Source organism: Theropithecus gelada, chromosome 6, assembly GCF_003255815.1.
Source record: "Theropithecus gelada isolate Dixy chromosome 6, Tgel_1.0, whole genome shotgun sequence".
Classification (NCBI taxonomy): domain Eukaryota; kingdom Metazoa; phylum Chordata; class Mammalia; order Primates; family Cercopithecidae; genus Theropithecus; species Theropithecus gelada.
Window position 1 is genome coordinate 166387857 of NC_037673.1, and position 109776 is coordinate 166497632.

Consider the following 109776-nt stretch of genomic DNA (forward strand, 5'->3'; position numbering starts at 1 on the left):
GGCTTAATTATGATTACACAGCTTTATTATGTAGAATTGATTTTAAGTAATGGCCCTAATTAAGAGTGAATTTTAATTAAGCTTAATTCAGAGCCTGCCTCCGATTGCCAAAGATTTGCAGCCTGAGAAGAGGAAAGGCTGCCCGTGCACAAAACTCACACGTGACTTTGCTCTTCAAGCTGCTGGGATGTTGCAGCCAGATGGGTTTATACTATTTTCTGGCCTCAGGGTGCATTTCTTCACCAGGGTGCAGGGGGTATCAGCTCTAGTCCATCTTCCCTTCCATCTAGAAGCAAACTTGGAACCCTGGCAATAAAAAAAACAGAAGTGGGGAGCCTGCAGCTTTGGGATGAATATCAATCACACCACCCACCCTGTTGTAGAAAATGAAGCTCATTTGCTCTCTTCCAACTGCTCATGAAACCCGTTCCGCAGGTGAGAAAACCAAAGCTCAAGAAGGTCAGGACACACACGGTCAGTGAGGGCAGCGGGAGGATTGGAAATCAGCTCTGTTCCCAATGCCTGTGCCCACTCTGTTCCAACACAGCCTTCCGGTAAGTGGCAATCATCTCTGACTTTGGCAGAAACCAACCTCCTTGAATTTCCTGCCTGACCACCTAAGCCACTGCTTCCCCAACTTTAGAGGCTCATATGCTGTGAAGGTGGGTCTTTTATGTAAAAGTGAAAAAAATCTCAAACCAACTTGTTTTCAAATGAAAATTTTATCCTACCTTTAAAACTGCTATAAAGCAAAAGTTGTCATAAAAATGTTAAAAAAGAAATAAAACAATGTGATGAAATCGAAATCGGAAACTATTACCTTCTAAAGCCCTAAGAGTAAGGCTTGATCTGTCTGTCTTTAAAAAACAGAGATGAGAAGGTAGTTCGACACAACAGCACCAGACTGAGACTTTGTCCCTGATACAATCGGAAAGACCGAAAAGGAGTTGGAAAGACAATCATTGTGTCACTCTGTGATACAGTGTTATTTAAAGTCGTGTCCAGGTGCCAGTTAAAATCAACTCTTCTTTGTCCAACACTTTCAGGGACACTGATCCAAACCAATTTAGCACAGGGTTCCGGGGACCTCTGAGTAATAATGCCCCTCAGCTGCCCTACAGAAGACAAGATTCTGGACAGAAATCCAGCTCCCCTAACCCACAGTCCTAGCCCAAGGACAAGACATGGGCATTCCTTTGGTGTTTCAAATAAAAACACAGTGAAATCAATATGTTCTCCAAGACTGGCTGGTGGAGGCTGTTCATCTGTGGAGGAGGGGCCTGGCCATCCGGTTCCTGAATGCCTTTACCGCACTAGAATGTTTTATGATGCTGAAGTTCCCACCTTAGAAAATCACCCACTAAGAAGCCAAGCTCTGAAAACGTTTTGATTTTTCTAGAGGGAAATGGAAAGTGAAAAATGGAATTCAATTACCTTGAAAATAAAAGGGGCAATTTCACTCACAAATGTTATACTTAAAAGCTCAATATGAAACAGGCATTCAAATAAGTCTCAGGCTAAGTTAAAAGAAAAAGGGGAAAAAGAGAAAATCATGTATTAATCCTCTTCCCTCTACTCCTTCTGACCGAGTGAGCTTCCTTAGACTCAAAAAAGATAGATGGACTTAAAATGCAATTAAATAAGCATGTTATAACTTTAATAACCCAAGCCACAGAAGTTTTCTATTAAAATTGGGTATTTAGAAGACCTATTTGGTTAACCTAACCAGTCTAATGACACAGAAACCGCCACGTGTGGGGAGCTCTTCTGAGCAGAGCTGAAGCAGAGACTCCCTACTTTTCTCTCAGGGATTTGGGGGTAAAGTTACCATCAGACCCTTCAGTTCAGCTGAAAACCCTGAGATACCCAATACACTCCCATTTTCTACATCTAGGAAACTTCACTGAAAGAGAGGGAAAGATAATAGCCTTGATTGAAATAGAAAGGAGTTACAGAAACTGACACCAAACAACACAACAGACATCATCATCCCATCATAGCCACGATGCACTCATTCTTTCTTTATGTCTTCATTCCTGCTAGGTCAAGGCAAGCCGTAGAAGTGGTTTTGTAACCACCATCATGGTTTCCCAAGGCAAATTTAGACAGCATATTTTCTCCTGCCACAAAAAAACTACAGCCAGACTCTCCAGTGGCTGAATTCCTATTCTGCAAGTTACCAGCTGTGGAACTCTGTGCCTCAGTTTCTCCATCTGTAAAATGGAGATAACAGTAGCATCTACCTCATAAGATTGCTGTAAATATTAAATGAGATAGTGCTTAGCACAATGCATGGCACATAGCAAGCACTTGGTGGCCGATTAATGGTAAATACTAACCCTGGCTCGAGCTTACTGACATGGTTTATCTTAGCAGCTCCTGACTTGCCTGTTGAGAAAAAATGCTCCTACACTCAGAAGTATTCGGAAAACCTACAGCAAGGTGGTGAGAGACTCGACTCTCCAAACCTCTGAGGTGCTTTTCTGTCCTCATTCCAGTTTTCTGCCCATCACATTGGCCAAAGAGCTCTAGCCAGAGCTGAAGCCAGTGCTGATCACTTTCCTGAAAACCTGGCTGGCGGAGATGGGACCGAATGTAGCACAGGGAAGAGGTGTGTGTTCAGACCGCTTCCTCTTGGAAATCCGTTTTGACTGTAGATCCAAAGAAAATCCTTCCAGGCTTCTTGTGCACATGCCAAAACCTGCACACATGTATGCATTTCTTCCTCTCTGTGCATCGCTCCTGCACATCTGGGCAGAAACCACTCTCTGCAGGTAGCATCTTGTGCATGTAGCTGTCTGGCCCTATGATAAAATGCATTGTTTCTCTCTGAGTGAAGCTTAATGCACCTCAACCTAGGGATTTATACTAAGCAATAAAATCCACAGGATAGAGAAATGCAAATAGATTGTAGAATATAATATTATCATTGTCAACATAAAAGACTTTTATTTACTGCCCCCCAAAAGAAAATACACCATAGTGTCATTTGTTTCAGGGGATGCAAAAAAGGTTTCAACAACTAACAGGGCATGTTTCTGAGCAAAATATACCCCGTATATAATGTTGGAACACATAATGTCAGTGGTCACTCGTGTGTCTGTGTTCTTGCAAACAAACCTGTGGAACTGAGTCATGGAAGGTCACTTCCAGCCTCCTCTCTGAGCCACTCGGCACCTACCTAGCTCTGTTCACAAACAAACCAGACACTCTAGGCTTATTTGAAGGGAGAGGCCCTCTGAGGCAGGCCATACTCCATCAGCACATCTTAGAATGAGGCCTTTGAGCAGTTGCTGACTTGGCTTCCTGAGGAACTAAACAGAGTTGTGGTGGAGGTTGATTAAACGGATGGTCCATGCTGCTTTGGGCAAAGGGAAAACTTAAAGAGAAGATGTAGCAGAGCACATGGGAGGCAACAACTCCATCTTTTCTCTAGGAGGTATCCCTACAACTCCCCCTAAATGCTCAAGGTTGTTCCACCACCGCTTTTGTTGCACAGGATATTGACAACTTACAAGACCAGTTATTTTCACTGATTGGTTTGAATGATAAGTCTGTTGTTTTGTGTAGGGGTTTGGCTATGATATCTGATCCAGTCCCAGCAATTGTTTCATTTCTGTCTATGAGGGCAAGATCTAAGTTTATAAGGCTTAAAACAGCCATAATTACCTGAATGACATTTTATGTGAAAAATATAGTCTAACTGGTTCTCCCAATAGCCCCAGGAAATATACCCTAGGTATTACCATGGCTAATTTACAGGTGAGAAAAAAGAGGCTTCAGAGAGGTGAAATGCATTGTCCATGATCACCCAGCCTGTAGGAGGGTGGCTCCAGAGGCCTCGGTCCTGAGCCCGAGCCTGTCCTGCTTAAGCTTACATCAGGGAAGCCCTTATGTGGCCCGTGCTGGGTGCTCTGTCATGGGGACATCTCACAGGCTTGGTAGGTTTTATCACTTCTGCTTTACAGATGAGGAAACTGATACTTAAAAGAGGAAAAGTGTCTGCCCAAGTCACACAGCTGTACATAGCTTGACTGGATTCGAACCTAAGTCCTGACTCCACCTGCTGTGGGGTATAAAGGAGAGCTTGAAGGTGTCATGGTTATCCCTTTTACAGCCCACCACACACCCTATCACTGAGTGAGTTTTATAAGTTTCAGCAACCACATCAGTAATCTCATTTTGCATCCACAAATTTCTATTTTGTCATTGCAGCTCCCTTGGACAGGGACTGTCCCACGTGTTTGAAAAGATGGTTCAGAAAGGAGCCTTTGGCAATCCCCAGGGCTTCTGCACCCAAGATGGACTGGAGGGATCATGACAACCAGCTGCAATCAAAGAAGGAAAACAGCAAACCATATCCTAGAGTGGAAGCTGTTTTCTTGCTTTCAGAGATCAAATGTCACCACTCCCCATATTCAGTCCTAATGCATCCTCCATAGACACACTCTTGAGCTCTCACAATCCACCCTTCAAGTCATGATGGGGCTCAAGGCCTTCACTGGGCTTCATTACCACAGAGCACACAGGGAGAAGAGGACTCATTTATTGAAGCAACAGATATTGGTGCCCAGTGAAATTGATGACCTAGGCTGGGCATTCAGTGGAGAGTAACACGGGCATCTTCCCTGACATCTGGGGCTTACAGATAATGGAGCAAACAGAAAAGAATCAGATAAACAGCTAGGCCAGACCAGAGAGTGCTAAGCAGACATTAAAACAAGGAGGTCAACATTAGATGTAGAGCCCAGGGAAGGCTTCCTTGAACAGGCGACACTGAGCTGAGGCCTGACTGGCCCTGGAAAGACCTTGGGACACATTCCAGGAGGGAGGGTGCTGAGCCCTGGAGAGCTCTGTTTTGGGCAGTCACTCTCATCAGAGTTTCCATGATGACACAAAGGTCACATGGATGCCCAGAGTCTAATTTCAATCAACAATGAATCATGGCCACCCTGGGAGCACCAGCACCCCACTCCCCAGACCTCTACCACACCCACCACACCTACAAGGGCAGTTTGTTTGACCAACAGAGAAAAGATTATTCCAAAATACACTTGGTAAAAACATCTATGGGGAGGGTGAAGTTTCTGGTTTCCCCTTTAAAGGGATCTTTGGATGTTCAGAGCTTCTCACAGGATAGCACCTCCTATAAGGGTTTTGCCGCTGGAGTTAATGTTCACAAAGTGTGTATTTCTCTTTTGAGAATTTTGTATGAAAGGGACACTGCTAAGGGAAATGGAGGCCTTATTGCTAAGAAACTAGTCAGCATTTGCAAGAGGAAGGGGAACTAGCACTGACTGCACACTTCCATGCACCAACGTTGAGCTAGATGCCTTATCTGGTTTATCTCCTTCAATCCCAGGAAGAAGGTATTAAAAGTCCCACTTTTACAACCTAGGACATTAGGTCTCTGAGAGGCAAAGCAACTTTCACAAGGTTATACAGCAAATAAGTGACAGAACCAGAACCAATTTATTACATGAATCGAATGTGGTGATTACTTACTAGGTTCCAGGCACCTTGCTCGGTTCCTTTGGATCGTGCATGATTTCACTGACTTCTCACCACATTTCATTATATTACTATACCCATCTAGCAGATGGGAAGACTGAGGTCCAGGGAGGTAAAGTACCTTGCCTGAGGTTTTTCAGCTCCGAGGTGATAAAGCCAGGATTGAAACCCAAATATGTCTGATGCCCTCTTTTTTCAGAGAGGCTGATGTCAAGAGAGGGAACGATGGAAATGTTCCATGTTAAAGGAGATTAATGAGACATGACTACCAAATGCAAAGCCTGATCATAGACTGGAAACTGTACTAAAGGGGAAAATGCTATAAAGGATATTTTGCAGTCAACTGACAAAATTGGAATGTAAATCGTAGGTCAGATAAAAGGAGTTGTATCAGTTTTGCATTTAGGCTGTTGATAACCCTACTGTGATTATGTGAGAGAATATCTTTCTCTCTAGGAAGCTCATAGCATTCAGGGATGAAAGACTATGGTGTATGCAACTTCTTCATGTGTCTCAGAAAAAGAAATTGTGTGTATGCACATCTGTGTGTGCCAAGAGAGAAAGAACAGATGGGGTAAAATGTTAACATTAACAATAGATTAATCTAATGGGTATGCTTACTTTTTTGTAAGTTTGAAATTATTTGCAAATAAAAATGTTTAAAAGAGAAGGAGAAAGAGAGAGAGAATTGCCAGCTGCTGTATGAGCTTCTAGGTATTTCCTGAGTCCTACTTCAAGGTTGGTTCAATTCCGTGTCCTAAATCTTCCCTTCTGTATGAAATTTCACCATCACTCATTCGGTCTTTCACATGTACCTGTCCAGTTTTTGTTTGTTTGTTTGTTTGTTTTTTGAGTGCAGTGGTGTGATCTTGGCTCACTGCAACCTCCACTTCCCAGGCTCAAGTGATTCTCCTGCCTCAGCCTCCTGAGTAGCTGGGATTACAGACACGTGCCACCACACCCGGCTAATTTTTTTGTAATTTTAGTAAAGACGGGGTTTCACCGTGTTAGCCAGGATGGTCTTGATCTCCTGACTTCGTGATCCGCCTGCCTTGATCTCCTGACTTCGTGATCCGTGGTCTTCCAAAGTGCTGGGATTACAAGCGTGAGCCACAGCACCTGGCCACCTGTCCAGTTTTTAAATGCATACGCCCTTAGAGTTATTTGTCATGCAGATCTTGAGGAGATGGAGCTTGAAGTGTTTTTATTAATTGCTGACTGAGACCCTATTGCTGAGCAAATCTGCTTAATGAAGAGAGAAGAGTATTTGTGGCATGAAGTGACGCCAAGTGCAAGGTATCCCTAAGAAAGCTGCTCAGTGGCCATGGCATAGCACAGAAAGTCACTGGGTACTAAAATGTGTCATTAATAGAGCTGTGGAGAGGAGGAAGGGGGAAACAGAGAAAACGAGATAGCAGACTATTGTGAACAACCTTCACCTCTCAAGTCATGTAGGGCTGGTCCAAACATCCTTCTAATGGGTAGTAGTTCACATCTTTTTTTTTTTTTTTTTTTTTTTTTTTTGGTCTCCTCTGACTAGGTATCATGTCTCTGAAATATGAACATACAGCCTTAAAAATGAATAGCAAATGTTGCTCCAATAGTTACTAAACTCATTATCACACTGTATTTGTCTTTGGGTTAATCTTGGCAGTTCTAGAAAAAGAAATAAGCATAGATGAGAAATAACTGTATACCTCTATAGAAGCAAAAATTATAAATAAGAATAACATCTAATATTGATAAAGATGATTTTACATGTTAAGAATCAGACTGAAATTTTTGATTGTACTCATTATGGAGGAAATGGAATAAAATGAGTAATGGCTGGGCGTGGTGGCTCATGCCTGTAATTTCAGCACTTTGGGAGGCCAAAGTGGGCAGATCACCTGAGGGCAGTTCGAGACCAGCCTGGCCAACATGGTGAAACCCCATCTCTACTAAAAATACAAAAATTAGCTAGGCATGATGGCAGCCGCCTGTAATCCCAGCTATTTGGGAGTCTGAGGCAGGAGAATCAGTTGAACCTGGGAGGTGGAGATTGCATGCCACTGTACTCCAGCCTGGGTAACAGAGCGAGACTCCATCTCAAAAATTAAATAAATAAATAAATAAAGTAATAAAGTAATAATTTTGTGTAGATGAACTAACAAAAATCAAAGGTAATGATAACCCATAGCATTGTGGAGGTGCATTCCTTCAGTGCTCATGGCAGGTGAATAAATAAGAGCTTCTGGGATGGCAACTGGTGATATGTCTTAGGAAAAATGTTCACAATGTTCGGCATAATGGTAATATTTCCTAGAATTAGCCTAAGTAATTCATCCGAAAAGAGCAAACAATTAAATACATGAAAATGTGCATGCTAGTATTCTTTACATTCTTTAAAAATCTGGAAAATAGCCTAAATGTCCAAAAATAGGACAAAAGTAAATTATGGCATGGACAGTTGATGGGGTGTTAAAATAACAACTACAGTAAATATACTTGCTATGAACTGAGTTATTTTCCCCTCAAAATTCATATGTGGAAGTCCTGATCCTCACTGTGTCTGTATCTGGAGTAAGGAAGTAATTCAGCTTACATGAGTCCATGGAGTGGAGCCCTGATTCCATAAGATCCATGACCTTGTAAGAAGAGACACTGGACAGCTTGTACTCTCTCTCTCTCTCTCCACCACGTGAGGACACAGCAGGCAGCTGGCCATCTGAAAGCCAGGAAGAGCTTTCACATGGCCTGCCTCATAAGAAATTGAGTTGATGTTGGTCTTCCCAGCCTCCAGAACTGTGAGGAAATACATTTCTGTTGTTTAAGCCACCTAGCCTGTGATACATTGTTATGGCAGGCTAAATAGAATAATAGAATGCTCTTATGCTTAAATGTTAAGTGAAAAATAAAAAATCTTAACACAAAATGGTATTTGTGATGTGCTTACAACAATAGTAGGAAATGGAAATTCAGGTTTCCTGATTGCTCTTTTCACGATATGAATGTCAGGTATAGTGACTGCCTGAAGAGTGATCAAAGTTCTCAGGCTCACCATCATTGACTGAGTGTCAAGTGCCAGGCACCCTGGTAAGTACTTTATGCACACTGTCTCACCTGATGGGCCCAAACACCCTAAGGGGTAGGTATGTCACCATTTTAGACCCTCTAACCCTGGACACAGAGAGGGTTGTCACTGGCCCCAAGTTCCTCAGTAAATAGATAACTAAGCCCAGGTTGGAACTGGGACTTGTCTGAGTCCAAAGCCCAAAGTCTTCAATTCTATGAAAGTACAATATTTCAAACAAGTAAACAGTTTGTCTTTGCAGCAGAAAAATCAACCAGATAGAAATGGCTATTGCAGTTTGCATTTTTCCCAAGATGCCCACCCAATTTCCTAATCTTTATTCAATGTCCCACGCACTGTTCTCATGTGCAAGGGCAGTAACCTTATTTTCTGGTGAAGCGTCTTTAGAAAGGCATCATTGATGGTTCTCCGCCTTGGGGCATCAGCTGGCTTTTGAGCAACCACAGGAAATTTAGAAGTCATTTTCAACAGAGCAAGTGCTGTCACTAACATCATCAAGCATTCTGACTTTCTCAGGGTGACCTCCTTAACAAATGGTCTGTCCCACCATCAGACCACAGCACCTCCTAAGTGGGTTGGAAAAGGCTGACTTCTGTGGCATACAGCTCCTGATAATTCCAAAAATCGTAGAATGATCTTTGGAAGGCTTCCCCCACCCCACCAGAAATCCGGTGTTGTATAAACTCTCCCACAGCATATAAAGCTCCAGAATGAGCTAGTCTTTAACTCTTTAGCTTCAGCTCCGGCTGCTCCCACCCCATCCCCAATTCAGATTGTACTGCATTTCTTATATTTCTCTAAAAGTGTCTCATATTATCTCACTTTTGGGGTAAGTAATTTTCCCTATTCCCAGAATGCCTCTTGTCCTAACTCCAGTTTTTCCTGATAAACTCTAGTGTGTCCCTTTTTGTCCCAACCGAGATGCCACTTTGTCTAGGATGCTTTCCCTGAATTTTAAGCCACTTCCTCCAGGAAGCCTTCACTGAATCCTAAGCTAAGTTAGAAAGTCAATGGGCTTTCCAGTCACCGAGGTGTTAGCTTTGTCTGGGTTTTTCTTGATCTCCTTATAATGGCACATCGCTCTCCCTTATAAGCTCTTTGTAGTCCACAAAGCAGGGTCTATATCTTATTTCCCCACTTTTTTCATGAGTGAATGAAGGAAAGAGCACCAAGGAATAATCTTAAGCTGAATGTCTGTGCTGGCTTCTGCAACACATATGCTGAAATTAAACTGAATTTTCACGTGAAAGCCTAACGAATGAGAGTTTTGATCTGAGCTCATGAGTCTGTAACGTGAGAGGCAGTTTAGAAAATTAATTCAGATCCCAGCCAAACAGACCTAGTTTCAAACCCAAGAACTGCAACCCTCTGTGACTTTAAGCAAGAGACCTAGCCTCTTTATGCTTCAGTTTCCACATCTGTAAAATACAGCTAAGCTTTATTTATTTCCTAAGCTGCCTCCATAGTGTTATTTTGAGGATCAAACAACATTAGACACATGGAGCTCTTAGCACCGTCGCTGGCCCTGGTCAACACTGGATAAATGTTTACCATAATGATTAGGATTTGCTATGTTATTGTAATTATTAAAGCCATATTTTAAAAAGCAAAATAATCGAGCATAGATGTTCAGAGGCCTGCTGCCATAGAAACCTGGCTAAACACGCAAAGTATAATTGGCTCTTCAGCCAGATGTTGCATGTACCACAGCATCTGCGGGTCCTCAAACAGAATCTACGTCTACAAATAAGATTTTTGTTTCCTTTGTCAAGATCAAACCTGATAAGGGAAAAAATAAAGCAGATCATTTCAAATTCCTTGTTCCCTGGCATTCAGAATATAACAGGTGTATTTTGCTAAATCTGGTAGGAAACATTGAGTGAGGCAAGGTCATTCTTGGGTCTTGAAATTAACTTTTTGCAGGTCTCAGTTACATCCGGTACTGTGGGCATCAATGTCCCAGTGGGAGAGGCCCAGGAATGCAGAGGGAATGTGGCATAGTGGTCAGGCACACAGATTTCAGACCCCAGAACCACAGCTGACTAGTTGTACCACCTTGGCAAATTACTTTACCTCTATTTACCTCAGTATCATCACCTGTAAAATGGGACTAATAAGCGTATCTACCTCAGAGGTTTTATAAGAGAATTGAGTTAGCATTTGCAAAATAAATAGAAGAGAAAACTGTGTTACGTGTTTGTGAAATAAAGTAAATAATAGAACTGTGAGGCCAACTCAAACAACAGAGAAAAATTATAGATTGTCACTTCAGAGCCTTGGGGATCATCGATGTGTGTATTTATTTCTGTATTTTTGTTTCAAAAGTATCTGTTCAGAAGGGCAAGAAGGAGGCAGAAAGAAAATCCTTTTTATTCTGCCTGTGTCATCGGCAATTCCTATGGGGAAGAAATCAATGAGAATTTGATAAACAGTTTGCAACCCTCTCTGACAAATCTCAAAAATTGATTCTGCTAAGATTCCTTGACTTTCAAGTCCTCTATAAAAAAAGACAAAAATAAACCCAGGCTTTTCTCTGAGGTAGAAGATGAAATTGTATTATTTCCAACAACAGTAATACTTTTTAAAAAGGTAGACTGGTTACATTTGCGCCAAAGCAACTTGATTTTATGAGAAGTTGTTCAAATGCAGAATATGGTAGCAGCACTCAAAAGTAACAGCAACAAGTACCATGCATTTACGTGATACTTTAAAGATTTCAAAACTTATGTGTATATCTTGGTTGCCTCCCACATATGTGCCATCCCTCTTGTATTGCAGAATAAAAAGCAAGTGGCCTAGAATTAGGTAAGTTACATCATTCTGCACAAGCTTCTATTCATAAGCAAATGATTTCATGTTTCCAGGCCTCAGTTTCCCTGTCTATAGAACAGACAAGGTAGGGGTAATATTCCTCCCATTCTGGTGTATTGTAAGTATTCTGTGAATTAACTATGTAAAGCCCCTCGCATGGCAAGTGGCACATATTTTTAGTATTATTGCCTCACATGATAGATTCTAAAGATTAGATTACGAGACTAGAGTGTGAAAACTAAGTTACATGGAAGTGCTTTGAAAATATTACACTGAAGGAATTTATTTTAAATGGGATTCACATATTAAGGAACGATTGTTTAATTTTTACATATGATAATGATAATAAGGTTTTCTTTTGAAAACAGGCCCTTTCAGATTGCAGCCTCTAAATGTCATTAAAACAAACCAAGCCTGCCTGGGAAAAACGGCGAATTCCAGGTCTAGGGCAGGAAATGTGCCATCTTGTCACACCAGACAGCAAAGGAGCCATCAAGGCCACCAGGGCTGTGACAAAAGGACTCAGAAGACAGCCTGGAGAGACTCCTACCAACCAAAAATAGGACAATGTGAGCCTTAATAGAGATAATAACCGCAAAGAATTGAAAAATAACAACTATGCTCAAATCCATGAGTATAAATGATACGGGGAAAATCAAGTATTTATTCTACTTCTTCCGTATAAACTGCTCCTCTGCATAATCAAACAGTTAAACAGGAGATGTTGCTTTGTATGAGAGGGTTCCAGCTAACAAATGCAGAGGGAATAGTAGAATATCACCATTTTGTACACAGCTAATGAATTAATGGATCTAGTCAATGATCATCTATGTCTGTTCATGTCACCATAGAGAGACAGTTGGTGCCTATGAAGTAGGCTTTCTCTTCAAAAGAACAAAACATAGACTCTTGTCAAGCTTCTAGATCTAATTGTCAAATTACAGAAAATGCAAGAAACAAAGGATTACGTCAAACACCACCACACAGATACAGGGAGAAAAATTAAGAATCTATGGCCAGGCATGGTGCACACACCTGTAGACCCAGTTACTCAGGAGGCTGAGCTGCGAGGATTGCTTGAGCCCAGGGATTTGAGGCTGCAATGAACCATGATTGAGCCACTACACTCCAGCTTGGGCAGCAGAGTGAGACCCTGTCTCAAAAGAAAAAAAAAAAAAACTACAAGACATTTGTCTAGTACAAGACATTTGACTCAGTTTCTTCAATTAAAAAAATTGGAAGAGAAAAAGAAAGGAAGAAATTTATAGATTAAAAGAGATAAAAAAATATATCAAACATTCAGAATTTATGTACCTTATTTGGATACCAGTTGAAGCAATCTGGTTTTTGTTTTTTGTTTTTTGTTTTTTGTTTTAAGAAAAAAGACAGGGAAATTTGAATACTGACTGGATATTTGATATTAAAGAAACTACTCTTAATTTTTTAGAGTGAAAATGGTATTGACTTTTTAAATTTTAATTCAGGTGAAATTCACAAAACATAAAATTAACCATTTAAAAATAAACAATTCTGTGGCATTTAGTACATTCAAAATGACATGCAACCACCACATCTATCTAGTTTTAAAACATTTTCATCACCTTAAACGGAAACCTTAAGGTGCAATGTACACTACTTGGGTAACAGGTGCACTAAAATCTCAGAATTTACCACTATATAATTAATCCATGTAACAAAGAAAACGCTTGTACCCCAAAAGCTATTGAGTTTTCTTTTTTAAAAAGAAAACCCCATACCCCTTAAACGATTTATCCCTATTCCCCTCCCTACTTCCCCTGGCAAGCACCAATCTGCATTCTGTCTCTAGGATTTACCTATTTTGAATATTTCATTTGTGTGGATCATACAACATACGACCTTTGTGTCTGGTTTCTTTCATTTAACATGTTTATGAGATTTATCCATGTTGTAGCGTGTATCAGTACTTCACTTTTCTTCATGACTGAACATTCCATTGTATGTGTGTGCCACAATTAGTTTATCCATTCATTTGTTGATGGACATATGAGTTGCTCCAATCTTTTAGCTATCGTGAATAATGCTGTTGTGAATATGAATATGTGCGTGTATGTACTTGAATACCTGTTTTCCATTGTTTTGGATATATACCTGGATGTAGAATTGCTTGGTAATTCTACATTTAACCTTCTAAGAAACCACCAAACTGCTTTCCTCAGGTGTTGTTCTATTTTCCATTCCCATCAGCAGTGTACAAAGATTTCCATTTTTCTTATTGTAACCCTCTTGCGTGTGTGAGGTGATACCTCAGTGTGGTTTTGATTTGCATTTCCCTGATGACTAATAATGTTGAGCATCTTTTCATGTATTTGTTGGCCATTTTTGTGTCTTCTTTGGATAACTGATCATTCAAGTCCTTTGCCCATTCTTAAAACTGGATTGTTTGTCTTTTTATTATTGAGTTGCCAGAGTTCTTTACATATTCTATATGCAAGACTCATTAGATATAGGATTTGCAAATATTATCTCCCATTCTGTAAGTTGTCTTTTCACTTTCTTGAAGATCTTTGATGCACAAACATTTTTAATTTCTCAATTTATTTATTTTTTTGTTTTTTGTTCATACTTTTGATGTCATATCTATAAGTCATTGCCAAAGCCAAGGTAATGGAGATTTACCCATATGTTTTCTTCCATTTAATAGTATTGGTTCTTATTTTTGTGTCGTTAATCCATATTGAGTTACTTTTTTGGTATATGGTGTGAGGTTGGGGTCCAATTTTATTATTTTGCAAATGAATTATTTAATTTTCAGAGTCTTTATCTTCTAAGGAGACATAAGGATATTTACAAACTGAAATGTCTAGAATTTGTTTCAAAATAATCTATGAAAGAGAAGAACTGAATATAGATAAAATAAAATTGCCCATAAAGTGATTATTGTTGAAGTCAGATAATGAGTAGATGGAGGTTCATTTCAGTAGTATGTATACTTCTCTATAAATTTTTAAATTTTCCTATTAATGATAACAATAAGAGCTTTATACATAAGAGCTTTATATTTTAGAGAGATGAATTAAAATATTTACAGATGAAAATATAAGATGTCTGAAATTTATTTCAAAACAATTGAGGGAGTTGGGGAAGATATAAATGAAAGAAGATTGGTCATGAGTTGATACTTATTGAAGCTGTATGATGGTATATGTAGGTTCATCATACTGATCTTTTTAATTTTGAGTATATTTGAAAGTTTTCCATAATAAAGCTTTTTAAACATAATACAAAATTAACTGCCTAAGATTTTACTTGGTAAGAATGAGAATCTTTCCAAATGAAAGTAAGAGGAGACAAGCTATAGAACAGTATTGGCAGCTGATGTTTATTGTTCTCAAGAGCCAGCCAACATCACCACTGGATAAAAGGAATATAGTAGGTAATCATGTTTGAGTAATTCTTCTGGAATAGGAAAGCAGGCAATATTTGAATGGGTCTTGAAGGATGAGCATAGGTTTTCATCAAGATAGGAGAGGAAAGGTGGTCTAGTTACAGGTTGTGGAGAGGTAAAAAGGTTAGAATACTTGAGAGGAATGAGAAGTTGAGTGTAAGAGGAGTCCCGGCAATTAGGCAATGAAAATTAGGGGTAGTCTGATTTTCATGCGAAGGATGGATTTTTAAGTAAGCCAGAGTTACAAGAAAATTGATCCATAGGCTGATGTAGTCTTTGGCCTGTTAGAGTGTGTGTGTGTGTGTGTGTGTGTGTGTTTATTATGTGTTTTAACTGACCCAACACCAAAAGAAAAAAAAATGCAGGAGACTTTACTTCAAAATCTGAATGTCTAAATTTCTTGAAAAATTGGAAAATAGAGCAACACAGAGTCTGCATCTGCCATGCAAAAATTGACCCAAGCTGAAGGGTGGTGGACATCTTTAGATGGGCTAGGTCTCCTTTAATTCATCCAGCTCTCCTAGCCTCTATCCCATGCCCCACAGCAGGCCCAGTAATGGGGCTATTAATCACCATTGTTTAGCTGGAGGGTTTTTTTTGATAATAAAGGAATGTTTACCTGCAACTGTATCAATAGTGAGAAAATGAATTGTAGACACAGAAGTGTGAGTGTCTCAATAAAATATCTGAGAGAGCACATTCCTCTGTGGCAGTAAAGACAGCTCTATTTCCATCTGTTTAATATACAGAGTGTAGCAGTAAGGGACAAATCCAACTTACGATGCCAAAGTAACAACAAAAACAGCAACAATAAGAATAAGAATAATAACACTAAACTAACTAGTACCTACTGAGCACCTGCGTGCACAAAATGCTCTTCTACTGCTTTTCAGGTGTTGCATCATTTCCTCCTTATGAAGACACTCTATCCCCATTTTACAAAGAAGGGAACTGGCCCAAGGTCATATTCTTAATATACTCCCAGCCAGGAGGCTATGATTCAAGGCAGTCAGACTCCAGAGCTTCAGGCCACCACGCCAAGCAGTGACAAGAAAGTGACAACCACAAGATTTGTTTATGAATAGGAGGTAAAAGGCGTTCCACCCATCGAAGGCAATGGCATTGTGTTACTCCTGTTTATATTGAAGACTCCTCCCCAGTATCTAGCATGGTGCCTTGTACATAGTGGGTATCCAATAAATACACGTTTAATAAATTAATTGACTAGGTGTTGTTATCTGATCGCCTTAGAGTTTTCTTTCTTCAGAGTAAACAGCTCTTGAACATTTAACATACCTCACTTCTCAGAGCTAACTCCAATGCACCCAGGGCTAGAGCTAGGGGGAGGCAAGAGAGGCATCCAGGTTGTAGCATGTGAAAAGGACAGTAGGTCTCAGGTGCCCAACTTGCACTTTCAGGAGCCCAAGAGTGAGCTCCTCCTTATATTTTGCACACTGGGTACCTCTCTTGCTCTACCCTAAGCCCTGCCCAGTAAGGCATCTCTCTTTTGCATCTTCCTGTACTCGTACTCCAGATGTGATCAAACCAGAGTGGACTATGGGAAGGGCTGCCACCATCCATGCACTGAACACAATACTCCTGTTAATTCTGCCTAGGGTTTCACTTCTAGTTTACTAGCAGCTCCTCTCTCCACCTTAGGCCAATCTGTCAAGCTGATTTCTTAAGACTGGGAGCATGATTTCATATTTAATCTTGATCTTGTTTCTTTCAACAACGATTAAAATTGAGTATCATCTTTTTTAAGGCCCTTATTGATTATTCAGCGAGGAGGTTATTTTCCCAATCCTCGTTTTCATTCACTTATTCATTCATCAATGCCCATTCCCTGAGCACTTGTTCTGAGGCTTAGGGCACAGAAATGAATGACTTGGTCTCTGTCCTTGAAGATCTGTGGGATGGTCCAGTATAAGAGACAGGCTGGTAAATAGTTGACAATTGCACAAGGGACTGAGTGTGGAGAAAAATGTCAGTACTGAGGCATAGAGGGGCACCTAAACCAGACCAGAGGACCAGGGAAGGCTTCTGGAGGAGATATCAAGGATATGGAGATCAGAGAGGGATGACCAAATATGTGCATCATTAAACCTGATAAATGAGCTTCTATGTCTCTCTCTAAGTTATTAATAATCATAGGGACAGAGCCAAAGCTGAGTCTTGTAGCAACCAGGAAAACATTCCCACCTGAGAAAGAAAGTTACCCTGATGAAGAGCAGACATGCTCTAGAAAGCTGCTGCTAGCTTATAGGGGTTCTTTGTGCATTTTTTTTAATGCACCTGTGGGCAGAGGAATTAGAAAAAGGCAGCCGGGGCCGGGCGCGGTGGCTCACGCCTGTAATCCCAGCACTTTGGGAGGCCGAGGCAGGCGGATCACAAGGTCAGGAGATCGAGACCATCCTGGCTAACATGGTGAAACCCCGTCTCTACTAAAAATACCAAAAATTAGCCGCGCACGGTGGCGGCGCCTGTAGTCCCAGCTACTCGGGAGGCTGAGGCAGGAGAATGGCGGGAACCCGGGAAGCGGAGCTTGCAGTGAGCTGAGATCCGGCCACTGCACTCCAGCCTGGGCGACAGAGCAAGACCCCGTCTCAAAAAAAAAAAAAAAAAAGAAAAAAAAAGAAAAAAGAAAAAGGCAGCCGGAAGCAGCCTCAGCACTCCTCCTCCTCTCCTTCCTCCCTCCCCCGCAGCGTAGCCTGGTGAGAGAAGCAGAATTCAAATGCATTTGAAGGGTTCCTTGAGGTATTAGGGTTGTGTTTCTTTGCCTCTCTCCTTTCATCCATAAATATGGACAACTTCCCTTTATGCTGGTAATGCAAGAGAGGGCAAGTGACTAGCCCACAGTCCAAAAACCAGCTAAAGACAAAAAGAGTATTCAGGGTTCCAAACGTTGGAGTGTTAGTCAATAGATTTCTGTTCAGTACTTACACAGTTCCTGTCACAAGAAACTTACTGCCCTTCAAGCTTCCAAGTGAACTGAGCTCTCAAATGCTGCATCGGAGCTACTGGGAGCTGCTGCAAGTTGGCTGCCTCTTTATTAAGGAAACAGCGTCCCCTGCTGTCACTCCTGACTACATACAGATTTGCTTTATATATTATCTGAGCTGTGTCAAGATTGGATTGACACCCCTTCACTACCCCTCTGGAAAGAAGTCCACCTGGGCCACTGTTCATTTCTTTTGTTTGTTCAATCTATTTGAAATGAAATTGGTATTGAGAATTTGGGGATGCCATCTGACACATTCTTATCATTATTACTAATAATAACAACAATTAGCAAACCAGGTATTATGTCAAGCACTTACATGTATTATCTTATTCAAATCTCTCAACAATAAAAATTACCATATCCATTTTCCATAAAATGGAAAGTTAAGAAACTGGAAACATTGATCCTTTGGCACAATTACTTTTATTGAATAATGTAATATTTATTCACACAACACACCTGTATTGGGCACCTGCTGCATTTCAGGCTCTAGAGGCACAAGGATGAATGAGGCATTGCCTTTGTCTTTGTAAAGTCATAACAGAGAAAGGAGGGAGAACAAGAGGAGAAAAAAACTAATGTTGATTAGACATCTAGTCTGTGGCACTATGCCTGGTGTTTATAATTGGGCAATTTCATCTCATTCTCCAACAATCCTGGGAGGTACGTTTTTATACATCCATTTTACAGGTGAGAAAAACTAAGACTCAGAGGGTTCAAATGACTTGCTTAAGATTACACAGCTGGTTGGCAGAGCAACTGGAAGTTAAACTCAGCTCTCCTTGATAGCAAAGCCACACTTTTTGAGAGGATATATTGGAAGAAATTATTACAAAAAAGAAAAAGTTTTATTGAGGCCCCAGAGGGGGTCAAGAAGATGAAATAAGCAATTCCATATCGAGGCAGTCAGGTAATTCACTACAACAGTTGCTGATTTGGGTGTTTTGTCAGTTACTCATTTCCTCAGTCATCAAAGGAGTCTAAAACATGTTTGTTAAGCACCTACTATGAGTTAGATATGGAAACCAGGGAGATGGTAATGACCAAGCTAGTATAATGACACCTGTCTTCATGCAGCCTATAATCAGGAGGATAAGGGGTTCCAGCATTTGACAGTGGAACTCCCAGCAACCTCTCAGATTGGGTGCAAGTGCTGAGAAGAAAGGTATAGCAGGGTGCTACAGGAGTGCAAGGTGTGCCTTAAGTCAGATGAAGGTGTGTTTGGAGGACCTGGCCGAGTAAGTTGCATTTGAGCTGCCCTAGAAGGCTGGGGAGCACCGAAGAGCACTTTCTCTCTAAACAGAGAAAGGATGGAAGAGCTGCCCAGCAGAAGAGGTAGCAGGCACGAAGGTTCACGTCAGGGAGCTGTCGGGAGCAGGGATGGTGGGCAAAGGAGACATGGGGAGGAAAGTGAAGCTGGGCAGTGGTCATGGGCAATCAAGCAAAGCTAAGAATATGGAACTTTAGCCTTGGAGCAGCATTTCCTGAACTAGCTGTGGGGAAGCACAAACTCTGCTTTTTAAAAATGGATGCATAATATTTGTACATATTGACACGGGACATGTGATATTTTGTTACATGCATAGGATGTGCAATGATCAAGCCAGAGTATTTAGGATATCTGTCACCACAAGCATTTATCATTTCTGTGTGTTGGGAACAATCCAAGTCCTCTCCTCCAGCTACTTTCAAGTGCGCAATACATTGCTGTTAACTATAGTCACCCTGCTCTACTGTCAAATGTTATAACTTATTCCTTCTATCTAACTGTATGTTTCTACCCAGTAACCAACCTCTCTTCATCCCCCCGCTTATACCCAAATCCTTTCCAGGATAGTTCTCTGGTAACTGTTTTTCTATTCTGTACCTCCCTGAAATCAACTTTGTAAGCTCTTACATACGAGTGAGAACATGCGATATTTGTCTTTTTGGACCTGGCTTATTTCACTTAACATAATAACCTCCAGTTCCATCCATGTTGCTGCAAATGACATGATTTCATTCTTTTTATGGCAAAATGGTAGTCCATTGGAAAAATATACTGCATTTTCTGTATCCAATCGTCTGTTGATGGACACTTATATTGATTTCATGTCTTTGCTATTGTGAACAAGTACTGCAATAAATAGAGGGGTGCAGTATCCCTTTGATATACTGATTTTTGTATAACAATAATATACAAAATTGTTTATTTTGTTTCTCTGTCCCCACATATACCAACAGTTTTGTAAAATAAATAAAATGTGAATTAGTATAAAAATAAAATAAACAGAACATATGAAATAATAGCACAAATGTATGATTACTGGATTCCACAGTCATAAAATCACTCCATCAAATTGCTATTACTGTACTTCTCTCATTGTGGACAGAGTTTGCAAACTGGCACCTGCCAAGGACCACACTTTGAGGGGCAAGTATTTGAGAACCTCAGTGAGCCACCGACGGTATCTGTGTCTGGAAGAATAAGTGGCATTCAGCCAGGAGACAAGGGGAAAAGAGCAGGCAAGGAGGGCACTGAAGGCAAAAGCAGAGCCACGTGAAGCAAGCTGGTGTGTTTGGTGACTGGCAGATGGCTAGCTGGGTAGGCTGGAGAGGTGCGAGAGAGAGGCTGGCAAGCAGGCTGTGTCTTGGAGGCCTTTTCAGCTCTGACAAAGACTGAGCAGCAAGAACAGTACCAAACAGGCCCTAAATGTCAAAAGCACCTGCCAGGATCATTGCTCTCTTGTGAGTGTTATGAAAGCAGCCAGGAGCTGTTCCGCCTGCAAAAACTGCTCTGTTTTGCCCATCTGATTGCCAACCTCAGCACACCTATTCCAAAAAAGGAAAAAAAAAAAAAAAGAGAGAGAGAGAGAGAAGAAAGAGAAAGAGAGAAAGGAAGGGAAGAGAAGAAAGTGGGAGGAAATGGGAGAGGAGGGGACACCAAACAAATGGAGCCCAGAGCTCCTCCTGAATAGCCTTTGACACATTATTTGGATGAACCCGTGGGTGGGTTTTTGTTTCTTTCGTCAGGCAAATGGAAGTTTCACTCAGTTCCTCAAAAAGTGCCCAGCCAGGTAGAGAGCATCCGTCTGAGATGGGTTCCCCTTCCTGGAAGCCACAGCACCATCCAACCCTCACACTAGCTGGATGCAAATTCTTGGCTGAAATGAATGTGAGTTCAGCAACATGATCACTGTAGTCCTGACCGTCATCATTGTTGCAGTGGAAATTATCCAGGAAAAATCCAGAAAAAGAAATCGCATCCAGGGTCCAAGGATGTAGAGCTGAAATTATAACCTTTGCTCTCACCCTGAAAAGAGCTTTGGAAGGGACTGTTCAGTTGAGGCAGCCACCAACCTTACATTCAGTTGCAATGAGTCATTTCACAGCTTTGCAGTAAATTGTCACAGCTGGGATGTGAATGTGGCCATCCGGACTTTAGAGGAAAATCTTTGGTAATCAACCAGTGAGCTTCTAGATCCTCTTGAAGCTCATATTCTGGAGGACAGAAAGGCAATAAAAAGCAAATATATAATAAATGAAACACTTCCTGATTGTGGTAAGTTAGGAAGAAAATAAATGGGGTGACAAATCAGGGAATACTGGAGGAGTGACTCAGTCAGGGTCCCAGCAGAAAAGAGAGGGCACGCTCAAATTGGGTAATTTATTAAAGAGACTATTTACCAGGGTGTGGGCAAGACTGGATAAAGGAGAAAGTTATAGGGACGCCCCCATCCCCGACCCCAAGGCTAAAAACAGTAGGGCACCATTGCTGTCTCTAGGCCTGAAAGGGGCACAGGGAGAAAGCAGTTCCCAGAAGATGTAACAAGAGGAAATTGGAGGGCTGTTCCACAGGAGCCACAGCCATCAGCAGGGAGGGAGTAGGAGTAACACATGCGACCAAACGTTAGAGATGTCATTCTTCCCCCAGGTTGCCCACCAGATGCTGCACTTCCAGCGTGGATTTCTCTGCATACACAGCTTGACAAAGCCAGGTTAGGAAGACGAGATGGCCCAGTTCAAACTAGAAGTGGTTGAAGATTTCACTGTCATTTCACATTAAACGGGCACTCTTCAAGTGCAGTTGCTTTTGCAGATACCCCTGGGACTTGGCTGAATGAAAAGGGGCGATTTGCATACCAGAACAGCTAAGCACAAATGAATTCTCTTCCATCTTCCTTGTCAGGCTGCAGGGAGTTATGCTCTAGACCTGGAGAAATGGCCTTGGGCAAGCCATTGAATATTTTCAGGCCTCAGTTTCCTCATGTGTAAAAAGAGAGCATGAGGCTTAGTGATTTCTAGGTACCAAATCATGCTGTGTAGAGGAAGAAGCACTTTGAAGCAGGGGGAGGTGAGTTCAAATCCTCTATACCACAGCTGGCTGGCCAACCCTGGGAACACCACATCTCTGGGTCTTAGCTCCCCTACCTACCAATGTAAGTGATAATGTCTATCCAGACCAATCACAGCATTTAGACAATGCATGTTAAATCCCTTGTATTTTGTGCAGAGTCAGATCTCCACACATGTGTATCCATTTGCTGCAAGGCAATGTAACATAAAGGTCAAGAGAACAGGCTCTGAGTGAAGTACACGTCATGGGCTTGAAACCAACCGCCTCTACCACTTTCTAGTCAGGGACCTTGGGCAAGTCACTTAATATCTCAGCCCCCACTGCTTCATCTATAAGACCAAGGGAAAATGCTGCCTGAACCCATAAGGTTGTTGCCAGAATCAAATTAAATAATACATATTGAGCACTTAGAACATCTTCCTTTAGTTACGATATTCTGCAGCTGTAATATAACATTACAAGGAGCTTTCCAGAATGTTCTCTGATTTTTTTAGTACTTATAATGCAACAAAGTTACCCGGGGTTGGTTAAATATGGTGTTGCCAGAATTTTCACTATAATGGCATTGCACCCAGGAGCCCCTAGCCTAACCTTGCTTTGCCCTGGGTGGCCGGCATCCAAGATGGCAGACTGACAGCGGCTGAGGAAGAGCACCGGAAGGAAAGATCTGTGCACTCAAAGGCGTACTGACCCCAACTCTCCGCCTCCCAATATATTGCCTTAACTGCTTTTTTAGCCCCCTAGTGTGACTTGGTGTGAAGCACAAGCAATTCAAGTGATTAAGAAGGGAGTTGCTAATTTAAATGAATAGCTTTGGCAAAATGAGCTCCCCCGAAGAGCTCTGAGGGAGATAATGGTGCCTTGTATTTGGAGACTAGAGACAGGATGGTTGTTTATGGCGCTCTAGGGCCAAGCATTGCTATAGCAACAAATGACTTAGCAACTGTACTGAACACACTGTTTCTTTGAAAGAGTTTACATAATAGGGATTACTCGAGTTCTTTCTGGGAAGGATAACATAAGTAGTTTTTTCTCCCCTTTTTTTTTTTTTTTTTTTTTTTTTTTTTGAGACGGAGTCTCGCTGTGTCGCCCAGGCTGGAGTGCAGTGGCCGGATCTCAGCTCACTGCAAGCTCCGCCTCCCGGGTTTTTACGCCATTCTCCTGCCTCAGCCTCCCGAGTAGCCGGGACTACAGGCGCCTGCCACCTCGCCCGGCTAGTTTTTCGTATTTTTTAGTAGAGACGGGGTTTCACCGTGTTAGCCAGGATGGTCTCGAACTCCTGACCTCGTGATCCGCCCGTCTCGGCCTCCCAAAGTGCTGGGATTACAGGCTTGAGCCACCGCGCCCGGCCTTCTCCCCTTTTCTTAAACCTAAGAACATTTGGAGGAAAAATCCTTTTTCAAAAGCTGTACAACAAAAGGGGAAAAATGACTGAAGGTTTTGAACCAAAATGTTAGCAGTTACATTCCTTGAGTGGAGAGATTACCGGTAATGTTTCTGTTTTTCTTTTTGAGTGCTTTTCTGAGTCTTCCGTGATGGTTTTGGTTTTGTAACTAGGAGAAATTTCCATTAAAAGAAACAAATTGACCAGCCTGGGCAACATGGGAAAGCTTCCTCCCTATACAAATTTTAAAACTAAAAAAACTAGCTGGGCATGGTGGTGCGCACCTGTGGTCCCAGTTACTTGGAAGGCTGAGGCACTTGAACCCAGGAGGTTGAGACTTCAGTGGTCTGTGATGACACCACTGTACTCCAGACTTCAGTGGGCTGTGATGACACCACTGACAGAGTGAGATCCCATCGCAAAATCTGTAATAATAACAATAATAATAATAATAAATTAACTATGATAAAATATAAGCCTGGAAATGTGAAGAGGGTGCTTGTGACCCAATAAGGATGGGGCCTGGCGTTGGTGGAGGAATGGCCCATGGGGAATTTGCAATACTGTGGTGGGCTCCTGGCGTTTGCTGGTTTTGTGCTGGCTTTGACTATGGGAAAGCACCCCAAAGGTTAATGAGTGGCATGGCCAGTTGGCACCTGGCTGATGTGAGAATTTGAATCCTGCTGCCCTTGGGATGGAGGAAGGGAGGGAGTCCCACCACTGCCCACTCTCCCATTTCACCACCACTTGACCCTGCAGCACCTATGGAGCAACTTGGGAAATCAACATCCTGTTAGTTTGTGACAAGTGGGTCTAGGATAATGGAAAAGAACAGGCTGCAGTTAATGGAAGACGTGAGGGTTTGTCCAGGGAGCTCATGGCTTTGGAAGAAAATAAGAGTTGAGAGACAGCCAGGATCTTTATCTTTAGGTTGTGAATTTGATAATTCATGAAGATCTTAAGATGCATTTCTCTAAAATGCTTTTTCTAGTGATTAATGTAATTGTTTTGTGGTTGGGAATTGAGGGAGCAAAGGAATTTCAGGGGGGGAAATAATCTGAGCAAAACTTTCAGCCTGTATTTCTTGAGTTCCTTCCACATACAATGCATTCATTTGAAGGAATTAATTCACAGTTGTGCAATCATAATATGACAAACTATGTTCATAAACAACATAATACATATAATGGTTAAAAACCACAGGCTTGGGATCAGTCTTGCCTCTGAATCCAGTACTGCAATAGCCAGCTGTGTGATCTTCAACCACTTACTCAAGCTTATAGAAATAGGCAGTGCAGCTGGGATTTGAACCCATGCATCTATTATCCCAGAGGCCTGGATCCTTAAGTCAAACAGTTTCGGAATGGAAAGATTTGTGGCTTTCTGGGGTGTCCACGTCTCCTCTGCTCCATCTATGTGATCTGTCTTGTACCAGCTGCAGTTCTGGCAGGGGAGTGTTCTGCCTGCAGCCTCGTGCACCTGAGAACCTAGGCATAGGGACACTTTGTGTATTTAGGCTCTCCCACCTGTCTCAATTTCTATTTTTGTCAGAGCCATGAATTAAGCTGGAAACAGATCCAATTTATTAGTTCCATTCCTGCTCCATGATTGTGCCCAGAGGCTTATAGACACACACTGTAAATCACAAAGAATAATAATAATAATAAAGAGCTCTCTGTTGAAAGCTGCCTTAAGGGACATCTGTCAGCTTGTTGAGGACCCCCAGAGAGCCAACTTTCTCTTTCCTCATTCTAGAATAAACCACAAGAAGAGGAGTCAGTAAGTGAGGGGAACTTTAAGGTCAAGTGGAGACAAATTCCCAGCCCCATCCACTTTCTTGGCTAGCCATAAAAATTCTTATCCTTCTTTTCTACAAAAACAGAGAATTCATATATTAATGTGCCAAGCCCTTTGCACAGATCAAATGCAATCCTCCCAACAGCCCTATTAACTAAATACAGCTACTCAAATTATCCTCATTTTATGCATGAGGACCCTGAAGAGTTACAGAGGATAAGTAACTCTAGGATGCACAGCTCATTAATTGAGGAGCTAGGATTTAGATCCAGAGCCTCATGATTCTAAAACCAGTTTTCTTTGTTTTGTTTTGTTTTGTTTTGCCACACTAGGCTTCTAGAAACTTCCAGTTCCTTCTTAAAAGTCCTTTTTGGGCATTCCAGCCAAAAATCCCAAAATTGTGGTCTGGGTACAAGAGAGAATTAGGCCAGTGAGAAAAATTTAAACACACCCTGCCCTCTAAATGTCTGTCTTCTTTAGGAGACTGGTGAAAGTTTCTCAGTCACTCAGTAAATAATCTCACTGTGAACCAGGCACTGAACTAAGCACTTGCAGAACAGAGGCAAACTAGACCCAACTGCAGGCCTCAACAAGCTCAGTCTAGTGGGAGAGACAGATTGGAAAACAAACATGGCAGACCTTTCAGGGTAGTCTCAAGAATGGAGGGGATAGATGAAAAGATGCAGGGAGAAGAGTTTCTAAGCAAATGTCCTATGCAACCCTAGAAACAATACAGAGGAGTAGAAGGCTATGAAAGGAAAATAAGATCTCAGGATCCCCAAATACAAAGTGCCAAAGGGAAAGGTTCATCCTGGAATCTGTGTCATGAACAAAACAAAAAACAAAAACAAAAAGACAAACACAAAAAGACCTGCCTTTGCTTGTGTTCCCAAACTGATAGCTACAGATAGAAGGTTGCGTGTCTCCACAGGAGGCCTTCCTCTCCCTGACGATGTAAATTAACAGCTTATCTTCCTGGGTATGGGACAGGAGGAGACTAGAAATTGTCCCCACTCCCCACCCCAAGACAAATGTGCATTTAACCACTTCCTCTACTTCATGTTTACTTTATCTTATGTAAAGTGCAGATTTGCTGAGCATGAGACAAACATGTAATTGACTATTCCCTCTACCTCCTCCTTTTCACTACAACATGTCGAATGTGACCATACCTCCCTCTATTTTTTCTTTCCCCTTTCTCATCCTACCCACTTTCCCCTTTAAATATCAAAGCCCTCAGAATTCTCTTCGGAAGCAATAGGGCCGCAGATCCGACTGTGGCTTGTGTCTCTTTTTCCCCGTTGTGTCCTCAGCCTTGGCAAAATAAACCTCTGAAGTATTGAGAACTGATTGAGATCTGCCTCAGATATTTTTTGGCTTATAAGGCATAAAGTCCAGTCATTTCCCAGCTGAATAATCTGAAGTCCAACCCTGAGCCTTTCTAAGTCTCAATTTTCTTAGGCATACAATGGGAATATGAATTGTTTCCAAGGCTCTCACAATTAAATGAGATCACATAGGCCATGCTTAGCATCCCATTCTTCCATCACGAGGTGTCACCCATCACGGAGTCCATGCTGATTCTACTTTTAAACATTTCTCTAATGTCATTTCTATCTCTTCTGCCAACATGTTAAACAAGGCCCCATCATCTTCCCCATGGATGACTGCAGTACACTCCCAACTGGACTTCTCATATCTATTCTTTCCTCCTGTCCAATCTGTTCTCTATCGTGAAGCCAGGGTCACCTTTTTAAACCCCAATTATGAGCATATCACCCACTACCATTCCCATTTGTCACCTGCTTAATACCCTTCAGTGGCTTCCTACAGGCATCAGGAGAGAGAACATAACCCTCTACACAGCCCCCAGGGTTGTGCCCTAGCGTGGTTGGCACCTGCTCCTTCTTCAGCCTCATCTCGCCCTGGGCTCCCCCTCACTCCCTCTCTATCCTCATCTCACCCTGGGCTCCCCCTCACTCCCTCTCCAGCCTCATCTTGCCCTGGGCTCCCTCTCAGTCCCTCTCCAGCCTCATCTTGCCCTGGGCTCCCCATCGCTCCCTGCACCCCTGCCTTGATGACATTCTTTCAAGCTCTCCCATCTGCCAGGATGCCTCCTGACACGAGGGCCTGAAACACACTGTTCCCTCTGCCTATCATGTCTTTCCTTCTCATCTCAGCCCAAATGTTCCCTTTCCAGGGAAGCCCTCCCTGAAAGCTGCCCCAGCTGTGTCACTGTCCCCACTGGGACATCCTTCCTTCCTTGATAGCATCTAATTGAATCGTCACTTAATATGCATTTGTGTGGTGTGTGGATTCCAGGCTGTCTCCTTCACCAGACCATGAACTCCACAGCTCATCACTACATGCCTCAAACTTAGCATGGTGTCTGATACACAAGAGATGCTCAAGAAAGGTTTGTTGTATAAATATTAAATGCATGGCACTTGGGAAGTTTATAAAATTGCGACTTCTTTTTCCCTTGTCTAGGGCTTCTTATACATGAAAGTTAAAAAAAAAATGTTTTTGTTTGGTGGTTGTTTTAATGAAACAGATGATTTGTGAAAGTCTCCAACAGTGCAGATCCCTAGGATTTTCCTTTCTGCAAAAGATGGTCAGCAGAGGGCCCCATAGGAGCAATTACTGAAGTCAGGTCAGAGGAAACAGCAGCTGCTGAAAGCTGATCCTGTGCCCAAATCTCTGTCAGTCCTTGAGCAGCTTGGAGAGAACGTCAGCACCACGGAACCCTGGCCCACTATGTCCAAAAACCATTCGATCTGGCCTCAAGAAACAGGAGTTCATAAGGCAGGAGATCAGAGCCCTGCGTAGACTGTTTTAATGCAAATCCCTGCTTGCTTCTTGAGTTGTCAGTTTCACGCTTAAGAATTTGTAGTCAAGAGCTCGCACAGTTGGGTAGAATCAGGCATGAGCGTTAGGGGAGATTTGCTTTCTTTGGGGGCCACTTTTCGTTTTCCAGTCAGTAGTTTTATTTCCATTTTAATTTTCCGAGCATCTGCCCCCCAGCAACAGCCTGTGGTTTGGAATTCATGGCTCTGTTGTGTGTTTACGCACTATGCTTGCTTGTAATTGACAAATTTAAATTCTGGTCATATTTCATTTATTACCCAGACCCAGGGAAAAATCCTAGGCGAAAACCTAATTACAGCAAAAGTGCCACAAGGTAATTGCTGTGAAGGAACTCCTGCAGCAGCAGGGCTGAATATTTCATCCACCCATAAAATGATTATGCTGACAAGATTCTGAAAAATAATAAAATCTGTTTAATAAAAAAGAAGCAAAATATCAGTGTTTTTACACACAAAGTATTAAAACATCCTTCATTTTGGACAGATCCTAAGTCATTTGGTTTTTTATTCAAATGATGATCCACAGCCGAGATAGTTCTTTTATCAGAAACCAGGGTTGGGTAATCCCTCCCACATGGGGCTGTGTGGAAGCTTCCAGGCCTGCAATGGCCTTCTGGAACAGTACTGAGTCGGCTTGCCACTGCTCTATTGGATCGCTGGTCTGTGCCACAGAATCAGAAAGCAGACGGGATGAAAGGAGAATGCCTTTAGTTTGGACTGCTGTCACTGCCCCACATTCTCCCTGGCCACCATGGGGGTTGTCTGTCCTTCTCTCAGAGGACCTAGAAGGCATGCAGGTGTGACTTCTGCCCTCAGAGCTTTGTTGAGTCCATCATGGTGTCTGGGGGTAATTTGCATCTGGGTGTCTCCAACTGTCCAGGATACCACTATAGCAGGGTCCATTGCATTCATTCAGCTACTGAACGAGGATGCATGGAGCACTTACCATGTGCCAGGAATTGTGTTAGGCACAGTGAACTAGACCCTTGGTTCCTGCCCTTGACAGGAACTATATTATAGGGAAAAAGCCAGGTCAAAACCAAAACCAAAAAGTAAACAGAAACATAAATAAAGCATAACAAATTATATCAAGTATTGCATGGAAACACAGAAGGGGCTGGGAGAGAGGATGGGGCGATATCAGAGTAAGGCCTCTCTGAACCCTAAAGCAAAACAAGGAGCTATCATGGCAGGCTCAGAAGGAAACAGATGCCAAACAACTGCCGGCCTGTGCCAGGCCTGAGAGGAGAGTGAGGGGAAGGCAGTCTGGAGCTGTAGGGCCTTACGGACCAGGGTCAGGAGTGCGGTGTTTATTCTATTACTGGAAACCCCTGGGAGGCTTTAAAGCAGGGAAAAGACACAATTCCATTTACGTTTTAAAAAGCTTCCCACTAGAGGCTGAAGCATGGAGAGTGGCTCTTAGGGACAAGGGTGGTAGGTGGTGGGAGCAGACAGGAAGGATGTTATTGCAACCCAGGGCAGGACCAGGGCAGTAGGAGTAGAAGCAGGAGTAGAGAGGGCTTTTGAGTATGGAAATTGACACACAAAAACATAAATATTTTACAAATCATCGAACATCTCAGATCTTAGAGCTAGACTTTCCATTATGATGGCAAGTGAAACTAGAGACCAAAAAATAAAATAAAGTAAAATACGGTCAGGTGTGGTGGCTCATGCCTGTAATCCCAGCACTTTGGGAGGCCGAGGCAGGTGAATCACTTGAGGTCAGGAGTTTGAGACCAGCCTGGCCAACATGGTGAAACCCTGTCTCTACTAAAAAAAAAAAAAAACTTAGGCGGACATGGTGGCGCATACCCGTAATGCCAGCTACTCCAGAGGCTGAGGCAGGAGAATTGCTTGAACACAGGCGGCTGACGTTGCAGTGAGCCGAGATTGCACCACTGCACTCCAGCCTGGGCAACAGAGCGAGACTCTGTCTTAAATAAATAAATAAATAAATAAATAAATAAATAAATAAATAAAATTACTAGGAAATAGAAGAAATAAAGACCTAAATTAGAAAGAATTTGAAACTGGGATACCCATCTCCTCCTTCTCACTTTAGAGAATATAGACATTGAATCTTCATATTCTGCTGGGCTGGGGTGGGGGGTGTTCTATCCCAAACATTTTTTCCTAATTAAGAGGTTCTTATTGATGACTGTAAATTATATAAGTACTTAGGGAAAAAAAAAACCCACTTGAATTCTGGCATCAGTAACTAAAATACATTTCAATCACGGTCCCATTGTTTGAGACTTGTGTAAGATGCCCAGTGAAACTGCCAGCCAGTGTTCCTCAAACATGATCCAAAGACCTCCTAGGTTAACGCAGAAGGAGTTGGGAGGGCAGGGAATTAAAAATGCAGATTCAGGGAGCCTCACCTTAGATTCACTAAAGCTGAGTCTTTGAGGTGGGCCCCAGAATCTGCATTTTCACAAGCTCCCTAAGTTGTGCGCTGCAGAGTCTGAGAAGCTCTGCTTTAAAGGGATTGATGTATCATGCTGAGAAATGACCTGCAAGGTTAAAATATAGAGAAGGAGATGGGGTTAAAATTATGACTAGGCTAAATAAATAATCACAAAGAAATAAAATCACCCTCAAATCTCATTATCATTAATGTTAACAATCATTGTAAACATTTTGGTAGATACGCTTCCAGATTTGCTTTTATGCACATATGCATTCTTTTTTTCATAACAAAACGTGAGTACACCCTTATATTCCATAGGAATTGACTTCATGAACACAATATGTCTTTTGATAAAGATGCTCATTCTTCATTGCCTGGATGCTGATGAGGGCACAGTGTAGGGGTGTGGGGCAATGCCCAGAGGGAAATGACACCCACCAGGATCTATGTCTTTAATAATCGGAGGAGGTATTATGGGGGAATGGATGCCTGACATGAGAGAATTAGAAACATATTTTATTTTGGAACAGACAGGTATTCTCTGATTGGTGGATCTCTGGAAATTAACACAAATTGTATCATAAATATGCCTTGCCAGATGAAGGCATCTTCTAAAAAGCCAAGCACAAAGAGTTTTCAGACAAAAAGGCATAGCAAGCAACTGTCAAAACACAGTGCCATGTTGAATACTGTCAGCTTCCTTCCATCTGCTGTTTCAAAAACCTAGCTTCTCTCTTGCATTCCAGGGACGCTGACGGAGGAGGACAGCCAGATTCCGGCACAGTAAGTGTATCTGTTTTATTACTTTGGACATCACAGTGGAAAACTTCAACATTCTCTTGGCTTTCATATTTACTGAATCTACAAAGTTTCACACTGTTTGCTTTTCTTTCTTCAGGACTGAAGTGTTTAGGGTAAAGAGTTGCCAAATTTAGCAAATAAAAATACAGAATTTCCCATTAAATTTGAATCTCAGATCAACAACGAATACATTTTGAGTATAATTGGGGGCCATATAACATTCAGGACATACTTATACTAAAAAAGTATCTGTTGTTTCTCTGGAACTCAAATTTAACTGCGTGTTCTATATTACATCTCATGACCCTGTTCAGAGGGAAATATTGATACAGAACTGTAATTTCTTAATTAGAAGTGAAAACGTTCCAGTTAACCTAGGAGCAATGTGGATGCTCATTAATGATATCCTTTTGTGTTTCAGAAGTGTTTCTCTTAAAGAAAAAGAAAATGGATGATATAGAAAAAGAAAATGGATAATAAGAAAATGGATAATACAACATCAGCTACTCGAAGAAGACAGTGGACAAGGACTCCAGCTTTTAGTTCACACCAGGGTAGCAGAAGTCAGCGTGCTTCTTGCTTTCCTTAAGTGATTGACTTTGGGAAACACAATAGTTGTTCAGATACACAGGAATCTGCTTAAACTTTCAAATGCTGGTCATGCTCCCCAGGTAATGATCCAACGCGTGCTTATGTTGCTGCCTCCCAAATTAGTGCACACAGGGGTTGTATACAAAGTCAGGTTCAGAAGGGGGTTGATGCTCCAGCAGGGAGCCAGTCCCTAGACACAGAGGCCAGCATTCTTAATTGATAATGGACAGGAGGAAAATGGGAACCCTGAGATCTAGTGGAAGAAGTGAGATAATTTACTCTATTTGTTTTCCTGGAAATGAAGACTTTATGTCAAGAATCTGTAATAAAATTAGCCAAGGTGCACACACGCAACTCCATAAAATGCTTGATCACCTTGCTGGTCTGCAGCACCTTTTTCTCTTTATGGGGGCATTTACCAGTTTTTAAATCCTTTTGTTTGATTAACATTAGAATCAACAACTGCAACCTGTATTGGGTTCCAGTATAGTGTTGTATTTGCAAACTTATTAAGGAAGATAGATTTTTTTTTTAGGACCTTAGCTGTAACAGTCTCTAGCCCTGAGTAGCAAACCATGCTTTTAAGCTTTCATTTTATTAGGGGGGAAAAATAATCCAAAGACACAAAATCTATAGTTACTTAAGGAGAGAAAACACTGCAATAATTAGTCATTACTGCTCCAAGACAGTTTTATAGAGAGAAATACATTATTAAATCTATCTTTTTCTGAGTTTTTTAATCTCTTTTTTTTCCTCCTTAGAACTCTTATTTAAAAGGAACACAAAGTTGATTTTTATTTGTGAATAACTAATGGCTTAATGATGATATATTCCAAATAGCAGTAGTTTGCATGTATTCATAAGAAGCAGTCAGCATTTTGGATGGATCCAAGACCTTTAGATTCTGCCAAAAAAAATCCTGTGGATTCTAATTCACAGGTAGTAGAGCTATGATAGCTCCTGCAAACACTCAATGAACCCAAAAATGAGTTCAGTGTGCTTGGGACAAGGGGATGCTCCATCCTGCCAACCCTAGTGCCCATCACTTGATTGTTAGGATTCTCAGTCTTAATGCTATCTCCACCCACCTACTTCTCCTAAACACCTTATTTTCTCCTGCAGTTATCCACAGGGAGTTTCTAAAAGTGAAGAAGTTTTTACTTCTTCATCATCAAAATAAATGAGGGGGAGAAAGGATATATCCTGTAAGCTTTCTGTCAAGCTAGTCTTTTTCTGAAGTTAAGACCCTCTTCCTTTTATTTTCTTCCCTCTGTTTTGATGTTAAATTATCCTTGCTTTTATTACACAACGAGGACAGTTCTTTTTGCTTGGTTTTATATTATTAATGTCCTTAATTTAGGAAATAAATGTTGCTTTACCCTATGTTGGTTCTCCCCATATTTGTATTCCTCTTCTAACTCTTTCAGTCATTCTAATTATATCAAGAAGAAAGTCTTGGTTTGTGCTAGACTGTCTTTAACACTTCTCTAACACTTAACAAGAACCCATTTTAACAAAAAAGATCAGGCTGCAGAAAACACTGTATCTGGCTGCGAGCATATATACATGATTTAAAATATGCCTTATTTTCACTGTCTTTATTTTTCCAATGACTTTATGAGTTTTGTTCGTTTGTTTGTTTTAAGACGGAGTCTCACTCTGTCGCCAGGCTGGAGTGCAGTGGCGCGATCTCGGCTCACTGCAACCTCCGCCTCCCGGGTTCAAGCGATTCTCCTGCCTCAGCCTCCCGAGTAGCTGGGATTACAGGCTGCTGCCACTGCACCCAGCTAATTTTTTGTATTTTTAGTAGAGACGAGGTTTCACCATGTTGGCTAGGCTGGTCTCGAACTCCTGACCTCGTGATTCACCCGCCTCAGCCTCCCAAAGTGCTGGGATTACAGGCGTGAGCCACCGTGCCTCGCCTGACTTTGTGTTTTATTCTATTTAACATTAGTGATGTAAATATTTTTAAGTAGATTTAAATTTTAAAAATAAGTAGATTTAAAATATGAAGGTAATAATATAGCTTCGTATTTTATGAAGCTGGTTATCATTAAAAACTTCTTCACTTTTAGAAACTCCCTGTAGATAACCACAGGAGAAAATAAGGTGTTTAGGAGAAGGTAATAATAATATGAGTGCCATAAGCACAGAATCTTAACAGTGGCCCAGCAGTGAGTACAATTTAGGAACTACTGGTTTAGCCCACCCCTCTCATAAGAAAACAAATGAGGAAACGGAGACTCAGAATAAGGAAGATATTCTTTTCTAAGATCATACAACTGGTTATCATTAAGCTCTGTTCTCCTCTGTCCCTCCTCATCTAGGTAATTGCATTCGACAACAAATTCTGCAGTGTTAAAGTGAAGGAAATTGGATATAAAATACCCAACAATTGTGATGTGGGCTTTCAAGAAGGTGATGGTTCCAGAGGCTGGTGTGTACTATAGGGGAGGCATAGACACAGCGAACACTTGTCGTATAGCACCTTGTGCTGAAGGCCTAAACTCCTCAATTTCTCAGAGCACGAAGAAAAATCTTTGGGCCTGCCTCAAAGGTTGCAGTGGCAGAGATTTCCTCTGGAGTCAAGCAAAAGACGGCTTGAATCCCATCTTCTCGGCTTAGCAAAAAACCACCTTCCATCTCTTTATTCATGCTACTCCTTACTATTATCATTCCTATAAAATGTTATAGGAATAATAATAGCTAACAGTTCTGGGCCCTTGTTATCTGCCAAGCACCTCTGATGCATTATCTAACTTAACCCTCAAACTAATACTAGAAGGCAGTTATTACCGTTCCACACGATAGGTGAGGACATCTGCACTCTGAATGGTTAATCGCTTATCTGCATTTATACAAGTAAGCAGGTGACAGAATAGGATTCAAACCCAAGCGGCTTTATTCCAGAGTCCGCACTTAACGCTACCGCTATCTTGTGCAACTTAAATGGAGATAAGGGTTGCAAAGGCCTGGCACATAGCGGGCAGGGAATGTCAGTGTTTTTTCCGCCCAAGTGGCAGCGCGAGTCCGTCGTAACCCGGTATCCAGAACCTTGTCCGTAGGGGCCTTGCCTGGGACTACAACTCCCAGGATGCCGCGGGCGGAGAAGCTGGCCAATCAGAGGGCGCCTCTTCGCCTTCCCAGTCGACTCCCTGCTCCTGTCAGAACCTCGGTGACGGTTGGCTGGGTGGGTAGTGACAGCTGCTCTGTCTTGAAGGATCCGGATCTGGTTTGGGAGGGTGAAGACCGCTGAAATTTCCAGGCTGCCCGAGGCTCTATCTTCCACCACCCAACGGGTGGGCAGTGGGCCAGGCTGGCCTCGGGGCCTCACACCCCGCGAGGCAGTGGGCCAGGCTGGCCTCGGAGCCTCTCCCTGGGTGTCGGTTGGGCGGAGAAGGGGGCAGCTGGCTGGGTGGGCCGGGCGGCTGGTGTCTCTCCCCAGGCCAGAGTCACTCTGAGGCCATTTTACATTGCCCTAATCCTGTCCACTTGGCAAGAAACTTAGCAAGCCCCTAAGGTTCATTCCAAATCCTGTGTGGGAGGGCGAGGACTGTGGAAACTTCCAGGTGCCTCAGACTCCATCTTTGGCCGTTGAGCGGGTGGTTGGGCTGCTCACGGCCCCAAAGATCTGGGGGGTCTTCATGGGCGGTTGGGTCGCTGAGGGCCCCAAAGATCTGGGGCTCTTCCTGGGTGTCGGTTGGGCCAAGGGGGAGGCTGGGCTTTCGGAGTAGAACCTGCGGTGCTAACGATGGCTCCGCGGGGCTGAGGGCCTGGGCGGCGTCCTGTGGCCGGGAGATGGCGCTTTAGTGGTATCAGGCCTTGAGTTGGGGCATCCTGGCTTCTGACCCCCCATTCCTTCGGCCCCTACAGCCTGGTCTCCGCTTCCCCACTCCCGGTGGATTGCTGTTGGAGCTGCCTCTCCTTTCTAGGTAGTGGCCTGGCCGAGCTCCCTGGGGAGGGCTTGACCCAACCCTGTCCTGCCTCCAGTCGAGTCCCAGCCACATGCTGCTGTGCCCTCACCCCAGCCACCCGCTGGGCACTCGAGGGCCTTGGAGAACCGGACCCCAGAGCGGAGAGAGGCCGCTGTCTTGGGCTCTAAAACCATTTAGTTTCTACTTTACTCTTTTTAGAAAACTTTTCCCTCGTTTTTGAAGTTCTTTAATTCCATCACTCCATCCCATGTTAAAATATCATCTTTTTCCTTCCAACTTGACTCTTGGTTTGGCATGCCCAGGGAAGATAACTGACATCCCGGAGAATAGGGTCTTGGGGGTAGATGCAAAGCACATTTTATTAATGTCTGGGAAACAAAATTAGTTCTTTTACAGTGGCTCTGAAATGAGAGAAATTGGAGAAATTCTCCCTGCTCAGGAAAAGGTAGAGGCAAGAACTGACTTAAAGGTTAGTTTGTTTTCATTATTTTGGAGAAGCGGGTTGACCCACAAATGCCTACCTTTCCCACTGCTGGAGTTGTGTATGGTAATTGAGATCAAGTTTTTCAAGTCATTTTGAGAGACTGAACAGCTTAAGACTAGTTTCTAGTGAACCACCTCTCTGTATGTTTGTATCTGACACAATTGGTTATATACAGGTACTGTATAACATAGTAATGCATTGATTTATACGTTTCGGTTAACCAAAATCAAAATGTCTGTTACCCTAACTCCCAAAACCAAACTAGCCATTTGCTACCCTCTTAGTGGATTATAATTGAGTTACCCTCTTAACGAATTATAATCAAATTCTTTTTGAGTTTCAATGTGTACTTAAATCATATGTGGGCCCTGTTATTCAAAAGTAAGTTAGAAAAAAACATGGACTTACATAAACAAAATTAGAGAAGATCTTAACACAAATGCTAAATTGTAAGGTAGTTTATAAGGGCTGAGACTTTCTGAAAAGGGGACGTATTTATTTCTATTGTAAGCCCTCTCTTGTGGATATGGTTTGATTGAGGAATCCTACGAATTCCAGTTGGAGTTTTCAGTTGGAAAAATATTACATAACATTGATGCCTTTTGATGTTAGATTTCTACCATTTATAAAGATTTGTTTTATAATTATTTCTGAAATAACGGATTTATAGAAATACTGAAAATGTAAATATTTTAAAAGTACACATAAATACTGATATATACATTGTTTCTGTTTTTCTTTTAAAATCAGATGGGTAATAAGAGTGCTACTGATCATAAGCTAAATGTGGACAAAGTAATTAAAAATATTAACACAATTTCTTTGGAGTTGAAGAAGATAAAAGGTAAGTATTGAATCACTAAAATGTTTGCATGTCATTGTTATAAAATAAATGGTAGAGCCAATTTATGTTTCTGCTGGGGTATAAATAAATTTTGCCCACTAGTTAGGATTTCTCTATTTCTTAAGAAATGTTTTCAGTGTAAGTGAACTAGATCTCTAAAGATGAATTATGTTCGACTTTGGAGTTAGCAGACCTGAATTCCCATCCCTGACACTAACAAGCTTATCAGGTTGTCTAACCTCTGTAAATTTTACTTCCCTTCCTTCCCTTCAACACACCGTTATAAGACTATGTCACATTCAGCAAAATTCATTGTCTTTATGAATTCTTACTAAGCCCCTAAGGTTCATCCCAAATTAAAAATATAAATTAGATTCTGTGACTTAAAGCTTCTTCATTTTAAACAGATTCATATACTAGGATTAGACCTTATAGGTCATGATGTTTAGTCGCTCACCTCACAGACATATTCTGTTATTTTATCCCAAGAAAACTTCTGTGATTGAATATTTCTTTTTTTTTTTTTTTTTTTTTTGAGATGGAGTCTCGCTCAGGCTGGAGTACAGTGGCACCATCTCAGCTCACTGCAAGCTCTGCCTTCCAGGTTCACGCCATTCTCCTGCCTCAGCCTCCTGAGTAGCTGGGACTACACGCGCCCGCCACCACACCCAGCTAATTTTTTGTATTTTTAGTAGAGGCGGGGTTTCACCGTGTTAGCCAGGATGGTCTCGATCTCCTGACCTGGTGATCCGCCTGCCTCAGCCTCCGAAAGTGCTGGGATTATAGGCATGAGCCACCGCACCTGGCCGTGATTGAATATTTCTAGGTGTTATCTATCCCTGACCAAACATTTCTTATTCTGGGGAACTTCCTGTCTCACTAGTCAATCCATTCCATTTTAAACAATTCCTTCTCACGGGCTAGCTGAAATCTGTTCTCCTATTGCTTTCACCTGAGAGTCCTGTTTCTAACCATGAAAACTACACTGAATATGTAGTTATTCTTTTTAAAACAACTCTTGGGTATTTAAAGATAGCTTGTGTCGGTTATGAGGCCTACATCTGTATATAACAAAAAACTAACCTGACTTATACAATAAGGGAAAAACAAGAAGATCCAAGGTAGCCCAGCCCTAAAGTTAATTAAGAGGTTTAAAGATTTTGTCAGGGACCAGGCTCTTTCCATCTTTCTGCTCTGTCATGTTCACTCTCTTTATCACTCCTCATGGTCATTACCTTCAGAGGTGGTGATATATAGACAGTCTCTTTTTATAAGTCTTTTCCCAGATCCCTCCAGCACATTTCCCTTTCATTGGCCAGATTTGCATCATATGCTGATGCTTACAGCAGCCACAGCTAAGGGGACTGGGATTGCCAAGACCAGTTTGGACCAGTCAGAACTTACTACAGGAGCTGGGGAAAGGAACACCTCAAACGAAATCAAGCTGTGACACCAAGAAGAAGAGGGCGTGGCCGTTAGTTAGGCACCAAATAGTGAGTGCCTATTATGCTTTTTCCATGTATTCTCCCTAGGACAGCATTTCCTGGACTTTGATCTGAGAACCCTGCTGTTTCAAGAGATGTTAATAGATGGTGTACAGTAGAACAGAGTCCATGTTCTTATGGCCAAATAAGTTTGGGAAGTGCTTTATGCTATGTATTTCACAAATTTGCAGTGCATATTAAGAAATCTGACTACCTTTAATTCATCATTTCTCAAAACCAGCCTCAAATGTCAATCTGCAGAAAACCCTCACTGACTCACCATTGTCCTTAGGATAAAGTCTAAACATCTTAGAATGGACTATATGACCTGCTCAGATCAGGCCCCTCTTTTCCTCTCTAGTCTCTCACTCTGTTCTTCCTGCATGTTCTGTGCTCTAGCCATACTGAACTATTTGCATATCCACAAGTGCTTTTCTGTATCTGCTTCAACACATACTTGTCCTTCTGAAATCCCATTGCTATACCCCATCTCCAACACACCAGGTTAACTACTAGTAGTCAAGGTCACTTACATTGGAAAACTTTTTTTGAGCCAGCATGTTATCCTTTCTGCCCTTTGCTATCACCCGTTATACTATTTTATAATTGCATATTTCCTTACTTTTCTTATCCCTGCTCAACTGTAAGCTCCTTACGGGTATTTCTAGTACTTAACACCGTGGCTCGATTGATTAGATTCTTGAAAAATGTTTATTAAATGAATAAATGGTTCTGGATGCTTGAACTCATTTAAAACAGTTAAGCTTTAGATTCCCCCCAAACTCTAATTGTTCTAGTTTGGAGAATAATCTTTCCTGAAATAAAATGTAATAACTATGAGAGATGTTTTCTTGAGACATTGTATGGTAGGTCAGGCAGTTAGGCTCTGAGGGACCTGTAGAGCTACACTAGGAAGGTAGACTTCTGGTAAATGTAGAGGATTAAATGAACACTCTGTGCACCCTCACTTCATCCCCTAAATAATAATGTCAGCAGCCAACCCTTACAGCATTTACCGTAATCCAGGACTCTTCTAAGAACTCTGCATAAATGAACTGTCTTCATAATAATCGTATAAGGTAGGAACTGTTGCCATTGGCATTTACAGATGTGTAAATAGAGAGATTTAACTTTTTCAAGGTCAAGCAACTAGTCAGTGGTAGACCTGAGATTTAAATTTAACTGATTTTTAAAGAGACAAAAATCCACAAGTAAAGAGATTCCAATAAGAGATAACAAAACAAAAGGCAAATGGAGAAGCAAATAGACAAGTCTGAACCCCAAAGTCCGAAAATCTGAACCCTAAGCTGGTTGGGTAAAGCCAAAAATAGCCCCTACGACTCAATTCATGGTGGCACCAGAATCTTCTGGAAGTAGGGGTGAAGTTTGAATAATAACAGGAGGACTAGTTAAATATATAAGAATTGTAGATCCCTGAGGTCTCTTCTGCCCTCTGCATAGCTGGGCAGCTATCCCTTCACTGTGATAAAAGACTTGAGGTTAAAACAAGGATATCTACCCTGGAGTCACTAGTCATAGGTTGAGGGAAAGTACTATACTGTAAAGAAGGATATTGAAACAAAGTTTACATACCGAATTACAAGACTCCCAGGATTTTTTTTTCTTCATTGGGCTACCAAAATACTGGCAGCCAGATTTATACCCTCCAAGTAGATTTTTCTCTCAGGAATCTGACCAGTCCAAGGTAAAAGATCTAAAGATACTAATAGCAGAGGTTCTCCCAACAAAATAACCCAGCCAGATCATCCCACATTATTGAGTACCACAGGTGCAGAACTTCCAATTGTCTTTTTAGTGTCACAGTCCTAAATATGGGCAACTAAGACACAACAGATATTCGAGAAGCACATCTTATATGAAAAGCAGAGAAAAAATCAACAGATTCAATGAGGAAGAAACAGAAATAATGAGGGGAGATGAAAACTTCAAGAAATTATTAATATTCAGAGAGAAGAGAAGATACTGTATCCATGAAAAAGGAACCAGATACTATAAAAAATATTCAGAGAACAAGAAGGAGCTCTTGGAAATTAAAAGTGTGACTGTAGAAATGAAAAACTTGATAGGTTGAAAGGTAAAATGAAGAAATTCCTCTGGAGTGTAAACAAAACAGAGATGGAAAGTGTTGATGATGGGGAGGAGAAGGATTAGATAAGTGAAGGAAGTCCAACATCCAACAAATAAGAGTGTTAGAAAGAGAAAACATAGACAATGAATGACGGGCAATTCATTAAAGAAATAGAGAAAATTTTCCAGGGCTGAAGGGCATGAGTTTCTACAATGAAAGAGTCCACCACAGTGGATGAAAATAAGCTCATACCAAGGCAGAGTGTTGTGAAATTTCAGTCTACTGAGAGAACAAAAAGAACTGTAAAGCTTCTGAAAACAAAACAATCATTTGAAAGTTCTCATATGACTCCAGCTTCACTGGAACCTAGAAAGCAACGCAGCAGTGCCTTTGGAAATCTGAAAAAAATATTGTTTCCAATCTAGATTTCCATAGCGAGTCAACCTTCTAATTAAGGATTAGTGTAGAGAAATTTTCAGACATATAATTTTATTCCGATAGTTACTGAGCCTATGTGTCACCAAACAAGGGAACAGATCAAAAAGAGACACAGGAATTTGGGGGAAAGGGCACTTCACAGAATGGAGGGATAAAAGGAGTCTCAGGGATATTGGTGAAGGGAGTTCCCAAGATACCAACTGTACAGCAGTGCTAATAAGCAATCAGTTCATATTGGAGCAAATCAGAAGGCTCCAGGAGAGGAGAGACGTTTAACAATAGCATAGCTAAGGTGTTGAATAACCCAAGAGCAAATTTACTCAATTGGGGGACATTTCTGATAATGCAGCAATATTATTTCTGATATTGCAGCGATGAAAAAACACATTAACTCTGGTGGATTGCGTGCAGGAAGGAAAAATGTCATATGACAAGACTCAGCTCTGAAGAGTATTTGTATAATTAACATTTAAACATTAGATAATTGAGCTAAGCAAAAATTTTTCCTGAAGTATATTGGGAGAGAAGAGGGTGTGTGAAAGAGCTGTCTCTTAATCTTCTGTGTCAGAGGCAGGTAACACTGAAAATTGAAAAAAAAAAAAAAAATCGCAAAAAATTTAGAGATACGGAGGTAAACACCATCGCACCCCTCCCTCCAATAACAATACTCAAAACAGACACACTGAAACGACCAAAGCAGCAAAAGCAAAATGAGCCTAAAAAACAAAAAAAAAAAATTGAAATTGGTTGCCTCTGGGAGATTGGAACTGCAATTTTTTGTAACGTGCCTTAGACTTATCTGATTCTTGATACTATATGCATGTATAACATAGGTAAAAATAAGTTAAAACCATATAAATCAAATTTGTATAAATCAAGTTGCAGTTTAGTAATATAGCGGAGAAGTTGGGCTAAAGAGCACACTTTTAGTAAGTTTTTATGTCATCCTTATTTTCTAATACATAAATCTTATTTTAAGTCAGAATGAGACACACTTAAATTGTGGTTTTATCACTAATCACTTGGGAAAAACTAAATTAGGAACTAGGAAGAAATAGCTACTTAAAGCAATAGTAGTAGTTTTTTTAATAACATATGTGCTACAATATAATATCTCCTGTTTTGTTTTACAGAGCTCTCCCAGTTATTGCTTTGTGACCTTATCCTACATTTTAATCATCCCGTCAAGACTGAGAACTTAACAGAAGCAGAAAGAAAACAACCCCCTCTTTGAAGAGTCTAAAATATCAGAGATATCCCTTGTTTCTAACAGTTTTTCTGCTGATTTCTCATTTGTTACGAGTTTCTCTTTTTATTGTTGAAGTAACAAATACTTGGGAGAGTTGAGTTTACTAATTTGTATATGTATAATTTAAAACAAAATAAAAATAATGTTGTAAGCAAGCAGTTCATGTTCTTGAAGGCTGTTTAATGTTTTGAAGAATGGCTTAACTTACTTCAGTAATGGCAAGCGTATGACATAGGAAATTGGCCGTGGGTCACTGCTTATCCTTTAGCTTATGCTTGATTTTGGCTCAGGTTGAAAGAGAGCTACTAAATTATTAATTGATGGTATGAGTTCATATTAGTCAGAACTCTCCTGGTAGTGAACGCCAAGCACGGTTCAACCAGCTGAAGCATTATATTGAGTCATGTGACTTGGAAGCCCATGGTTGGAATAGATTTCAGGGATCCCACTAATTTGTTTATCCTTTTACTGTGTTTTTGTGTGTTGGCTTCATTCTCTTCTATTGTAGACTGGTTCTTCCAGATAATTGATAAATGGGAATAGTTGCAGGGCAGCAGGCAGCTCCAAGTGTACAGCATTGCCTTTTGGGGACCCCAGATAAAAGAGAGATCTTGGCCGGGCGCAGCGGCTCATGCCTGTAATCCCAGTGCTTTGGGAGGCCGAGGTGGGTGGATCACAAGGTCAGGGGTTCAAGACCAGCCTGACCAGCATGGTGAAACCCCATCTTTACTAAAAATACAAAAATTAGCTGGGCGTGGTGGCAGGCTCCTGTAGTCCCAGCTACTCAGGAGGCTGAGGCAGGAAAATTGCTTGAACCTGGGAGGCGGAGGTTGCAGTGAGCCGAGATCATGCCACTGCACTCCAGCCTGGGTGACAGAGAGAGACTCCGTCTCAAAAAAAAAAAAAAAAAAAAGAGAGATCTTGTCTCAGGCTTCATGTTTAACATTCCAGAGAGTGACCCTGACTGACCCAGCTTTAGTAAGCTATTTATCACTGAGCAGAGTTCTGAGCACCTGTGATTGATGCACCTGGGGTCATATACAGGCCTGTGGCCAAAAGAGGCAAGGCCCGGCAAAAAGGAGTTGCCAGTGCTTGAACAGAGAGAGAATGCTAGTCATGAAAACATTAGCTTCCCAATACTGATTTCAGTCATAGCCGTGGAATAGAACATCTTAATCCTAATGGCCCTTTCCACTAAGAGACTTAAAATGAGCTTTGGTTTGTTTTATAAACATGATTCACTACCAAATAGTTGCTTTGAAATCGATCAGGTCCTTCATTTTAGATACTTTTGAATCGTAAGGATAGAATACGATGAAGCAAGACAAGTTGAGCTTACTCGATACTAGAACCTGTGGTGTATGCTATCCTTATTACCTTGCACCTAGCTCACTTGTTTACCACAGAAGAGCCACTAAGTAAACACTTGCTGAATAGCCTATTGTATAGATATGTAAATGAATGCAGAGTTTTCAGCCTTAGAACTCCCAAGTTTTGGACCCTAACTGAGAACTTCTGGTTATTAAGGATGAGATTTTGTGAAACATCATTTTTACCAGTTAAAAGTCTCTACATTCCGCATACTCCTTATCTTAACATATCATCAGTTTTAAAATGGTGACTTCTTAGATTCCTTCCAATACCCCTTTTATTAGCTCATGAGAATGAAGATGCAAGATACTCTTTTCCATTTCGAAAACTTGCAGATTAAGCAGAGATACCAAAAATTGTTGCTAATAAAAGTTGTGCAATAACAACCAAGGTCCCAAAGGGAAAAACTTGAAGAACAACTGATTGTCACTATTTGACTGAATACCAGTTTTTTAATCTGGCTGAATGCCTATATTTTTTGTTAAGTGAGATTTGTAAACTGAAGGAAAGAGTTTAGTTACTTCAAAGCACTTATACAACCTATTTGGGAAGGATGAGGAGAAGGAACTTTATGGCAGAGCTGTCAGGGGGATAACAAGAGATAGAAGAGCCATATCTAATAGGAAAGTCTGATCAAATTTATCTAAAGTGTTGCTCCCTCATCCTCTCAGGGAGCCTTTGGTAAAATCTATGTCCCTGGACAATGCTTTTGGGGTTGAGAGAAGGTTGATGGGGAGGTGTAATGGTTAGTGTGGGTGTGGAGATGTGAAGAAACGCCAATTTAACCCCAGATGTATTCATTAAACATAGACCCACGATACACCAAAGTCTTATCCCTAAATTTAAAATGTTTTGGTATTTGTAGTTTAAATTTTCTTTAAGATGAAAATATAACAGTATGGACTAAAAGTCAATAAAGTTGTTTTAGGAAACCAAAAAAGTAAAGCAAAAGACTATTTTAATCCCAGAAGTTGTCTCAACATGCATTTATCTTTTCATTAAAAAATTACATAAAAATCCCCCCAGGAAAAAAATACCAAATAAGTAAGAGTGAAATTATATTTTTGAAGCCTCTTAAATTATTGCTGCTGAGAAAATGAGGTTTAGTAATTTTCAAATTACATGTATAAAACTAATGAATGCCTCTGACTGACAGAGGTTTGGCTGTAAGAAAATCAGTTTTATGTGATACCAATAACTATTACTGTTTCAGTGTTTTAAAACTTGCCCCAAATTGTTTCTGTAGCTGTGTAAACTATTGTATTTTGAAATGGGCATTAAAAAACTTTTAAAAAATGAATTATTACAGTGCACTACTAGACTTCAAGTGTGAACATGACTTATGCACTTTACAAACATTGAAGAAGAATAAATAAATTATGGGATATTTGACAGTCTTCATTTCAAACACTGTTTTTAAAGGGAAGGATAAAACCCTTGTGTTCATGGGGAGGGGTTCAGTTCAGTCCTAAGTGTTTGTCCGTTGACCAAGGCTGGTTGATCTCGTGTTGGCAACAGAGGCAGGAGGATGGTTCATTTGCTCGGCTATAACTTGCTATGGGTACCCTGCTGCATGCGTTAATGTGCACTGGTATCTGGAACCTCGGTTTTTCCCATCAATGAGCAGAAGTGGCATTTTCCTGAAGTAGTCAATAATATCTGACACAGACAGAAAGTCCTGAAAGAGTCAAGATAGGGAGATGAGTCAACATTGGAATGAAAAGCAGGAACTTCACCTTCAGTTTTTTATCTGCATAATATATCCTGCCTCTTCAAGTGATGAGGATTGTGGGAAAAAATGTAAATGTGGCAATTAGTTTAATGATTTCTGCTATAGAACTTTGAAAAAAAATTTCCCATAAACATCCAACAAACCATAGATAAAAGATAAAATATGGGCCAGGTGCGGTGATTCACGCTGGTAATCCCAGCAATTTGGGAGGCCACGGCGGGTGGATCACCTGCGGTCAGGAGTTTGAGACAAGCCTGACCAACATGGTGAAACCCTGTCTGTACTAGAAAACACAAAAGTATTAGCTGGGCTTGCTGGCGTGCGCCTGTAATCCCAGCTGCTTGGGAGGCTGAGGCAGGAGAATTGCTTGAACCTGGGAGGCGGAGGTTGCAGTGAGCCAAAATTGCACCACTGCAGCACTCCAGGCTGGGTGACAAGAAGGAAACTTCATCTCAAAAAAAAAAAATAAAATATGTGCGTGTGTGTGTGTGTGTATATATATATTTATATATATATATGTAATTTGAAACACATATATTTTTAACTTCATATGAAGGGGTCATGTACATAGTCACGATTACAATATTCTTGCCTCGGGTTGCTCTGTTTTTGGGTTTGGTTTCGGTTTCTGTATCTCTGTTTCACCCCCAGTCGTTAATAGTGTTAGGAAGTATAAGGACTCAGGAGGTCAGACACAGTTCATGGTGTCTAGAGGTGGGATATGCAGCATGGCACAGGGGTTCCTTCCTGATCTCTCTGCTGTGTCCTCACTGCCACCTTCACACTCATAAGGGCTCAGCAGGCAAGTCTTTGCAGCCATAGCCTGGATCGCCCCAGCCTTGATTGCTTGCTAGAGAGGGAAAAGCCTAATTCATTTTTCTAGACATGGGTCACAACTCACCTAGGAACCCTAACAGGATAATGCACTTCCTTGAAGACTAATCTGCTAGGTGCCTGCCTCCATGGGAGCTGCAATGAGTGGTTGGCCTGAACTTGTGTGTTTCCACACTGTACCAAGATACATCTTGAAGGGCAAATACCTCTGCTTCTATAGGGTCTGTGCAGCTCTATCTACTGCCAACCAGTAATTCAAACATTTGACCCCAACTATGCATTTTTTTTCTATTCATTATCATTATCATGACAGAAGTATGTGAAGCCGAAGTTATGGGTAAGCTGTTTCTCATTCTGGACATGTTTGATTCAGCTGGTCCTCCTCTTGGAACTTTGAACTTAGAATTTGTTTGGGGCATTACCTTCAGTTGTTAGTTTCCTTTGCAAAAAACTAGCCCTGAGGGTTTTTTTCCATCAGTTCTGATTATCACTCAAAAAGTGACGGCATGAGAATCTAAACCTTGGCCTAACAGAGAAGAATTTCTTTGGCAATCTGGCCATCTTCACAAGGCCAAAGCTCCATTTTGTTAAGAAATGAGCCAAGTATTTGAATAATCACCCCAGCAAATATTCTAATTTTTCCTCTTTTCCAGGTGGTGTCAACTTAAAATGCAACCTACATTAAAATTATGTCACAGAGGTGAATAATAGCAGGAACTTGCCTTTGACACCATCTAAATAGGTTTTTTTAAGTTAACATACTTTTTCTTGCTTTTGAAAATTATACATATGATTATTTGGAATAAAAGATATACAAGAAAGAATCCTGTGGCAGAAGTAACCGTTGTAAAGATTTTGCTTTATTTCTCTTCCAATAAATGAAGGGCTTCTCACTAATGTGATTTAATTCTAAATTTGCCATACAGCGTGGACTCCCAAAGATTGCTCCATGAAGGCATGCAGAGTGGCATATTTAAAGACTGTGGGAAAGTGTTGAAATTTGAAATCCTTACCTCTTTCCCTCGGAGTCCAGTTCCCAACAAGTAAACTTGACTTTCCTTCTGATAACGGATCTGGATGTTGTAAACTTTATCTTTGTACAACACCATGAGGACATATGGATTGGTTATTGTTTTTTTAGAGCTGTCTCTAACCAGAAATGTGCCATCCTAAAAAGATAAATTCCTGTTATTATGGGAGAGTAAAAGTCAATATTTTTGTTGCTTGCAAGAATAGTAGACCAGCCTCCAGGGATCTGACAAACATGTCAGTTGCACTTTGCAGCTTCTTGAGTGCAAAACCTGTCATTCAACGAACATTCAGTTCTCCACACAGCTACAGATCCCATGTGTTACGAGTTATTTTGTTATTAAGAAAGGCAACAGAGATTGTATCAGAGAAATTTCCAAGTCAATCTCATTAAAGTCTCTTATAAAAATGGAATCTTTTGTTCAGTAATAAATAATGGGTGGTTGAGTGGATAAAAGGCCAGGAGAAATAAAAAACTTTATTGGTTAACTCAAGATATATCTTCCTACTATTCCTGTGAGTTAATTCCCTAACCTTTCTCTTCCACATCCAAAGTCAGAAAAGACCCAAATGCCGTGAAATTCACCCTTCTTAAAACCTTGTGATCCCTAGATAGTCTTTCCTTCATCAGACACTTGAACAAAATTGAATGCAGATGTTCTCTTTTCTTTTCTTTTTTTCTGATATTTGCTAAACTACTGTTTTGATTGTCCTGTACTTTAAATTTCCATTCAATAAATTACTGCTACATAATATTAATGCTATAAAGATCTAATATTAAGATAGAATTAATTGGAAAGGACTCCTTTTCTCCTGATTTAAATGTGCAGCTACTACTGAGAACTACTGGTGTGGAGTTTAAATGTGAAAGATGAAAGAGTTTTGCTTTCCCATTTCCGATAAATAAATTTAAGGTAAAGTTTCGGCACTGGCTACGGGAAATACGTTCAAGACGTTATGTATTAAAGGACTAGCTAGAAACGTCTAGGGCAAAAAGCAAAAAGTTGCTGCCATCTCTTTAATATCGGTCCTTTCACACCAACAAGGATGGCACATCTGTGTTAAGAGAAAGATAGAACTGGTACAATGTTGGAACTTTGGGGGAAAGAGAGTCTCCTTCTGACACCATGTGATTCGTATGACAAGACAAACTCTTTCATTAATCAAATCTCCTAAGATTCTGCCAGTCAAATGACTGCCTTGAGATTCTTCTGCCAGCCTAATGATTCCTGAACCTAGGAATCCCTGCTGTGGGTGCTGATAGTTGTGAAGCTGGCACTAATGGGTCTCCTCGGTATCACAGTTAGCAACAGCACTTAGCAGAATTACTAGCCTGTAATGGGTACTCAGGACAAGTCAGTTCCCTTCTCTGCCATTAATATTTATAAGTATGTTAAAATAAACTATAGCACAATACCTGGTTTATCTTTCTAAGAGCAGCTTCTGCCTCTGGTCGGGTAATATAAGAAACGTACCACTCTTCATTTAATGAATTCTGAAAATGTAAATTTTTAGAAACTGAATAAATTTTACAGTTACAGATGTACGTGAAAAGAAAAGCCTCTGAGTAATCATTTCCATAAATCACCACCTCAATTCCAGGAGGTTTGAAACATTTGTTTTCTTAATTTGCATTCAGAGTCATTTAGCTGAGGCTAAATAGAAGACATTTTGTGTGAACTGCTTTTTATCATGACGCCGGTTGCAAAAATACCTGTGAATAAGTGTTCCTTACAGTATGGAACCTCTAATCAGGAAAGATGCAGATACAGTAATTTCTTCAGTTTAGCATAATAACCTGCTTGATAAAAAAACTGGCTTATCGAGCAGTTAAGTGACGAATCAAGGTCATAAACATAAAAAACAGCATTATTTTTCTTGCCGTTTAATGCAAAACACACGTTTGCCATTGAAAGAGTCTGAAAGAATGCCAAGGAAAAAGAACATACTGTTCATCTGGATCTTCTCCTTTAACTTTTTTTTCGAATAAATAAAATAAAACAAACGGAAGATAAAAGTATAGAAGAACATTCAGTGGGAGTTTCTGGTGATTCTTTTACCAGGGAAAAAGCAAACAAACAAAAATAAAAACGTATACTCTCTTACCTCTTCTTCCGCGGGGGATGGGGGCCGAGGTTTGTTTGGAAGTGGCAAGGGGAAGTTTCTGCCTTCGGCTCTGATAGGTGGCCTGTTGCTAGGGCCTTCAACAGTATAGAATTCCGAAAGTTAATTTACTGTAAGCTATTGTTTACTGCTATCAAAACACATCCCCGCCCCCCCCCACACACAAAATACCCTTGCGATTGGTCCTACAGTTAGCATTTTAAGAAACCAGGGCTTCAAAAATAATTTTCTTCTGTTTGAAACCATGGAGGCTACTCAGGCATCATTCTGTAATCATGCCAGTAAAACTTTGAGAAGAGAACCTCAACTTGGAGTGATTTTCTAAATGTGCATGTTACATAATATAAAGTGACTAGATCCCTTTACTAAAAAATTCACAATTGTTTTAATGAGTGTGAACATCAAAATGAATGCTCAAGAGATATCTTTCATAGATTCTTATAATCTCAGCAGAATGGATTCCCAACAGCTGATGAAGGGACAGGCAGTAATGAAGATAATTACGTTCTTAATGTTTCCACAAAAAGAAATGTAAGTGACCCAAGAGAAGATGAAATTACCTTGAGAATATTGCTAGCTTTTAGAATCAAAGATTGCTACCTGCTGTTCTAACTAAACAGGTAGAACTGTTCAACTCACATAGAAGGCTCTACAGATCAGGAAGTTTGTGTTGGGCACCTATTAATTACTCAGCACTTATGTCTCCCTTTTTTCTCATTTACAATTCCTTGAAACTTTAGGAGAAAGTTTCCGAATCTCAGGAAAGGTTTAGTTGTGTTTATTGCGGTTGCCCAGGGTATTTTCTGTGTGCCAGGCTGTGGTTAAAGACAGAAAAATTCTGTGAGTCGAATGTTCTCTTAATTATTCATCCATCATTCATTAATACCTTCAACAAATATGTATTCAGTACAACTCCGCCCAGATCTTGAGTAAGGTACTGTGTGTACATTTTTTTAATCCTCACAGCAACATTACCAGGTAGGTATTGTCTTCATTTTGCATATGGGGAAATACAGGCTCAGAGGCTAAGCAAATCATGTGCTATCAGTGGCAAAGCCAAAACTTAAACCTGTGGTTACCAAATGTTACTGTGCATGAGTCAGAATCACTGGGCGACTTTCAAGCACCTAGGGCCCAGAAATCTGCATGTTAGCAAGTACTTCTGGTGGTTCTACACCAGGGATTGTCACTATGTCTACCTTGTTACACCACTGAGGAGAGGAGAGTCACCTGGAAGGGCTAAAGCCTCCTGAGCCATATCGTCAAGATTATTTATGATGGTCCTTCCTTGTTTCTAAACAAGTCTCCTGAGCCATATCACCAGGATTATTGAAGATGCTCCTTCCCTGTTTCTAAACAAGCTGGCCCAGAGCTGCCAGTACCTTCCTTCTTCAAGTTCCCAGTGCCTAGACAGACCTTCCCCATCCCACTTTTTTTGTAGTCAAACACTTGCACTTTTATAATGCTTCTTGAATGAATGAAACCTAACAATACAGGAGAGTAACAGAACCAAGGCCCGCATTGCATGGCTGTTCTACAGTTAAGAAATGATTCTCTTTCTGCCTCTGTACCTGCAGGTCAGCGTCATAGAGTTATAATTCACAACAGAGAAGCACATACACTGTTTTATTGTAGTCGCCTACCACCCTTAATATCTAGACTCTCAAGGGAGTCGTCACAGATTTTTGGACAATGCACAACACAACTTTTACCCTTCTGATGTTGGAGCAACCAGTGGAGAAGACCGAGGACCAGGTGTCCTGGCAGTCTTAGGGGGAAAGGGATCAATTTGGATGAAGCTAATGTTCCAGAAATAATTAACTATTTGCATTAATAAGCTCCATCTCAGACTCATAAAACTGGAGATCTGTGGAACTTGCTTTGGAAAATACGGCTGTGATGTGTCTGGAACCCAGATGGCTACAGAGGCAAGAAGATAACACAAATGTGTGTTTGCAAAACACAGTGAGTTTTGGGGATTGTAAAAAATTAGGGGTTGGGTGGGAAACTGTGAAAATCATGTGGTGAACGTGGACACCATAACCTCAAATGCTTAGAAACCGTTGAAAACTTAGTGGGTGCCACTGGTGTCAGCAGTGGGATCTCGCCCCTCTATGGAATGATGCATCCAACTGAATACCTTAGATGTGCTCTTGATTCTCAGGCTGTCAATTCAAATTTACTAATATAGTTTTCTACTGAATGCACACTGGCCTGTGCACACACTGCACATGGAACATGACTGCAAAAAAAGTGGCTTTTGTTGTTGTTGTTGTTGAGACGGAGTCTTGCTCTGTCTCCCAGGCTGGAGTGCAGTGGCGCAATCTCGGCTCACTGCAAGCTCCGCCTCCTGGGTTCATGCTATTCTCCTGCCTCAGTCTCCTGGGCAGCTGGGACTACAGGCGCCCACCACCACTCCCGGCTAATTTTTTGTATTTTTAGTAGAGACAGGGTTTCACCGCGTTAGCCAGGATGGTCTTGATCTCCCGACCTCATGATGATCCACCCACCTCGGCCTCCCAAAGTGCTGGGATTACAGGTGTGCACCACTGCGCCTGGCCAAAAAGTGGTTTTTTTGTTGTTGTTCTTCACAGCATTTTTTTTTTTAATTTAAGACAACATTTAAACATTAAATAATTTCACTTTTCTTGAGAAAAAATTGGAAAATCTGGCAATGCTAAGCCAGTTTCCTGGAATGGTAAAGATCTACTTACTAGAGTTGGGTAACTTTCCACAGTCATTTGATGCTCATTCAACAAGCATTTTTAAAGTGCCTACCAAGTGCCTGTCACTTGCAAGTCTTTAAGGATAAAAAACACAAATTAGTCCTGCCCCGGCTTTTCAAAGTGGTGCATGAACCAGCAGTCACAGTGTCGCATGGAATACGTTAGAAATTCAGGAACTCAGGCCTCATCCCAGACCTCCTGAATTAGAGTCTGCAATCCCGGGTGATTTGTATGCACGTTCAAGCTGCAGAACACCCTAAGCCAATACTTATCCTGGACATCCAGAGGTGGTGTTATTAAAAACACAGGTCCCTGACTTCACTCCAGACTTACTGAATCAGCATCTGTGAGGTTAGGTTCTCTTAGTCTGTATTTTGAACATGCTCCCAACTCACAACCATGGACAGATTAATCATGGAAATCTAAAACTGCAGAGAAAGCCAAGCACGATTCCGAGGTCTGTAGGGAAACAGCGCCGGAGAAGAAGTTCTGCACGAGAAGATTGGGGATGAGGGCTGGCTTCCTGGTGAAGTGTGTGTAGGTGTGTCCATGTGTGTATGTGTGTATGTATATGCATGTGTGTGCATGTATTGTGTATGTGTGTATATGTGTGTGTTTGTGTATATGTGTGTGTACATGTATATATGTGTATGTGTGTATGTGTGCGTGTGCATGTATATGTGCATGTGTGTATGGGCGTGTATATATATGTGTGTGTGTGTGTTGTGTTTTAGGTACTATCCTATCAGTCTGACAGCCCTTGACACACGGCAGACACTGAATTAAACGTTGAATGAGGAAATCAGATGCTTTTTGGAAGCAACAAAACCCTTGTCAAAAGCTTTTGGGACAGGTTAGGGATCCAGTCATAAAGGCGTGATGGCTGAAGCAGGTCACAAAAGCCCAGGGTACAAACCTTGAGAGAAGTATGGCGGCAGGGAGGCACTCTGTGGAAAACTGCTGTTACTGAAGAGACAGAAAAAGAACAAAATTTATTTGGATTGGGGTGATGGGGCCAGATAGGGGAGCTTGGTTAGGGAAGCCAGACTGCAAAAGCTTCTTGATCTGGTATCACTTCCCCTGCTGCCCCCAAAACCATGGGGGCTGGGCACAGGGACAGAACTTCACCACATCCCACTGTGGACCATGCCAAAGTCTAACAAGCTTTATAAAGTAGAACAACAACAACATTCAACTGTGTAAAGGGCACTAAAAAGTTACTTTAAACATTGGCTGCAACTTGAGCTCTTTGAGTTGGGAGAATATAGAAGTCCTCTTCTCAGAGGACTTTTCTTTTGCTCGGAAATTATATTAATAGGCATGTCTTCGGTGAGCAGTGAATCCCCAGGCTTAGGGTCTGCAAGGAGAGAGCAGGCCAGGTGAGAAGGGAAGTGCAGGCCAGGTGGGCTCTGCAGCAGAGGGTGATAGTATTTGCAGGGCTGGGGTGGGGAAGCGGGCTCAGGGGGCCCCTGAAATGCTGTCTGTTCCCTCCATGCTGAGCAGCAACTCCTGCACCCATCAGTCCAAGCCTTTGGGAAAAGCCTGCCCTGCACGGCAACCTTGTGCAAGTGGGATTTTGTGCGAATGAAGGATGGGGTTCAGGCTAGTGTGGAGGAAAGCGGCAGGAGAGTCAGCAGACAGGGCAGCAGGGGCCAGGGGGAAGAGAGAGAAGAGCAGTGGAAACTCAGGGGCAGAGGGTCGCAGGGCAGAGGAAACATTGTGAGAATCCTGCTAGGAGTTGGCAGGGGTGGATGAGCCTTGTCGGTGGTTGAGTTTTCTACAATTTTAGGGAAGGGTCTTGACTTCTTTCCTTGAATATTAAGAGAGAAGGTGAGCCCACAGGGCTGGAGGACTTGGGGAACACCACAGGCTGTCCCTGGGCTTGTTTGGGGATAATGACTGGACCTTTCTCCTGTTCATGTCTCTGCCCCTGGGCAGCCTCATACCAGCCCTGAGAAACACAGCTGCTACTGAGAAAACAGGGGGACAGAGACTGCAATGAATTCTTAGCACCAGCCAAGCACAAGGCGCATTTTCTCAGTCTCCCCAGCCAAGATGCAGATGAACTTCAAGTACTTAGACCAACTGGGTTTCTTAATCCTTGTTGATTCTTTGAACTCATAAAGTGAAAATATTCTTTGTTTTCTACCAAAAGGCCCATTCTACTGGAGGGATCAAGGAGGAAGTCAATTCCTCACCCCTCTCATCTCAAGCAGAGACTCAGAGGACACTGGTGGATTAACACACCCTTCTAAATGCTCAGCTTGGTTTTATGTCTTAAGACCCAAAATGTTCAGACCCTACTATCAACTTGATCATTTCCTTCTTTCTCAATCCACCTGGCATTACTTCAGTACTAGATGGACCTAAACATTATATTCAGCTAGAATTTCACGACAGAGCCACAAACCTTTCTGAGAATGCTCCATGCATGTGAGAGGACGGGAGAGAGTTCATGGGGCTTGGCTTAGCAGATCTCGAAGGGAAAGTGTTGGAGCTCATAGGAAGTAGTGCTGGCTGGGGCAAAGGCCTCTGATGCACTGTGCAGAGGTAGAAAACAATGAATATGATTGTCAGATCCCAGCTCTCACTAAGAAACATTCCATAACTGCCCCCAGTTAGAAACAGCTAGTATAAAGAGGTCACAAAAATCCAGCAGATCACATCCAATTAGGCAGTAGTAGGATGGACCCTTGCTCTCAAGATGTTTCTAGATGACTTAACCTCCACAGAATCCATTTACAAAGGGGTGCAGATCTAGATAATACTCTAAAATACACATTTATTTGGTTTTTCACTTTTGAAATGTTAACTTGGCAGAAAATTGTCAGCTGGAAACCTTATAAATTTCAGAAGTGATTTACAAGTTTTGTTTTATGAAAGTCAAAATTTTATGCTATCTCATCCATTGGTAGTTACTGATTTTTTACCCAAGCGTGTTAGAAGACATAAATGTGAGAAATTTTTCCATCAAATCATGCATGCAATTTTACATTTTCTGATATGATTAAGTAATCTGCACTGTTACGCAAGAATTTCGTCTTCTTTGGTAATCCAACCAAGTAATTCCATTTTACTATAGTTATGCGGTATGCCAATTGACATAAGTCTACTTAATACTAATTTAAGACTTGTAATTGATTCTATGGAGTTCCTGTACTAAACAATTCTGTTTGAATGCCTGAGCAGGAAAATGAAAGAATGAGTTATAAGCTGTAAGAATGTGTTTCCGAACGTACCATCATCTTCATCCTGGGAAGGGGAAGGAAAAAAAAGATATTAAGCTATCATCAAAATACAATTCTTAAAATAAAAACTGTATTTCTCCATCAAATAAGTATCTGCTTCTGTCTTTGGCAGTTATACATCCTTATAATAAATATACTGTGGAGAATAATAGAACTTGCTAAGTGGTTTATAATTTCTTAATACAAACAATCATCTAAGGGCATTCCAGTATGAGATTCTTCTCATATACTTAGCATGAAATAAATTCTGAGGTGCCTAAAAGATATAAATAATATTGACAATATCTACAATGTGTCCAAAAGATTCATACACAAGATTTCATTCAGTTCCCGTGGTGACCCTCCAAAAATTTAACATCCTCATTTTACAAAAGCATGATGCTAAGGAAGAATTCTTAGCTTGCCATGAGTTACAGAGATGGATTCAACCCCAAATATGTCCGACCAAAGCTCAGCCTTCTTTTTGGCTCTCTTTTGCAATGGTCACTCTTCTTAAGAGCAATAAGACCTTATTTATACAGTGGCTTACAAGGTTTATCTACAATCCTCACCATTTTTATCTTCAGAGCAACCTTGGGAAATTAGAAAAGGGAGGGACTACTTTATCTTCTACTCAGATAAGAAATGAGGTTCAAAGAGAAAAAATGTTGCCACCAACTAGTAGACCAAAAGGGCTAACTTGAACTTGTTTAGTTAGGCCAGATCTGTAGTGATGAAATAGCATCTTTCTCAAAGTGTTGTTAAAAGGATTAAATTAGTTACTACTTGTGCCTGGCTTATGTTAAGTGCTCTTTAATAAAAGTTTGCCATCAACAATCCTACCACACACTGAGAGAAGGCAAAAAAGGCCACAGTCAAAATCATTCATCTCAGTTGGCCAACTGGGAGTCCCAGCAAAAAGCTGCATAAATAAACGCACATGGGCTCACAAACCCCACACGACAAAATCACTCTTCAATACTATTGCAAGTATTTCCCCTCTGGTTCCAGAAAATACAACTCCCAGATTCTCCTAAGCACAAGTGTCAATCCTTCCAGAGCCCAGGAACCTGGAATGTGATGTTATCCTCACTGTCCAGCCTTACCTCTGCCTTGTCCCTATCTCTCCAGCCAAGCTACTGTTCTCACCATCTGCAGCCTCCGTGGGCACTGGTATCCACCTGCTCAGGACACTCCTGAGGGGAATCCCCATGGGCTTTCTTTAAGAATGACTCTGTGTCCTTCCTATCATTCAATGACCAGCATAAATCTCACCTCATCTAGGAAGTCACTGCTGGCTCCTTGAGCCACATGGGACACTTTCTTCCCTCAGCCCCACAGAGCATCCCATGACTGCATGCTGTCTGGCATGTGGGGTTGCGGGTGCGCCTGTCTCCATAAGATCTCAGCACTTCATTGGAAGAAGCGCAGAGTCTAGCACAGAGCTGCAAAAATAGCAGGCACTTTTGGGCTGAGCCCTTGAATGAGAGCAGGGGTCTGATGGCCTTCAGAGGATTTATGGTGAAGAGAAACTCAGCAGATCTGGGCTCAGATCCTGGCTCTTTACAAGCACGCAATTTGCAAAGAGTATCTTATTCCTTCTGAGCCTCAATTTCCTCTCCGTAAAAGAGAAAAGATGTTTCCTTATAGGTTCATTATACTCATATGTAAAGTGAGTAATACCCAACTCTCCTGGTTTTCCTGGGATGAAGGCGGTTCTTGGGACATGGGGCTTTTCAGTGCTAAAACTGAGAGCGTCCCGTGCAAACAAGGGACAGCTGGTCATATTTAAGTAGCATGGCAATGTGCATGTGATAGGCATTCAAGAAATGCTATTTCCCCTCTTTTTCACGTTGAGGAAGTATTGAAAAGGAAGACAGTAGCCTTGGAAATTTAGGCATGGCCCAAACTTCTGGGCATCCCTTACTTTATCCTCTTCTTTTCCTTGCGCTCTCTAATTACCAGCCCCTGGTAATGGGGCTGCAGTTAACCCAGCCACCCTGGGAGCTCTTAGAGAGACATGAGCTAAACAACACAGCATGATGGACTCCAGACAATGACCAAGGCCCAAAGACAGAGGCACCAGTCCTTAAGAGTGTCCTGGGTGCAGGACCAGATCCAGGTGCTGGACGAAGGCCGAGGTGGAGGGAGTCCCAACCTCCTCAGAGCCTACGAGGCTTTTCCCTGTATCAAGCACTTACAAACTGACATTTTGTACTTACATTCTCTCTTCTGTCTGCTCCCCATCCATGCCTGAAATGAATTAGGGCAAAGAGAAAGAACTGAGCGTGAAGCGTTTCCAAGAGCCAGCCTCAGAGTACAGTTTTGCTTCATTGAATAATGAGAAATCGAACCCACGGAGCCCAGGGAAGATGGGAAGCAACAAACCCCCAAGGAGCAGGGGAGAGGGGTGGAACGGACATCCAGTTACTCAACGTTCCGTCGTCATTGCAAGCTGAGCTAGGCGAACCTTTATTCTGCATAACCAATGCAGCAGATAATTATGCGTATATATATAATACATATATATATATGGTTTAGTCAGCAAACTAACTCTTTAGGAGCTATTAAATTTCACTGAGCTGTTGTTTCTCCCAAGAAACGAAAACATTTTCAGTAATATTCTCCCTTGCTGTTGTTTTAAAACAGCCCTCTCAGGGCCCGCCTAGGTGTAAAGAGAAGACAATTAGAAAATGTTGCTGCTTTGGGACTATTCCAGAAGGGGCTTGATACGCTTTGCCCAGATGAATGAGCCAGTCAAACAGATTTGTGGACAGCTGCCTTAGGGCTGCAACAGGCATCGGCACTGCCTGGGCTGATCATGTCCTCTCTGGGGAGATGGGGGAGAGTGGGACAATTTGTTGCTTCACACATCATCATCTCAACCTGTGTTTATTTAAAATTTTGGAACTTTGTTCCTTATGAGTTTGTTGCATTTATTTTGATTTTTTAAAAATATTACACTAAAATGTTATCAAACTCCATTACTGAGGAGATTTTTGGCACACACTTTAGCCTTGGTCCTAATTTAATCCTCACAACAGCCAAGCAAGGGCGATAGTTATGATCCCTGATTCACAAATGAGATGGAAGCCTTGGTTGTATCCTTTGCAAGCAGCAAGGTTGGCCTTAACCCCAGGTACATGTGTGCCATTTGGTAAATAGGCTGAAAACTACTTCATAGCAAAGTTAAAAATACTAAGGCAGAGCTCAGTATTCTGCAATTATAAAATGTGGTTGAGCAGTAAGGAAGACACTTGCAGTGACCTAAAAACCTCCCCCAGTCATTTCCTCTCTGCTACCTGTATTGAAAAATAAAATGGTGAGTACAGTTCCTAGGCACTGTGAAGGCTTTGCTATGACGAGGTAGGAAAACTCAATGAAATATTTGACTGGAATCTCTAAAAACAGCAGTCATCCCACGCCTTTGATTAGATGCCGCTCTACTCATTTCTCAGTAGAGTCCATTTCCTTCAAAGAGACCCTGATCCTTCATAGCCAATCTGTGAAGCCTGAACATCCCTCAAGCCACAGCAAAAAAAAGGCCCACCCCGCCCCAGAGCACCATGGAGCCCAGGAGCACCAAGGAGCCTCGGTTCCCACTGCAGAGCCAGCACAGGACAGCCTGTCTGTCGGCCACTCTGAATGACAAGCTCAAGCAACACCAGACAGTTACTTTGGCACAGGTGGCTTCTTCCCTGGTAGGGGGCTGCTTCTTTCATGTCTTTCCGTGGTCGGTGGTAAAGGAGGCTTTTGAACCTTGGGTAAATGCTCCCCGAGAGGCCTGTGGAGTTCAGGAAAAGGATGTGTGAGAAACAAATTTTGCCAAGGCAGAGTTCTACAGAGTGTCCCGTGTACCCTCAAGTAGATGCAACGGTCTTACCTTCCCGCTGGAATTGAGGGCTGCAAGACATGAGGGAAGATGTATGAGTGTCCAAGCACTTTTCAAATAATAAAGACAAGATGCGAAAAAAACAAGCAAAACCAAAAATCAAGGTCACAGCTTACCTTGTCAGAAAACGGTGGTTTCTTTCCTGTAAATAAAAATGACAGACAGCAGATGGGCCATGAATTCAGAACTTCATAAGCATGAGGTTTAAAAACAGTTTGATGAAACTATGTCTGAACCCTTTTGGAGGTTGACGAGGATTAAGCATCAAAGCATTTTGGGGGTTGATGGGGTTTAAGCAGAAACTTTAGACTAGGAAGGGTCCCTTACAGAGCACCAAAGTTTATAAGCTCAGAGAAATTAAATGGCTTGACCATTTACATTTAAGGTCACACAGCTTTGTGTACATACCAGTAGTATTGCGGATTCTGTGCTTTAAAAAAAAAAAAATCAACGTTTTCTTTTATATAACTGATGATCAAAAGGATTCATGTTTTCTTTGGGATTTTATGCCTCTTTAATTGGTCAAAGTATTTCTTCTGCAGCCTAAGTTTTCTTTTCATATCTGAAATAAACCCACTTGCCACGGAGAGGTTAATTTTTATCCAGTTCTGTAAAACACTTGAAATTAAATGAAACACTCCACTTAGTTTGTAAAAAACTTTTAACTTGGGGAGAGCATTTCAGGAGATTCTCCTGGTATGCTGCAAATCTTTTCTGTCTGCTTGGTTTTTGTTGGTATTTGTTTGTTTTGCTTTTCTTCTAGCACAGTTGATATTCAGGCTCCCTGAAGAAATGCCAGGTATACTTGATAATTCTGCATCACAAAGTTATTCAAAGCAATTTAATTTGTATTCTATCTGAAGTCCCTTAGAATAAATATGTCCTTTGTCTTCAATGTGATAAAAGTATTACTAACAGAATTCAACCAGGTCTAGAAGCAAATCCTATATGACCATGAGTAAGTTATTTAAGGTTTTTGAGTCCCAACATTATCATCTCTAAAATGAAGATTATAGATTAAAACTCTATAGGTTTGCCGTAAGAATTGGGTGACAATTTGTATGCAGGATCAGGCACTTGATTGTGAAAGCTGATCATACAAACTGGGAATTTTATCACATCCAAGGAAAACAGTCGAGAAACCAGAGGGAAAAGCACTCAGGACACATATCATTGCTCCAGAAATGTGATTCTGTGCGAGGTTGGCTGCTGAAACTGCCTGCTGTAACCTGAAACCACTTTTATCTGGTAGTTGCTGAAATAATCTGCTGCCACTTGAAGATTAATTTGCCCTCTGCCATCGCTCACCAATCAAAACTTGCCAGCCCCCCAGAACCATGAACTTTGTCTCTTTTTTTCTTTTTATTTAGACAGAGTCTCGCTCTGTCGCCCAGGCTGGAGTGCAGTGGCGCGATCTCGGCTCACTGCAAGCTCCGCCTCCCGGGTTCCCGCCATTCTCCTGCCTCAGCCTCCCGAGTAGTTGGGACCACAGGCGCCCGCCACTATGCCCGGCTAATTTTTTTGTATTTTTAAAGTAGAGACAGGGTTTCACCATGTGAGCCAGGACGGTATCAATCTCCTGACCTCGTGATCCTCCCACCTAGGCCTCCCAAAGTGCTGGGATTACAGGCATGAGCCACGGCGCCTGGCTATAACCAATGAACTTTGTCAATGAGCGATATGTAACACTTCTCTTTTCAATAAAACCTCCAATCTTCTTTATGTTCTTCAGACATACTGAAGACCCTGAAGACCAATTGCCCCAAATTGCAATTCTTTCTTCCTAAATAAAACAAATTTAGAGATTTGCCTCTACGTTTTTATTTTGACTTTGATATGGTCATATGGGCTGACGATTGTTAGTGAACTCGCCTTTCTTTCCCTTCCTTCCACACCCAGGCACAGCTAATGCCCTATGGCGAATGGTGTGGAGTTGTATTTTCACAACATGATTTATTCTTTAAGGACCAAGTATATGCCAGGCCCATGATAAGAATATTGCCTCACTGTGAAGAGCTTACTGGCACTGAGTGTGGTGGCTCATGCCTGTTGGGAGGCCAAGACAGGAGAATCACTTGAGGCCAGGAGTTCAAGATCAACCTGGTGAATACAGGGAAACCCCAGTCTCTACAGAATATTTAAAAATTAGCCAGGCATGGTGGCATGCACCTGTAATCCCAGCCCTCTGGGAGGCTGGAGAAGAAGGATTGCTTGACCCCAGGAGTTTGGGGCTGTAATGAGCTATGATGGTGCCATTGCACTCCAGCCTGGGTGACAGAGTGAGACCCTGACTCAAAAAAAAAAAAAAAAAAAAGGAACTTGCTGGTAGTGGGGAGAGTTTTGATGGTATAAAAGCTGTTTATGAAACTTTGCTTTGGGGTGGAACCTCCAATAAGTATGTTAAAATTTGCCAATTTTTGCATATTCTCTGAGTACGTTAAAAGTCTCATGTGGAGTGTAAACATTTTAAGAAGTCAGTAATCCTTCCAAAACATCACAGAAAAGGGCCTAATTCAAGGGTAAAACAGAAATTGTCAGAAAAGTGTGTCTTTTAAAAATGTTTTTAAATATAGAAAAAAAGAATCTTTTAAAATAATAACTTTTGTGTCAGGAGGGGATTGTGAAGGATTTGATGTCAGTGTTCCACTTTTCTGATGTCTTGGCTCATGGCAGTGAGCAGGGTTGGAATCTAAAGTCAAATCTGTCTTCATTTCCATGTAATTACACAGCTCTCTATAGCAGACGATTCCAAGCCAAAACAGCCAGCACAGCTTTGCATGACTCAGCAGAGCTGTGATGTACTTCGGGGAAAGAGCAGTGAGCAGCAGCCTCAAATCCAAGAACTGAAAGTCATTTTGCTGACAGACAAAAAGGGATTGAGGCCACAGAAAGCTAAATGCCTGGCTCAGAGCACAGCCAAGAAAGGGGTGGGGGGCAGCTGGGATTCTGAGCTCCTTTCCGTTCAGTTGCAGAGTTCCTTCCTCAGACTCATGTAGTTCACAGCAAGTTAAAACCCAGGGTCCTCAACTGCAGCGTGATATGGTGGAAAAGAGCCCCCACTTAGAAGTCAGAAAGACGAGGGTTTAAATTTAGGCAAATTATTCAACTTCTTTGACCCTTAATTTTATCATCTGAGAAGTGAGGATAAAAATGCATGTCCTTTGTTGAGTTGGTGTGAGGATTAGAGATATTGTAGGTGTATTCGCAGTATGTAGAGCACTTGCCCCATAGTAGTTGCTCAATAAATGGTAGCTAAGTTTTAGAATTGAACTGAAAATAGCTCCCCATGAAGGTAACTGCAATCCAAGAATATTCCGTGTAAATTGTGAAGAAAAAGGACTGTGGTATACCCAAGTTTGGTCAATTGTGTACCTAAAACCAAAACATCCCTGACATTTGAATAGCACCTTAGGGATTTTATAAAGCATTTTCTATGTACAGAACATCCACCTTACAGATTAGGAGATTGAGCCCTGAAAAACTAACATCCCAGTGGTCTGTGAGCTACTAAGTAGCAGGCAAGGCAGCAGACACCAGCTCCCCTAACCCCCTTGTCTCAATTCAGATCCTCTCTCTGTACCCCAAAGCCTCTTGGCTGAAGGACAACGGGATTTCTGTACACAGATCACACACATCACATAGAGAAGCAGCACCACCCCCAGAAGCAGAGAGCAGGAGCTTTCTAATGAGGCAAATCTGGGTTTAGGTCTCTACTCCCATCACTTGGTAGTTGTGTGATCTTGGGAAGGTACCTCTTTGTGTTTCAGTTTCCTCATCTGTAAAATGAGGATGATTCTACTAGTCTCCATTTCCTAGTATTGTGGCCATAGTTACATGAGATGGTGCATGTGAAACGCATGCAGGAAGCACTTTATAACAGCTTATCATTATTACTATGCATTAAATGTGAATCATACCCACCTAGTGTGAAGGGTTCTCTGTCAAACGGAGCTAATGAACGATCTAAGGGAGGTTTGGTGCTTCTGTCTATTGAAGGAGCAGGGACTGGAAGGGGAAAAGGCTGACATCAATGAAAAGAAGAAAGCAGTCGGCTGGGGATGGGGTGGGGCTAGGGGAGTGCCTGGTGGGAACAGGGCAAGAGAGAGCAGCCCTTGTACTCACGCTTTGCCGTTTTGTGGTTTCTGCTTCTGCTGGGTTCTTCGTGGTTGGTCTGGGGTGGTGGTAGTGGCTGCATAAAGATCCAAACGTTAGGAAGCATTTCCAATACATCAGCAAGACCTGGCACTCCCAAAACCTGTCTGGATCTGCTCACTTTTCCTTATCTTCATGTTCTGCCTAAAAACATCCATGACCATTTCTTCCCTGAACTACTGCAGTAGCCTCCTATCTGAGCTCCCTGTTCTAGACTCTGCCACACAAGCTCTTTTCTGCAGGCAGCGGAGTGAGCATGTCACTTTCCTGATAAGACTTCCAGTGGCTCCTACCACATTAGAAACAAAATTAAAACTCGTTAATGTCCTGCAAGGCCCTGCCTGAGCTGGCCCACGTCTGCTCTCTCAACTCTTTCCTGTGATCCCTTCTCAGTACCCATGGGGTCTCCACCTTAGAATCTTCTTGCAGTTCTTGGAAAATCTCAAGGTCATGCCCTCTTTGGCATTCCTACACTTGTTTCCCTCTGCCTAGAATGTTCTTCTCCCAGCTCTTCCTACAACTGGCTCATTCTGTCCCAGCTCCTTGTCACCTCCCCCCTCCACAACATCATGTTACCTGGTCTTCTGTCCCCCCAACCACACATAACTACTCAAATGATCTCTTTCAGACATCTGTCTACCGTCTGACGACCTGTCTCCCCCTAGCCCTAGTTGAGCTTTAAGAAAGCAGAGACCTCATTTATCTTGTTTCCACTTCATCCCCAATGCCTAGAACTCTGCTTGGCACATAGTAGCTGCTCAGTCAATATTTGCTGATTAAATAAGTGAATCCTGAATCTCAAAAGAAGGTCTTCAAATGTCAAAGGTAATATGCACTTGTGGATAAACTTGTGAAGAGAATACATTCGTAACTATCAATTCTTTAGTCTGAGCATCTCAGGGTCACTCTGGAAACTTATCAGATTCACAAGAGCTAGGCTGTATGCTTGAAGAAAGAGAAAACGGGGTTTGCTACCTCTGTCTCCTCCGGTCGGAAGGCACCTGTCCCTGGAATTTCAGGTGTCGGCCAGAAGGTGGCGCAAGTCTTTCTGCAGGCGAGAGGCCCACGCAACACCAGTAGGTGCCACGGGCTTAATTCAGTTCTCTTTGGGTTTATTTTACAGTTTTCACTTCTCTCAAATAGTGGGAAGTAAACAAAAACCACCAGTATTTGACCCCAGAAAAGAAACACTTGTGAGTGCTTGGGTATGCATTTCCCCAGCCGAGGGAAAACATTATAATCTTTTCTTACAAAATTAGAATGAGATAAAGATGTTTATAGTTTTATTTTTCTCTCTGGCGGAGGAAATAACTGCAGTGGACACCAAGTAAAAGAACGGGAGGAGGCCTACCGAGTGGTTCCGGCCGGCGGGCGGGGGTGGGAGGGCGGCCATCGGTCTCTGGGGGGGCACAGGAGGCTGCTGGGGGGTTTTCCCAGAGGGGGGCCGGTCTGTGGAAACACAAGGTTATTAAAGTGAAATGGGAGTGTGAGCCAAGCTCAGGGGTCTCCAGGAACAGATATGCAGCTCGGGACTCCCAGGCCCACACCAGTGTCAGCAGGAGCCCCAGCCACGGGGAGACCCAGCCTGGATCTCACCCACCCTTCCCTGCCCATTTTTTCTGTCCTAGTTTGTGTCACTCTCCTTATACGCAGGCTCGGCTCTCTTTGCACTTCACAGGAATAGGTATTTATCCGAGATTTTGCCAATCAAGAAAGGCCTCTTTGCAATTAGCTCAGCCAAAACTGGAAGGGAGGATTTTCAGACAATTTTGTAAAGAAGTATACATACACATGCCTCTGTATGCAGACACACAAATATACACATGTGCACACATGCATGCACACACATGTATATGCACACACCTGCACACACAGAGACACGCGTGCACAAGAGACACATACGCATGCCAAAAATCTCACAGGCACACCCAGTTGCCTGTGCAGGGTGAAGTCAGCTCTCACTGCCATAGGGATCCTGTTCTGTCTGCCCTTCCTTCCCCTCTCCAATGTCCTGGGATCTCTCCTCCCTGACACTTCCTCCTTTTGCTCATCTCTTCCCATAAAGGGAGGAGCTGGTCACCAACTTCTCTTACCAGACCACAGACTCTTAAGTGGAAGCTAGATTTGCCTTGAACAGAAACTCACATTATCTGGGTAGAAACTCACATTACCCAGATCTCCAGGGAAGTGTCCCTAGGCCGGGTTGACAGGCTGGCAATTTCCTACTCCTTTGACAGGGAAAGCCCAGGACAAGACCATCAAGCAAGAGGGGTGAGTGGGTAGGGCCTCCTAATGCTTTGTGCCCTGGGTGCCTCTCTTGCCTGACTCTAGTCCCAGCCTTGGAGAGGTGTGGTTCTTCCACAGGAAAGCGGGTAGGAGCAAGCCCAGCCTGACCTAATCCCACCCCACTCCACCCGCACTGGCCATCTCTCAGCTTCTCTAATAGGCTGTGCTCCTTTGAGCCTCAGGGCATTTGCACGGCCATTTCTGCTGCTTCAAATGTTCTTCTTTACCACATCCACTTCCACTTGGCCAACTTGTATTCATCCTTTAATCTTGGTTTAATATCACAGCTTAAAGATTACACCCTCAGGCAAACGCTCCAGCCTCATCTCCTGCACTTGTCTTCCTGTCTCTGTGTCACAGTTTCACTAAGTAACCTCATGGCTCATCTGTTGGAGGCTGCCTCACCCGCCGGACTGTCAGTCCCTTGACGAGGGCTGTCATATTCACTCTGTATCTTAATGACTGGCACACACAAGGCACTCAACAACTGACTTATCCATTGCTTCTCCAGACCTCCACTTCCCTATATAAGAAATAGACTTGATCATGGTTGTCCTTGTTATACAGATGTTTAAAAACCACCATGAGACATTGAGACAGCATTTTGTGAAAGGGCTTTAACATGGAAATGGGTTATACCACATAAAGGATTAAATGGTATTCGTTTTCTGTGGTACCGATCTTCCATTTTCAGCTTACTCCCTGAAAGTATATTATGCACGTATATATTTGTTTATTTTCTGTCAACACCACTACTAGAATGTAAGCCCGAGGAGGCAGGGGCTGTGTCTTCTTTCCTGATCATTTCTAAGCACTGAGAATGGGACCTGGGCTCCCAGCAGATCAACGATGTTTGTTGAATGAACACACGGAGAGAGAAGTGGGCCAAAAGGACAGATAGACAAGAAAAATCATAAATACTGTCTATTTTTTTAAAAGAGTCAGTCAAACCCTACTCAATATCTTCATGTTTATTCTAGCATAATAATGCCATGTAACTGTAATTTGGTCAAAAGACGGGGAGCAGCCAGGAGCGATGGCTCAAGCCTGTAATCCCAGCACTTTGGGAGGCCGAGACGGGCGGATCATGAGGTCAGGAGATCGAGACCATCCTGGCTAAAACGGTGAAACCCCGTCTCTACTTAAAAATACAAAAAACTAGCCGGGCGAGGTGGTGGGTGCCTGTAGTCCCAGCTACTCAGGAGGCTGAGGCAGGAGAATGGCGTGAACCCGGGAGGCAGAGCTTGCAGTGAGCTGAAATCCGGCCACTGCGCTCCAGCCTGGGCGACAGAGCGAGACTCCGTCTCAAAAAAAAAAAAAAAAAAAAAAGACGGGGAGGAACAGGAAAGTACTCTTGGAGTACCTGAGTAAACTGCATAATGAGTTGAAACTGCCAAACAGCCTTAGGTGGTAGTTCAATGCTGATGGCAGCCACCGCAGGCAAGAATTGGTTGCAGTATTAGTAGTCCTCACGGCAAACCTATGTGGTCTGTACATTTATTACCCTATTTCACAGATGAGGAAATTGAGGCCCAGAGAGGCAGAGTTACTCGAACAAAGCCACATAGCTGTTGAGAAGCCGAGCAGGTATCGACACCCAGAGCTTTCTGCTACACGGGCAAGCTGGGGCATCGGTCTTCCGTGCAGCAGTGGGGAGCTTGGCTTTGGGCTGCTGGGGCCAGAAAATCCAGAAATGGGCCCTTACCGATGTACATGGAGTTGGAGTTGGGAAACGGCTTGGCAGGCAGGATGGAGTTCTGCAGAGCCTCCTCGTCATTGGAGGGTGGCGGCTCATAGTCGGCGTCGTCTTCCACGGGTGCCTCTTCCTCCTCATTGGGGGACTCATAGTCTCCGTCATCCTCCCCATCCTGGTCATCATTGGGACTTTCATAGTCGTCTTCTTCCTGCCAACGCAGTGATAGGGACAGCGCAGTTTGTAGAGGCTATGTGGCCCTCGATGTGCCTGTGCCCACTCTCTCCCTGCCAAGCCTCATCACAGTATAACCCGGGGCCAGGCAGCCTGAAGACAGTTACTCCCATTTTACGGATGAGGAATCTGAGGTCAGGGAGCACCGTATCACAGGGGCAGCCAGTCATGGACTTGAGACCTGATGAAGGTCTTCAGACAATCATTTTACACAACACCTTTTTGCACCACAGAGAAAAAGAGAAGAAAGGAGAAGGATGCTGGAATAGAGGGTACTGGAATAGACTCTGTCTTGAGTTAACACATTTTTTGCTCCAGGCATCACCAAGAGAAAGACTAAAGGCCTGGAGCATTTGTGATGATAGTAGTTAATTGCCACTTCTGTTCAAGTGTGCCTGTGCTCAAAAAATGTCCTCTCATTATAACCTAGTGCAGCACTGAAGGCCTAGCTAATGGGGAAAACAGACAAACAAAGCCTGTTAAGTGGAAGGCAGATTAGGTTGTCTCTAGGAGGGGACGGTCAGAGCCTGTGCTATTCTTTTTGCTGAGAGTTGAGTGTATCAACACATCCATTATTCATGAAATCTGACACTGAGTGTGAAGCTGCTCTCTTGGAAAGAATCTCTAAATTTTAGATTTTTTATTGTATTTAATTTTTGCTTCTTCCTGGGTCTCAGGGAAAGTAAGCCTGAGGTGCTGGGTGCTTTTGCCTTTGAAGCAGTCTGTGAAGGTGAACGAGCATTGACTTCCCAAGCAGAGGCAGCAGCATCAGCAACAGTGATGAGTGCTCATCACAGTCATGCCAAACTCTAGGGCGCGAGTCAATGAGCCCAGACCCCAACGCTCAAGGGCAGTGTGGGAAAAAGCAATGGGAAGTGGCCACTTTTTGAGGAAAGAGATGTTCCAATGTCCTAGAAATCCTGACAGCTTTGGGTGGTCTCAGGCAGACTGTCTTTAAGTTGTTCTGTTGAAAGATTCCTGTGTTTGTTTTTGACTTGAGGAATATTAAAAACATCAACAATAGAGTGGCAAAGTGAGCACTGGGTGCCTTCCCAACTCCAAAAAATGACTTTGTCCTGCCCTGTCAGTGTTGTTATTACTTAGGAGCAGGTGGGCAGAGCCCCGGAGGAATGCTGCTTCAGATCAAGAGCCTCAGCATGGACGTCTGCAGGCACGTGGCCTCCCTCCAGCCGCTGCTGACCCCTCCCTCACCCTGTCTGCCCTAGGCCCGTCATTCCTGACTTTACACCAGCTCTTTACCCTATCAACCTTTCTCAAATGACAGAGTTTTCCTCTCTGCTTCTAAAACAATCATTTTCTCCCAATCATTTAGCTTCTAAATTTGTATGCATGGTGGTGTTGCTAATTATATTCTGCCATATGTGTGTTAAAGTAAATTAAAATGGAGACAAGGCCTGAAGAATCCCTGAGCAGACAAAACCAGTTGAGTCTCATCAGTGACCTAAACCTTACTTGATTTGCAAGCATAAGCAAAAGTTAACTTGGGTTATTTCTTGTCAATGTTTATATTAAAGAAAAACAGAATTTAAGCTCGACCAATCAGAAGTAGCCAGCAAACTTATAATTATATAACTAGAAGCTTTCCAGCAAGATAGACTGAATGAGATCGGTTATAACTATAATCCATCAAATATTTTCTTTCTTTCTTTCTTTCTTTTTTTTTTTTTTTTTTTGAGATGGAGTCTCACTCTGTTGCCACGCTGGAGTAGTGCAGTGGTGCAATCTCAGCTCACTGCAACCTCCGCCTCCCAGGTTCAAGTGATTCTCCTGTCTCAGCCTCCCGAGTAGCTGGGATTACAGGCACACACCACCACGCCCAGCTAATTTTTGTATTTTTAATAGAGACGGGATTTCACCATGTTGGCCAGGATGGTCTCCATCTCTTGACCTTGTGATCTGCCCACCTCAGCCTCCCAAAATGCTGGGATTACAAGTGTAAGCCACTGCACCCAGCCCAAATATTTTCTTTGTATTATATCCACATTCACTTTATAAACACTTATCCCTCATCCTTCTTCAGCAAAGCCTCCTTCTGGTTTGGTGCTGCCTGATTCATGAATCACTGTTTGCTCAAATAAACTCCTTTAAAAAAAAATTGCATTATGCCTCAGTTTATCTTTTTAAAATGGGGTATCCATACTGTGAAATGCTCAGGATTGGGTCCTTTATCTCCACTCCTTTCCCTGTATGTGCTTGCAAAGAGCTGGGCACATGATGGAGCTGCCAAGCTCTATAGCCACTGGTGAATGGAAGCCCTCAGTTTACAGAGAGGATTGGAGACTAGCCTCAGGCACAGCACAAGAGAGGCTGCACGGCAGGGATTCCGCCTCTGTGAGTAAACAGAAGCTTTTCAGCGGAAACTCGGGGCTGTTTTCCCTTTGTACCAAAGAAATCTGTGAGATTCCTTCATTTTCAGGTAGAAAGCATAAACTTAGCTAAAACTTTTTTTCCCCCCAAATTAAATGCTTTCTTTTACCAGAATCCCAATAGGACAAGGGATATTTTGTTTCTGCTTTTTTTTTTTTTTTTTTTTTGAGACACAGTCTCGCTCTGTCGCCCAGGCTGGAGTACAGTGACGTGATCTCGGCTCACTGCAAGCTCCACCTCCCAGGTTCACACCATTCTCCTGCCTCAGCCTCCTGAGTAGCTGGGACTACAGGCACCCGCCACCACGTCCAGCTAATTTTTTTGTATTTTTAGTAGAGACAGGGTTTCACCGTGTTAGTCAGGATGGTCTGGATCTCCTGATCTTGTGATCCACCCACCTCGGCCTCCCAAAATGCTGGGATTACAGGCTTGAGCCACCACGCCCGGCCTGTTTTTGCTTTCTAAAGGCACTAGAGGCAGCCTCTTACGGGAAGGACCACATAACTGAGGGTCTGGTTACCTGGGTCCTAGGTCTGCCTCTAACTAGCTTTGTGTTCTACACAAGTCACATTCTGCTCTCCTGTGGGCTTAGTTGCCTCATCTGTAAAATGAACAGATTGGGTTACAGTCCACAATAGAGTTCTTAGCCTGAGACTGCTTCGTGGGTGGTGACTGTGTATATAGGTTCCTGGAGAGGGGCCGTACAATCCATCAGACTCTTAGAGTGGGCACTGTGACCTTGCAATGTAAAAACCAACTGGATCGCACCCTTTTGAGGTCTTTTCCGGGCTAACAGTGGGTTCTGAAGTTCTTCTCCCTCCGTGCCACCAATGGGGACTTAAGTCCATGAGAAAAGCTACTTGAGGGTAGATTTCTAGGAGTGTCCATTTTTGGAGATGGGGGTTGTGAGTGGGGGGTGGTAGCAGTGGGTAAAATGCCGTCAGCAAAGTACAGCCTAGGGCCACGTGCAGCCCACCCTCTATGTTTGTAAATGAAGGTTTATGGGCACAAAGTCAAGCCTATTTGTTTGCTCATTGTCTGTGGCTGCTTTTGTGCTCCCGTAGCAGAGTTGAGTAGCTGAGACAGAGGCTGCATGGCTCCCAAAGCCAAAACTATTTCCTGTCTGGCCCTATGCAGAGCACCTTTTCTGGGCCCTGGGTGGGTGTGCTGGCACCATGTTAGAGCCCCACTCCACTTGGCTCCATGCTGGGTCCATATCACAAAGCCGCCCTGGACACTGCTGTAAAGGTGCAAGAACAGCCCACACCATACTCACAAAGGACGACCAGCCCCCATTGTCCTCTTCGTGGCTTTCTGTGGAAGGAGATGACACCACCGTCAGCACTGAAGAAAGCCGCCGCTTGAAGGAAAGTCAAAGCTTCCCCATTTGATGCCTTCCCTCACCAATGCCCCTTCCCCGGCCTCCACCTACCTTCCACACCCCTGGGGGTTGAGCCACTTACTGTCAGCTCCAGAGACCCTGCCCAAGGTGCTCATTCTACCTGAGCATGAGCAATGGTTCTCAACCTTTCACATGTGTAACAGTGATTTAGGAAGTGCTTTAAGACCTGTAGTTACCTGGGGGCCTGTGCCTACTGCTTCTGACTCAGCAGGACAGGCCAGGCCCCAGGAATCTGCATTGCAACACTTGTGTGATTGAACAGTTGAAAAGCTGCTTTACTGTAATCCCAGCACTTCGGGAGGCTGAGGTGGGCGGTCACGAGGTCAGGAGATCGAGACCATCCTGGCTAACATGGTGAAACCCCGTCTCTATTAAAAATACAAAAAATTGGGAGGGGGGAGGGATTGCATTGGGAGTTATACCTGATGTAAATGACGAGTTGATGGGTGCTGACGAGTTGATGGGTGCAGCACACCAACATGGCACAAGTATACATATGTAACAAACCTGCACGTTATGCACATGTACCCTAGAACTCAAAGTATAATAATAAAAAATAATAATAATAATAAAAAAATACAAAAATTAGCTGGGCGTGGTGGTGGGTGCCTGTAGTCCCGGCTACTCGGGAGTCTGAGGCAGGAGAATGGCATGAACCTTGGAGGTGGAGCTTGCAGTCAGGCGAGATCGCGCCACTGCACTCCAGCCTGGGCGACACTCCAGCCTGGGCGACGGAGCGAGACTCTGTCTCAAAAAAAAAAAAAAAAAGACAAGCTGCTTTAAAGACTCAGATGCAGGGGGACTAGCTCAGCTCAGGTGCTCACTCAGAGGCGGGGTCCCTCTGTTTTCCTCTACAGAGCCCCCAGAGTTCCTCAGTGTGTCTCTGAAGATGGTCCCAGCAGAACAGGGGCCATAAGCCAGGTGCCCTGCAGAGCGACATCTCCTCCCCTCCATCTAGACCCAAACTGTTTTCTGGGTAAGAAATGGCTGACAGACAAGTCAGTAAGGTCACCTGAATGAACTCAAGGAGCCCCCGGAACCAGAAAGGCAAGAAAACGGAAATACCTATCACCAACTAAAGCAATCACCTCTCAGCCCTGATAGTTTTACCTGTCTCTTCAGGAAACCGCTGGACTTGGGGTCTGCAAAGGCAAATAGCATTGCGTTAACGGTCCTGTTGATTTAAGGCGATCTTCCTCGTTCCTCAATCTGGCCCAGCGAGAGGGAGCCCCAGTGGAGAGCATGTCTCACTGCTCAAGAGGGGCTTGTGTCCTTGCTGCTCAGCAACTGGGGCTAGGATACCCTGAAAATTCTGGAAATCACCAAGCCTCATGAGTGGCATGACTGGAAGCTCATGACTGTCTGATGCTCTAGAGGGAAGTTCCCCTGATGTCCCAGACCCAGGGACAGGATGCAGGGCAGGGGAGGAAACCCCTTCCTCTCCTTGGACACCATCTTCCAGACCCCTGGGATTCAGGGGACCAATGCAGGTCAAAAAGTAAGGCAAAAACAGTTCTGTGCCTCCCTTTTAAGGTTCAACTTGGGATTGAAAAACCTTGCGTTTCCTTACACCAGCCCCACTCACTTGCGTGTGAAGATGCTCCTCCTCTCTTCGTTCTTGTTGATTTCTTGACTTAACTTACTGAGAATCCTGCAAGATAAAGAGACAGATGAAGAGACAAAACCACCTTCTCTCAGTCTCAACCTTCCCCCTGACCCTTGATGTCCCCTGGTCTATAGAAACTTGGGGCACCAGGGCCAACTTTAGCCAACCTCCTCTTTGTCACCTCTGCAGGGACCCTCTGCTCCTCACTTCCTCCCAGAATTTGCCACCTTATTCTCCAGGCCAGACCTTCCTCCTGCCCAGGAAGCCTTCTTTCCTCCTTGCTGATCTGTGTCTGGCTGAACCTTCCAAGTCCAGCTCAGAGCTCCCCTTTAAACACTTGTCAGCTCACACCTGGCTTTCCCTCTGAAAATCAGGAGCCTTAGGATCTGGATACAATAGCTGTGTATTTTCTTGTCTTACTATTCCTGGGGCTGAGGTCCCCTGGCTCTGCATGACCTGGCAGTGCTGTCTTGTTCCCAAGAATCTTCAGACCATCATCTAGACCCACAGGAATCAGCTGCTCTTTGGAGATTTCTTATCACAACCTCTAGTGGGCTGTTCTGTGGGCTGCCATCTCCTTCCATCTTCCCCTCCCAGACTCCCACTCGGTGATGTGGATTCTGATAAAAGCTTGGGGAGGTATTCTCTATAATGGCAGGGGCTGTAGAATGAGAGACTCCCTGAATCACTCATGTCCCTGAGACCAGCTTTGATGAAGACACTTGAAGATACTCTTAGTCCCCAAGTTCCTTCATGTCAGAACTAGTAAATCCCCAAATCCCAGGATAGAGCTGGGGGAGCTGGGGCAAGAGGGCTTTGCTGTCAGAACTGTATCTCCAGCATGCCCTAGCAACAAGCATCCATTCCAGTCTCTCAAACATCCAGAACTTGAGACTCTAGCCCCATTGGTCACTGATGAGACCAACAAGACCCTTGGTAGTCAACAGGCTTAGTGTTTCCTCAAGATCTGGGGCAACTGGAAGGAACCTCAGATTATCAGTCCAATTTCATTTTACAGAGGAGGTGGCAGAGGCCCAGACAAAGAAGGGACTAGCGGATCATGAAGTCAAGAGATCAAGACCATCCTGGCCAACATGGTGAAACCCTGTCTCTACTAAAAATACAAAAAAAGCTGGGGCATGGTGGTGCGTGCCTGTGGTCCCAGCTACTTGGGAGGCTGAGGCAGGAGAATCACTTGAACCCAGGAGGTGGAGGTTGCAGTGAGCCGAGATCATACCACTGCACTCCAGCCTGGGCGACAGAGGGAGACTCCATATTTAAAAAAAAAAAAAAAAGGGACTAGCTTGAAGCCACATAGTAGTTAGTGGTAAAGACCACCCTTCTTCCCACAACTCACACCAGCACCAAAAGCTAGCCTTTCTAATTTCCAAGCCAGCGCCCTTTCAACGCACACACCCCTGTGTCAGTTCCCTTTCTGCTGCAAGCTCTCTGGAGGCAGACACTGTTGAGTCCCTGGCCTGCGTATGAGAGTGGCTCATGATCTCTACTCTTTCTGCTTAACGACCATCTCAAAGTAACGAGTTTAGCCTAAAATAAACTTGCTAAGTTAGCAAAGGAAGTCCTTAGCAGCCACCATTTCTTGATTCCTCCATCACCTCCCCTGCCCCTCAACTCCCCCATTTCTCCCAATAAATGGGATCCAGGCTGGGCGCAGTGGCTCATGACTATAATCCTAGTACTTTGGGAGGCTGAGATGAGCAGATCACTGAGGTCAGGAGATTGAGACCAGCCTGGCCAACACGGTGAAACCCCGTCTCTACTAAAAATACTAAAATTAGTCGGGCCTGCTGCATGCCTGTAATCCCAGCTACTCAGGAGGCTGAGGCAGGAGAACCACTTGAACCTGGGAGTCAGAGGTTGCAGTGAGCCGAGATCACGCCACTGTACTCCAGCCTGGGGACAAGAGCAAAACTTCGTCTCAAAAAAAAAAAAAAAAAAAAAGAAATGGGATCCAAACCTCCTACCTCATTAGAATAATAGCACAAACAAATTTTGATCAACACATTGGGTACTTAAGAGGAAAAAGAAGGAGAAAGGGAAAGGTTTGCTCTCTGTAATAATATTGTTGACAACTCCAGGCTTCTGTGACTGCGCAGAGAGAGAGGTTTTAAGAGCAGCAATGGGGGCTTCCCAGTCGCCTCCTGACCATGCTGTCAGAGTGCTTGTGACATGGTTCTTTTTGGTTCCTTTAAGTGGTTGTTTCGAGAAGGCAATGGGCATGTGGGATGGAAGGACTCCTACAGAGCGGGCGAGGGAGCCCTGTTAGTGTTCTGTGTCCTTGCCATGTCACACAGTGCTGGCTGCAGCAGCCACTCCCATTCTGTCACCTGTTTATTCAACAATGTGCACTGAGGGCCTTCTAAGTGCTGGGAACTTAGAAGTGCTCAAAGTGCATCAATGAACAAAACAGACAGATCCCTGCTAGTGGAGAGGAAGCTTTAAGGAGGGGAAATGTGATGCATATGCACCGTGCGCATGCAGCGTGGGGGGCTGGGGAGGGGGATGGGAGTGCAGGAGTGGGGTGCGGTTGCCATTTAAAATGATCGGGCCTCACTGAAGAGGTGACATTTCAGTAATGACTTGAGCGAGGTGGGACTGAAGCTCACCTCAACGCCCTCCTCCTACAGAGCTTGACGGCGCTCTGACCAGCTCACAGCGCTGCTTTGGATCTTGAAAGAACCTCCTGCTCTCTGTGGTGTTGCCTCTCACCAGTATCTCTACAGCCAGGCTGGAGGCTGCTGGGGCTCGAACTGGGTGAGGAAGGAAATGCCAAACCGCAGGGCTCAGCAGAGGAGCAGCAAAGAGCTAAGCGGGGGGTGGGCAGAACTGGGCCTGACAGTTGGCTTGCAGCAAAGTGTGGGCTCCTAGGGTTCTCCTGCTTTAATGGGCTACAGGAAGCACCTTCCAAGCCTATGGGACCACTGCCAGGGACTGGTGGACGGGGCAACAGTGATGGTGGGCACAGCAGGGAGGTGGTTGCTATGGCTATCACTAGGTGCAAACCTTCAAGTTACACCCTACCCCCAGAGGACCAAGTGACAGTGAGTGGAGGGAGGTGACTCATTCTCCCTTCACCCCATAAACCCCACGCCTCACTCAGGACCAGAGCAAGAAGTGACGGGGGCTGGGCAGCCATAGACAGTAGTCCTCTCTGCTTGCCTTCGTTTAAGGAACTAGCTGGCCCTGGAAATGGGCTGAAGCTCCCCCGAGGAAGCCAGCCCATTGTAGGAAGGTGGCACTCTACAATGACCTAACTTGCAGCCTGGTGGGGGCCAGTCTTCATCTTCTCAGTCTAAGGGCTCTCCTGGTAATGTACAAGGTACAGGGGCTGCAGGCACAGACAGTCTAACTGCAATGTCTGGCCCCAAGGGTGGCGCCCACTGTGTGACCTCAGACAAGGCAGCTGCCCTCACCTGGCCCCAGATTCCTTATCAGCACAATACAGGGGTTAAACCTGATTAGTGAATCCCTGATGGGCTTGATCATCATGATTCCCTAGCTCTACCTGTTACAAACACTGATCACCAGGCCCAGCCAAACCTACCTGAACAGACTCTCCGGGGAGAAGCCTGAGGCTCAGTGACATCAACTAGCCCCCAGGTGATTTTTATGATGATCCAAAAAGCTTGTGAAATAAATCCTGTTATTCTTGACACTGATGAAATTGTTTGTTTGCTTGTTTTAAAGAGAAGGAGAAGGAAAGGTAGGAGAAGGAACTTGGTGATTCTAAAGGGAGTGAAGTAGGGGAGTGGGGGTATACGAGGCCTTAGCTGGCCTTTGATATAGCCCTTTAATTCTCCCCCATGCTTGAACAACTGTGAAGGAAGACCTACTAGTGGGTCTAGAAATCAACTTTACTGTTGACACAAGACGAAAGAAACTATACAAGAAACGAAGGCTGGCAGGCAGGCGGAAAAGAAGGGAGAGAGGGAGGGTGGAAGGGAAGGGAAGGGAACGGAAGGAAAGGAAAGGGAAGGAGAGGGGTACAGAATAGAAAATATCAGCGCACAAAGCATCCATTGTCCCGTGAAAATTCCATCTTCGTTTCCTCTACTGTGGCACGTGTAGCTGTGTACTGGCTTATGGATATAGAGCGCGTTCTTGCCACAGCTTTGGCCAACTTCTGACCTACTCCTTTTATGGGGCCCTCCCACAGTAGGAGCCTTGTTCCCTGGGCTCAGATTTCAGACTGCCTGCTGCTCCCTCCCAGGACAAGGCTTCCAGGCCCTGGGTAGGGCAGATGCCTCTTCCACAGCGCTGTTCTCGCTGTTCTCGCAGTGGGACCCTGGACCTCTCCTTTTCCCCACCCCTCCTCCCTGCACACATTCCCATGCTCAATCCTGCTCTCACTCTGCATTCCAATCCTTCTTCTAAGGAACAAAATGTTCTTTCCGTCTTTAAAGATCGTCCCTTGAACCAAGAGCTAAACCTTCTAAATTCTATCCTTGTTACCTGAGAAGCCAGAGGCAGCCAGATGTTTTAAGACTCAGGAAGGAGCCTTTCACCATCACCTGAGGCCTCGATGGACAGCGTAAGAGTAGGACATAATAATTTGAGGACACAGGGTGTACTCCCTACTTGTCACCCATGTCCCACTGCAGTTTTACATGGAGTGTTTTCCTGGTGCCTCACGATCATTTTCCTGGTATACAAGTATAATTATTCTCAGTTTTACAAATAAAAAAGGCAGGGCTGGCCAGCTGCGTTGCATGCCTATAATCCCAGCACTTTGGGAGGCCGAGGCGGGTGGGTCACCTGAGGTCAGGAGTTTGAGACCAGCCTGGCCAACGTAGCAAAAGCCCATCTCTACTAAAAATATAAAAATTAGCTGGACATGGTGATGCCTGTAATCCCAGCTACTCAGCAGGCTGAGGCAGGAGAATCACTTGAACCCAGGAGATAGAGGTTGCAGTGAGCCAAGATTGCACCACTGCACTCCAGTCTGGGCAACAAGAGTGAAACTCCAACTCAAAAAAATGGGAGAGGCTCTGAGGGACGCAGCTAGCTGTCAAAAGGCACGTGACCAGCATTTATGGGGAGAGGAGGCTTCACTTTGAGAGCTGTGGGCTTGCACTGGAAGAGAAGGAGCAACAGCCGACGGAGGCACCTTTCCTGTGGGAGGGCCCTTGAGGACTGACGAGACCTGGGTCCCTGGACAGCAATTAGCCACTGAATGGGACAGGGGAGGACCATGTTGGAGAGAGGCCCTGTCACTCTTTTGGTTTTGCTGAGGGCTGGCCATACTCTTTTTTTTTTTTTTTAAGACAGAGTCTTGCTCTGTTGCCCAGACTGGAGTGCAGTGGTGCGATTTCGGCTCACTGCAAGCTCCACCTCCCAGGTTCATGCCGTTCTCCTGCCTCAGCCTCCCGAGTAGCTGGGACTACAGGCACCCGCCACCACACCTGTCTATTTTTTTTTTTTTTTTTTGTATTTTTAGTAGAGATGGGGTTTCACCGTGTTAGCCAGGATGGTCTCTATCTCCTGACCTCATGATCTGCCCTCCTCGGCCTCCCAAAGTGCTGGGATTACAGGCATTTGAGTGGCCACATCCTTTAACAGGCACAAGAATATTCATTTCGCCTCTGTATCCCTTCCCCCACACCTTTCCTGTCTTCTCTGTCTCTGGTAGGGAAATAGGCACAAAGGAGATGCCTCAGGAGGTTGTTTCTGCCGTTAGACTCACAGCCTTTCAGGAAGACAGACAAACACTTCTGCATTATTTCTCAGCTTGAATCGTAAGTTTTCCCAACCTAATTGCACTATTGGTAATGGCTACAGGGAGAACCAGCAGAAAGAGTATTATCCAATACCTATCTGCTGCCTCCACCTGTCACTCTCCTCTCCTTAATTTTAAAGTTACACTGTGGATTTAAATACAAAACATATAACATCCGCTCCTTTAATGAACTCCGAAAAGGCACCAGTAGATTTGAACGCGTATTCATGTATTCTATTGATTTAATCAGACTGTCGTCAGCTGTACCATGAGGGTCAACCTAGGCCCTATAAAGGGAGCCTTTATTTTTTTTCTTTAAAAATCCTCCACCTTTACAATGTTGGAGGTGTCTTGGGATCAACCATGTCCTGAGAGAGTGACAGTATTTTCAGGCTGAGAGAACCTTCCTCACCACAACTTACCTTCTTAAAAATCTATTTAATACTTATATTGTAAGCGTCAGGGAAGGAAATAGAGACATTCAGAGGAGTGTAATATTGTTTTGGTTTTCTGTACATGAACACAATTTCTTTTCCAAAGGCCTTTGGGGTAATGATCAAGACAAATAAACCTGTGTACAAGGGCTGGAATGAATAAAGTATTGAACACCTGTAAGTATCAAGGACAGCACCAGGCAATTTATGTTTGCTGCCTCCTTCAATGTTCCCCACTCCTTAGAAGTTAGCTCTTTTCCCTTCTACAGACAAGGAAGCTGAGGCTGATTGCTTAAATGACTTATCCGAGGTCCTACAGCTGGCGGGAGGCAAAGTCAGCTTCAGAGCCTGGAGATCCCTCACTCCAAAACCCTATGTCCTCTCTATTCTTTAATCTCTCCTCTCCAGAAAGACAGAAGAGTTAAAAAACTAAAATTGCTCTAATTGGGATTTTACATAAAGCAAGAATAGCCAACACTTATTCAGTGCATATTGTTATTTTCCCATTATTTCCCCTAATTTTCCCATTAACCCTCTGAGGTAGGTTCTATCATTATTTGCATTATACAGATGAGGAAGCTGAGGCTCGGAGAACTGAGCTAACTTGCCCTCAAGTCTCACGGCCTGTGAATGGAAGGATTGGATTTCAAGCACCTGACCTCAAAGCCTGAGCTTTTTCTCACTAAGCTCTCCTCTCTGCCTGTTTATACCCAAAATAATAGCACTTAAAATTCGTGGGCTTGTATAGTCTCTGTAACCCATTCTTTCCTTTTATAGTTTAGGAAGCTGAGGGTGGTCGAGGGATGTGTCCCAGGTCACATAAGTCATTGGAAGTAGAGCTGGAATTGGTCCTTGTTACACATTTCTGCCAAGAGGGACAGTGAGTCTCTAAGTCACCTCATTAGGGCAGCCTGGACCTTCCCTTGATATCTTCTCCATCGTTCTCCATATTAACCTTTCATGTTCTATGGGCAGGCAGGCCTCATAGTCTTTCTAGGGTGCACATTCAAACACATTGGAGGAGGGGATTCCCTCACAGGCCAAGTTTTTGTTTCAGTTTTCAGAGAGCTAAAGAAATATCCCACCCCAGTCCATTCACAACGTGTTTATAATTCTCCTGTTCACGCTAACCAGAAGCCATTTCCCACCCCTACCACCTTCTCCAGGCTCTCAAAAAAGCTAGAAGACATCAGCTGAGCTTAGCCTTAAGGTGAAAAAGGATCTTCCAAGTTGAAAGTGACTTCTTTATCTCTGTCCTTCCACTGTTCTGATTAAATCTCTTCCATCCTCCCATCTTCACAGCTACAGTGCTAAGGGAGGTTCTTAGCTCATTGGCAGGATCTTGGTCACTACCAACTAACTTGGTCTCATGTCCCCAGCTGGGCTGTCCTCCAGATCATCACTTACATGTTCTGGACAGAGATAAGACACAAATTTACCTTGATGCTTACTTCACCAACACTCTCTGGCTCCTGAGAACTGCTCACGGGACCTTTATAAATTGTGGCACACCGCCCCCAACCAGTCACTTCAGCCTCTGCTTTCCACTCACCTAGGTATACGCCCCAGCTGCTCTGCCCCACTGGCCGTTCCGCCAGGCACACTGGGTGGTGCCTCTGTAATATGTTCCCATTTCTAGAATGTCCTCCAATCCATCCTTCCTATTTCAAGATTTAACTTAGGGTCCCTTCCTCCCTTGTCTGCCCTGAATACTCTAGGGAAAATTACTCCTGCCTTCCTACTAGCCCTTGAACTTGTGCATGCATGCACCATTGCACTGTTGTAATTGTAGTATAGTTGCTTTGCTTGTCTATCTGACCTCCCTTTAGAATGTGAGTGTCCTGAGGATGAGGATTCTGTCCCATATCTTTGTAGCCTGAGTATTTTTAACAAAGGCCTGACACATTGTAGTTATCTAATAGCAGTTCACTAAATGAATAAAGTATTATGGAACTATTAATCTTGTATAGGGACCACAGGATGCAAACTCAAATGCCCTCAAGGGCCACGTACATACATAGACCTACATAGTTACCATTTCTGGCATTCTTCGTTCCTAGATACACATCCAGGTTAATACCTGGTGTCACTTCCTTTCTGCTTGAAGGACTTCTAAAAAGCACCTACAGTTTAAAAGGCAGTACAGTTCAGATTTTGTGTGTCTGAAAAAGTCTTTATTTCGTCTTCATTTTTAGAAGATATTTTTGCCTAGTATTAAACTCTAGGTTGACAATATTTTTCTTTTGCTATTTTACTTTCGAGAAAGCTGCTGTGATCCTTACATTTGTTCCTTTGTATGTAATATGTCTTTTTTTTTTTCTGACTGCTTTTAAGATTTTCTTTTTATCATTAGTTTTGAGCAATTTGATTATGATGTACCTCAGAGCTAGTTTTCTTCCTGTTTCTTACATTTGGAATTTGTTGAGCCTCTTGGATCTGTGGGTTTATAATTTGCATCCAGTTTGCAACATTTTTAGCCATTATGTCTTCAAGTGTTTTATTTCTGTCTCTCCTACCCCACTCACATGCACATTCTTTCCTCTCCTTTGGGGACTTTAGACATATATTTGGCTCTCTGAAATTGTCCCAAAATTCCTTGATGCTTTTTTTTTTTTTTTTTTTGATGGAGTCTTGCCCTGTCACCCAGGCTGGAGTACAGTGGTGCAATCTCAGTTCACTGCAGCCTCCACCTCCCAGATTCAAGTGATTCTCTTGCCTCAGCCTCTTGAGTAGCTGGGACTACAGGCGCCACCACACCCGGTGAATATTTGTATTTTTAATAGAGATGGGGTTTTGCCATATTGGCCAGGCTGGTCTCAAAATCCTGACCTCAGGTGATCCGTCCACCTCAACCTCCCAAAGTGCTGGGATTATAGGCGTGAGCCACCACACCCAGCCCCTTGATGCTCTTTTCAGTGTTTTGCTTTAGTTTTTTTTCTCTGTGTGTTTCAATTTGGACAATTTCTATTACTGTATCTTCGTGTTTACTACTATTTTCTTTTGCAATGTCTAATCTGCTGTTAATTCCAAGCAGTGTATTTCTAATCTCAGATTTTATAGCTTACATTTCTAGAAGTTCTGTTTGGGTTTTTGTTTTGTATTTTTTTAATTTCCTATGCCCAAATTTAACTTTTAGAACACATGAAATACACTCAACATTCTCTTTGTCTGCTGATTTTAATCTCTGTGTCAGTTATGGGTCAGTTTTGATGTTTTAGTTTTTCTCCTTGTTGTGGGTTATATTTTCCTGCTCATTTGCATGCTTGTTAGTCTCTGATTAGATGCCTAATATCATAAACTTAATTTGTTGGGTAGTGAATATTTTTGCATTCCTATAAATAGTTTTAAGTTTTGTTCTGAGATGTAGTTAAGTTACTTAGAAGCAGTTTGTTTCTATTGGGTCTTGCTTTTAAGGTTTTCTAGCCAGGATCAGAACAATTTTTAGATGAGGGCTAATTATTGCCCACTGCTAAGGCAAGATCCTTCCAGGCATGCTACCCAGTGACTGTGAATCTCCAGGTTTGCCAGCCAGGCTGGAAAGGCACCATTTCTAGCCCTGTGAGTGGCTACTCTTTCCTCCAGTACTGTTGGGTAGTTCTTTTGCCACCTACAGGTAGTCTCTTCTTTCATGCATGGACTGATCTGTGCTCTGCTAAAGAGGGGCCCCTCTGAAGCTCTCCAGAATGCTGACTCTATGCAGCTCTCTCCTCGCTGACACCTGTTGAATGAACTCCAGGCTCCTGGACTCTCTGCTGCCTCCTCAGCTCAAGTCGTCCACCAGACCCGGCACTGTGTTCCCTGCTCCCTGTGCCATGGCCTGGAGATTCTCAAAGCAGCAACAACCATAGACTTCACCGCCTTTGTTTTCCATCCCTCGGTGTCTGATGCCCAATGTCTTGAAAATTGCTCTTTCATGTATTTTGCCTGGTTATTTGGTTATTTCAGGTGGGAAAGTAAATCTGATCCCTGTTGCTTCATCTTTTTTGAAAGCCAAAGTTCCCATGATATGAAATAAATGGTTGTTGCACCTTAGGATGATCCCTCAGGGAATGATGGGACCCTGGTGAACTGGGGAGCACAAATCCCAACTAAACAGGCAGCAGACATCAGATCCGGCTGACTATTGCCACAGTAGAATATATGCCCTAAATTGCCACATCTTTCACTTGTTTCTAAAGAGGCTGGATTTTGTGAAACTTTTCCTGATTTCAAAGCACAGTGGTCACCAAACTTAACACACCTGCAGCCTGGGACTGGATTTTGTGAAACTTTTCCTGATTTCAAAGCACAGTGGTCACCAAACTTAATACACCTGCAGCCTGGGACTGGCCCACCAGCCACCAATTCTGATACCTGTGTGTAAAGATTCCTGTTTTGCAAATAACGATGGTTTATCTCTACAACATCACATTTCTGCAATCATAGAAATGTTCCATATCTGTACTCTCCAGCATAGTAGTCACCAGCTATACATAGCTATTAAAATGTGGCTAGTGCCTCAGGGGAATGAATTTTAAATTTAATTTAAATTGAAGTAGCCACGTGTGGTTAGAGGATATCCTTAGAAAGCTCAAGCCATCTTCAACAACATGTGTCCCTGGAGATAGACAGCACCAAAGGCAAATCCTTATTCCTCTCTTTTCCTTCCCTCTTCCAGACAAGGGAAAGCCTATAGCCATGCTAAAAAAATTCTCCTTAATTGAGCTGCCAGCATTCTTACCTATTCATGAGATCTCCCCACCTCCTAGTCCTTTGGCCTACTCCCTTTTATTATGATGAGCTCTGAGACCTTTAGAGTAAGAGAAGGGTCCTCATAGAATGTCCAGAGAAGAGAACTCAAATGGGTAACACACAGACTATATGTAGCCCTTAGGTGTGTTTACTGTGGCATTCACAATATTTAAAACATTTGAACCAATGTTTAAAAATTGAGATATATCATGTGAAACCCATATTTCTAGTTATTCTTGATAAATTTGAAGACTGGACATTGTTGGGTCCACACTGGCTGGAGCTGAGGAGCTGCTGCACTCTTTGAATGGAACATATGATATCTGATTTGCCACAGTCCCCACCATTCTCTATTGTTTCACCAACAATGAGGCTTTGCGATGGTTACTTTTTTCATCATATGATAACTGTGCTATTATTTTTCTTATAATGGAGAAATATTTCATCACACAGAATGTTTACCACTGTTTTGTCCAATGATGATAAAACAAAACAAAACAACAGGGCTTTGTGTGCCAATTTTACACATTTATAGTGGGCTCCTGCAGGTATTTGAGTGTGTGAGACCTTTACTAGAGGGATGAAAAATACATGGCATGACACGCATACTGCAACTTCCCATTTCAACACCTACGGCAGACATGAATAATCAATCACAGCTCCCTTTCCTTGGGATTCTTCTCCACATAACCTCCCTGGCAGCCATTCCCAAGCACTCAGTATCGACACATAATCATGTCCATTGCCGTCATCTGGTTCAGCTCTCATTTTACTGTGTGAGAAATGGAGGTCAAGAAAACTTAAGCCATCACTGAGTCAATGGTGATGCCACGATGAAACCTTGACACTGGTGCTATTTTCACAGGCCCAAGCACCCCATGAGAAGAGAGGAAATGAAAACACGGGCCAAAGTTGGGCTTGTTTTTGGCAAGAACATCCAGGTCGCCAGCTGGGCTGGATCTGCGCCTTCTGTTTTCCAGATCTTCTCGTAACTTCTGTTCCCCACATCCTGCCCTTGCCCTCATCCTTCCTACTTGCTTTCTTATTTCAAGCCAACAGTGACATAGAACTGACCCAGCCCTCACTCACACTACTCCCTATTCCCACCTCTACTCCCAGATCACCCATAGAGTTGGAGGAGTACTTACGGCACCCGGAGCTTGGGGAACTTCTGGATGTCATTTTCTGTCAGGTTCTGAAATGAAGACACATACGGCAGGCAGGTTACAACCCACAGAAAGGGCTTTGAGTAGGAGGGGAAGAGTGATATGTGAAACAATATAGGGAGTGGTGGGGACTGTGGCAAACAGAGGAGAAACCTCCTGCCCACCCACCCTCCCAAAGTGGGCAGCCTCTAGATGTTTTGCCTAAAAGCCTGTGGGTCTGGTGTTGTTGCTGGAGCTGCTTTTTCAAAAGGAATCCTTAAATCTGGGTTTTATGTAAAATGCTCTGAGTTCTAAATGTTGACAAATAATTTTGACTTAAGCACTGTGAGAGCTAAATCTGTGAAACCAAACGACTCGTTTTGTGGGTTGCATTCGGCCATGTTGTGACCTCTTCCCTATACCCCAGACCTCAGGCCCTCTCAGTCTCCACAAGGTCAGCTGCAGAGAAGCCAGCCTGGAGCACTGTGTGCCTCTTTGACCGACATCACACTCCGGAGAGCCTCTTTCACCAGGGTTATTGGTAGAATTCTTAAGATATGGGGATGCCATGCAAAGGCTTTCCTGAGGGAACTGAGAAGGGAGAGGAGAAAGAAACTCGTATTTGTCAAGAACTAACCCTGGCCCTCTGCCTCTTAACACCTTAGTGATCAACTCTGTGATGCAGGAGTTACCAGCATTCCCATTCCGCAAGTGAGAAAGCCGAGGCTCAGGGATATGAAGGGGATTTCCACTTGTGGGGAATGAGCTGGGGCTGGAATTCCACTCTAGGACATCCATAGTCTATTTTCTTCCTGCAAACCTCCATCTTACCATGTCTGATCCTTTTGAGGGCCCCCGTGCCCCATGTTGGAGGGGAAGATGGGGGGAAGGGTGAAAGAAGGCATCTGGGACGGAGGAGGAGAGGAGAGCACATCAGAACTGGGAACAGAAAAGAGACTGGGCATGCTTTCCATAGAACCAATGATGAGCTGACAAAGGGCTCCACCACCATTCTAATTAAGGCCAGAGGGCTGGGTAGTTAGGGTGGGGGCTCTGGAATCAGATGGGCTGGGTTTGAATTTTGGTTCATTCACTTAGCAGCTGTCTCATTTAGGGCATGCACTTTGCCTCTCTGAGCCTCAGTTTCCTTGTCTGTAAAATGGGGACCATAACAATAATAATGATACCCACCTGTCAGGGTTGTGAGGACTGAGTGGGATGGTGTATGTAATGTGTTTTGGCACAGTGTCTGGCACAGTGTGTGACGGAGAAATGGAGGAGTAAGAAGAGGAACTTCTACCCCTGGTGGGGAAGCAGCAGAGGTCTGTGTGAGTCTTAGAGTTTAGTGTTTTTGCTTCTTTTCCTTGTCTGTTCTGGGAGCTGCCTGTCAGGTTTTCTGACCATTGGAAAGATCTGGGCACTATTCTTTGAGATCAGCTGGCACAGAGGTTGGGGCTAGGGCATCTTAGCAACATGTTCACTGGACCCATCTGATCCAGCTCATAGGCATGATTTCTGATTTGGACGCAGATCAGACCACCTGAGGCAGGGTTGGGGCTGGTGAAGGGAGTCAGCCAGAAGTCCTGAGGGCATCAGGCTTTTGGCCAAGCTTCTTAACTCCTCTTTCTTTCTTTCTTTCTTTCTCTCTGTCTCTTTCTCTCTTTCTTTCTCTTTCTTTCTTTCTTTCTTTCTTTCTTTCTTTCTTTCTTTCTTTCTTTCTTTCTTTCTTTCTTTCTTTCTTTTCTTTCTTCTTTTCTTCCTTTCTTCCTTCCTTCCTTCCTTCCTTTCTCTTCTTTTTTTTTCTTTTCTTTCTTTTTTTCATCACTGAGCAGCAGCATCTCCCTGCTTCTGAACTACCCCCACTCAGGGAGGTACCAAGACTCATGTTTTGAGTGTGATGTGAGGAGTTGAAGCCTTCCTAAGGGCTGCCAGAGGGGCGGCAGCTGAGCCCTGAGCAGCTGGCCACCAGCTTCTGCTCTGCTGAGAGGAGGGCGTAAGCTGAGGGAATTTCAGGAAGATTGTGGAGGAGGAGGAGGATGTGAGCGTGGCTGGAGACACATAGGAGCAGAGTGTTAGGAAAGAGGAAGACATTCAGAACAGGGACAAGAACTGTAAGGAAAGATGAGAGATGTTGAAACAGAATTTTTGGAGAGTTTTGCTATGTGATGTAACCCCCTCTTCCACCTCTTCCAAAAGCCTTCAGCAAACTCTGGGTTATTTGCATGATGATTTTGGAGTTAAGATTTGTGGCTTTGTGGGAGTATGATTATATGCTGTGGGTGTTGAGAAGAGGGGTACAGAAAGAGGAAAGCCACAAACTGGGCCTGGTGGGAGAGGCAATGTGGCAGACATGGCTGCTTGCCTACCCAATACCCACTCTCCCTTTGTTTTCCTACTGACAGGACCTGGATTTCATTCAGGGCAGTAAATGTGCTTGTTCAAAATATTTAACTCCCTAGACTCCCCTGCAGAGGGTGGAGGTCACATGACTCTGCTGTGGACAGTAAGATACAACCACAGTCTGCTGGATGGAGCTCCTGGAAAAGTCACTACTTTCCTTGAAAAAAGGGAGCCTGCATTTACCGTTCACCATACACCTTCTCCTCTTTGCCTTTCTCCCCTCCTCCCTGCCTTTCTTTCATATCTCCCTGGAGATATGATGCCTAGAGGTGAAGTGGCCAACTCATAACTGTTAGGACAGAAGCCACAGGCTTTTCCATAGGTTAGATGAAAGCTGGGTTCTTGATGACTTCCTTCACCATCTCCAAGCACCCCCCTATACATTTATTATTACTTGAAACAGACTGACCCTTATTTGGTTGGGCCACTGTGGTCAGGTTTCTGCAACATGAGTCACATGCCTTCCCAACTGACACAGGTCTCAAGCTCCTTTTCTCTTCTTTTTATACTTTGTAGAAGCATAGCTTCTACCAGATAAGGATCTATCCTTTTCAGTGGAAAACAAAAATGGCAAAGAAAGAAAGAAAGAAGGGAGAGAGAGAGAGACAGAGAGAAAGAGAGAGAGAGAGAAAGAAAGAAAGAAAGAAAGAAAGAAAAGAAAAGAAAAGAAAAGAAAAGAAAAGAAAAGAAAGAAAAGAAAGAAAAGGAAGGAAGGAAAGAAGAAAGAAAGAAAGAGAAAGAAAGAAAAGAAGGAAAGAAGAAACGAAACAAAAGGAAGGAAGGAAAGAAGAAAGAAGGAAAGAAAGAGAAAGAGATGGAGAGAGGGAAGGAAGGAAGGAAAGAAAGAGAGAGGGAGAAGAAAGAAGAAAGGGAAGGAAAGGAAAGGGAAAAGAGGGAAGAGGAGAGGGGAGGACAAGGGAGGGGAGGGAGGGAGGAAGGAAGGAAGGAAGGAAGTTAGGAAAATAACTAGGGCCTTTCACTTTTGCCTTCAATAGCAGAGTGGCCCTGGAATTACAGAGCTGGAAAGGGTGATAGATGAGTAATTAGAGCTTAGATCAAGCATCCCCAATTGTATCCAGCACACCTGTGGTGGAGGGTGGGTTTCAGCAGAAGCTGCCTTTACATCTCCCAGTTGCTGGGACAGGCACTGGATTCTGCTTCCTTTCTTCTGGTTCCTATCACCCTACTTTCCACTTCCTCCTCTTCATACAATGAACAGAATGTGCCACATTGTCTGAAGAACTGAGAGAGGACTGATTGGAGCAGAGGAAACATAGCTGCCTAGATACTATCTCTCAAACAACCCTGTTCTACCAGGCCTGACACTCCCACCGGGACTGTTGTGGGGAATCACAGAGCCGGGAGGGGTCATCACCCACTATGACCCAGTCCACTGTGCTCAGTCAACAGGGTAGGAAGCAAGGCAGGCTGAGAGAGGGCAAGTGCTTGCTCAGGGTGACCCTGAGGAAGACCCTGTGCCCGAGGCAACAGGGCCTCGCAGGCACCATCTGCAAAGATGTCTTCCTCCCTTTCCGTTCAACTGTGATAAGTCTCTGTTCTCAGTGCTAATAGCACCAGAATGAAATATTTGGGTTTAGCAGTAATTTGCAAGAATAGCACTAAAACTCCAGGAATTCTACTGACTCAAATCTCACTACGAATAAAAAAATATTGTTAAAAACTCAAGTGGTATTAGACTAAATTAAGTGTATGCTTTAGTTCAATTATGAGGTCTGTGACATAGAACAAATCACATCACAGCTCTGCATGTGTTTCCTCATCTGCAAATGAGGTAGTTGGAAACTTTTCTGAACATACGTTTCTGCTATAAAACAAGTTTCTAGAAGGCAGAAATCGCATCTTAACCATTTCTCTATCCCCACCACCTATAATGCTCTCCAGTATGTAAAAGCAGCTCAGGAAACTGCTTGTCAAGTGAACCAATAGGCAAATGAATGAATGATTTAGGTGGACAGTGAGTAGACATGTCTTACATGGCACCTGGAAGCAAAACTCAGACAAATAGGAGCACAGGTTAGTTTCAGCGTAAGACTTGAGAGCTGCCTAGAAAGGGCCAGATGACTGTGGGTAGTGGCGAGCTCACCATCACTGAAGGAATTCAAGAAGATGTTGGTAGCAGAGATGTAATAGAAGAAATGGATTGGTGTTCTCTGGGGGCAAGCTGGAGCTGTGATCTCTCTGGTCTTGTCCAAATGGCCTGAAGTCTCATGGTCAAGTCCCCTTACTGACAATGTCTTACAGGGAGACACAACTTAGCTTACTGTCCTCACTCTGAATTTATATTAGGAACATCTACCCCCATGAGACCCTTGAAGTCTTGTTTTCAAAGAGTAAAGAAAAGTTCCCAGAAAGGATGGTTTGGTGCAGTCAGGGTCTTTCTTAACCCGTGGGCAAAGGTGTCATTTCAGGGAAAATGCTCAAACCACCTCCCCGACCACAACCTAGCACCTCTGTCCCCACCATTAAAGCTGCATCATTTTCCCTTTAATGGCTTAGTCTTTAATATACATCTGCACCTTGGTCTTAGACTTCAAGCTTTTTGAAGTATAATACAGTGGAGACAGCCATATCACATGTGTGTTTGATACAATATCAGCTTTATGAATCTGGTAGTGAGAAAGAAGGAAGTAATGGAAACAATGAGGGTGATGCCATCCTTTATTTCACTCATGAGTATGTGCTCCAGAGTGAGAAATGGGAGGTGAGAAGCTTCTGTTCGCCTATATGGTCCTTCTTCCCCTTGGGCTTCTCAAAGGATGGATGGCATTTAAATAGATTTTCCAGATTATTTTTTTACTATACTTGGATTCCTCTTTAAAGTGGAAGTGGAAGATCAGAGAGGGGTTCTGGATGGTAGGATCCTGAGAGGTGGTGAGAGAGGGGACCCTACCAAATTTCTGGAGAAGGCAAAGGGCTGTGTGGGGATCCTAAAGACAGGCGTTGACCATGGGTGTCCCTGGGGAAAGGGTAGGCCAGTTGGCCCTGCAGCCGTGGGGAAAAGTGCTGAACAGTCTTGGTTTCAGTGTGTTGGACTAGCCAGAGCTTACCAAGAAGCGAGCCCCATCGATGTGGTACTTCTTCACTGCCTTCTCACAGTCCTTATAGTTGAGCTGCAAAGAGAAGAGGAAGGTGTTGTCACTGATGGGCAGGCTCATACCATTGGTTCCTCTCCCTTGTCTGCCCCAGAAACTTAGCACTTTGCGGTACTTGTGGCTAGCCAGGCTCCCCACTGCCCTCCCTTGGCTAACAGAGGGCCCAGTCCCCACCTCAGCCTCGCTTTCACTACCCCCTTGGGACTGCCTGAAATGGAGAAATTGCCTTGCTCTAAGGCTTCGGGGCCAACACTTCCAGAAAGACTGTCTTCAAGGCATGCAGAGCTCTGCCCTATGCTCCTCAGGAAGGTAGAGAGGGGCTGAAAGAAGAAAAGAAATACCATCCATTGTCTCGATGCCCAGAGACAACCTCAGTGTTTCTTTCAATGCTTTCTTCCTAGCATGTTTCTAAACATAATTGAGGTTATGATTTAGATTCAGTCTCATTATCCTGACTTTTTTTCTCTTAAATTACCTGAAAGGATAATATAAACACTGCCTAGTGTTATGCAAACTCAATTTAAACAATATTTTAATGACCACAACATTATTTAATCATTCCCTTATTGCTGGACGTTTATTTACCAAACTGCTATTTCAATAATGATAATAAAAATGGCTAACAATTATCGAAAGCTTTCTGTATGGCAGGCACTGGTCCAAGTGGTTAAACTAGTCTTCAATCATTTTACCCTCACATTTTGCAGATGGGGAATGAGAGACACAGACAGCAAGTAACTTGCATGAGGTTCCATGGATTTTAGGTGACAGGTTTCAGAACAGGCTTTAATGTCTCTTTCAGAAATATTCCCCTTTTAATATCAGTATAACTTATATACGGTAAGTAAAATGAGCAAATGAAAACGCAGCTTCATTTGTTTGCAGTACATCATCCCAATCAAAATAGAGACCATCATGGATACTATTTTGCAAAACGTTTTCCTCCCTCTTTGAGATAAATTGTTTAAGTCAGAATCTCAGAACAGAGTTATATAGTATCCATATGAATGAGCATTTTTAAGACCTTGGTTATTTTCCTAAACCAATCAGCAATCATATGAAATGCTGGTTTCAACTTGTCCTCAACAGCATAAATGTTCACATTTGAAGTATCTCTCAGCTTGCTGCTTTGAGGTGGAGCATTTAAGGTTAAGTGTTTCTCCTTGAGGATCCCAGGTTCTCCTCACAAGGAGGGGCCTCATGGTTTGTGGCAGCCTTCTTTTGGAGCACATTTTAAACCATCTTTTTATCTTACAGCTGACAAATCCAAAGAATAAATACAATTGTTGTGACGTCTTAGCTTGGAAGGGTGGGATGAATATCACACTCAGAAAGCTGACTTAAAAGTTGATATTGAAAGCACGTCGCATCTACAGAGCCCTGGTATCCCCTTTATCTACAGGCAGTGGGGGGTAAGTGGTTCTCAGAAGAGTCAACTGCCTTTAATTCATCATTCTCACTGTTATCATTATCAGATAAACCAGATGATTTTGAAGAGTGCTAACTTTGTGTCTAGATCAGCAGAGAGTCCTGCAGACTGGGACCCAGGCATTTGATTCTGCTCCAGCAAGATCTGGGCTTGTGGACCTCAAATCTGTATTTTTAAGAAGCATAAAGTGGTCCAGAAAAGTTACCTGGATTTGTAGTAAGGAAGACTGAGGCCTCTAGAGGCAAAGAGGTTGGTCTAAGGTCACACAGTGTGCTGGGATACCAGCTGGGACCCCACCTGGGATTAGGACACATAGCTCTGAGCCAGTGCCTCTCCACTGCATGACCCAAAGATGTTCTCCTGCAAGTCAAAAGGAATTGGACAGATTGAACAAATATACAACATGGTCTCAGTCCTCAGGAGCTTATATTCCAGACACAGGATGAGGTACACATGTCAGAGACAAGAAGACACAAAATCCCAGCCGTCTGCATTGGTATCCCCAGCTAGGAGCCAGTTAATAGAGAAGGAAAAAGGGCAGATGGAACATGCATTAGGACCCATCTGTCTGCTGAGTGCCTTACACCCATCATTTCCTTTAATTCTCACAACCAGCCCATGGAGTTAGTTACTGTTCGTATCTCTATTTCACTGATGAGGAAGTTGAGGCACAGAGAAGCAAAGCAACTATGGGAAAGTCGCCAAGCAGGCAGGTGGCAGAGCCATGGCAAGGTGTGTCTGACTCCAGAGCTGACTCAGGAGGTATCTCCAAAGGAGGCGTCTCCAGGAGAGGTCGGACCCCACTACTTGGGTAGAGTTTGCATCTGCAGATCAATCCTTTACATGTCATGATTGATGGCTGAGATCCATTCCTAAACAACTCTGCGGTCCATTCATTTGGTATTTTCTTTCAGGGGGCTGAGGTACTCAGAATCTGAAGGGTTTCTATCCAAGTCTGTGGAGAGACTAGGACTTCCAGGATCACAGATTCACCTCAGTCTCCTAGTTTCTCCCCTCAGTCCATTTATGCCAGAAGAAGGAACCTGCTTGGATGCCATAGATTTGTCCTGGGGTCTGAGATATCCAGGAAGAAAACTCTCCCTTCCCCCAGCTCAGGCACAGATGTCTTCCGATAACATCCCTGACCCATGGTCCATCTCCCTGTACTGACGGGCGTTTTAGGGATCAGTTCTCTGTTGCTCAATTGGATTGTGTAATTCTCCTGGTCACACCCGAAAGTCAGGCCTGTCTGTGCCTCTCGGCCCATCTCAAGTCTTTCTCTTCATAATTCTCAATTCCTTTCTTTTTCCTTTACCAAGGTAACATGCCACTTTATTCCCTCTTGGCAAGTTTTACCTTGTTGCTCTATCTTATTTGGTCTATATTTGAGAAAGATATTTAGAAACAACCTTCAAAAAACCAGTTGTGCAACAATATTTGCTGAAACCTAAGTTTATTATGACCTTGCAAAAGGAAAATAACAGAAATGAAAGCACTAAATATGGCAAAAAAAAAAAAAAAAAAAACAGGATCTGTGAGCTGCACCCCTACCATACCACACCTAGTTTAACATGTTCGCATTTTCTTCTTCAGATTGGGGTAGAACAGCTGTGACTATAAATGCCTTGGAACTGCGTAGACTCCAGGTTTGGCTATATGTCCTAGGGAACCTCGTCTACCCGCTTGAATCTCAATTTCCCCAGGAAAAACAGGAAGCTGAGTTAGATGACTTCTACCATCTTAGCTTTACAATCTCATCTTTATGACAGTCTGGAATGTCAACAGAATCTGATGCCAGCCTGCAGGGATGAGGTGTTAGAAGCTTAAATGTCTCTCACAAGGCATCTTACCGCATGGTCAGGGTAGAGGGACACTAACTAAGTCATGTGGCTTGAGATCTGCCCAAGCAGATGTGTCGTCCCCTTCTGCCAATGACCAAGCACAGGGATCCTTCGATCTTTCCTCTAAGCCCAGAAGACAGGACAGCAACATTCTGGTCCCAGCACTGCCACAAGCCTCTTCCCCTCTGGGGGCCTCAGTTTTCATAGCTATAAATTGGGGCTTATATCAGTTTTCTGGGCTGCTTCACAAGACTCTCATAAAGCTCCAAGGAGACTCTGCCCCAAGCAGGAGCTTGAGGACCCCCCTCAGGGTTGTGAGCAGTGAAAGCCTAAATGCCGTGTCTGGCACCTGCTCATCTTAGTCCTCTAACCAGCCCTCCCACCCTGCCTATTCTTTCTCCCGCCTCCAGGACGCCATGTCGCCCCTTTCTAGTAAGGAGCGTTGATCTCATTAGCAGTTGCAACAGTTCTCTGCATCTCAGAGCATGGACTTTAAAACCAGATAGGTGTGACTTGAAACTTGCCTGTATCACATGTGGTCCCTAGGGCTTCGGACCATTTCAGTTCCCTGAGCTGACTTTACAGCTGAGTCAAGGGGATAACAATGCTGACGTCACAGGAGAGTAGGGAGCATTAAACGGGATGGTGCCTGTGAAACACTGAATTCAAACCCTAGCACATAATAGGCACATACTCATTTGAGGGCTCCTGCTCACATCCTTCTCTCCAGAACTCATTGCCAGGAAAACTCAGCGGTCTACATGGCGCTCACTCAACCAGTAAAGTTGCCATAGGGTTCCATTGCTATCTTATACACCTCCCACATTCTGCCCCAATTCCATTGTCAAGCCTCAGTTCAGCCCACGAAGGGCACTATCATCATGACCACTCACACAAGAGCAAGGCTCACCTTCTTGAAATAGTCAGCAAGGCTGTCAGGGTCCCAGCCCAGGACCTCTGAGCGAAAGGGTACATTCCTCAGTGCCATGGCTGCTCTCCCAGGAGGAAACTCACAAGCTGAGCATGAGCGCTGCACCCATGGGCAGAGAAGCTCAAATCCAGAGCTCGGAGGCGTTCTTGGCTCTTCCAACTCCCTGCTACCCTGTGGAACACCCTTGTTGGAGCCGATGTCTTTTCTGCCGTAGCCAGATCCCAGAAAGCAACGACTTCCTCTGCGAACAAATATGGTCTCTTCTCAGAAAACGACTCAGCTAGTTTCCTTTACCACTTCCTCTGCTGGGCTCTAAATAAGTAAACAAGGAAGCCCAGCTCTGGGGGCTTGAGATGCAGAGACAGCCCCAGGGTTGGTAATTCCCCACTGACTCCAGTCACTCCAACCCAGTAGGAGAGGCAATGAAGGGGTCTTAAACTCCGATGTGAGTCCGAGTATTTTTCCTTTAAACTCTGGGCACCCATATGTCTACACTGCATTCTTGCTCAGCGGGGGCTTTGCAGACCAAAATCTATGCTGATGGTTGACCTGAAATACGGACAATTTCCCACATCAGTGAACTGCTGGAGCGTGGTCTTTTAATGCTTTCCAACCACCTTCCCCTCCCACCATCAAAGACTGGGATTCTTTCAGCTGCCTATTTACAGTTGTCATGAGAGGGTCCTCAAGGAATGAGTGAGTCAGATGCCCAGGGCTAAACAAAGTGCTGCACTGTGCAGACAGGGCTCAGTTTCTTATGTGACTGTTTCTGTGCTATGCAACCTTAGGCAAGGACTTAAAAGCTGGGAATCTCAGTTTCCAAATCTGTATAATAGGAAAACAGTGATTCTTCATATACACATAAAACTTAGATGCATTTAACTAGACAAACCTAAAAAGAAAAATTAAAAAGAAAAAAAAAACTTAACGATTGCTATTGATAGTGTCATATATTCCATTCACTATTGTTTCCACAGTATATTTTATTCACTATTGATTCTGCCATATATTCTAGCCAAAGAGCACATTCCCTGGAGATAGGAGGTGAGAATCTGCTGTTTTCTTAGTTTCAGACATTGTTTATTTCTCATAATTGAACAACTTATTGGCAGAGGGTGAGTCCAGTGTGTAAAAGCAACTATATTTGTGCAATAAGGCAACCTCTAAACATAAGTTACTACTTCATCTAATGCTACACACACACGCGCGTGCACACACACACACACACACACACAGAGTCATCTGTTCCAAGGCTGTTGCCCTTACTAAGTGATGCTATGTTGGTCCTTGAGGTAGTGCCTCCCTGAGGGTTTTCAAGCATAGCTTTGGCCATGCACAGTTTCTGTCTTATACACACACTGAGGAGCCCCGCAGTCACTGTAATGCACTGGCCTCACAAGCTGTTGGGCAGCTTAAATGAAATACACATTTTACTCCAGGCCCAGCACCAACTCATCAATGTGAGCTGGTGTTAGCCTCACCTTAGAAGGTGCTGAGGGCATCAGTGAAGGTAGCCCAGGCCATTTGTTCCTTGCAGGGCCTCACACCTAAGAACTCTTTCTCTCTCTTTCTTTCTCTCTCTTTCTTTCTTTCTTTCTTTCTTTCTTTCTTTCTTTCTTTCTTTCTTTCTTTTTCTTTTCCTTCTTTCTTCTTTTTTTTTTTTTCTTTTGAGACAGAGTTTCACTCTTGTTGCTGGGCTGGAGTGCAATGGTGCCATCTCGGCTCACCGCAACCTCTGCCTCCCAGTTTCAAGCGATTCTCTTTCCTCAGCCTCCTGAGTGGCTGGGATTACAGGCATGTACCACCACACCCAGCTACTTTTGTATTTTTAGTAGAGACGGGGTTTATCCCAGTTGGTCGGGCTGGCCTCGAACTCCCAACCTTAGGTGACCCGCCCGCTTCAGCCTTCCAAAGTGCTGGGATTACAGGCATGAGCCATTGCTCCTGGGCTGCATCTAAGAGCTCTTGGTAGCTGATCATTCTGTATAAAGCACAGCCCTGCTGTACAAAAGCTCCGTCATGGGTGAGAGGTCACCTGGTCTTTCAAATCACTAGCATAGCAGTGAACAATAAAAAGCCATTTGAAGAGAAAGAGAGAGAGAAATCACTTTGAAGTAGAGTAAACACAGCAGATGTCATGGAATTAACTGGGATTTAAGCAGGGCTGTGGAGGATGGAGTGAAAGGGAGGGCATTCCTGACCTGGATCAATCAATCTCTCTCTCTCTCTCTCTATCTCTCAAAACACATGCCACCTATGAAAAGGAACATTCCAGATCATCCTTAAAAGTAGAAGCAATTTTACTTTATTTTCATTTCTTCTTTTTATTTGCTTTTGTTTTTTTGTTTAAAGATGGGGTCTCCCTCTATTGCCCAACCTGGAATGCAGTGGCACAATTATAGCTTAGTGTAACCTCGAACTCCTGGGATCAAGTGATCCTCTCACCTCAGCCTCTCAAGTAGCTGGGAGTACAGGCATGCACCACCATGCTCGGCTGATTTTTTTATTTTTACTCTTTTGTGGAGATGGAGTCTTGCTTTGTTTTCCCGGCTGGTCTTGAACTCTTGGTCTCAAGCGACCCTCCCATCTTGGCATTACAAAGCTCTGGGATTATAAGTGTAAGCCACCAAGACTGGCCTAATTTTTTTAATGATGTTCACCCCACTCAGGATAAGAAAAATCTACAGAAAAGCAGTTGTAATGAAGGTATCGCTAAATATTAGGCTCTTTTAGAAAGAATTATCTAATTAACGTGGCCAAGATGGAGGATCCACGGAGCTCATTTGGAAGACAGACAAAGCAGCTAAGAAACCTGGATGACAATAATGGCAACTTTGAGAAACATAAGAGACATGATGCCTTGAGCTCTTCCTATGCGCCAGAGAGCACAAGCTAAGAACTTCTTCCTGACTGTCTTAATTGTTGGCACTATTATTGCTCCTACTCTGCAGAAGACAAAATTGAGGCTCCAAGAGGTGAACTACTTGCCCTCTGAATCCAGCAAGTAGGGGGTGCATCCAGGACTCTTCCAAAGTTGATCTGAGTCCAGAGCCCCTGTCCTTGGCCATTTGCCACCTTAAGGCTCTGAGATGTTACAGAAACTGCCCAAAGTAGACTTGGGATTCAAACCCAGTCTGTCTCCAGAGCCTGAGCAGTTTCTTCTCTCTGGCCTCTGGTGAGGAGAAAGAGAGGTTGTCGATCTGAACAAGCTCAGTAAAGGGTGCAGCACTCTGCACGAGGTGGGCATTTGGTGTCCCCTCCCCACAGAACCACAAGCCCATTCCTCAGAAAGGGCAGCTGGTGCAAGGGGAAGCGTGTTGCTTCAGGCCTGGAGCCTTTCCTCTTCCCCAGGCCTTGCTGATTTCTCAACACTCACGAGTTTCACATCTCCTGTCTCTGGCTGGAGGGTTCCTGAAGTTCCGGAGACTGGGCTAGTTAGCCCCCAAGAGAGACTCAGGAGACCAGAAGAACCAGTGTGACCCTGTGCAGGCTCAGCTGCAGGCTCCTCACCTCCAAAATGGGGTGGCCATGACAGCAGCCTCTGGGTACAGCCCCCGACAGAGGGGCTGCCATGACCGTGGAGGCCAGGGGCAGCAGTTGGGTGTACAGCATCTGTCTGTTGGCTTCAAGCATGAAGCAGAGCAGAGGGTGGGGATCCAGTAGCGCACAGTAATTTGAAGCGGTGGTGGGGATACCCTCGCCCATGTCTCTCTCCCTCCCCCCAACCAGGTGGAGAACTCGGCACTTATGAAGGAACAAGGTTACAGAGGCCTTGTTAGGCTTTGCGATGCATACCTCAAGATTTGGGAAAAGGCAAACAATCTCTGAGCAGAATAAAAACAACGTTCTGGGGGCTGGGCACAGTGGGTCATGCCTGGGAGTCATGTGGTGGGTCAATCCCAGCACTTTGGGAGGCCAAGGCGAGCAGATAATCTGAGGTCTGGAGTTCGAGACTGGCCTGACCAATATGGTGAAACCCTGTCTCTACTAAAAATACAAAAATTAGCCCGGCGTGGTGGCGTGAGCACCTACAGTCGCAGCTACTAGGGAGGCTGAGACAGAAATGATTGAACCCGGGAGGTGGAGGTTGCAGCGAGCTGAGATGGCGCCACTGCACTCCAGCCTGGGTGACACAGCAAGACTCCCTCTCAAAAAAAAAAAAAAAAGACACCTATGCTCCTACACAGAAGCAGGGCTCCTGGGATAGGAGTGGTTTTTCTTTTTCTTGGTTCTTTGTTTTTGTTTTTGTTTGTTTGTTTGTTTGTTTCTTCGAGACGGAGTCTTACTCTGTCATCCAGGCTGGAGTGCAGTGGTATCCTGTCCGCTCACTGCAAACTCCATCTCCCGGATCCAAGCAATTCTCCTGCCTCAGCCTTCCGAGTAGTTGGGACGACAGGTGCATGCCACCACGCCCAGCTAATTTTTTGTATTTTTAGTAGAGATGGGGTTTCACCTTGTTGCCCAGGCTGGTCTCGAACTCCTGAGCTCAGGCAATCCACCCGCTTTGACCTCCCGAAGTACTAGGATTACAGGTGTGAGCCACCGTGTCCGGTCAAGGGATAGGAATCTTTACTGCACAACCAGTGGAGGCTGTGGACAAGAAAGCAGTACCTGCAGGGAGGGCTGTGTCAGATTGTGAGAACTTAGGAAGGAACAGTGGATGTGGTAGCAGCAAACTTCAGCCCAGAGCATCGCCTGAATCTCCTCCCCACCCCACCTGCCACGTCCAGACTCCCAGCTCCCTCCCTTTCCATCTGACCCACAGCAGAATCAGGTGGGCAGATAACTGCCTTCCTTCACAGCTAATTCTAGAGGTGAGAGAAATGCACAATTCCTTAGAAGAGACTTGGAAGTTGCAGCTTCTGTGTGTGGGGTTGGGGGAAGAGTCTGGGGAGCTGATGCTTAGGGGACGGGGAGAATGGAAAGCAGGGACTTTACAGACAAGAATGTGCTGACCTTCTTAGGAGAGGAACACAAGAAGTTAGAACGTGGGTGGGAGGAAGTGCTTATTTGAATTTGACTTGGACAGAGGGTCCTGACCATGGGAGAGAGAATAAGGTGGTGGCATGTGGCCCAGAGAGGATGCTGACGTGGGACAGACACCGCAGGCAATCGGAGGATGCCCTCGCCCGTGTCCACCCAGCCTCATTCCCACCAACTTTTTAACATCTCAGATTTATCACCAGAGGCTGAAGTGCCTTGCTGTTGGAACTTTCTGGAGGGCCTGCATGGGAGCAAAGGCTGCAGCTGTCATCCTCACAGGGAGAGGGGGCAGTTTTCCCTCCATCCTTAAGGCAGGCAGTGGGAGCACCCTCCATGCCTGGGATCCTTGTGGATGGCAAAGGGCTCCACGACGTGGGAGAGTCCGGTGGAGCGAGCAGAGCCAGGAAGGGGTCCTGACTGCTCTGCTGGACACTCCAGCAGCCATACAGGAAGGCACAGAACTCGGCAAGCCGGCCTCAGAAAGAGTGTGCAGGCGGGGAGAGACCTGCCTCCCATGCAACGCATCCTCCATGCAGAGCGCCAGCGCTCACAGCACTCCTACAGGCCGTGGGCGGGAGGCTGGGGAGGGGGCCGCGCAGCAACCCCATAGGAGCTATCCTGCAGGCCACACTCCGCTCTACCTGGACAGTCACTGAGCTCCCTGCCCCCAAGCCTGGACACAGCTCTGACCTCCCCCACCCTGGGAGATGGCACGGGGAAAACATGAGCCGGCTGTCCTGTGCAAGGCAACGAAAAGCAATATTTTCCACTTCCTTCCAGTTGACAATTTCATTCTTTTAAAAAAAACTCTTTCATCCCCTTTCTCTGTGTCTCTTGCTCGGCTATTTTAGTTGAGGTGCCTCAGAAGTTCAAAGGTGGGTAGGAGGAAGTACTTATATGGACTTCCTGTCAAACCTCCCCTCCCTGGCTGCCCTATTTTTGATTTTGGCAGCCTGAACCCAGAGAGCTTTGCTGTGAAGGGAAACTCCCCAAGTGCCAGCAAAGGGGGTGGAGTGGGGGCTGGGGGCCCGATAGGGGGTAACAGGCTTCTCAACTTAATAGAAAAATCCTTGTCTTCTTCCTTGGCGAGCTGGAAGAAGGCAAGGTTTCTGGGGGGTGGGAAGGGGTGCCAGAAAATAAAGCAAATGAAATTTATCTCCAGTCAGCAAAGCCACCTGTGACCAACTTCAGTTGCTTCTCCACAAGGAAGAGCTGTGGGTCCAGAAAGTGCAAGCACGTCCCTAAGATGAAGTGGCTTGCAGCAAATGAGAACAGCATAGATGAGAGGCTCAGAGTAGGTTTGAGAAGTGGGCGCATTCTGATTGCATGTAATTTGTCTACCAACCCTTCCACAAGGCTTCAAGGGCTTGGCAAAAAGAGAGCGTAGGTCCATGTGTGTATGACGTCACATAGCCCTCGTAACTGCTGTTTGCGAAACGGGGGTAGAGTTGTACATACACTTTATAGATTGAAAAGAAAGGCTTGGGGAGACCAAATGCTTTTTCAAGGCCTCACAGTTCATCAGAGGGAAAATGTGGGCTTTGAAACCAGATCTGTCTGACACTAAGATTTTCCACCAAAAGATGCACTTTTCAAGGATAGAAATGTTACAAAATGAATTATCAATATTTTAGAGCAGGTCTTTTCAACCATATTTATTAGGAAAGACAGGACATTTTGCTTTTGAGTTCTTCTAAAATGATGATCCTTAGTTTGCATACATTTTTCTCTATTTAAAAATAATTAAGCCTAGCAATCTAATGCTCTATGAGTTTTGTATATCAGTTGTATCCTGCATGTAGAAAGATACCTGCTAAGGGCTGCAGAGCTTGGCTGGGTCAGGCTGAGTTACAGGTGGGAGGTGGAGGTGGTGGACGAAAAGAGTAAAATAAGGGAGGAAAATGACCACAAGCTTCCATTCATTCCAGCCTGGGGCCTCAAGGAAGCCTGAATTGCTCCTGCTATGAACCTGGAGCTGCCTGGCTCCTCCACGTTCCAAGCCTGCTCTTAAAAACTGTCCTTTTGAGTATGCGAATGCCTCTATATCCTTCCAACAAGTAACTTTGTTGCTCAGGTTGCACAGAGTTAGGTTCTGTTGCTTGCAACCAAAACCCCAACTCTTCCATATACATAGACCATTCTTTAATTTGTCTAAACAGTCTCAAGGGGGAAAAGGAGGTAAGCTGGAGTAAGGAAGAGTCAAGGACTGGCAGATGAGGAGGTCCTAGGCTTGTATTCTACTCAAGCAATGCCATCAGCTGAGTGTCCAACCTTGAGCCCCTTTTAAAGTTTCCTCATCTTTAAAATGGACTGATAAAACTTAACATCCCACTTCACATGCTTTTGCTGACACACGAAGTTGCTCGTGTTACATGTCTGTCCTGTGTCTGACATATCTGACATGGAGATGCTACAAGTTCATTTCCATCCCCCAGACAATTTCTAGAGCTTCCTTTTAGTCCATGCTCCTCTCAGTGGCAGATTAATTTTCAGTTCACCTCTCTTTGAAGACCCAAGCAAAAGAAACAAATTATCTTTTTTGTATTTTTAGTAGAGATGGGGCATCCAAAAGTTAGCTGGATGTGGTGGCACACGCCTGTAGTCCCAGCTACTCGGGAGGCTGAGGCAGGAGAATTGCTTGAACCTGGGAGGCGGAGGTTGTGGTGAGCTGTGATTGCACCACTGCACTCCAGACTGGGCGACAGAGCAAGACTCCATCTCAAAAAAATAAAACAAATAAAATAAAAATAATCTGATATCAAGAATTTATTCTGCAAAGCTTTCATGGACTATCAGAGGGTGATGGTACATGTGATCTGCCAAACTAGGGTGGTTTTGGAAGAGGAAGGGATGCTGCTTGTGATATGTTGGGATGGCAGGCAGACTTTGGGGCTGCCCCTGGCAATGGAAACATATGGGATCCCCAGTCACAGAGTTCTCACCCCATTATACCGATGCCTTGGTCTCTTTTCCTCCTGCAGAGTTTCATCTGCTCCACTAAAGCAGAATTTCCTACTCCTTACTTGTTGCGACAAATAGTGACTCTATTTGCATTTAGCAGAAAATTGGAATACTTTTTATCACAGGCAGAAACCCCAAACGTAACTCAGGTGGGGATAGTTTGAACACGTGCCAATAGCTTATGTTCCCTGAGCCCAGCCCCTATTCATTCCCAGCTGTTTCATGAGGCCTCTTCAGAGCATTGGCTTATCCTGCCCTTACTGGAACTGGAAGGTCCACTTTGTCTTTAAACCAAGGAGACTCCATAGGCTCATAGCTCTAAATTTAATGTTTGACTAGCCAACAGAAGCGCCAGATTCTTACAAACAGACTTCCCCTGTTTCATCCCCCTCAGCCCTGCCATTGTTCTTTGCTATCTAATGTAGATTTCAGGTCGTCTCACCAGGGTCTTGTGCTCCCTGACGGTCAGGCTTGTGATTTAAGAAGTCTGTCTTAAACAACTCAAGGCCAGAATTTCACAAAACTGCAGCGTCCCCTTATGGAGGGCCTTTGTTCCTGCTCTGGAGGCTTCCTGTGTGAACCTGGATTCTCAGAGGGACTCAAGTCCATTCTGGAGATTTGGCAGAACGATCCTCTGGGTCTAGCTTTTCTTCCCAAGTCCAACCCCTCAAAAGTTTCAAACCGCACATATTTTTTTCCTTCTAGAGACAGAACCTACAGGAGCCAAAGCGCAGACTCTGGAATCAGAATAACACGTTTGAATCCCAACTCTGTTACACTCCAGCTGTGTGACCTGGTGCAACTTACTTAACTTCTCTGTGCCACAGTTGCCATGGGGGTATGGGAAAAGCTAAACAATAGCATGAATCTCATTGAGTGGCTGTGAGGATTCAGTGAAATAGAATTAGAAGCATGGATCACAGCCCCTGGCACACTATAGAGGGTGTCCTGACTGGCAGTTTTCACTAATATAAACATATCTGACTCATTCATGCCTCCCCAGGGACCGGCCCTGAGTGACAGTCGGTTCTCCACTGCTGTGCGTGCCTAGGTTAGAGATAACCCTGAGCTCCCCTCTGCTGTATCACATGTGGGTGTGCACCAGTGGCATGCAGTACTCTGTACTATTTCCGATGTAAACAGATAGCAAAAGTGTAGAGTTGGGTTTTCCTAATAATTTCAAGGAGGTGCTGCAGGCTCGAAGGGTGAGAAGGCCAGGGGTAAATGCAAATGAATGAAGCGCGTCTGATGGGATAACTGACCGCCTGATGCAACCTACTCCGGGCATTGTGTGGGGGTGCAGTAAGGCAGGATGGGGCCTGGGCCAAACAGGGAGTCCCTCAATCCAAGTGCATCGTTGCCAACTGTAATGGCACATACTGTAATGGGGCACATTAGGCAAGAATGTGGGTCCTGTGTTGCCAGATTTTTGTTTAAGAAAAGGTAGAAAGCTAGATATTATGTTTAAAAAAATCAAAAAGAAAAATGTGGGCAACTGTGGTAGGCAGAATAGTGACCCCCAAAGATGTACACATCTTCACTCTAGAATCTGAATACGTTAAGTTACATGGAAAAGAGGAATGAAGGTTGCGGATGGATTTGAGGTTGCTAATCAGCTGGCCTTAAAACAGGGAGACAAGCCTAGAATATCTGGATGGGTGCAGTGTAATCACAAGGGCCCTTAAAAGTGGAAGAGGAGAGGTGGGAGAAGGAGGCATCAGAGGGAGATGTGACTATGGAAGCCAGACACAGAGATGCAACATTGCTGATGTTGAAGATGAAGGCATGGAGCCACAAGCCAAGGAACGTGAGCGGCCTCTAGAACCGGGGAAAGCGAGGAAAGGGATTCTTTCCTGGAAACTTCAGAAAGGAACACGGCTTTTGATTTTAGCCCAGTGAGAACTGTTGCAGATTTTTGACCTCTGGAACTGTAAGGTAATAAATTAGTGTTGTTTTAAAGTTACTAAATTTGTGGTAATGTGTTACAGCAGCAATAGAAAATGAATACATCAACTATCTTAAAAAGAAAAAAAAAAAAGGACAAACCAACCACATTTGTCGGCTGTAGAGCCTCTGAGGGCCTCTTGTGACTGAAAATCACTGAATGACAGGTACAATTTTAAGGTGGAAGGACTTGAAAATCAGCACCCCGGACTGTATGACCTAGTCAGTGGCAAGATCACATAGCTGTGACTCATGCTGGACAGACTGAGTCCTAGAACAGCACTCACACGGCTCTCCAGCCTTCGAGGGAAGGCAAATGGAGGTGACGTAATATTGGTAAGTTCCTGCCAACAGACTTCACGTCATAAGCACGTAAAACTTACATAAACACAACTGCACGTGGCTAGAGGGAGAACGAAATAGGAGCTTAAGTAGTGAGGGCCGTTTTGCCTGCTGTTCTATTCAAGAAACAAAGGAATGCCCCAGAATAAGCTCAAGAAGGCCAGCTGTAGGTGCTTCCTGTTGACCTAAACCCTGTCCAAGCATAACTCCCTTCCAGACATGGGCGTGCATGGTGCCGGGCCCTTTACCTGCCATTGCCGTCAACTCCATGGCCTGCTTCCCAGACGGATGCTCCTGTTTCACAAGCCAGTTGCATTTCTTTTTCTTTTCTTTTCCTTTTTCTTTATTATTATTATTATTATTATTATTATTATTTTTTGGCACGTGTAATTTCTGAAGCATTGCTCAGTTTCCCCAGGAAGCTCTGCACTGAGTAGGACAGGAACAAGTACGCCTTCATTGAGCACTACCTGTGTCACCGGTGTTCTGGGCCTTGGCGCCTGGATTGCTTTACACACACAGGATGCTCATCAAGACTGTGGCATGTCTAGAGTTGAATCTCCGGCAAATGGAACCAGATACTTGTCATTGTGGAGGGACAAAGGCCTTTAAAGGGACTTAGCTCCAAAGTGGCAGCCCCTGGGTGTCTTCTAGCTAGGGGCGTTCCATTTGGACCACAGTGCTCCTTGCTGTTCCCACTCCCCAAAAATCACCTTGAAAGCATTTAGCTGGGACATCTTCTCTTCTGTTCACCATACCCTCAATCTTGTATCACCCCGCTTCACTCAGCTACAGTTCCCCCCAAGCCCTTGAGAGAGAGTTTGAGTTTGTGAGAGTTTATCCTTACCCAAGTGCCACATTTAACTCAATTCACTTATTCATTCATTCATAATGTATTTATTGAACACCTACTATGTGCTGAAGAATGTAACGGGATTCAGGAGTGAACAAACAAAATCATCAGTCTCATGGAGACTAATAATGATAATATTATAATAATGGTGATGATGACAGTGATTAATAAGTATTGAGTATTCACTTTGTGTCAGGGGTGTTTCCCTTACTGTAAAATGAGGAAACTAATGCACAGGCCAGTTTAATCCTTATGTGGCAGACAGAAATTAACAAAGGAGCAAATAAGAGGTGCTAGGGCTCTATGTACAATTTGGTAGCCACTAGTCTGGCTATTTAAGTCTAAAGTCACGGAAATGCAATAAAATTCAAAATTCAGTTCCTTGGTCACACACATTTCAAGTGCTCAACAGTTACATGTGGCCAGTGGCAGTCGCTTCGGGCAGTGCAGACACAGAACATTTTTGTCATTGCAAAGTTCTACTGGGCAGCCCTGGTCTAGAGTGTTGTGGCTCATAATGGAAGCTCCAGGGTTTGAATCCTGATCTGACACTCACCAGATGGGCAACCTTGAGCAAATTTCTTAACCTGTCTCTATCTTGGGTTATTGATCTATAAAATGTGGTCAATAACAATACAGTTCTCAAGGAGTTTGGGAGAAGATGAATTGATTCTAGGATGTTTAGAACAGTGTCCATCACATAATAAACATCTGATCCATTGATTATATCTACTATTATAAATATATAAAATGATGAGAGGTCGTGATAAATGCTGTAAGGAAAAATAAAGCCAGGTGAGTGGTTGGATGTGACAGGGTCTTGCTTAGACAAGACATTCAAGGGTGTCCTCTTGAGAGGGTAGCATCAGAATGAAGTCAGGAAGTCAGACCTGTGGATAACTGGGGGAAGAACATCCAGGCAGAGGCCGTGAGCAAACGCCCCAAGGCTAGGGCTTGCTTGGCACGTCCCAGGTACAGCAGAGGCCAGTGTAGCTAAGAAGGAGCAAGTGAGGGAGAGAGGAGGAAGATGGGCTTGGAGAGATGTTAGAGGATCATGGTGAGGATTTGCACTGCATTGAATGTGGTGGGAGCACCTGGTGGGTTTTGAGCAGGGACGTGATGGGGTCTGACTTATATTTTAGAGTCACCCTGGCCGGCCATGTGGGGCTAGAAGACCCCAGAGGAGGAGATGGAGGCTGGGAGGTCTGATAGAAGGCTGCTGCAGCCAGCAGGCCAGTGGAGACACCAAAAGAAGGGGCAGTGGGCAGGCTTTGCATTCAGGGCAGCTCTCACACTGGCTGTCCCATCTGCCTGCAGCAGGCTTTGCCCATATGTCCCCCTGGCTCACTCCCTCACCTCCTTATGTCTTGACTCAGAGGTCACCCTATCAGATTAGGCTGCCTGACCCCTTCTCTGCTTTCTGTTTTCTCCTTATTGCAAATGAACCTGCAACTTATCTCACTGGTTGTGTTTGCTGTGCGCATGAAGGCTCACATAAGGGTGTGCTTTGGTCCACTTTGTTCATTGCCGAATCACCAGCTCTGACAGCTGTGCCTGGCACAAATTGGGTGCTTGAGAAATATGCTTGAATCAAGGAATCAATAAATGAATGTTATAGAGAAAGTAGGAGAGCAGATGATAATTGAGAAAACTGAAGCCCAGAGATGGGAAGTCACTGGCCCAATGTCAATGTCTGCAGCAAATGCAGAACTGGTCCTGGAACCTCAGCCTCCCAGCCCTGGCCCTGTCCTCTCCTGTGCTTCTCACCACTTTATGTAAGTTTTTTCTTTATTTGTGGAGCTCTCAGTGAGCATTTTTCTCTCTGTGCTCAGGTGGCATTTTCCCTTGAACCAGCTGTTGTCTTCACCCTCTTGCCCATTTTCTCCAGGATATGTTCTTCTGTTCAACGGAATGTTCTCTTTTTCTGCAGGTCTGGCCCCACTGCAATATCCAGAGACTTATCTGTGTCATATGAAAGAAAAGGAGCAGGAAGCCAAGATGCCCAGCCTGGCTTCTACATCAGGCTGGTCTGCATAGTCAGATGCAAGGACGCTGATATCTGCTTGGGAGTAATGAGGGCAGTGGGTTGATGGAGCTAAGCCAAGATAAGCCAAACATAGGTGCTACTGAGCAATGATGGCGGCCATGCTGTTTGCTCTGGTACTTGCCCAGGGAATGCTCTGAGAAACTTCACTAAATCTGCCCTCCAGAGTAGAGCAGCCTGGGAGCTCCAGCTTCCCTTTCCTCTGTGTGATAGGTTGGCAGTCCTTAGAGCCAGCCATTTCATCCTGCTCCTTCTGTCCTCCCCTTTCTGACCAATAAAGGTGGTGTGCTTCTCCAGCCTCCTGCTGCCCAGTCAGCAAGGTTGGCTCTCACTCCTTCCTGCCTCTGGCATGACAGCACAATTCCCCTCATTCTTTATAAACGTTATAAAATAAAACAACTACCTTTTAGAATACTTATTTCATATGAGACACTTTGCAAACCCACAGTCCTGCATATCCCATTTGACAAATCAGGACGCTGGGCTTACAGGCTACCCCAAGGGTGGAGCTGGGCTCAATCCTAAGATTGTCTGCATCTGATTCCAAAGCTTGTTTTCTTTTCCCCCATACACAATCAGTCATTCATTCATTCAGTAATTTTTAAATTGAGACATACTGTATACCAGCAACTGTTCTAAGCATTGGATTATGGTGATGAATGAGGCAGATGGGGTCCTTCCCACAAATAACTAACTCTACTCAAGCAGTGGGAGAAAAAGCAATGAACAGGAAATAAATGCACAAATCAAGTGATGGATGGGACAACTGCTGTGGTCCCGTTGAAACAAGCCCAGAGTGGGCCCAGTGTAGGGGCTTCTCCATTGACTGGTTGGGAATTGAGTGGCAGTCGGTTGCTGCAGGCTGATGGGTGCCAAACACAGCCGTAAGGAAACACTCCCCTGGGAGGGAGGTGGGATCCAGGTTAGGAAAGAGCCCTGGATTGAGGCAGAGTGTCAGGAGGTGGGGAGGTGCGAGGCGGACCCTGGAGAAAATCCCTGAGCGGTGCAGATCTCTTGAATCTCTGAGTGGCTCAGAGTCTTTCTGGAAATGCAGAAATCCAAATATGCCACTTAGGGGCATCTTTGTTCATCTCCAGCTCTCCTTTATTAAGTCATGTATACCATCTCCTCTCTTATGCTTAATGTCAAGCCACTCTTCAATCCTTGCTCCTTCTTTCCCTCTATGCCTGCCTGTGGCTTACTCCTGCTGACACCAAAGGCTGAGGAGGATGAAAGAACAATTCCAGCAGAGAGAGAGATCTGTAGCAGCAACTACCTCTGGCTTCTCCTGGGGACTTTGCCAAGCCACACCTCTCTCTCACCCTCCGCTGTCCCTCTGCAGCTGTTCTTCCTCCCCCTACACCCTCTCCACCCCTACCCGCAGTCTCCCACCCAGATTCTCCATGTCTGCCCAGTCACCTTCAGATTGGAGGCTTGGTCAGACCTGATGTCTGGCTTTGAGTTTGCTTACCCTCCCTCCCCTGGGCTCCTGGATTCCTCCTGGCTCTTCTCAGATTCTATCTGGTCACCTGACCAGGGTTCTGGGGCCCTACAATCAGACTCAGGGCCCTCAGACCCTATTGAGCTGGTAAGTGACAGCAGAATCACCCTTATTCATGAGCCACGAATGGTAGACTGTGAAAACGCATCTTCC

At 43.8% G+C, this 109776-nt stretch overlaps 2 protein-coding genes and 1 long non-coding RNA gene across 6 annotated transcripts in view; 1 reads left to right on the forward strand and 2 right to left on the reverse strand.

Moving 5' to 3' along the window:
- LOC112626573 overlaps window positions 1-2836 on the reverse strand; it is an 8451-nt gene extending 5615 nt beyond the window's left edge. The window contains exons 1-3 of the long non-coding RNA XR_003119913.1: window positions 2437-2836; window positions 1435-1517; window positions 160-306 (exon numbers count right to left, since the gene is read on the reverse strand). This is a non-coding gene — a long non-coding RNA (uncharacterized LOC112626573). The remainder of the gene's footprint in view (window positions 1-159; window positions 307-1434; window positions 1518-2436) is intronic.
- A 32278-nt stretch (window positions 2837-35114) lies between these two features.
- Window positions 35115-42696, forward strand: C6H5orf58 (chromosome 6 C5orf58 homolog). 4 transcript variants are annotated; one of them, XM_025388365.1, is made up of 5 exons: window positions 35121-35205; window positions 36336-36419; window positions 37185-37278; window positions 38598-38771; window positions 42423-42696. In XM_025388365.1, the coding sequence occupies exons 2-4, from the start codon at window positions 36357-36359 to the stop codon at window positions 38726-38728; spliced, it is 288 nt and encodes a 95-aa protein (XP_025244150.1). In that variant the 5' UTR covers window positions 35121-35205; window positions 36336-36356; the 3' UTR covers window positions 38729-38771; window positions 42423-42696. The 4 variants fall into 4 exon arrangements, 2 of the variants coding, with proteins under 2 accessions (XP_025244150.1, XP_025244151.1); XM_025388366.1 differs by having other exon boundaries at window positions 38625-38771; XR_003119871.1 differs by lacking the exon at window positions 38598-38771 and having other exon boundaries at window positions 35115-35205.
- Window positions 42697-44335: 1639 nt separating this feature from the next.
- On the reverse strand, window positions 44336-95668 carry LCP2 (lymphocyte cytosolic protein 2). The gene is made up of 21 exons (XM_025387677.1): window positions 94975-95668; window positions 90750-90812; window positions 85285-85331; window positions 73214-73279; window positions 72739-72770; window positions 71503-71540; window positions 67617-67815; window positions 64977-65074; window positions 63596-63662; window positions 63395-63478; window positions 59590-59615; window positions 59465-59484; window positions 59258-59365; window positions 57804-57834; window positions 55594-55606; window positions 54765-54894; window positions 53271-53320; window positions 49611-49705; window positions 48922-48999; window positions 47489-47644; window positions 44336-45587 (listed from the first exon to the last, which is right to left on the reverse strand). The coding sequence occupies exons 1-21, from the start codon at window positions 95050-95052 to the stop codon at window positions 45465-45467; spliced, it is 1602 nt and encodes a 533-aa protein (XP_025243462.1). The 5' UTR covers window positions 95053-95668; the 3' UTR covers window positions 44336-45464.
- Between the last annotated feature and the right edge of the window lie 14108 nt (window positions 95669-109776).

Bases quoted from the DNA above. Each gene is read 5' to 3' on its own strand.
- C6H5orf58 (XM_025388365.1), top strand. From the start codon at position 36,357: ATGAGAGAAATTGGAGAAATTCTCCCTGCTCAGGAAAAGGTAGAGGCA. The intron at 36,420-37,184 runs GTTAGTTTGTTT...TTTTAAAATCAG, and splicing joins AGGCAAGAACTGACTTAAAG to ATGGGTAATAAGAGTGCTAC. The intron at 37,279-38,597 runs GTAAGTATTGAA...TTCATTGGCCAG, and splicing joins GGAGTTGAAGAAGATAAAAG to ATTTGCATCATATGCTGATG.
- LCP2 (XM_025387677.1), bottom strand. From the start codon at position 95,052: ATGGCACTGAGGAATGTACCCTTTCGCTCAGAGGTCCTGGGCTGGGAC. The intron at 53,321-54,764 runs GTTTGTGGCTCT...CTGTCTCTTCAG, and splicing joins CATGGAGCATTCTCAGAAAG to TAACAGCAGTTTTCCACAGA. The intron at 49,706-53,270 runs GTTTGTACCCTG...ATACTGTTGAAG, and splicing joins GCCGCCATACTTCTCTCAAG to GCCCTAGCAACAGGCCACCT.